This window comes from Globicephala melas, chromosome 9, assembly GCF_963455315.2.
Source record: "Globicephala melas chromosome 9, mGloMel1.2, whole genome shotgun sequence".
Classification (NCBI taxonomy): Eukaryota; Metazoa; Chordata; class Mammalia; order Artiodactyla; family Delphinidae; genus Globicephala; species Globicephala melas.
In genome coordinates, this window is record NC_083322.1 from 45,636,600 (window position 1) to 45,780,778 (window position 144,179).

The 144,179-nt window shown below is 38.4% G+C and overlaps 1 protein-coding gene across 2 annotated transcripts; it reads right to left on the minus strand.

Annotated features, from left to right (window-relative positions):
* Positions 1–486: 486 nt before the first annotated feature.
* ZNRF2 (zinc and ring finger 2) lies at positions 487–105,396 on the minus strand. Of its 2 annotated transcripts, none has more exons than XM_030857452.3 (5): positions 104,084–105,386; positions 52,131–52,226; positions 18,551–18,656; positions 10,677–10,756; positions 487–7,570 (listed from the first exon to the last, which is right to left on the minus strand). In XM_030857452.3, exons 1-4 carry the CDS (start codon positions 104,532–104,534, stop codon positions 10,699–10,701), a joined length of 711 nt encoding a protein of 236 aa, XP_030713312.1. In that variant the 5' UTR covers positions 104,535–105,386; the 3' UTR covers positions 487–7,570; positions 10,677–10,698. The 2 variants fall into 2 exon arrangements, 1 of the variants encoding a protein (XP_030713312.1); XR_011377725.1 differs by lacking the exon at positions 487–7,570 and adding an exon at positions 24,770–24,846 and having other exon boundaries at positions 10,713–10,756; positions 104,084–105,396.
* Positions 105,397–144,179: the final 38,783 nt, after the last annotated feature.

The window sequence follows — 144,179 nt, forward strand, 5'->3', positions numbered from 1 at the left end:
TCTATTACTAAAAAGACTCTGCTTCCAAGAGTAGTGGAAGACTGGTACAATGCACAGGGTATGGGACAAATGAATCAAAGAGAAAACCTCAAGAATGCTTCAGAAAAAAAAAAAAAGAATGCTTCAGAGTACATCTTGGCATTTCACTAAGCAAAACTACTTAGTGAAATGGCCCTACTCCAACAGGTATCTGAGGTTAAGGGAGAGATTAGTGGTGGAGGAGTCCAAGTCATCCAACCCAGATGTCGTTAAACTAGTTCAGTGTAGCCCACTTACCACGCACTTCTAACAGTGTTGGCCACATTTCTGTCTAGACACTCCTTGAACTCTAACACACACACACACACACACACACACACACACACACACACACACACACACACACACACACACACACACACACACACACACACACACACACACACACACACACACACACAGAGCAAGCAAATCCTGTCTGGCTTCTCTCTCAAAGCTCTGCCTCCCATTTAAGATCTTTCATGTTAGAATTGTTGTTCTTTATCTCTAGCTCTCCAGCAGATACTTCTGGCATAATTGGCTTTTCCCTGGGAGAGACATTCTGTCCTTAAGATCCACCCTTCAGGGACTTCCTCTAGTGGCGCAGTGGTTAAGAATCCGCCTGCCAATGCAGGGGACACGGGTTCGAGCCCTGATCCGGGAAGATCCCACATGCCACAGAGCAGCAACTAAGCCCGTGAGCCACAACTACTGAGCCTGCGCTCTGGAGCCCGTGCTCCGCAACAAGAGAAACCACCACAATGAGAAGCCTGCGCACCGCAACTAAGAGTAGCCCCTACTCACCCCAACTAGAGAAAGCCCGCATGCAGCAATGAAGACCCAACACAGCCCCCCAAAAAAATAAATAAATAAAATAATTTAAAAAAAAAAGATTCCACCCTTCAAGATGTGGAAAAAGTACAGCTGGGAGTTGTCTTGGTCTTATCTGTCATCCCTTACATCTAAATGACTACCAAGGTGAGTTAAGTTCTTCCATCTTTGCTTTCCCTATTGTCATTGCTTTAGTTTTGCCCCTCATCATCTTGCCTGAATTACTATAAATTTTCTACAGGGGTCTCTGCCTCTAGTCCCATTCGTCTCTAACCTGAAGGGTAAATCTGATTGTCTTTTTCCTGCTTAAAATCCTTCAATCATAGTTTGGCACATACATCTCTTCATGATTTGTCACCTGCTTACCTCTCTAGACATAGCAACCCTCCAAGAGTGCCATGCTTGTATGTGCTAATCTTTCTGCCTGGGAATCCCATTCCCAGTCTCCTGCTCCACATGACCTTTTATCCATATCCCTAGAGCTATGATTATTTCTTCTTAAAGGCTTAGTCATTCTCTTCCCTAGTCTGAGTTTAATGACCCTTCTCATTACCTCCACAACAGCCTTTGTGTGTACTAATGGCTATCACGACATTTATTACTCCTTATTTGCATCACCCACTAAAGATTAAATTCCTAGAGGTCAGTTTTCCTTGATTTCTGTATTCTTGGCTCCCTAACAGCCCAGAACCAAGCAGTGCTTAATATATAATTGCTGAAATAATAAATCTCTAGATTTCAGCAAGAGCAAGATCAGAATCTGCACTGTCCTCTGGAATACTTAGGTTTCTTCAACATATCAGTTAAGGTTTATGAATTACTCCTACACATCATGAATGAAGAGAATAACAAAATTTATTCACAGATGGGCACAAATATATTTATTGTTTATAAAAACTACTAACATTATTAAGTGCTTACCCTGTGCCTGGTGCATACATGTACTTTCCCATTTAATCCTCACAACAACCCTGAGGTAGGCAGAAGTATTACCTCTTTTTATAGGCGAAAGCGAGGCACAGAGTAGTATCTCGTCCAATGTCAAGGAGATGGCAAAACTAGGCAGTCTGGCTCCAGAACTCACGTGGTTAACCATTATGCTACAAAATTCAATACCTCTTCCATCATGAAAATTGTGCTTCAAAAGACTAATAACTCTCCCTTTAAAAACATAATGGAATGTTACTAAAATACAATCTAAATTTTAAAAGTTATGATTGTGCACTGACAGACCATCCCTCCCCAAAACTTAATAGCTCTCCAGTAATATTTCAATTACAAATTTACAAAATAGGTTTTACATTAGAAATTTCAGAGTACATCTTTCCTAATGGTTATGGTAAAAAGGCCTCTTTGTCCATTACCACTACAAACAGTCGTTTATTAAGCTATTGCAGAATTTCAACTAATATTTTTAGATCCAATTTTTGTGGTAATGGGTTAAACTGAAAAAAATCAATTTTTTCTGTATACAAAAATAAACTGTGACATCAGTTAATTCATGGTAACCTTTCAGCACTCAGGTAATTCTGTTTTACTGTAATGCACTGTCAACTTCTAGACATAAGGGTGGATATGATAAACTTCCTTGAAAACATTCTTCTCTTATTTTCTACTTCTAAATAATGGGATAATTTGGCAAGATCATTTTGAAGTCTTATTTATTAAAATATCAATAATGAATTGTTCCATTTTAGTTTAGAACGTACTAATACAAGTTGTTCCTAACACATTTTCTATATTTCTTGTGATTGATGATTTTGATACCTTATTTAACAGGAAAGTATTTTCTAATAGAGGAAATTATAAAGTATTACAGAAGAGTTGAGGAAACCATGAACAGAGCAGTAGAGGTAAATATCTATCATTATCATGATTTTCAAATAAGGAAACTCATATAGTCATTGGAAAGCAATAAAATGTTAAGGGACTGCTATAATAAAGATCAATATCATCATCCAGTTCCAAAATCTCTTTTGTATCTCTCTATAGGGTCTGCTAACTGTATTACACGCACACAGATGCTCAAAATACTTCTGACTAATAATGAAAGCTTTTCAAGATGCTGGCACCAGATTCACTGGTAACAGGATTCTGATAGAACTCTAAGTTTATAAATATAAATCATCAGTATTTATCAATCTCAGCATACCAAATCAAAAAGGAAGCCATGAGAATTTAGTAATAGAAGAAATTAATCACTTCTGATTCTAAGACTCGGGGTCCTGAAAGGTGCCTCACAGTCCAGGGCAGAGTTAAGAAGCACAAGGCTGGTTAACAGATACTATAATATCACTTTCTAAAATTTCATTTATTTCTGGGATGTGAGTTTATGCCATGCCACTCCTTGCCTCTCTATAAACAAGCAACCAACAATCTATCTTATTATTAGCTATTGGTCTAAAATTAATGATGGCTTAAATATCTGAAAATATGCCAACTCCTCTAAGTATAGTAATGTTGCATTTTTGATAAAACTCAACATTAACGTATCTGGTTTTCATTGATGCCTTTTACTTCCCATAGAGAATCAGATAACTTAAAAGACAAGGTATTTCCCATTCATATAATACAGGAATTCTGTGATTTGAAAAGAACATCCAGTTTCTTAGCTTAAGCACAGCATTCACAGAATATGGTATTCGAAGTATTGTCTGGGTAAGTTATTACCAAAAAAATTTTACCAGCTGTTCCTGAATAAGGATCACTACTAGGAGCATACCAAGTAGCAATTTCCTGTAAAGAAAACAAGTAACAATTTAGTTTCAGAATGAAAAGATCTGGGTAGAGAAGGAAAGTGGACAATAACACAGATAATGTAACTACCATAATGTTCCTCACAGTATGTTGTAGCAAAGAAAAAGATCAGAAGCTACATACTTCAGAAACAAAGGGGAATGGGCCAAAGACAAAATATTGGCATGCTAGAATATTTTTTACCTTAGAAAATATCTAAGAAAGAACAAGGGACACTTCACATTTAACCACTCACTGTCAATATGTTCTGAGTTTACCTCAGGATAAATCAAAATGCAAGAAAATGGCCCAAATGAATTAGGAAACTTCCTGCAACTAACAAACTGTTCTCATATTTAAAGCAATATTTACCTCTATGTAGTTTTATAAAATTCCTAATAATCTGATTTATATGGAAACTTTCTTTTTGAAAACATAAGGACTGGATATTAATATCAACATATAATGTGGATGTCAATCAGATGGTAAGTTCAATTATTCTTTAATTTTAAAAAAGAGTTTCATGCTTTGTTCAAATGTAGCTTATTGTTAGAAAATTTCCCTTCTTTAACTCTCTTTTAGTAAATAAAATTAGGTAATATTTACATTAAATTTACAGTCTTTTTTCATTTAAAGGAATATCCCTGTGACTTGCTATAATATGTTAAACAATTGCTCTTAAACTTCACTAAACCCAAATTTAGCAAGCAAACTAAGCTCTGAAAAGAAAATCTGGTATTTTCATTAACTCATTTAAACTGGAATCTTTTTGAAATACATATTCCAAGTATGCTCCTCAGGCATTCTGGGGCTACATTCTAGTAGACTGTTTAGTAGGTGAAAACTGAAATAACTGTATAACATTTAAAAAAAATAGAAGACTTGCACTAAGAAACTAAAACCTACCCAGTACCCAACAGTTAACAACATGACTTTTTTTAGTTGTTTTGGCTACCACAAAATAATGAGTTACGGAAACCATTATTTATATTTCAATCAGACACTGCTCTTAAAACACAATCTGTATCTGATTTATAACCAGATCTGAAAAACACAGATTAAGACTATTCTTAGTTTATTTCTCTGGGAAAGAGCCAAAAGAAGACAATAATTGTACTCATATACATTCTTACACTCTCTTACACATTTAGGGGGGAAAAAGTCAGATCACCGTAAGATGAGTCAAAATTGGCAATAAACCCATTATGAAGAAAAGAGCGGCACTGAAGTGAAATTTCAGAACACATTGCTTTCTATATACCCAACTGTGATCTTATTTGAAAACAAGTATTTACAAAGATTCTAGAAAACTATAACCAATTTGATAACTAGGGTTTCATTCTTTATTTTATCTCCATAATATTCAGTTGTCAGTAGTTTCAGCTACACGTTTAAACATGTAACGTGATTTTATGTCCTACTTACACTATGCAGTGTCTGTATATAAATTTACAAATATTATAAGTGACATTATGTACAATATTACTTATAATATTTTCCAGATTAGCAATTTTGACTTTAAATAAAAACTGGAGCATCTGGGCTTTAAAAAAATTTCAATTTCTAAATTCTTCTTTTTAGGAAGTCACTGATGGAGACTGAATTTAAAGTAAAAAAAAAAAAGGCTACCTTTTGTAAATTTTAACAAAAAAGGGATCACTATAAACAGATTTAAGTAGATACTGTTCTAGACAAATAATCAAGTAGCACTTGACACTGACAAACACTGAACTTTCTCTTAAACCACAGGAGCTTCTACTGTAGGAGCTGCAGCACAGAACCTTACGACAAACAAAGGCTAAGTGAATACGATTGTGAGAGTATGGTACAGGATAAAGAAGGAAAAGGGAATTTAGGCCAATAAACTTTAAAAGTCAATGAGTAAATTATATCAGAAAATCAACTTCCAAGAGAGTATCAATAGTTAACTACCACAGCTATAGTAAATCTTTTCCTTTAAGAATGGAAGACAACAAAATAATTCTTACCATAACAATATACCAGTAGAAAAAAAACTATTCACATTCTAAGAGGTTTTTCTTGTGTGTGTGAGAGAGAGAAAGAGGGAGAGAAAGCTTACAAAATTGAAAATGTGAACTAAAGTGTATTCATATTAAGATTTCGTGATAACAGAAAAAATTTAAGGAAAGAATATTTTCTTTGAGGGAAGAATATTTTCCATAACTGGTTAAAAAAAGCACCTATGAAACTGTGCTGTCAGCTGTCACAATGGAGGTTTTGGACTCTTCTATCAACTGCAGCATAACAAAAGACATTTCACAGTAAAACTTTAGGGAAAACATTACCTGGTTTAGAATCACACTGAAAGCAATGAAAAACTCTTAATTGTTTATAATATACATATTTTTCTGGGTAGCAGCAGTTGCTCCTGTACGTGCCCTTTTAAAATATATGAAACAGAAGCAATAGAGTAGAAAAAAAATTGAGAAGAATAGCAGCAATAAACAGAAAAGCAAACAAATACATTAGAGTCAAGAAAGCTTAAAATAAGGAAACAGTACTGTGTAACTCTCAATTATACTGAGTAAAGTGCACTGCTTAAATTGTTCACTGATAATATTTTCCCTATGTTGAAAACATGAAATCTATTTATTGGTATTTTTGATATAAAAAAAAAAAGACATTCACTGTTGCAGCCCTGATAGCTCTCCTCCAGTATTTTTTAACCATTCACATGTATTTTGTGGGAATATTTATTCACATAATTTTGCTTAATACATTTCTTTCTAAACAAGACTGAATTTAAAAGTCTCTGTAACATTTTCAATTACAGTAATAACACATTAATAAATTATAAATTAACAAAATCTTCATATTTGCTTTAAAAAATCATTTATCAAATGCTAAACCCCAGATTACCTGGAAAATTAAAGATGCAAATTGCTATAAATCTGGCATCCCAATTAAATTCTGATTTTTAAAAGTATATAAAAATGTCCCTCAAATTATTCCAAGTTCCACTCAAGAAAATTTTATTTTACCCTTTTCATAAGTTATTAAGTTTACAACCTGCTAAATATTTTACCCAAATGTAGGAAAACTGCATGGAGATGCAAAGCACAATAAAATAATTACATGAAAAGAACAAAAATACCCGTTAAAACAAAGTTACTGTAGCTGGAAGCACTTAAAATTGGTAATTAGTATTTTTTTTAAGTTGCATAGCTGCAAAATGATTCATTGCTGATTAACTGTTGAGCAGTTTTATTTAAAAAGGAAACAACATATTTAATAAACTGCAATTCTGTAGATAATCCAAATTTAATTAATTAAAATGTAATTATGTAACTTGATTTTTTTACTCTTTGGAATGCATTCTGATAATTTTAAACCTTTAATTTAAAGTATTAACATACTTTAGCTTTCCTATGTAGAAGTCTATTTTCCACTCTTGGGGGAAAAAAAAAATCAAAGAACTTGAGATCACAGTCTACATTCAGAGAATGTTTTACTGCTTGATTACATTTCTTGGTTTCACATTCAAGACTTTAATTTTTAAGAAGTAAATTACGTGGTCTTCAATTTAAGAATAGATGAATGCAGGAACATCATATTGGGGAAAATAAAGGGACCCCAAACTAAAAACCAAAACAAATTAAAAACAACTAGTTGTGCAGCTCTAGAGAACTTAATAAAAAGTAAATCAACTTTTAAATCAGTTAACTTTGGTGTCTGAATATAAAATGTTCATCAGTATTACCTATGTAGATGACTATTAAGGGATGTGCAGCATTTTCAAAATCCCTGTGTGTCCTTTATTCATGTTTGGTACACTGAGTTCTGTGACAATTGTCCTCTCCTCAGCAGGATTTTTTTTTTCTGTATGATTGTCCATCTCTGCATTACTGAGTCTCACAGAACGTAGATTTCTGGCTGAGTGTGCCTGCATTTTTGTTTTTGCTTTTCCAGAGATAAATCTTCGTATCCTCTCAGTTTTTCAAGCATCTTGAAAAGACAAGGAAACCTGTGTAAAAGTGGATACATTTAGTTTAAGCAATGGTCCATGATAGTAATACAAATCAAAATACAACATCCATTTCCCCATGAACACTGCTTTAGACTGTAAATTTTCATACACTTACTTAGTATTTTAAAAACTGATAAAATTTGTTTTCTGCAAAAGAACAAACCAAGGACACAGAAGGACCAATTAAATCTTAAAATAGTTACAAAAAATAGCCACTAAGTAACAGTCGTTCCCCCTCCACAATAAAGACTACACCAGACTACAGAAAACAAACACACACAATTAACTAAGCCCTCTCCAAGTAACGAAAAACCTCGAATTACAAATAGTGAACAATTTCCTAACTAATCAAGACCTTAGATATTCATGTATCTCTGTTTTGGGCTGGCTACTAAATTAGTATGCTGAAGAGTATCAGAAGTGATACTTACATGCTGCCTTAAAAAAAAAAAGTTTTAACAACACTGAATCCTCTTCAAACCTACACATTTTCTTTTTACATTTTTACTGGAGTATAATTGCTTTACAATGTTGTGTTAGCTTCTGCTGTACAGCAAAGTGAATCAGCTATATGTATACATATATCCCCATATCCCCTCCCTCTTGAGCCTCCCTCCCACCCAAACCCATACACTTTTAATCTAGGACAGCAAAAGGGATAGGAAGAATTTATCATTTGACAAATAAGGGTAGTCAGAACAAAAGCAAAAATGTGAACGAGGTGAAATATTCCATGTCTTCACATTCTCAGAAATGACTCTTCAAGACCCATAGAGAAAGATTCCACTGGTTCACATTTCTGAGGGCAGCTGCCACCAAACTCAGGTTCCACAATGAAAAAAAAAATGAATAAGAAGATAACATTGATATATAGGGTAAGGAAACTGAAATACTGTTTAAAACCAACAGACATGCATATTGACCATGAGATGAGGTGCATGTTCCACATATCCCATAACCTCATTGTGACACTAAAAGAAAAATTTAGCTGATTAGACCATGTAATAAAATATTTTATATCATAAAATTCCATTTTCACACAAAAAAGTTTACTGACTAAAAAGATTTTATCTATGGGTGAAAGATTTAGACATATTATTTTGATATGTGGAATACTAAGATAAAAATTTCATTTTATTAGCATTGTGGTACGCGGGCCTCTCACTGTTGTGGCCTCTCCCGTTGCGGAGCACAGGCTCTGGACGCGCAGTCTCAGCGCCATGGCTCATGGGTCTAGCCGCTCCGCGGCATGTGGGATCTCCCCGGACCAGGGCACTAACCCGTGTGCCCTGCATCGGCAGGCAGACTCTCAACCACTGCGCCACCAGGGAAGCCCATAGCATTGGTTTTTAGTACTTAAAAAGCTTCTAAAATTTTAGCTATAGCTTTACTTTATTGGCCCAGATGTAAGGTGACCCTGAAGACATTCCAAAGCATCCTCCTCTTCAAAAAACACTTTACACAGTAAAATAAAAACATACATACATGCATGTATCCTCAAAATACCACTCCATCACCACACTTTTCTTATACAGCAACCTAATCCCAATTCATACCTCAAATGTGTCAAGGTATGATCTGAATCATCTCACAGTAAAAGGTTCAAAAGCTGATACAGTTTACCCAGGCCTTCACATTTCACAGGCATAACCCTAATGTTATTAAGACAGAGGTCTCTCTCAATGTTGCAGCTCTTATTTCAGTTGCTATAGCTGCTATTAAGTTATCTCAAATATATTTTGTCAATATTCTAATCTGCTGCTATTAAATGACCCTCATTAAGAGGGAACAGAATTCCTTGAATGTGTTTATTATCTCAACACCTCAAATGTAAGACCAGGAGTTATTGAAATAAAAGGAAATGGGGGAACAGCACAGGACTAGATCTCAGGTATTATCTGCTCTAGTTTCCTGCCTCCGGTCTTAGACATTGAGAAAAGATTGTTGTCTGTGACTATCTTGAGTCTCTGAACACAGAGGTTCTAACTCTTTCCAAAACAATTCCAAGATTGGCTAAAATATTCTGCCTTCATATAAAACACAATGTTTTATATCATTTTTCAAATGATAAAGATAAAAAGCTTTTCATATACATGAAGATGGCAATTAAGTTAACTATTTTTTCAAAGCTAAATGATGGAATATGAAAAATAGCAATACTCAAGTGAGGTTTTCATTTCAATCTGCTAAACATTTTCAAAAAATGCAGAATCATGAATAAGCTACATCAATAGTGGAAAACAAATTCTGTATCTGGTTTAAAATTCCATTCAATTTTTTTTTTGTCTACTGTATAGGTAGGATACAAAAGTGAAAGATTAAATTGAACGAATGAATACAAATGCAACTGTCTCAAGAAACTGTTCCTACCTAATAATAGCAAAGAACACAATCTTTTGATTCAATTCCCAGCTCTACTAAGGAACTAGCTATGTGACCTTGACAAGTCAAGTTTCTTACCCTCTCTAAAACTTAATCTCCTCATCATCTGCATAATGGGAGTAGTTAAGAGTACCGAGCTCAAAGGGTTGTTATACCAATTAGATGAGTTATAAATAGATGTAAAATGCTTAGACCAATCCCTGGCACATAATAATGCAATATAAATGCTAACTAATTATTACGATTAGAATTATATTATATTGCATTACCTAAAAACATACCTGGGAAGTTATGGTTAAGAGTATGGAATTTGATTCTATTGCTAACTACATGTCCTTGGACTGTTGGTGCAACGTGCTTCTTAATGTCATAGAACTTAATTACTCTGACCCTCAGGTTTCTCATTGGTAAAATGGGGTCATGATATTCACTTCATGGGTTTTTTTAAAGTATTAAACTAAAATTAAATAAGCTAAAGTGTTTTAAAGTACCAAAAATGTAGAGTTTACTTAATATATGACTCTCTTCAGGAAATCAAGGAAGTTGTTTTTATGTATCTTTTAATGTGAGTTTTCTACACAGTAGCCTAATACAATGTCTGGAACACATATACACACACACACACCTTAATTAATAAATGAGTGAATAAAAACGGTGGTTGAGAATGTATAACTCAGGTAACAGTTTAAAAAGCAATTAAAACAGAAAATGGGAGAATTACCTATAAAACAGGAAGCTGATGCTTAATCTGAAGGGTGCTCAGGGCAAGATCTATTTACTTCAAACCATTCATCTATGCAGCTAGAAAAGAAAAAAAACCAGAAAAACTGAAACACTTATGTTTAATTATTTATATCATAACAGTCTTAATAAAAATGCTTACTTCTTGACATTAATATATCTCTATGGAAAAAAATTCAATATTTTTAATGACATATTTGGCATATAGAAATAAAAGATAAGAATATGTTTATTACACTGATTATTCTAAGCAGTTGGGAAATGAATCTTTGCAAAATTATACTATGAAGTACTTTAAAGTTTAAACAGAACAACCATTCCCAAAAGAGAACCTAAAGAACTACCACTTTACCAATATTCAAAATTAAAGGACAAATCTGGACAGATATTTCTCTCTTCAAACTAGTTGTTCATTTATGCAAATGTTAACCAGTTTATGCCATACATAGATCAAGCTTTTAAGCTTTAATTCTTGACAATACTGCATTACATTTTAAAAGACCATATTTATGTGATGTGAGTATTGAAAACTTAATTTAATTCTATCCCTTCCTTCCTGCAATACATATATATATACAAATAAATATACCATCATCCATTTGTATTTATAAACTATTGCATGATTTTATAGGAAGTTAAATATTAGGGTGCATATATAATTATCATTGTAGATCTGCACTGTCCAGTGCAGTAAGCCACAAGCCACATGTGGCTATTTAAATTTAAATTAATTAAAATTAAATAAAAGAAAAATGCACTGCCTCAGTCACACTAGCCACATTTCAAGTGCTCAGCAGCCACATGGCTAGCGGCTACTCTATTAGACAGCACAGATATGTAACATTTCCATCCCTGAAGAAACTTCTAATGATAAACTCAAGGCCTTAAGAAGGTTAAGTAACTTGCTCAACAGCTAGGAAGTTACCCAAGCGGATTTTAAACTGTTCAACATTCTCACTGTTGACACATTGCAAATTTGCATATGCCACAAAGCTAGAAGGCTTGGCTAATACGTTGAAGGGTAAAATTAATATTTATCCAACCTCATATCCTGACAGTTGGTTTGATAGGTAAAAATGATGGATAAATTTAAAAGGAAAGAAGGTAAAAGATCTCAACCATATGACATTCTTTCAATATCTAAAACAATTTCTGTTGTCCTTTTGCTGTCTAAATAAACATGCCCAATTTGGCTTATGACACTTTTTTCATTCGGCCTGCTCTCTATTCGACTCACCTGGCTCTAGACGTCCTCTGGTCTACCAGAATACCTCTTACAACAAAGTACTGAGAAATGAACAAAATACTCCAGATGTGTTAACAATTCCCAATACATCTGAATAGTACACCTCTGTGATCTAAAATGGGTACTTCTTATTTTACAATCATATGATTTCAGCTCATCTAGACAAAGAAACCATTTAAAATCCCAGGTCCTTCTTACATAAATTGCTATCAACCCACGTTATTTAAAATATTATATTCCTCTCTCCAAAATCCAGCAGAAAATCACTCTCCTGATTTTGGTGCTTTACTTCCTTCGGCATTTTCTTACTCTAAAACTATATATATGAGTATTCCAAAACAACGTATAGTACTGTTTCCATGTTTTAAATTTTATTTGAATACTACTATAAGGTATGCTTTTTTCTAGTGGCTTTTTTTCAGTCAATTTGAGGTTCGCAACTGTTAATAAATAAGGCTCTAGTTTTTACATTTTCACTGTGTATAATGTTCCATCGTATAAGCACACTGCAATTTATGTATCCATTCTTTTACCAATGGACACTTTCAGTGATGCTATGAACATTCTTATACATCTCTTAGCCAGTACTACTCAAGGGGTGGTACACACAGTGCTAATCCTTGAGCTATTTGTTACCAGTCCTCTAAACACACTGTTCTGATTGACTTTTTTTTTTTTAAGCACTGCACAGCTTTCTTAATGAAGACAGCACTGTATTGATTTATTTTCTGGTAGAAGCTCCTTGATCTCACCCTGTACCTGCACACTAAGTAGTAGTAGCAGCACTGTCCTGGAGCACAAGATCAAAAATCCCTCCAGAGCATACCTAGGAGTGGAATTACTGAGTTGTAGGATATGTACAGCAGACTCATTTGTATGCTTACTGGACACTTGCAGCTTTTTGTGAACTGGCTGTCAACAACTTTTGCCTATTTTGATTTGTCTTTTCCTTACAGACTTGTAAGAAGTTATTATCCAGATATTTCAGCTGTAACATAATATACACATTTTTGATGAACCTTGCTTTCTACAAAACTATTCACTAAAAATAACAGGGTTTATGAGAGAAAAAAAACAGGTTAAAGGCAGACCACTCAAATAATACAACCCTGTAATCGGAACAAAGCTGTGTTCCTTCCAAACAAATAAAATACCTCTGTAAATATAGGATTTCTTTTAAAAGGGTGAGGTTAGCTTGATATAAAGAGGATTAAGGAAGGACTGATACTGTTTGAGTTACGGAGACAAAAGCCAAAGCACAACATTTGAGAACTATGAAGTAAACAGGCACTTCCAAAATAAATCCCAGAGCCTAACTGAATTGGGTGTGAGACTACTTGGTGAATGGGCATCCTTAAAGTTACCTGTATTCTTCCATGGCTTGCTTCCATATTTGCTCTTATTTGATGGAGCAAAGCATTAATGTGCTGAAAAATATTATATATGAACCAGTATGATGTGATTATACTGTCGCCCTTCTATACCATTTACCAACTACAATGAGCTAACTGCATTACAGAAAGTTGCTGAAGGAGAGTACTGTTTCAGACAGCAAAACTTTGTTGTTATGAAAACACTCTGAGGTCTAGCTTTTAACTTTTTCACAGTATCATGATGCAAAAAAAGTTTAAAATTTTAACGTAGTCAAATTCATCAACTTGTCTTCTAACTTTTTATGGGGAGGTTATCTTAGCCCCCCAAATAATTCCTTACCATGAGGTTAAGAACGTCTCTCTATATTCTTTCCGACACTTTAGATTTTAGTTTCCACGGGCAGTTAATTTGGAATTCTTATTTCAAATGTAAAATAGGATTCAATTATTTTTTCATATCAATAACAGTACTTTTTCATAGCAATAACATATCAATCGATCCCAGTGCCATTCACTGAATAGTTCATTCTTATGAACTAATTGGGAAACTAATTTTTCCATTTATTCATGTCAAACAAACCTTACATAGCACCTATTATGTGCCAGAACTTTCTAAAAATAACTCATTTAAAACCTCAGAAGAGGGACTTCCCTGGTGGTCCAGTGGTAAAGAATCTGCCTTTCGGGCTTCCCTGGTGGTGCAGTGGTTGAGAGCCTGCCTGCCGATGCAGGGGACACGGGTTTGTGCCCCGGTCTGGGAAGATCCCACATGCTGCGGAGCGGCTGGGCCCGTGAGCCATGGCTGCTGAGCCTGCGCGTCTGGAGCCTGTGCTCCTCAATGGGAGAGGCCACAACAGTGAGAGGCCCGCGTACCGCAAAAAAAAAAAAAAAAGAATCTGCCTTTCAATGCAGGGGACACAGGTTCGATCCCTCATCAGGGAATTAAGATCCCACATGCTGCAGGGCAACTAAGCCCGCACACCGCAACTACTGAGCCCGCATGCCTCACTACAGAGCCTGCGTGAGGCAAACTACAGAGCCTACGTGCTCTGGAGTCCACATGCTACAACCAGAGAGAGAAAACCTGCACACCACAACCAGAGAAAAGACTGCACACCACAACGAAGAACCCGTGCCCCGCAACGAAAGATCCCACATGCCGCAACTAAGGCCCGATGCAGCCAAAAATAAATAAATAAATGATGATAATTAAAAAAACCTCAGAACAACTCTATGAAGTTGGTACTATTGCCTCATTTTACAGATTAAGGCAGAGAAAAATTAAGTAACTTGACCAAGATGACACAGTGAATTAACAGAGGGGCTGGAATTCAAATCTTAGGAATCCTGACTCCCAACAGTCCATGCTCTTAAACCTCCATGTTATGCTGTCTCTCCATATATGCATGAGTGTTTATGGACTCTATTCTTTCCCACTTACCCACCTATATCCTTTCCACACCGTCTTAATTAATAGTCCTATAGTGAATTTGTACAGGACAAGCTCCCTGTCCCTAGGATTGCTTTCTTCTTTATGAGTGTCTCAACTATTCTTGGCCCTTTGTTCTTTTATCTGTATATATTTAAGAATCAACTTGTCAAGTTACATGAAAAAATTAGTTGAGATTTGACTGGAATAGCATTAACTACATAGATTTGGGGTGAAGTGACATCTCTATGACATTGAGTTTTCCTAGCCACAAAAAGGTACCTGTATTTATTTTAAACCTTCTATAATATCTTTCAATAAAGTTTTAAAGTCTTGAATATCTTAAGATTTATTCTCAACATACTTTATTCCTGTTGTAGTTTCTGTTGCTGTTAATGTTTTTAATCTAAAAAAAAGTTATATATATTTTTTGTACTGGGATATGAATGCAGCTGTTTTTCATATGTTGAGCTCATATCTGGCAACCCAGCTAAATTCTTATTAATTTTAATATATTATCTAATATTCTTTGCTTTTGATTTTAAATTATTAATAATATAGAATTTATTAATCTGGTCCTCTTCCTCTGTTAATGTGGTAACTTATATACATAAATTTTCTAATCATATATTTCTTTGCATTCGTAACATAAATCCAATTGGGTTGAAAGGCATTACTTTCGATCTATATTGATGAATTTGGTTTGCTAGTATGTTTTTGCATTTTGCATTTATATTCATAAATGAGAGTTCCTTTTAATTTTCTCTCTTATCCTGTCCTTGTCTGATTTGGGTTATCAAGTTTATACTATTCTCATAAAATAAGTGGGAGAACCTTCTATCATCTTCTACTTTTGGGGGGAATTTACAACTGTTAACATGGTGTTCTTTGGATATCTGATAAATTTGCTGTCCAACTGTCATCATGGGCCTGTTTTTAGGTTTTTGGTTTGGTTTTTTAAAAACTATTTGTGGTTTTTCAGGGTTAGTCTTAATAACTACTTATAGTTATTAGTCTATTCAGGTTTCCTATTTTTGTGTCATTTTGGACAATATTATATTTTTAAGGAAACTGCCTGTTTTAAATTTTTTACTTGAAAAGTATAAAATTTTTCACAAAATTTTCCAATCGTTTTTAATTTCTGCCATATCTAGAGTTATGTGTTCCTTTTCATTCCTATACTGTTTATTTTTTCCTTCTAGAGACAATCTTGCCAGAGGCTAATCTATTTTATTATTCTTTTCAAAGAAACAACTTTTGACTTTGTCAGTCTCCACTCTAGTGTGTAATTTTTTCATTCAATCTTTCTTCTCTGATCTTTGTTTGCTTTGTGTTTATTCTGTTACCAATTTTCTAATTTCAGTAAGAACTTTGATTATTGATTTTCAGTCTTCTTAAAAATATTTTAAATTAATTAATTAATTTATTTTTGGCTGCAAAGGGTCTTTGTTGCTGCACACGGGCTTTCTCCAGTTGCAGCAAGCGTGGGCTACTGTTCGTTGCAGTGCGTGGGCTTACTGTGGTGGCTTCTCTTGTTGCGGAGCATGGGCTCTAGGTGCGTAGGCTCAGTAGTTGTGGCGCATGGGCTTTAGCTGCTCCGTGGCATGTGAGCCCCTCCCGGACCAGGGATCAAACCCATGTCCCCTGCATTGGCAGGAGGATTCTTAACCACTGTACCACCAGGGGAGTCCCTTTCAGTCTTTCTTTTAACACAAGCCTTGGTTTTCACTATTATTCAGTTCAGAGTATTTTCTAAGTTCCCTTATGACTTCTTCTTTGATCCCAGAATATTTATCTTTTGTCACTGACATCAAACTGAGCTCAGAGAACAGCTTTCTGTATGGTACCATCGTTTTGTGGTTTGTTAAGACTTGTCTTATGGTCTAGTACATGATCAGTTTCTACAATACTTCATACATACTTGAAAAGAAAATGTACTAATTGCCGGGTGCAGACATACACATACATATCCATTAGATCAAATCTGTTAACTGTATTGCTCAATTTTTCTAGGTCTTAACTAATTTTGTGTATGTCTGCTTGACTCAGTGAGAAGTGTGTTGAAATTTCCCATTATCATGATGGATTTGTCAATTTTTTCTGACAGTCCTACGAATATTTTGAGACTGTGTTCTTTGGTACACAAAGAATTGAATTTTATATACTTTTATCATAAAATATTAATATTTTCTGCAGTAAAGTTAATTTTGTCCAATATTAATTTAGCTTTGTCAGTTTTACTTTAGTTAATATTTTCCTGGATATAGTTTACTATCCCTTTACATCCATATTTTTCTATATCCCTTACGTTTAAGTGTGTTGCTCATCAACAGCATATCCCAATCTTTTGATTTGTTTTCAACTGGTTAATTTGATCTATTTGGATTTATTATAATTACTGATACTGGATTTATTTTTGCCTCTTTGTTTTGGTACTATTTACTATTTTCTCTATGTTTTCCCCAACCCCCATGCCCTGCTTTTAAATAAAATTCCACATTATTTCTTTTATTGCTTTTAAAGTTATAGTTTTCTATTCTTTTTGTAGGTTACCTTAAATCGTCTTAAATCAAATTTTTCCTGAAACCAAGAACACTTTATGAGAAACCAGATGGGCTCTGGAGTCAAACAGACATGGCTAGAATCTCAGTTCTTCCATTTATTACCAGCTATGCGACCTTGGAGAGATTGCCTATGGTCTCCCAGCTTATTTCCTCAGCTGTACAATGAGATTGTTACAAGGCTTATATACGATAACCTATTCAAGAAGCTATGGACAACACCTTGATCACAGTAAATGCTTAACAAATGGTAGCCTTTGGGATGCAAACAGATATGGGCTTAAGTTTTAGTACTCGCAGGAAAAAGGCCATTTTTTTTTAACATCTTTATTGGAGTATAATTGATTCACAATGGTGTGTCAGCTTCTGCTGTATGACAAAGTGAACCAGCCATACATATATGTGTGTGTGTGTGTATATATATATATATATATATCTCCCCATATCTCCTCCCTCGTGTCTCCCTCCCACTCTCCCTATCCCGCCCCTCTAGGTGGACACAAAGCACCAAGCTGATCTCCCTGTGCTATGCGGCTGCTTCCCACTAGCTATCTAGTTTACATTTGGTAGTGTATATATGTCCATGCCACCCTCTCACTTCGTCCCAGCTTACCCTTCCCCCTCCCTGTGTCCTCAAGTCCATTCTCTACACCTGCGTCTTTATTCCTGTCCTTCCCCTAGGTTCTTCACAACCTTTTTTTAAATTATTTTAGATTCCACATATTTGTGTTAGCATACGGTATTTGTTTTTCTCTTTCTGACTTACTTCACTCTGTATGACAGTCTCTAGGTCCATCCACCTCACTACAAATAACTCAATTTCGTTTCTTTTTATGGCTGGGTAATATTCCATTGTATATATGTGCCACATCTTCCTTATCCATTCATCTGTCAATGGACACTTAGGTTGCTTCCACGTCCTGGTAGTGTAAATAGTGCTGCAATGAACATTGTGGTACATGACTCTTATTGAATTACGGTTTTCTCAGGGTATATGCCCAGTAGTGGGTTTGCTGGGTCGTATGGTAGTTCTATTTTTAGTTTTTTAAGGAACCTCCATACTGTTCTCCATAGTGGCTGTGTCAATTTACATTCCCACCAACAGTAAGGCTATTGTTTTTTAAGAAATGGGGAAAGGGAGTTTCAATGAAGAAGAAATCTTTTCAGCCCTAACTACAAAAGTGTGAAACCTGAGAAAGGTCTTTTAGTCTAATATCAATTTGGTTAACATAAAAATAAACTTACCCTTTATGATATATGCATAGACAAGGCAGTCGTGCTATAGTATCTCCCTGCTGCAATTCTTCAAGGCATATTGCACATTCCCCAGCATCTTTACTCAGCACATCCTCTGAGAAAGAAGAAAATGAGTTTAGGACAATAAAACTGAAAGAATTATGTGAATGCTAACTTATGAAGAGTGCTGACTGGCATGTTTTGTCAGAAATACATAAAACTCAGCACCTATATTTGAAATGCTATTCACAAATCAGTGAATAATGTTTACCTTTACTTATGGACAGTGTCTCTCATTTCCATTTAGATTTCATTGAGGCACTGCAGTTAGTAATTAAGAACAGTATGGAATCCTCCAACTTGCAAATAACTTTGCTATAAAACTTTATCAGTAAGTCAGTTATTTGGAATTTGGAATTTATTGTCCTTATGCTACTAATCAATATTAATCTGGTGCCCAAGCTAGTTCAAAAAAGTGTATAGAGTATAACATGGCAGAAAAGACATGAAAATACTATTGTAATTTTAAAAATTCTAAAATAACAAAATTGCATAAGTTAAAGAAATCATCTTTAACACAGGACTTTAAAACAATCTGCTTAATTCAAGAAAATACAAAGGTAAATCAAAGCTTTTGTGTAGATTCTGAAAGGGATTTTTGGAAACTTGAGGATTTCAGGCATTAGGCTCAACATTAATCCTTTTTTTTTCTTTTTAACATTAAATTTCCCAATTTTAATAACTGTACTATATTTAGGTCTTAATCCTTTCCCATGACAATGCCAAGTCTACTCCAGGCAGCAATTACACTAACTTGCAGGGTATTTTAATCACTTTGTTTAAAATATTCCTATGGTGAAACCCTTTATAAAGCAAAAATTCCTTTTGGGGGAAAGAAAAAAAAAAGGTTCTCTCAATTTATGTTTTATACTGAAATTTTAATTTAAATTACATTTTATTAACGTTAAATTTTAATTTTACAAGGATCTTGCCTAAAATAGAGTATATTAGCCGGACATACTTTGTGACTTTTTTTTTTTCTTTTTCTGTACGCGGGCCTCTCACTGCTGTGGCCCCCCCTGCCGCGGAGCACAGGCTCCAGACGCGCAGGCCCAGCAGCCACGGCCCACGGGCCCAGCCGCTCCACGGCATGCGTGTTCCTCCCGGACCAGGGCACGAAACCGCTTCCCCTGCATCGGCAGGCAGACCCCCAACCACTGCGCCACCAGGGAAGCCCTGTAACTCTTTTTAAATGAGGAATAACTAAAACATGCCATTAAAACTGTTGAAGAGTACACATTCTTAGTAAGTTTGGAGAACAAAAAGCAAAAGCAGGAACATGCAGTATAAATTTATATCACAAATAGATAAATTACTGGTTTTGGAAATAAAACCAAACAAGCTAAAGGGGAAAGGCTGCATTAATCTCTACCTAAGTGCTTAAACACAGAGCAAGGTAGGAAAGTTTCCTAAAATTAAGTACTTATCTGCTAGTCCCATACCTCTTATAAACACCAACAAATTTAATTGTGCACATATCTGTAACAGTTCCTTCTAGAAAAATCCATTCTATAAGTAGTTCCCCCTTTAGTTATTCATTTTGAGATAGCACATTAAGATGAAATACAGACTCTATTTGGCCTACAGAAAGTAAGGTAGCAGCAGATGATTTACCCATAAGGCTAGAGGGGGTAAGAGGGCAACTTCCACAGAAAAAGGAAAGGCCTTAGCAAGAAGGCTTATGCTTTCAGAATCTAGGGAATATGGTTGAAGTAATTTAGCTAACTATTGGGTAGCTCACAAGCTAAAATATCACATCAAAGACTTAACCAGAAGAAGATTTTTGGGCAAGTGGAACTGGGTAAATAGAAAATGATGCCTATTAACACTCCCCTCAAGAGTCCTCTCCCCATTTTTCTTTTCTTGACCCTGGAGGTCCCAACCACAACCCCGACCCCACCTGCAACCCCAAGTCTTTCCTCCTCCTCTTGATCTCCATTTTCCTCTTATTGTTCTGGATAGGTTTCCACAGATACGGAACCAGTTTAATGTAAAGCACCTAACTAGTGTTAAAGTTAATTGGTATATTGGAACCCACAAAATGGAAGTCATCTCAGTGGCTCTGACCACATCCCAAACCTATACCTAAGTCAGCCTAAACTACAGAAAATACCTCACTCTCAAGGAAACCCAACACCAATCACAATCCTCCAACTCAGCTTTAGCTAGCCTACTTTGCCCTAGAAAATAGAACCTGCTAGCCTTATAAGGAAACCCCCAGCCTCCTAGCCAATCATGTCTTGTTTTCACAGTGCCTCTTCTAAGGCCCCATAAAACTCACTCTTGTCCAAAATCCCCTGGGGAGGTGCTTATTAGGCACTGTAGTCCCCCAATCTATGGATTGTTTTTCCCTTGAATAAAGGACATCAAACTTGTTACCAAATTTTTTAGTTTTATTATTTAACATTAGGATGATAGCAATGAAAAAAAGAGGAAAAGATACGAAGCAAACACTAAAAGATCATAGTACAGGTATAATTCCAAATAATATGGAATTTTTTGTGGTATGTTCTCACCACTTAGATTTTTTTCACCACAAAGATATACCACATCATAACATAAATCTAAGTCGCACAACTAACTTCAAAAAATTAACCATCACTTTTTATCAAGCCTAAGACATCAATAATTATAAGATGCACCATGAGTTTTATATTTCACCAAGAAAAAAATGCTTCCGTTAAACTATGACACAAATCAATTTTAAGACATGTCTCATTTTTCAGAGCTGTTAAAATTTATAAGGTGTGTCTTAGAATTGATGGACTAGGGTATCAAATTTTCTACCTTTTGGAATATAGTAACAATGCATCTAGATTTAAGTATAAAGGAACCAAAAAATCTCTATTAACATAAATTAGATAGACCAGCTTTTAAAAAATAAAAAGTATTGCCACATTTTTGCCATATAAATCTATGTAACAGATTCTCAACACAAAATAAAAACAGGTAGAAATCCACGAAGTAAAAGCTTCTGAATTCATTGTTCACAGAAATTTAAGTGTCTTACACTGCTTTTATGTTGACCTATAACTACCAACTCTCATTTCTTTATCACAATAGGTTTTAAAAATCTTTTGAGTTGGGAAAATTTTAATATCTTAAAAGGCCTTGGTTATTCTGTTTACAAGAAAATTTATTTACAGTACAACAAAGACAAATCCAATCTGCATATATGCAAATTCATGTGCATAAATCTGCATATGTGCAAATCCATATGCATATAATTAGCAGAATATAGGGCTTCCCTGGTGGCGCAGTGGTTGAGAGTCCGCCTGCCGATGCAGGGGACGCGGGTTCGTGCCTCAGTCCGGGAAGATCCCACATGCCGCGGAGAGGCTGGGCCCATGAGCCATGGCCGCTGAGCCTGCACATCCGGAGCCTGTGCTCCACAACGGGAGAGGCCACAACAGTGAGAGGCCCGCATATGGCAAAAAAATAAAAATAAGAAGAATATAATGATATGCTTTGCAGGTACTAATTTAAAAAAATCTTTTTAGTTTAATCTAGAATGACATATTAATGTCAGTCATTTTAATCAGAAGGTCCTAAAGCCCAAGTAATAAAAAATATGCAGAACTGTATTTTCTATGTTAAGATATATATATATACACATACATATATATATATATGTGTGTGTGTATATATATACATATACATATATAAGAACATTCCAAACACATTAATTTCAGTGCAGCTCAATATCCAATGTAAACAGTTTCTAATGAAATCATCTCTGCTCAGAAAATTAAAAGTTAACATTAACATATTATAGTCACTGCTCAACTGCATTTTGATAAGCAACTCTGAGTTAAAAGACAGTTCGTTCTCAACAGTTACTGCCCCAAGTAGCAAATGCTTAATTTTCAAATTTGAAAGTCTTATTTCCAATAGAATCTGTCTTTGCATGTTTGAAGGTAGTTTTTATTTTTGAAAAGTTACTATGAAACGTGATTAACTTTTGACTGGAGGTTTTCCAGAGTATGCCCCTCTCCTACCCCATTGTGACACTGTACTTTCTTTCAAAGGGAAATTTTCAGCTTAGTAATGAGATACATACAGAGTTAAATAGGGCCTAGAAATACCACTAAATCCAGGACACTGAAGCATCTTTAAGACAGCTGGGAAAAGGTTATTAAAAGTCTTTAGCTAATCAATTGAAAACATTCATGAAGAAACCATCTCAGGCAATAAGGAGTCAATGTTTTAGGACTAGAATACCTTAAGGGTAGACTACTAACTAGCCAAAATTAATATGAGAAAAGCAGAGAAGGGAACACAAATAGATTTAACTACCATGGTTGGCTAGTATGGAATTCCCGCTCTCCACAAGCACTGATTAGTGGACAGATACTCAAGACTGTGAACAGGAAACTAAACTTGTGTTGCTTTTTCAAAAGTGTTGTTGATGTCCCACCTAACAGCTGGAATCAGTGTATTCCTTATCAGTCTAATTCTTTGATTTATTCACATGGTCTATGCATTGATTTAGAGGTACCGATACAGGAAAAGAAGAATTAAACCTAGAATAGAACAATGATTTTATCAAGAAGTAGGCACCAGAATCACTTGGGTATGTATTCTGCTCAACAGAGAAACAAAACAAAAAAACATATACCTGGGCCCCATCCCTAGAGATTCTGAAATATACCCCTGCTTCAGAAAACAACTGCTATCAAGGAAAGAGCGTGCTGAAGTAGAAAGAGCGTTAAGATTTAAAGCTGCAAACAATATTAGTTTGGTATATAACATCCAAAATGTTGGTCACCCTTGAGTTTCCTTTTACTCTTCTTTAATACTAGCACTAATAAAGGTATTCAAAATGTTACAGAGATGAAATTTTAAAGACTCTTGTGTAAAAATTCATGTTATAAAAACACTATACAAAATATCAGTTTTTATCATTATCAGAAAAACCTTTATGGACTTCTTGAAAAACAAAGTTGGTCATTTTTCTCTTTCCTCTTCTCCCCATTCTGGTTATTCTAGTTGTTGCAATTTTATAAAATGTCATAAATAATTCCATAGCCAACAGAAACTTCTATAGGATACTCTTGACCCAGCCATTTCTAGAGACCTATTATAATTGCCAGACTGGTAACAACTCCATACAAACGATACTGCCTAATTAACTTTTAAACGTTTTGGCTTCACTCTATATTTAAAAGTACTATAAATGTCCACTTTGTTACATGCTTTTAGACGTACTTAAGTCTTTTATTAATCCTATGAGGTAACTAAGGTTACCTCCATTTTACAAATAAAGAAACTGAGGCTCAAATAAATTACGTAACTTACCAGAAGTTACTAAACTAGTAAGTTCTAGGGTCAGGATTCAAATTTAGGGTAAGTCTTTGGCCTTTCTACAACTTCATGAATTTTGCTACAAAACAATTTCACTTTAAGAGTATAAATACAGAAGCAAACTGTTTTAGGCAACGTTAGGTTTGAAATGTTAAAGGTGAGGATAGCTACCTATTTAGAGGAAGTATGCTTAAGACTGGTCATATGCTTTATCTTCTGGAGTTATTAAACTGCTATAAAAACTGGTATCAGAAATGAGCTCACACTTTACCGCTTACTTCCTTCTATGGAACAGGAAAACAGCCCTGTCCAATAGAACTTTCTATGATGACAGAAATAATCTTTTAACTGTGTTGTCCAAAACAGTAGCTACTAGCCACATACGGCCTGAAAATAGCACTTGAAATGTGTGCAACTGAGAAACTGAATTGTAAATTTAATTTTTGCAAAATGTGAAATCTATATATTTCAATACAGTAGATAAGGAACACACATTTATAAACTAAAAACTTCTGTAAACTGTTATTTTACTTATAGCCTCAAGCTCTTAATTTGCATCACCCAAAGAAATTACTTAAAATTCAAGCAGCCAAATATGCAAAATTAAAATATTTAGCAAGTACAAGCACATATCCATATAGTTATTGCACATCAAGACAACATGAAAAAAAGCAGACAGCCAAAATCCTTTGGGGTGGTAGGGAAGAAAAACAACAAGACCAAATTTGTTAGAGGCAGCCAACAAAACTCCATGCGAAAATTTCATAATCATCACAACCTTATTTTCAGATCAAGCATCCAAAGGTGTATGATCTTTTCAGCAAAATACAATGCCAAGCACTATTATGGATCAGGCATTTTTACCTGAAGACTTATTTTTTGTTCTTGAACCCTCAATGATAGCAGTAGAAAACAAAAGCAGCTGAAATGTGAAATAATCCCTAGAAAAGTCAAGAATTAAAAAAATTCACAACATTAGTAAGAAGCAATTACTCAAAGAATGAAAAATTGCAGCTCACAAGGTTTATTAATAAATACTTTCAGATATAGAGTTATACCTAATGGACTTAAGAGAAGTTAACATTAATATTCTAGATTATAGATCCGTGAGATGTTACTGTACTCAAGTATCATTAAGGGGAGTTAGAAATGATATTTAACAAAGGGAAACAGTCATTTTCCCTGTAAGATTAATATATCAATAAAAACATGGGGATAACCTTTACTAAACTGTCTAAAACTCAAAGTTCATGGTCAGGGTCAAATTTCACCCTGTTTGGAAACTTCTTATTCTGGTTCGATGAGAAATTGCGGGCTTCCTCTGCCTAGATGCTACTGACATTTACTGCATCAATGCTTTCTTTAGGTTAAATATAATTGAGAATTGGCTAAACACATAGCCACTTTCCATTTGCACTGTTAGAAATTTACTTTAAAATTAAGACTATTCTTCAAGAGGAGACAGAAGCTGTGACTCTTCTGATGACTGTTAAGGAAAGATGTGTACTCTTGGGAATATTTTGGAAATTGACATTTGGCACCTTCTCCAAGAAAATATAAGTAAAATAAAATGGAACCCAAAGTACATACTCCAAAAGGTAAAATATACAAAAACAACACTAACTAAAAACTTATAGATTTAGCTTTCTTGGACCTTATTGTTTCTAACTTGCCTAAAAAAATAGCTCAGGATTAAGTATTTTATAAAACCAGATACTGGGACTTCCCTGGTGGTGCAGTGGTTAAGAATCCGCCTGCCAATGCAGGGAACATGGTTCGATCCCTGGTCCAGGAAGATCCCACATGTCACGGAGCAACTAAGCCCGTGCGTCACAACTACTGAGCCTGCGTTCTAGAGCTGGCGAGCTACACTACTGAGCCCACGCGCCACAACTACTGAAGCCTGCACGCTTAGAGCCGTGCTCCGCAAGGGAAGCCACTGCAATGAGAAGCCCGCGCACAGCAACGAAGACCCAATGCAGCCAAAAATTAATTAATTTTAAAAAAAGGTACCTAATAAGCTGCAAGAAGTTATACAAGTCATCTAAGAAATTTTTAAATTACCAACTTACTCCCAAATCTTCATACCAAATTAAGATGACTCTCCTTTACTCCCTCCCTGTAACAAATCGCTGATTTGCTAAACCCTGAATAAGTGTTTACCTAAATGAATTGTCCACATTAAAAAATTAATAAAAAGACCCAAAAACCAAACAAAAAAATACCCCAAAACACCCACATATAGAAAAGAAAAGAAACTCCTGAATATATACAAAAATAGAATAAAATATACTTTGAACTAAAAGTTTCAGGTCCATTTTTGTTTTGAATCAATGCAGAGAGAAAAACATCAGTCCTAAAAAAACCAAAAAAGCTGATTTTCAAACTTAATTTATGATTGTATACTTTTAGAATTAGATTAATGTATTAAATTATAATGTAGGCTTTAATGGCAATAACAAAAGAGTCAAACAATCTGGGTAATATAATGTAGCAAATTTTAAAAAAGTGTTATTTATAGACAGTTCTAGGTTCAAATTCCAACTCTGCAACGGGTTTAGGAATATAATGGGGTAATAATACCTACTTCATAGGGCAGTGGTAAGAATTAAATAATATCTGTTAAATACCTACCACTGTACCTGGCAAGGAGCAGGTATGTTCTGAATACTAGCTATGTGATTACTGGCAAGAAAGGACACTTCCTCTGAGTTTGTTTTCTCCAATCTAAAGAAATGATGAAACCTGCTAGACTTGTCTCTTAGAAGTGTTATAAAGATCTAATGATATAACGCAAATGGAATGCAGTCTTACAGAAAAGAATAGGCCTGAACTTTGGACAATGCACAAAATTCTGAGTCTCATTTTCTTCAAATAAATTGCAAGTCATAATACCTGCAACTCACAGTCTTTCATATTGATGATTAAAAATAAAAGAATGAATGTAAAAATGCTTAAGGCTCTAAATGTTAGCTAAATTAAACAAAATTCTACTATCATGGGCTTCCCTGGTGGCGCAGTGGTTGAGAGTCCGCCTGCCAATGCAGGGGACACGGGTTCGTGCCCCGGTCCGGGAAGATCCCACATGCCATGGAGCGGCTGGGCCTGTGAGCCATGGCCGCTGAGCCTGCGTGTCCGGAGCCTGTGCTCTGCAACGGGAGAGGCCACAGCAGTGAGAGGCCCGCATACCGCAAAAAAACCCCAAAAAACAAAAAAACAAACAAACAAAAAAATTCTACTATCATATTGAAACTGAAAAATGTCATTACAATGGTATTGTATTATAGCATACAACAAAACATATTATGTCAGAACTATTATCAGATTTATGAACTACGATTCTATCATTCTGTTAGAATGAATCTGAGAAGGCGTATTACTATGTGTATGTATACCTACTGAGGCTAAAGTGTGATGGTGTTTCCCTGCTGCTTCCCCGAGGCTACACGGTAATTAGCAGGCTGACTGGTAGATAAAGTACAGGGTCAAAACTCAAAATGCCTAAAGGGGGATAAGCCAGAAAACGTTCAAAAAGTAGCTCATCTTTTAACCTACTTCATAAGAAAAAAGAACAGCACAGTTGTGACAATAAATGCCAACTGAATTTGGCCTTAGTTTTAGGGGTTAACAGGTAATTGTGACAAACTGGTGCCCACAGTCCTATCTAAAGGGGCAGTTGCTACTATAGAATGCCATGTGGGAATAAAGAGCCAGTGTGGCTACGTATATTTAAAGCAGCTGCAAATTTAGGTGTTTAGATGAAATTTCTTCATTTTCAAAATACTGACTCAAAAACATTTTTGATACTGTGTAAGCAAACAAAAAAAAGTCTGTGAGCCTAATGTAGCCAATACTTTGCAACCTCTGTATTCAAGAAGCAGTAAATTCCATGAGGGCAGAGAACCTTGTAGGTTCTGCTTACTCCAGCACGTAGCATAGTGTTTTGTACACAGTAACTGCTTGATAAATATTTTTTGAATAGCTAATGAAGCAAAAGATCTCCAAAGACTAAAGAAAGCACCAAGCAACAAATGAACCAATGGCAGAGAAAAGGCCCCAAAGCCAGAGGGTTGGCGTTTCAGTGACTTGGGCACTTCACTTGCAGTCTGGTGACTCAGCTGAGCTCAGACCTATTTTTTTTCCTATTTTTTTTTAAGTGTACTGACTTCTTCTTTATCCAGTGGTTCACATCAGCCAATCAACCAGAAAGCACTGAATATATGTGGAGTTTGCCAATAAATAATTACAGGTTGATTAGCATGTATGGGTAAAGAATTAAAAGCACTATGTGTGCAAAGGAGAGAGATTTTAAATGTCCACTCCTAAGATAATAAAGCAAAGTGTGAAACTCAAATGTACCTGAAGGAAAAAGCAGGAAGGTGAGAACCAGTAGCTCTGACAACAGTCATGTAACATTAACAACTCAGAGTTCTTTCTTGATCCCTCTTCACCCTGCTACTAAATGACTAAATACTGTGACTAAACTACTAAAATAACTGTAACTAATTGCTGGATCCTGGAGAATCTAAATCTAGATTCATCTGAAACTTCAGATAATGAAATCTCATGAAAAATCAAGAGACAGCAAGTGTAAAATGGGTTTATAAAAAAATTGTTTTAAGAAGAGGGGAAACACACTGATTTTGAAACAGGTTTATTTCTTTCTGCTCAAAGTTTACCAATCCTTCAGTTGCCCAGGCAACTTCAGTACCTGAGTGAATCCCACTGGAACAAGGGAAGAAGGGTGCTCTGACAGTGAAAGCACTACTGAAAGAAAGAAGCTACTGAGTTGGCCTGAGGACAGAACTCTCTTTGCACCCAAGAACAGGGAAACTTCTTTCCTCACACTTTTAAACAAAAAGGGCTAGTGTGTGCCAAGCTAATGACCACAAGGCTCACAAGAGAAGAATATCCTACATTCTATCCACTTCTATTTGAGAAAGAAATAATAGTATGATCTACATGTGTGCTAACATTATGGAACAGAGAAAGGTCATACACTACGTATACACAACGATGTGAATGAAGGTGAAGCAAGCTGATAAACTGAAATAGACACCTACTATAATATCAGAACAAATGAATGAATGGAAGAAAGGGAAGGAGGAAAGGGATGATGACTTTACAAGTAGAAATTCCTAGAACCAAAACCCATTATTTTTTAATATTTCAGAAGGGAAAAAAGAAGGCCAATGCAGAAAACTAAGTTAGTAATCTAGAATAAATATCATGTAACTAAAAAATAAAAAAATTAACAAAAACATAAGACAGAGGATACATCAAGGAGCTCTAATGTTGAAATTATAGGAATCACAGGAAGAGAAAAGGAACAGAGAAAGAAATAATAATCAAAGAAATACTAGAAGAAAATAATCCCTGAGCTGACTAAACATTTGGGTTGCTAGACTGAAAACGTTTATAAAGTCTCAAGCAGGATTAATAAAGATGGGAGTAGAGTGAAAAAACACTTAAATAGATGCATCCTGGGAAAAAAAGAGAATTTCCAACCTTCAAAAAAAATTAACCTGTAAACTTCCAAATGGAAAGAACAGGTAAGTTAAGATGAAAAAACAATGAGACCCAGCAAGACTTCACATCTGTAATACTGGGAGTAAGACAGTACAAAATTTTACAGACTTAAAGGGAAAAAAAAAAAGAAATAAAAATATCCTATATTCAGCAAAAGATAGTAATCATATATGAAGGTGAACAAGAAACACTTGGGAATCCAACAGCTCATTAAGTATACCATCCATGAAAGGCTTTCTAAGGAAATTATTCCTGAAAATGCTTTTAACAAAAAAGAAAATTAAGAACAAAACCCTCAATATACAGAAAGTGAAAATTAAAGAGTACAGAAAACAGCAGTGAGCAATGAAATATGTTTAAGTGAAATTTAAATCTAAATAGATAATACTGTGACTGAAACTGTAATATAACTAAGGATTTTTGAAACAAAAGGAACATCCTGCCAGTGCAAAACTTAATATGTAATTAGGATGTAAAGTCTAAATTATTTCATAATATCCAGGACTTGGAGATAGAGGGGGAGGGTAGTAGGGGACAGGAAAGTGAGCAAGAATAATATATTAGAGGGATGAGCACAAAGAAAACTCCTAATTTTGATAGAATAAAACAGAAGTATATGTTTAAAAATATATATTAAAGCAAGGTAACCAACAAAGGAATGAAAGATGTATAGTAAAAGTTCCGAACTAATCTGGAGGAAAGGGAAAGTAACTTGATCAATCCAGAGAAGGCTGGGAAGAACAAAGTAAAATAGACAATAAATACCAAATAAGGGAAAGAACAACACTAAATTTACCAGCTATAATGTAAATGTATGTGTGTTGAACAGTATAACAGGACATCATATAACTACTATCTAGCCTCAACAAATCAACTTATTTACTATGAATTAAAAAGAAAAAATAAACAAAACAGGGAAACAGAGAGAAGCAACTGTCCTAGAACACATGCCAAGATATAAGAGCTCAGGAATGAAGATGAAAAAGAAGAGGGAAAAAAGCCTATTACAAAATGAAGGTGAAACTAGAAGGAGAACAAGAAAGAATAGACATACCTGATATCACAGTTAGGAACACAAGGGGTCAAAACTGAGAATAGTAAACTGGAAATGAAAAAAGCTTTAATAATTACAGAAAAAAATGTTACCTAAGGAAGACAAGAAAAGGAGATCCTATTACATACCTACAGTATTGTAAAAAATAAAATTACATCACAGAAACAAAAATAGATCTAGATCTATATATTTAAATCCTAGAATTGAATTGAATCCTAGAAGAAACTTATCATGAAAAATCAACACTATTTAAAATATATGCTAGTAGATATTGGTCAAAAAAAAATAGAGTTCTTTGGGCACCTTGGCAAAAAGACTGTCAATTCTAAAAGGAGGTGAAATCAGGCTGGTCTCAGATATCTCCAGAGAAGCATTTTACACTGTAAGACTGGAAGAAAGCTTATAATATCCTCAAGTAAAGGAAGCGCAACCCAAAGATTTCACACCCAAACTGTTATTCAAAAACAAAAAACACAGACAACCAATATTAAACATGCAAACAGTCTAGTGAACTGTTTCCCATGAGCCCTTCTCAAAGGATTTATATGAGGATAAACCTCAGCTAACCAAGAGATGCCTGGAATAGCTAAAGCAAAAAGATTTGCAGTGAGAACTGAATCTACTTAACTGTAAGATTAAAACAAATGTGGGAATTATGATTAGATAATATATAACATATACCTAAAAAATTAAAAGTTCATTATTATCTACAATAATTGGGTGTAAAAAAGTATCATTTGAAGTTGACAAGGCAAATAAGAGAACTATAAATATATTTAATAGCATAAGAGTAAAGATTAAGATAATGTAATAACTAAAATTGGGACAGAGCGGTACGAAAGGCAGAAAGAGGAAATATATTCAATTTCATCCCTGTTCATAGAAAGAAATTAATAGTGTCTAAAAATATAAACTTAAGGATACTATATAGTTATATTTATGAAAATAATCTCTAAATAAACAACAATAGTTCTTCCTAAGTAAAAGAGGAGGCATATGGAACAGAAAAACTGGCCACTTGGTGAAACGTTTTTAAAAAGCCATAAAAACAGAAAGTATCAATACATAACGACAGAATTAAAACTAGCCATATTAATAAATGTAAATGGACTAAACCAACACAATAAAAAGGAAAGATCAGATTGGATCCTAAATGAAATTAACCCTGCATTGTATACAAAAAGCATATCTGAAACAAAAAGATGAAAGTTGAAATGAAGAGAAAACATTTATCAGGCAAATACAAACTATACAAACTAAAAGAAATAAAGAATTACAATCTTAACATTAGACAAGGCTGAATATAATGAGATGGCCTTAAAGAAGACAAAGGACCGTTTATAGTACTAAAAGGTGCAACGGCACCTAAGTTATAATAGTTAGGAATAACATATTCATTCATAGCATCAGCATTCATAAAGCAAAAAAGTATAGGCAATACAGATAAAAATAGAAAAATTAGCAACAGAAGACTTTAATTTACCTCAGTCCATGACAAATAAAGTAAGAAAAAAGATGGATATAAAAGACCTTTTAAACTGAACACAAACATGGAACACTTGCCCAAAATGACCACATATTAAACTACACAAAGAAAATCTTAATAAACTAAAATATAGAAACAGTATAGATAACATCCACTGATCACAATATAGTAAAACTAGAAAATCGCAAAACCAGAGGGAAAAAGCCCCTCAGCCCCTAACATCTAGGAATTTAAAAACACTCAACAACTTTTGAGTCAAAGAAGGTATTCCCCCAAAATACAGAATATCTGAATAAATTTTTAAAAAGTAACAATTTTTGCAAATATCCTGTATATTAGCAAATACACTCCAGCATTAAAATAAAATACTAGAAGTATTACCAGGAATACAAATGTACATACATCCCTGACCAAGCAAGATTTCAAGGACTACATCCCATAGACATACCATACACATACAAAATACCAGGAACAACTTAAATACCCATCCACAAGAGACTGGTTAATTAACTGTGGTTCATCCACCTATAAAATATAAGGTAACTGAACATCCCTGGTGGCGCAGTGGTTAAGAATCTGCCTGCCAATGCAGGGGACACGGGTTCAATCCCTGGTCCAGTAAGATCCCATATGCTACAAAGCAACTAAGCCCATGCGCCACAACTCCTGAGCCTGTGTGCCACAATTACTGAGCCCACGCACCTAGAGCCCATGCTCCACAACAAGAGAAGCCACCGCAATGAGAAGCACACGCACCGCAACGAAGAGTAGTCCCTGCTTGCCGCAACTAGAGAAAGCCCACGCGTAGCAACGAAGGCTCAACGCAGCCAAAAATTAAAAAGATAAATAATTTTAAAAATATATACATATATATAAGGTAATAATAGTAAAGAGAACGATGAAGATCATTTGGAATAATTTCCAGGATATATAAAAAAATCTCAAGGTTCAGAATGTTTACAGCATGATTCCATGGTGTAAAGAGTGTGTGGGAACAGAACATATGTATATATTTGTTTGCATATGCATTTAATATCTCTGGAAGGATCACAAGAAATTGATAGTACTGGCCACCTCTGGAAAGGGTTGACTGAGGGACTGAGGTGAGGGGAAGACTTCACGGTACATCCTTTGTACCTCTCTGCTTTGGCAAACGTATTACCTATTCAAAAATAAAATTTAAATTAATTAAAGAAAAAAAGGAATAAGCAAAGATAGGCAAGTACAAATAAAAAGAAACTGTTGGGGTAACAATTCTCCATGGGTCTCTCCTGTTCAAGTCTTGGACTATCTTTTCAAGGATCTTTGTAGAGCAAACAGCCTTGAAAGATTCAGTGTCCCCTCCAGCGCAAGGGTGGACCTGCTTACTTCCCTAAGCTCAGGGTTCCTCTTGTATAATGCAAATCGCTGAGCATGCAGATATCCCCTTGCCCTCTTCACCATCACCCTGTGGGAACAGGGACTTCAGAAAGTGGCACAAAAAAAATGCTGATACTCTGGCTGCTGTTATGATTAATAATAATAGAAGTCCTTTGATTCTCTTTTCTGCCAAAATTCATGAAACTGTGGCAGACTGATATGTTAGCTTACAAGTAGGGTAAAATCTCAGACCCTTCACAGTTTCTGGTAAACCTAAGTCAAAATAATCTTGGAGAGGGCTTCCCTGGTGGCGCAGTGGTTGAGAGTTCCCCTGCCGATGCAGGGGACTCAGGTTCGTGCCCCGGTCCAGGAAGATCCCACATGCCGCGGAGCGGCTGCGCCCGTGAGCCGTGGCCGCTGAGCCTGCGCGTCCGGAGCCTGTGCTCCGCAGCAGGAGAGGCCACAACAGTGAGAGGCCCGCATACGGCAAAAAAAAAAAAAGAAAAGAAAAAAAAAATCTTGGAGAAAGCAGAACAGAGAGAAGTGTACTTTATAACATAAAAAGATTCAACCCAAATAGAAAATAAGTCAAAAATAGTTTTTCAAATAACATAGCTATGAAATATATAAAGCCAGAAAAAGATTGTTGCAAGGACACTATCACCAAAAGGAACTTAAAAAAAAAATAAGAAAAAATTAGTAAAACCATGGCCACAGAGGGGACAGATACTTTAACAAACTTCTCTCCAGAGGACGCGCAAGCTCAGCGGCCATGGCTCACGGGCCCAGCCGCTCCGCAGCACGTGGGATCCTCCCAGACCGGGGCACGAACCCGTGTCCCCTGCATCGGCAGGCGGACTCCCAACCACTGCGCCACCAGGGAAGCCCCGAGAGCATTCATTTTTAAAGCCAGTTTAAATTCAGCGTAACCGAGCACAGAGTGATGGAACTATGGGTTAATCCCATTATAGTGAGAAGAGAAAAGGCTCTGGAGACAAACTTTCTACGTTTGAGACCCAGCTCTGCCACTTCCTAGCTGTGTTGACTTGGTCTCCTCTGTGATGGATGGCAAATGCTGAGCTGAAAAAACACAGATGTTTTCCAAGACCTTGACACAATGGGCTCCTGCCATTCTCTGGCTTGAATCCAGCAACACCAGATCCATAGACAGCCTGTGAGAATCACACGGAGAAGCAACACGAGCCTTAAGGTTTGCATGGAAAACTAGGATGCCTGACTCCAAACATGAGGATTTCCATTTACGTCCTTGGTATCGAACTTAGGCAAAGTAGAATGCATGAAGGTGCTTGTTAAAGGTAAGAGTGAAAACGCTAAGGAGCATTTAAGTATGACTTCAGGATAGATTATTGTAGAAGCATGGGCCTACTCTATTTTTCAGGGTGATCACTCACTAACTCCACACACTTATTCTCGTGATGGACAAGCTTTCAGTTGTTATAAAGGAAAAACAATGTATGGAAAAAGTTAAATAGGGAAAGGAGGGAGAGGAGAAATGATAGTGACCATAAGCCTGACTTCTGGCTGTGTCAGGAACTGGCAGTGTGATGCTGGGCAAGTCACATCCTCTTGCTAGGCCTCAGTTTCTCCATCTTTAAACGAGAAGCTTGGTCTAGACCTGGAAGTGTGGCCCTGGACCAGCATTATCATCATCACCGAGGAGCTCGTTAGAAGTGCAGATTTTCAGACCCACCAATCACAAGCTCTAGGGGGTGGGACCCAGCAATTTGTGTTTTAACAAGCCCTCCAGGTGATTCTCAGAGGTGATTCCTCAAGTGTGATTCGAATTTATTCACACTCAAGCTTGAGAACAGCCATGAATAATCCCACTCTAAGAGCTTGACTCTCAGCTGCCAGAGCTAACGCTGCAGAAGAGTCAAAACAGCTCTCTTCTTGTTCCCGAGAGGTCACTTCCAAATGGTGAGTCTGTGATTCCAGTGTTTTACTTGGCTTTGTACATTGCTGCTTCCGTTTCTGTATCAACTTCTTGTACTTTCTGCCCGTAGAAATCAAGCATCTGTTTACCTTTCTGAATGCAAGGGTGTCATATTAAAAACCTTCCAGTATTATCAACATGGAGCTGTAGTTTTAGATCCAGAAAACCAAGTGTTTTCAGTCATGACTGTTCAGTGAGTGAGTGCCTTGGCTGGAGAATCAATGCTCGTGTTGGCTATCAATTCTTCCGTGTAGTCTTGGGTTTTTCTGGTCTCACCGAAATGGGGGCAGTACATCCTGATGGTATTTGCCGGGGCTCTGGCTTCCTTTTGCCTGCGTTCAAGTTGAGCTCTGCCACTTGCAACCTTTGCTAAGTTATTTTCTGCCTCAATCTTGGTTTCCCCATCTGTAAATAGGGAACCACACGGTACCTATTTTACAGAGTTTTGTGAGGATTCAAAAGGTTCATGTAAATATGCTTAGCATACTGGATTGCGTCCATTAAGTACTCCACGTTCAGCATTAGTCCACTTTTCAGTATTCTGCAGCTTTTGAATGAGGGTGGTGATGTTTTCTTGTAATAGATAACATGTAAATGATATGTAAATGTGAAGTAAAAGTAAAGTATTCGGAAAATTAAAAAAAAAAAAACTTCTCTCCAAATTTGTCAGACTATGTAAACCAAACATAAGCAAGGATACAGAATATTTCAATAATACAACCAAACTCAATTTACTGGAAGTACTTATATACATACGAATTAAAAAGAATAATAGTAGAAGTAAATTTTTTACTCTACAGAAAACATATATGCTTCTCTTATATTCACGATTTACAGAGGTCAGTGAAGTACGTGGTCACAAAGAAAACAACAATGAATTTCAAAAACAGTTATTATGGGCAGCGTTCTCTAATATCAAGATCAAAAAGACTTCCCATCATACATACCCCTCCCCTCATAAAAAAATTTATCTTCAAAATTAAGAAGGATTTTTTCTAGTTAACCTCTGAATCAAAATAGAGTTAAAAATTGAAATGAGAAATTATCTAGACATTAACAAAAATATTTCATATTAAAACCTCAGATACAAATAAAGCTCTTATAAGAAAATATTTCTATTTCTAAAATACTTTTATTAAAATTTAAAAATTGGGGCTTCCCTGGTGGCGCAGTGGTTGAGAGTCTGCCTGCCGATGCAGGGGACACAGGTTCGTGCCCCAGTCCAGGAAGATCCCACATGCCGCGGAGCAGCTGGGCCCGTGAGCCATGGCCGCTGAGCCTGCGCGTCTGGAGCCTGTGCTCCGCAACGGGAGAGGCCACAGCAGTGAGAGGCCCGCGTACCGCAAAGAAAAAGAAAAAAATTTAAAAATTGAAAAGAAATAAGTAGCTTTATTCAGTACATAGTACTAATAAATTAGTAGCTTTATTTACAACTCTAAAGTAGCTTCTTTAAAAATATCAATTAACATAAGCCCTTTTAACTAGCTTAAGGTTCAAAAGTACAAAAATATATAACATTAGAACGAAAAGGGCCATATAATCAAAAATATTTTAAAAATTAAAATATTTGTAAGAAAACGTTAATGCAATGCTATGGCAATTAATTAGGACATTTAGAAGAAAACAATTATTTTCTAACAAAATACAAATTCCCAAAATTGACTGAGGAAGTAGAAGAACATGAATATACTAATAATCACAGAAGTTATAAGGACTGTCAAAGATCTACCTTAAAAAAAAGGGGTTGGGCTTCCCTGGTGGCACAGTGGTTGAGAGTCCGCCTGCCGATGCAGGGGATGCGGGTTCGTGCCCCGGTCCGGGAAGATCCCACATGCCGCGGAGCGGCTGGGCCCGTGAGCCATGGCCGCTGAGCCTGCGTGTCCGGAGCCTGTGCTCCGCAACGGGAGAGGCCACAACAGTGAGAGGCCCGCATACCGCGCAAAAAAAAAAAAAGGGGGGGGGTAGATGGTTTTACAGTCAAATTCTATCTGATATGAAAAGAACAGTCCCTTCCTGGGTTTTTCAAATTATTCCAGAGAAGAGAAAAGATGGAAAGCTTTCCCACTTATTTTACTAGCATAATCTTTAGCTAGCGCAAACTTGGTAGCATTGTTTTAAAAGATTAATAATCCATGATCAAACAGTTAAATCCAGCAACACTAGAAATCAACACAATTCAACTGAAACATCAGAAAATCTACCAACGTAATTTATCAACAAATAAAAAGGGGAAAAAGCATTTACTAAAATTAGGCTGTTTCTTGCCGTAAGTAAAAGAGAATGAGACAAGAATGACATACAATAAAGATGATTTACCAAAATTCTAAGCAAGCATCTATTAAACAATGAAACACTACAGAACATAAGACGGGCATGTCCACTGGCACCACTATTATCAACATCATTTGTAAGCTTCAAACTAACGCAGTAAGACAAAGAAACAACACATGTGCATAAACACTTGAAAATGTTATCTTCATTTGCAGATGAAGTCATAAATCTAGAAAATCCAAAGACTCGCCTACAACCAGCCTTCGTTTTCTACCAGCAAAACCAATTTGATATTCAAATGGTAAGCAAATGCCATCCATAACAGTAGCAAAACTATAAAATACTAGACAAAAATTTAACAAGTTTAACACTAAAGATATAGGTTCTCAATGAATCAAAACAAATGTAGAGATATATCATGCTCCTTAACAGATAAACTGAAAACCTTAAAAAAAAAGCATTGAGCAAGACAGTAAACATCTTTTCTTTGTAAGATTTAATAAAGTGTAAAACATGTACAGTCCAGTTGAGTCTTATGTTAATGAATAATAGGCTATACTTTATATTCACTCATCTGTATTCTGTATATAATAAACATAAAATGTCTGAAGCTAGAAAGTAAGACTTCATAATAGGAGCCCTTCACTATGAGAATTCCACAATATAAAAATACGAGAGAATTAACTCGCATTTTCCCTCTAAAACCTGAGGAAGAGAAAATTATGAAGTCTTTTGTTGCTGGGGCTTACAACAGTAGCTCTCATCCCCCTAAAAATCCCTTTCATCCATTACTGAAAGGGTGATAATAAACTAAGATTACATATTTCAAGTTATATTTGTGCCATATACAATATGTCTTAGTGTGTCTTGGGGATACTTAAAATCAGAGAGCACCTACAGCCCATTAAAAAATTCTTTTAAATCACCACAAATAGGAACGTTAAATTTCTTTAAAAAAACACAACTTTTTTAAAAGAAATGTCTCTTAGGCTTAATCTCCAAGTTAAACTTTTACTCTTCTGTTTTACTGACCAATTGATGGAACCAAATATATTTATTTTATACTTTGAGTTATAATCCAATACCATGCTATATTAATTTTCTTGCTCAAATTATTCACTGGGAGCTCATTCAGGTTGGCTCCTATGCCCTCATCTTTTTTATTTTTGAGCACTTTCTTGCTTTCAGACAACACAAGATCTCCAGGCTTTTATTTTCTCTGCTCCAGCCCTCGAATCAGCCATTTCTCCAAGAAGCCCTGTTTTCTTTTTACAGGAGAATGGTATTTAGAAACCAAGATTTGGGTACTGGGTGTCAAAGATTTTTCAGCTACAGAAAGGCCTCTCATACGAAAAAGCATTACAAGGAAAGGTCTAAGAACTGAGTACCAAGAAATACAGTTTAAAGGGAGCAAAATAAAAGAAATCCTAAGTAACAATAATCTAGGAGGTATTTAGAGGTCAAGAAGCCTAGAGATCCCAAAATCAGTCCAGCAAAAAATGGAAGAAATCAAGCAAATCATAAATATTATAAATATTTAGATAGCAAAGGAGTGAAACTACCTAGAATATTTTTATTATTTTTATTGTTCTATTACCTAAATACACTGTTAAAATGTTAAGCGTTAAATACAATTCACCAAAAAGGCAAAGCCACTCTGTTAATACTGCCTTCCCTGAAACCAAACCACTCAGTATCTGGGAAGATATTTCTCAAGGCCATCTCTGAGGCAAATGCAGGGCAGTGCTGTGAATTATCAGGGCCAAGATGACTTAAAGGAGAGAGAAAAACCATTTAAAAAAAAAAGTTATACACGTAATAAATGGTCATTGAAAAAATATTCACAAGCCATTTCTTCAATAGTCCTCTGTAAAATCTTTCTTGAAAGCAACAGAATACTCAGTGACCCTAATCCTAACCCTTACTCGTTTTGGAAAAATTCTTTGAAAAGAATCACATTTCACAATTTTCACATTTTGCAAAGACCAACATCCCTGGCACAAAGTTTAGAGCAGCTAGGTATTCTCTTACAATCTCTTTACCCAAAATTGAGTCCTCCACTGCCAATCCTCAAGTCACCTGTGACACCTCCCTCCCCATTTCCAGCACTCACTAAATCCAATTCATTCTTTCTTCACCTGTCTCTTTCTCCTCCTAATACATCATCTAACCACTTCCTACATAAAATACCACACCACTCTCCAAACTACTCTTTAAAGAAATTACATTCCTTACAAATATTTCTGCACATGAATGCAAGATTAATCTTCCAAATTCCAAATAATTTATTTAAAAACTGCCCTAAATTTATCTTCTCACCTACAATTCCCTTTTATCATGCTCTGCTCCCCTAAACTATACCTACCTAGTTGTTATTTCTGAGCTCACCCTGCATTTCTCTCCAAATCTATTAATCCTTTCAAGGTCTAGAATAAATACCTAAATAGACTAGTTTACCTTTTACTATGTACATACATATAAAATATTTTATGAAGGGGCAAAACTGTTGACAGACTTGAGCTGAGTCCTACGTTTGCTCTAATATAGAAGAAACTTAAAAATGAGATAAACTTGGAAATGCATTTTATTAATTTGCATTAGAATTTCTTTAAGATGAGAGTCTGCCAATACCACATCCCAACCAAAGTAAGAACTGGGACCAGAGGAAAAAATCATTTCCCTCTGAGGACAGGTCTAAAGGTTTACTGGGTTTTCTCGCACTCCAAAAGTCTTTTCAATGTCTCTGTGTTGTTTCTTCTGATTTCTTATGATCAGGAAAACTTGCCTTGAATGTTGGAATGATTTAAAAAAAATTATGAAAGTAATATGATAAGAAGAAAACAAAAGGCAAGACATAAAGATTTATGAAATGGAACTACAATCCTGCAGCCTGTGAAACAAAAACCACAGTCACAGAAAGACAGACGAAATGAAAAGGCAGAGGACTATGTATCAGATGACGGAACAAGATAAAACCCCAGAAAAACAACTAAATGAAGTGGAGATAGGCAACCTTCCAAGAAAAGAATTCAGAATAATGATAGTAAAGATAATCCAGCATCTCGGAAAAAGAATGGAGGCAAAGATCAAGAAGATGCAAGAAATGTTTAACAAAGACTTAGAAGAATTAAAGAACAAACAAACAGAAATGATCGATACAATAACTGATATGAAAAATACACTAGAAGGAATCAATAGCACAATAACTGAGGCAGAAGAACAGATAAGTGACCTGGAAGGCAGAATGGTGGAATTCACTGTCACAGAACAGAATAAAGAAAAAAGAATGAAAAGAAACGAAGACAGCCTAAGAGACCTCTGGGGCAACATTAAATGCACCAACATTCACATTATAGGGGTTCCAGAAGGAGAAGAGAGAGAGAAAGGACCTGAGAAAATACCTGAAAAGATTATAGTCGAAAACTTCCCTAACATGGGAAAGGAAATAGCCACCTAAGTCCAGGAAGCGCAGAGTCCCAGGCAGGATAAACCCAAGGAGAAACACACTGGGACACGTGGTAATCAAACTGAGAAAAATCAAAGACAAAGAGAAATTATTAAAAGCAACAAGGAAAAAATGACAAATAACTAACAAGGGAACTCCCACAAGGTTAACAGCTGATTTCTCAGCAGAAACTCTACAAGCCAGAAGGGAGTGGCATGATATATTTAAAGTGATGAAAGGGAAGAACCTACAACCAAGATTACTCTACCCAGCAAGGATCTCATTCAGATTCCACAGAGAAATCAAAAGCTTTAAAGACAAGCAAAAGCTAAGAGAATTCAACACCACCAAACCAGCTCTACAACAAATGCTAAAGGAACTTCTCTAACTGGGAAAAACAAGAGAAGAAAAGGACCTACAGCTAAGAGAATTCAGCACCACCAAACCAGCTCTACAACAAATGCTAAAGGAACTTCTCTAACTGGGAAAAACAAGAGAAGAAAAGGACCTACAAAAACAAACCCAAAACAATTAAGAAAATGGGAATAGGAACATACATATCAATAATTACCTTAATGTGAATGGATTAAATGCTCCAACCAAAAGACACAGGCTCACTGAATGGATACAAAAACAAGGCCCATATATATGCTGTCTACAAGACACCCACTTCAAACCTAGGGACACATACAGACTGAAAGTGAGGGGATGGAAGAAGGTATTCTATGCAAATGGAAATCAAAAGAAAACTGTAGTAGCAATACTCATATCGGATAGAATAGACTTTAAAGAATGCTACAAGAGACACGGAAGGAAACTACATAATGATCAAGGGATCAATCCAAGAAGAAGATGTAACAATTATAAATATATATGCATTCGACATAGGAGCACCTCAATACATAAGGCAAATGCTAACAGCTATAAAAGAGGAAATGGACAGTAACACAATAATAGAGGGGGCACTTTAACACCCCACTTACACCAATGGAAAGATCATCCAGACAGAAAATTAATAAGGAAACACAAGCTTTAAATGACACAATAGACCAGATAGATTTAATTGATATTTATAGGACATTCTATCCAAAAACAGCAGATTACACTTTCTTCTCAAGTGCTCATGGAACATTCTCCAGGACAGATCACATCTTGGGTCACAAATCAAGCCTCAGTAAATTTAAGAAAATTGAAATCATATCAAGCATCTTTTCTGACCACAATGCTACGAGATTTAGAAATCAATTACTGGGAAAAAAAATGTAAAAAACACAAACACATACAGGCTAAACAAAATGTTACTAAATAACCAAGAGATCACTGAAGAAGTCAAAGAGGAAATCAAAAAATACCTAGAGACAAATGACAACAAAAACACGGTGATCCAAAACCTACAGGATGCAGCAAAAGCAGTTCTAAGAGGGACGTTTATAGCAATACAATCCTACCTCAAGAAACAAGAAAAATCTCAAATAAACAATCTAACCTTACACCTAAAGAAACTAGAGAAAGAAGAACAAACAAAACCTGAAGTTAGCAGAAGGAAAGAAATCATAAAGATCAGAGCAGAAACAAATGAAATAGAAACAAGGAAAACAATAGCAAAGATCAATAAAACTAAAAGCTGGTTCTTTGAGAAGATAAACAAAATTGATAAACCATTAGCCAGACTCAAGAGAAAGGAGAGGACTTAAATCAATAAAATTAGAAATGAAAAAGGAGATGTTACAATGGACACTGCAGAAATACAAAGCATCCCAAGAGACTACTACAAGCAACTCTATACCAATAAAATTGACAACCTGGAAGAAATGAACAAATTCTTGGAAAGGTATACCCTTCCAAGACTGAATCAGGAAGAAACAGAAAATATGAACAGACCAATCACAAGTAATGAAATTGAAACTGTGATTAAAAATCTTCCAAAAAACAAAAGGACCAGATGGCTTCACAGGTGAATTCTATGAAACATTTACAGAAGAGCTGACACCCATCCTTCTCAAACTGTTCCAAAAAATTGCAGAGGAAGAAACACTCCCAAACTCACTCTACGAGGCCCACCATCACCCTGATACAAAAACCAGAAAAGATACTACAAAAAAAGAAAATTACAGACCAATATCACTGATGAACATAGATGCAAAAATTCTCAACAAACTACTAGCAAACAGAATCCAACAACACATTAAAAGGATCATACACCATGATCAAGTGGGATTTGCCCCAGGAAGGCAAGGATTCAATATACGCAAATCAATCAATGTGATACACCATATTAACAAACTGAAGAATAAACATTACATGATCATCTCAATAGATGCAGAAAAAGCTTTTGACAAAATTCAACACCATTTATGATAAAAACTCTCCAGAAAGTGGGCACAGAGGGAGTCTACCTCAACATAATAAAGGCCATATATGACAGAACCACAGCAAACATCATTCTCAATGGTGAAAAACTGAAAGCATTTCCTCTAAGATCAGGAACAAGACAAGGATGTCCACTCTCACCACTCTTATTCAACATAGTTTTGGAAGTCCTAGCCATGGCAATCAGAGAAGAAAAAGAAATACAAATTTGAAAAGAAAAAGTGTAACTGTCACTGTTTGCAGATGACATGATACTATACATAGAGAATCCTAAAGATGCCACCAGAAAACTACTAGAGCTAATCAATGAATTTGGTAAAGGTGCAGGATACAAAATTAATGCACACAAATCTTTTGCATTCCTATACACTAGCAATGAAAGATCAGAAAGAGAAATTAACAATCTCATTCACCACTGCAACAAAAAGAATAAAATACGTAGGAATAAATCTACCTAAGAAGGTAAAAGACCTGTACTCAGAAAACTATACGACACTGATGTAAGAAATCAAAGATGACACAAACAGAGAGATATACCATGTTCTTGGATCGGAAGAAGCAATATTGTGAGAATGCCTATACTACCTAAAGCAATCTACAGATTCAATGCAATCCCTATCAAATTACCAATGGCAATTTTTATAGACCTAGAACAAAAAATCTTAAAATTTGTATGGAGACACAAAAGACCCTGAATAGCCAAAGCAGTCTTGAGCGAGAGAAACGGAGCTGTAAGAATCAGACTCCCTGACTTCAGACTATACTACAAAACTACAGTAATCAAGACAATATGGTACTGGCACAAAAACAGAAACATAGATCAATGGAACAAGATAGAAAGCCCAGAGATAAACCCACGCACCTATGGCCAGCTCATCTATGACACAGGAGGCAAGGATATACAATGGAGAAGACAGTCTCTTCAATAAGTGGTGCTGGGAAAACTGGACAGCTACATGTAAAAGAACGAAATCAGAACACTCCCTAACACCATACACAAAAATAAACTCAAAATGGATTAGAGACCTAAATGTAAGACCAGACACTATAAAACTCTTAGAGGAAAACACAGGAAGAAAACTCTTTGACATAAATCACAGCAGGATCTTTTTTAACCCACCTCCTAGAGTAATAGAAATAAAAACAAAAATAAACATATGGGACTTAATGAAACTTAAAAGCTTTTGCACAGCAAAGGAAACTATAATCAAGACGAAAAGACAACCCTCAGAATGCAAGAAAATATTTGCAAATGAATCAACGGACAAAGGATTAACCTCCAAAATATATAAACAGCTCATGCAGCTCAATATTAAAAACAAACAAACAACCCAATCAAAAAATGGGCAGAAGACGTAAGTAGACATCTCTCCAAAGAAGACATATAGATGGCCCAAAAGCACATGAATAGCTGCTCAACATTACTAATTAATTAGGGAAATGCAAATCAAAACTGCAATGAGGTGTCACCTCACATCAGTCAGATGGCCATCATAAAAATAATCTACAAACAATAAATGCTAAAGAGGGTGTGGAGAAAAGGGACCCCTCTTACACTGTTGGTGGGAATGTAAACTGGTACAGCCACTATAGAGAACAGTATGGAGGTTCCTTAAAAAACTAGAAACAGAACTACCATGTGACCCAGTAATCCCACTCCTCAGTATATACCCAGAGAAAATCATAATACGAAAAGATACATGCATGCACCCCAATGTTCACTGCAGCACTATTTACAATAGCCAGGACATGGAAGCAACCTAAATGTTCAAGAACAGAGGAATGAATAAATAAGATGTGGTACATATATACGATGGAATATTACTCAGCCATAAAAAAGACCAAAATAATGCCATTTGCTGCAACATGGATGGACCTAGAGACTGTCATACTTAGTGACATCAGAGAAAGACAAATATCATATGATATCGCTTATACGTGAAATCCAAAAAATGGGTACAAATGAACTTACAAAACCGAAGTAGAGTCATAGATGTAGAATACAAACTTATGGCTACCAGGGAGTAAGGGGATAAATCGGGAGATTGAGACTGACATATACACACTACTATATATAAAACAGCTAACTAACAAGGACCTACTGTGTAGCACAGGGGACTCTACTTAATACTCTGTAATGACGTGTATGGGAAAAGAATCAAAAAAAAGAGTGGATATATGTGTAACTGATTCACTTTGCTGTACACCTGAAACTAACACATTATAAATCAACTATACTCCAATAAAAATTTAAGAAAACCCAAAAAACCCAAACAAACAAACAGTGTTTCTCAGGATTTCTTCTCCCGCATTAGGTAGAACAGGATGGCTAGAGCGGGCCCGAGTTGAGTATTACTGTTCTCCCAGGTCAGTTAGGCTCTGGTTAACTAGTTTCCCTTGAGGCAAACCTTGTTAAGAGTCCTCTGGCGTATTTCAAGATAGTTCATTTTCCCTTCCCCCTGCCAGAAGGAGAAGGGTATTTTTCTCTGACATTTACCATGGGAACCTGGTTCAGCTCCTAGTGGTAAATCTTAAAATATTGTGGGCATCTCCCTGGAGTTTTTAAACTCTCAGATTTGTCCATGCTAAGCCCCCAGCAATTCAACATTTACAGTCCAGGTTTTCCTTACCCTGGCACTGGTTCCCACTGAGTCTGCTGCAGTAAGCTGAAACCCGTGACTCTCTGTGTTTGCGTATCTCCACAATCTGCGGGGACAGTGGTTTGCCCTGTGCCTTCCCATCTCTTATGGATCTAAGAAGAGTTGTTGATTTTTCAGTCTGTTTGGCTTTTTACTTGTTTTTAGGACTGAGTGGCTACTTCCAGACTTCTTACATGTGGAACTGGAAACCAGAAGTCAATTCCATCTCTTTTTAGGAGATTACTGTATGTATGGTAGATCTTTTGTTACAGGCTCCATGCCATGTACCTCTCTATTACACTCTGTAATTTCCTCAGATCCATCTTATACTTTACTAATTCTCCTTGCAGCTCTGTCTAATCTGCTGCTTAACCTATCAGTTGAGATTTTAATTTCAGTGACTAATGTCTAAAGAGTTCAAATCTCATCTTATTCACAATATATCTTGTTTTTTACTTACTTCTTATTCATTTTTTAATGATTTAAAAACAAACATTTTGGGCTTCCCTGGTGGCTCAGCAGTTAGGAATCTGCCTGCCAATGCAGGGGACACGGGTTCAAGTCCTGGTCCGGGAAGATCCCACATGCCACACGGAGCAACTAAGCCCGTGTGCTATAACTACTGAGCCTGCCCTCTAGAGCCCATGAGCCACAACTACTGAGCCCACGAGCCACAACTACTGAAGCCCACGCCCCTAGAGCCCGTGTTCTGAAACAAGAGAAGTCACTGCAATGAGAAGTCCGCACACTGCAACGACCCCACTCACCACAACCAGAGAAAGCCCACGTGCAGCAACGAAGACCCAACACAACCATAAATAAGTAAATAAATAAATTTATTTTTAAAAATAAATAAAACCACTATTAAGGAATCCATATTTTGTGGTTAAAACTCAACCACAGGGCTTCCCTGGTGGCGCAGTGGTTGGGAATCCGCCTGCCAATGCAGGGGACACGGGTTCGATCCCTGGTCCGGGAGGATCCCACAAGCCGCGGAGCAACTAGGCCCGTGTGCCACAACTACTGAGCCTGTGCTCTGCAGCCCGTGGGCCACCACTACTGAGCCTGCGCTCCACAGCTACTGAAGCCCACGTGCCTAGAGCCCGTGCTCCACAAGAGAAGCCACCGCAATGGGAAGCCCACGCACCACACTGAAGAGTAGACCCCACTCGCCACAACCAGAGAAAAGCCCGCACGCAGCAATGAAGACCCAACGCAGCCAAAAATTAAAAAAAAAAAAAATTAAATAATTTATAAAAAAAGAAAAACGTAAAGAACACTCAGCCACAAAAATTAGTGCAAACAGATGAACAGAGTCATCAGATCAGACAGTAGATCTTCCACAGAAGGCCAAGGTCACACAAACTTAGGCAATGATAACTACCTCCTTATTTAAAATTCTGCTCCGTAATTGACAAATATATTTTTTAACCTTAATTATAAGAGACATGCCAATTTCAGAAAGCCTCCTGAATTCAGAAAGATTAAATTGTGTGCGTTGGAGTGCCGGCGGCGTGGGTGGGGGTGGGGGGGAGGTCTTAAAACCAAGAAAATGTAGTATGTAAGGCAGAAAGCAAGTTTGTAACTTAAAATGAGACCCACAACTGCCTGAAAAGCCAGAAAGCAATTACAGAGGGAGAAAACACGTACTTTCTTGCAAACATGCTACACGGTCATTAGAAGACTACATGTGCACACTGGAATCAAGCACTGACTGTCTGCTGCAACTTTTCTTCAACATCCAAGTAAGTAGATAAGATACACTCTCCCACCGACAGCACAGAAGATGAGATCCTTTTCCCTCACTTTTATTATAGCACAAGTTCGCTTCGAAATTGACTCAATCTTTGGGACTGACGTGTACACACTGCTGTATTTAAAGTAGATAACCAACAAGGACCTACTGTATAGCACAAGCAACTCTGCTCAATATTCTGTAATAACCTAAATGGGAAAAGAATCTGAACAATAGATACATGTATATGTATAACTGAATCACTTTGCTGTACACCTGAAACTAACACAACATTGTTAATCAACTATACTCCAATATAAAATAAAAATTAAAAAAAAAAAAGAAATTGGGGCTTCCCTGGTGGCGCAGTGGTTAAGAATCTGCCTGCCAATGCAGGGGACACAGATTTGAGCCCTGCTCTAAGGGCTCCCACATGCAGCAGAGCAACTAAGCCCATGCGCCATAACTACTGAGCCTGCACTCTAGAGCCCGCGTGCCACAACTACTGAAGCCTGAACACCTAGAGCCCGTGCTCCACAAGAAGAGAAGCCACTGCAAGCCTGCGCACCGCAACAAAGAGTAGCCCCCGCTCGTTGCAACTAGAGAAAGCCATGCACAGCAATGAAGACCCAATGCAGCCAAAAATTTATAAAAAAAGAAAATGACTCAATCTTTCTTCAAAAATGATTACTTTAAAAGAGTAATATTCATCTTACTCTGTCCATAAAGTCAGTCTTCTTTCTGATGATTTTGAAAAGCTCTCTTTTGATTCACTATATAGGTTTATAATTAACTCTCAGAAGACAAACTTATTTCAAGTTACACCTCCTTTGGGTGCACATGCACACACAGAGTACTAACTACAAATAAAACAACACAAAGATTTCTTAAATACCGAGTTCAATCACAGAAGTCTAAAATGAAAACTGAACTTTATATGATGCAAAACATGCTATGATCCAGTAAAGTTTAAAGACCAAGAAAATCCAAGAGTAAAAATTTGCTATCAATATTTATTTCACATTTGTTTGTTCTGAAATACTTTAGAAGATGAGGAACAAGGAAATAGAGACTCTATGCTTGCAACATTTATATTACGTTTATAAGACCATACATCAAATTACTAGGTCCATGAACTAAACAGTGAAGCCCATGAAAGAGGGGAAAGTATATGAAGCAGGCAGTCTCTGACTTAAGGGCTATCTATCTACGAACACTCATTGTGTCATTCTGAACTTTTTTTCCATTCTGCCAAAAATACCACCTGCAAATACATAACCACTCACATCACTCTGAATCATTTCCTGCCATGATTGCTTTGGACCTCCTACCTGAACTTCTGCTGAGCCAGTTGCCTAAATCCTGAGAGCTTTCACCTGGCGAGTCAATTTTCTTCTTCAGTTGCCAGGACTTGGGTATTTGAATATATTACAGATTAAAAAACAATAAGAAAGCTTCTGTGGGCTAGCCTGGTAAATCAAACCAACATTCAGAATATCATCTCTGTGAATATGAATTTGAAACTCCGAATCACCAAGTTATAGTCAAATTTCTGGAATTCATCCTATTCAGGAGTTTGACTATAAATAATACCCAAAAATAAATAAATAAATAAATAAATAATACCCAGCCTGAAAAATAAGCCCAACTATTCTCCTTGCTAACTGTGAATGTCTGTAGACAGTTCAATTAATATACATTTAACAAATAAATTGAAAAATTATAGATCTAGCTACTTTAGGAAAGGCTGCAAAAGGTTTTAGTTGATAAGCACTACACTGAATAAAATTCTTGTTTGAGTATTAACACAATTTAGAGACCCAATCTCTCTAATGCATCTCTCTCTACGAAATCAACTTTTTGGAATTAAAATATGAAGCTGTTAGGAGTTCAGCTGACTAAAACGATTCCATTTCAGGATTCTCCAGCTCACCTTGTTCTAAACTTCATAATAATCCTAGATTATTGCTTGGGTGTTAAAGGGGCTGGTTCTCACACAGGCTCATATCCTTGATAGATCAGATTTTGGTGACTGAAGGGTAGCAGAATATGCTACCCTAAAATATGCTTCTTTGGCATAAGGATTATTTTTTAAATGACTGAGAAATAGCAGACTCAAGAGAAGCTCTGAAAGTAGAAGTTACCCTTTAGTAAGGGAAATATACGATTTTAAAAAGCTCTTTATTTTATATTGGAGCATAGTTGATTAACCGTGTTGACAGTTCCAGGTGTACAGCAAAGTGATTCAGTTATACATATACATGTGTCTATTTTTTTCCCATTTAGGTTGTTACATAATACTGAACAGAAGAACTCTCCATTTGCAAGGGTGTCTTCCTTCTCACTACCAGGAAGAGGAGGAGGGCTGCTCTAAATCACAAAGTTTACTCCCAAGAGAATCTTCTCAGTGGAGCAGGCACTAACCTATATCCACGGAACAGACCTCTTGTTTGTCATGATTTTCCTGGTGACCCCCCACAACTGGCCTCCCCACCCTCACTTTCTTCTTTGTCTTTAGCTGAAGATGCTATTTAAGCCCACACTCTAAATCACCTTGGAGATCAGCTCATTTTTCCCCTGGGTACCTCCTATGTACACCAGGAGGTATACTTGTTAATAAATTTGTATTTGTTTTCCTCTTGTTAATCTGTCTTTTATTACAGGGGTCTCAGCCAAGAACTCAGAAAGGTAAAGGGATTATTTTTTCCTCCCCTACAGGACTCTGCCTTCAAAACCTTAGAATTCTCCTAGCCTGTGATGGGAAAGTACATTACCAATCTGCCACCTCTATCTAACCTAAACCCGTCAATCACAGCTCCTCCTTCTTTTAACTCACACTTGGCCACTGTCCACATTTTAAAAATTCAAGAATCATATATGTTTATAAAGAAGCTGTTTTTGCCTCTTGTGAATGTTTATGGACGTTAATCTATAGGTAACAAATTAAAAAATTTCAGGTCTAACTACCTTAAAGTAGGAAGCCATTCTTAAAAATGGCTGCAACTTTATTTACTTTTTGCATTAAGTTTACTAACTTCTAAATTGGAATACTGTCAAATATTTAAAACCTGAATTCTTGGATCACAGTATCCCCAAGCAGAGGGTTACATATTGCTTTTTAAGCCACCACACAAGTGATCTAGTAGAAAACTTTAATGACTTGAGCACAGTTAAATCAGGAAATTAAAAACTGCCAAATATCAACACATAAAAAGACTATATCCAAATACACTACACAAAAAGTAAATAAACAGAATACTAAGATTATATGCAAATATATTATATGGTAAAAGGAAATACACTTGGCTTTTAAAATTCAAGGCCAGAATCTTAAGATTTAAGGATATTTATTTTAAAAACACTTGTAATAAACAAAATAATTATGGAGGGTAATGATAAGATAATAGAGTAAGTATAAGAAACAAGCCCAATCAATTTTACCTCAAATTTTGAACCTGAATAAAAATGTCTTTTATTTCTTAAGTAACTGAATCTCAATTAGATTATGAAAAGTAGCCAATTCAATTTCCTAATGCAGAAAGGTTTATATATAATAATCAACAGGTACATTTACTATTCAAAGGAAATGCTAAAAGCTACTTTTACTTATACACTGGAAAATGGGAAAAAGTGCTCAATTATTACTATTATAGTGTGGCTGAAGCACTACCTTATCAAGACAGAGATTCCTAAAACATTTTGCAAAAAAGCTACTCAAAATAACGTGTTCACTTCAGTGTTAAATTTTACCCCGACAAGATTTCTGTAATCTGAGGAGAAATCTCAGATTATTGACTAAGTGTTACTACACTGATTAACCTTTGGTTGATCCTAGGCTGTAGCATCCACGTGTTTTATTCATTGCTATATTCCAAGTTCCTAACACTATATACCTCATACCTGACAGGTACTGAAAAAACATTTGCTGATCAAGAAGTCGATCTTTCAATTGGCTTCACTGTTTACTGGTACTCTTCTTACTCATTCTATTTCAAACCAAATTTTACATTTGAAAAATCTAAAATTTCTTCACGGATTTTGAAGTTTGTCTTTTTATCTATGAAATTCTGAAAAAAGCTCTCATTTTTCCTTTATTTCATTCTATTCATCTAAAGTCACGAATGAACTATTCCTTTTTTTTTTTCAAGTCTATTTCAAAATGTACCAGGACTACATTGAAAATCTCTCCTACGGTTTTGAGTATCTGGAGATTGTGGTCAGGTAAGAATGGCACAGCCAAAGCACCAGACCTAATTAGGATACCAGTTAGCTCAAGGCTCATAGATAGCCCTTCCTGGCCTTTTAACTTTTACCTGAAACACGAAATTCATAAAATCTAAGATAATTCTAATTTAAAGTATTATTTTAAAGCACTGGACTTACCATTATAGGTTATTCTTGGCTTTGTTAAACACATCACAAGATGCAAATCCATTTCATCTGAGGGTACAAATTTTGAGCATACAGGACACTTAAATCCTAAAAAGTAAAAGAAATCCATGTTACTTCACTATTTTGAATATCCAACTATGCTTTTTAAAAAAGCAGGAAGAAGAATTTCAAACTTCAATATTACACTTACACTAATACACTACCTATGTGCAACTTAAGTTGGGAAAACAGTTTGTGACTATAATATCTGACTTAAATCAGTTTATAAACAGCATCTGATTTCAAATAAAACAAGCTTAAATGAGGAGAATTTAGTTCACTACAAAACTCTTGCACCCTTTTCTAATGTATGGGTCCAATCATTCTTGTTTCTAATTTTTTACATTAATCTGAACTTACGATTTCATTATAATAGCTGTTTATTCTGACCATCCTTACGGAAAGTACCTTTCCCAGCTTATAGTATAATTTGAGTCGCAAGGTTTTATAGCTAGGTAGTACCTTAGAAACTATTCTACTCCACTGACCTTTAAAATATTTATCTAATGAAGAAAGTGAAGCCTTTCACAGAACAGCAAAATCAGGTCTAGAATCTATCCTGACTCCTAGTATAGTGGTCTTACGGCCATACCATGCTTCTGAAGTCACAATGCAAACAGAAAATAGCACCAAACAGCAGATTTCTCGTCAATTTTGATACAAATATTAGCTAGTTTCCTACAATATTCAATCTGTACTAAGTATTTGCCTGAAGTACTCTATTAAAAATAAACTGGTAGACTGAAGGAGGAAATGTTATGCATTCAGCTCTATCCTGCTCCCTCACTTACCAAGAGTAACTGTCCATCCATGGTTCCCTGCTGCTTCCCTGCTGACCTACTGCTCCCTTCTCCAACATCCCCAACCTGCTTGAGAAGTGAACTGATCCAAGAAAGTCCATTTATGGTTTGGTTAGGAACAACAAACCAGGGTGGCACAAAAAGATGGTCTGGGCCAATTTGTTTTTAATGACTTAAGAAACAGCAAGAGAGTACACTGGTCAGCTGTAGACAGCTGAAGCAGAAAGGTCAGAGAGACTTGGGTGGGGTATCTATTCTGTAGTCTGAATTTATAAGAGAACAGAAACTATCAGTAAGCACAGGAAAATGGTTCACATGGAGATCTTAGAGCAGATGTGCAGAGAGGAGCAAAGTGCTGTGAAAGACAACAACTAATAAGAAGGGTGGTGAAAAAAAAAACCAGTCCCTAAAGCTGCCTCAGATTCTGGTAGCTCTCTTTCTAGTACATGTGTGTTCTTACAGACATTCTCCTCCCTTTGTCGTGACATGAAACTCACTGCAACCCAACATGTCAGATTAGAGTCATACCTCGTGCAAAGCTTTACTGAATAAGAAAAGGTTTTGGCATGGGTACTTAATCCAGTTATTCAACTTCTTAAATGAAATACATGTTTTTGAGCACGGTTTTTCACACTGTATTAAATACATTTTAAAAGAAAGGAATAAAGGTATGTTTACTTCCCACTTCTTCAAAACTACCAAAATGAGAAAGAAGAAAAAGCAAAGGGGATTAATCTAAAATTAAACTACAAAATAGCTATAATCCCCAAACACAGACTATAGCAATACTGCAAAATATAGATCAAATGGGGAGAAGACAAAGAGACTCTCAAGCAGCATTCCTATTTCCAGGACCAATAATAATCTTTTGCTTAAAATTGTAAAAACTTTCTTCCCTTGAAGTTACACAGGACTTAAAAAAAAAAAAAAAGGTACCCAATTTTCCAACTGCTGATCAAAATCATCTGAGTACTGGCACATAAACTCTAAATTATCAAACAAAAGTGAAATACCATGAACCATTGAGAGCCATCCAACTGCCCACAAAGTAGAGCCTAAGGAGAGAAACTATGTATAAAGAACCACTGCATTTCTAATTAAATACAATGAATTGATGTGTTTCTTTCTCCTTACACCTAAAATCTACTAAAAGTGAGAATAAATATAACAAGATAAAGAACTTGAAAGGAGACAGCAGCAGATGAGAACAGATGAAGGAATTAACAGGACTGAGAAAACAGACATCCTAAGTGTCTGCAGAAGTAAGCCAATTCTCACTACATAATTCTCGAAGGACTCAGGAATCTATACCTCCAATAACTTCCCAAAACAATGGTGAGGTGTGTGGTTAAAATCTAGACTGACTGAAAGACTTAATAAAAAGGATCCCCAAGTCTCCAACCCATGACATACAGCCAAGCAACTACAGTTTCCCAAATAGAGCAGGAGAATGAAGGTCTACTACAGGAAAAAAAAAAAAAAGACCCAAAATAGATTGGCTTGAGGACACCAGGCACAGCAAGGTGAAGGGAAAAAAAGGGAATAAATAAATATCTATGTATGGAAAAGGGCCCTTCCCAACCATCTCCTTTTCTCTATCTCTACCAAGACACTGGTAGAGTCTTCTCTTAAATCAAAAGTTCCACAGAATGAAACAGCAAGAGATCCTTGTCTGTTCACAAGTCTTAGTCTTACATATAGAGCTTCCAAACAGCTTTTCAGGGCTTCTCTCATAAACATAATGCAATAAAAGAAAGAAATTTGCACATGAAAACACAGCAGAAACAAATTCAAAAGACTAATGAAAATATTTACAACTCTCATCACAAAAGGACAATATCCTTAATATACAAAGAACTCTTAAAAAAATGAGGAAAACCAAACACCTGTTAGAAAAATGGGCAAAAGTTTTAAACAGACATCTCACCAAAAAGAAAGATATGTAACTAACCCTTAAACACATGAAAAACTGCAGTGTCATAATGAAAGAAGCACTTTACTCTCAAGTTCTTCTGTTTATTTCTTTACTCTCATTTTAGTGTGTTAAGGAGGGAGGAAAGAAACACATGTGTTTATTTCACTGTTTTAACTAAAAATCCAGGTGGTTCTTTGTACATACTGTTTTCTCTCCTTGGGCTTTACTTTATCTCTACATTAAGATATCATTACTCTTCCCAGATTGGCAAGAACTCAAAAGTTTGACAACACATGGTTGGTGAGGCTTTGGAGAAACAGGTACTTTCTACGTTGCTAGTAGGAGTGCAAAATTGTACAACCTCTACAGAGGGTAATTTCACAACATCTAACTAGATTACATGTGTATTTACCTTCTGATCCTGCAATCCCACTTCTAGGATCTCTCCCTGAAGGTATGCCCCCACCAATACCAGAAAACACATGCACAGATAGAGGATTATGGGAAGATGGCAAAGTAGGAAGCACTAAGGGAATCTACCTCCCCACCTAGACAAAAATTGAATGGGCGGAATTTGTTTGAAGGAACTATTTTGGAAGTCTGGAATCTGTTGAAGGCTTGCAACTTCCAAAGGAAAGAAGACTTGGACAATACATTGCGGTTCATTTCACCTCTTAGCACAGAGACAGTTATCCTTCCCCCCATCCCAGCCACATGGCAGGCAGTGGTGCACCTGTCCCTGGAGCACCTTGCACACAGATTACAGGAGTGAGGGTAGGCAAAAAGGACCCTGTGCTCCAAATACTGGGAATCTGCGCTCTGATTGCTGATTGCTGCTTCTGATCAAGGAGGTACAAAGAAAAAGGCAGTCACTGTTATTGGACCTCCCTCTATTGTTGTAAGCCCCTTCCCCTCTAGCTGAAGAGACTTCAAGGGGATTTAAAGGGATTGTGCCTCTCTGCCCCTCTTCGTTTTTCTCTTTTTCCCCTTTGGAGAGCCAGACATTAAAGACTAGCACATTTCAAAACAATTGGTTATATGAGGAAAATTAGAAAGTGACTATGCAGATTCAGGAAAGAGTCCAAAAAGACCTGAGAAGTTTATACCTCAGGCTGACGATCCTTAGCACAGAGACAGCCTACAACACCCCCAAAAAACAATAATAAAAAACAGCAGACCCCAGGGAAGGGGCAGAATCTGATTTCCAGAGTTACCACATTATTAGATTTAAATGTCCAGTTTTCAGAAAAAAACAAAAAATAAGGTATACAAATGAACAAGAAAGTATGGCCCATTCAAAGAAAAAAAAAGAAATCAGCAGAAACTGCCCATGAAAAAGAACTGATGGCAGATATACTAGAAAATGACTTTAAAATGCCTGTCTTAGAGATGCTCAAAGAACTAAAGAAAGGTGTGGAGAAACTCAAGAAAATGATGTATGAACAAAATATCAATAGACAGAAAACTTAAATAGAAACGAAGAAGAAATTCTACAGCTGAAAAGTATAATAACTGAAATGAAAAACTCACTAGAGGGATTCAAAGGCAGATTTGAACAAGGCGAAGACAGAATCAGTGAACGTTAAGATAGGACAATAGAAGTTATCATGTCTGAGGAACAGAAAGAAAAAAGTTTGAAAAAAGTGAACAGAGTCTAAGAGAGACCTGTGGGACACCAACAAGCAAACGAAAATATGCATTTGGGAGTCTGTGAAGGAGAACAGAGAAGAGAGTAGAGAAAATATTTGAATAATAGCTGAAAACTTCCCAAATTTGATGAAAGATATGAATATGAACATCTGAGAAGCTCAACAACCTCCATGTAAGATGAGGCCACATCAGGATACATTATAATCAAACTTTCAAAAGACAAACAGATAATATTGAAAACAGCAAGAGAGAAGTGAGTCATTACATACAAGGGATCCTCAATAAGATTACAAGCAGATTTCTCATGATACACTTTGGACTCCAGAAGGCAGTTGGCAGATATATTTAAAGTGCTCAAAGGAAAAGACTGTCAACTAAGAATCTTATATCCAGCAAAACTTCTTCAAAAGTGAGGGAGAAATTTTGAAATTCCCAGATAAAACCTGAGGGAGTTTGTTACCACTAGCCCTGCCCTACAAGATATGTTCAATGGAGTCCTACAAGGTGAAATGAAAGGATACTAGATAATAACTCAAAGCTGTATGGAGAAATAAAGATCTCTGTAAAGGTCTTCAGGTCAAGAGAAACTGTTTACAAGGTGCTGTACTGGAGGAACTGCACCTAAGAAGCTTCAACCATATTTGGACTTGACTTAGACAACAAGATCCTGGACTTCAAATTGATCCCTTAATGGAATGAGACTGTCTGGGTCTTAGGAACAAAGTGAGTACGCTTTACATATGGAAGGGATGTGAGTTATGGTTGCTAGAAAGCGCACTAGCAACCTACCTATATAGAAATATACATACACACACATACACACACACACACACACACACACACACACTTATTTAGCTCAGTCCACTAAAAGAGCCTAGAAGCAATGACATTTCAGTAGCAAAAAGGATCCACCCCCAGATCTTGGGTATATCATTCCCCCCACAAAAAGCTATCCAGAGATAGCTGCTGTCAATTTCACGCGTCCTGTTCCTCACATTAAGGAGTCTAATTCTCCTCCCCTTGAATCTGGGCCAGCCTTAATAACTTGATCAATGGAATGCATGACTGATATTCTGGGATTTCTGAGATAAATCTTAAGATGGCTTGTAGCTCCCATTTGGGCCTTTTGGGATGCTCACTTTGGGGACATTCCCTCTCAAACCCAGCTGACACGCTCTGTGAATCCCAGGCACACAGAGAGGTCATGGGTAGGCATTCCAGCTGACAGCCCAAGCTGAACTCTGAGCTAACAACCAATATCATTAAGTTCCAGGCATACTGAGTGAGCTACCTTGAATGTTGAGTTACTCTGACTTTCAGATGACTCCAATCCCAACTTCCAACTGCAACTGCCTGAGAGATCCCAAGTGGGAAGCCCATCTACTGGTCCTACCTTACTCACAGAACCTCAAGACATAATACATTTATGTTTTAATTAAAACACACACACACACAGTAATTTACTGTGGCACTCTTTGAAATAGCATAATATTGGAAACACATAAGAGATTCGATGAATAAACAATTATGCATTATGCAACGGAGTTACTACACAACTATAAAAAAGAAATGAGAACGGTCTCTATAAACTGATATGAAGAGATACCCAGGCTATATTAACTGGAAAAAACAATGTGAAAAAGCAGGCATATGTTATGCTAGCTACTGTGCAAGAAAGAAGATTAACTAAGAATACATGTGTACGTGTATACCTGCAAAGAGAAAAACAAGGAAGGATAAATTTCTAATTAAGGTTTACAGGGGCTTCCCTGGTGGCGCAGTGCTGGGAATCTGCCTGCCAATGCAGGGGACACGGGTTCAAGCCCTGGTTCGGGAAGATCCCACATGCCACGGAGCACCTAAGCCCGTGTGCCACAACTACTGAGCCTGCGCTTTAGAGCCCGCGAGCCACAACTACTGAGCCCATGCGCCTAGAACCCATGCTCTGCAACAAGAGAAGCCACCACAAGCAGCCCTCGCACCGCAATGAAGAGCAGCCCTCGCTCGCCACAATCAGAGAAAAGCCTGTGCGCAGCAATGAAGACCCAACACAGCCAAAAACAATAAATAAATAAAATTAAATTTTTAAAAAAACTATATAAAAAAAGGTTTACATACATGTTACCTACAGATGGTAAATGAGAATGTAGTGAAAGAAAAACTTAAAGAAGGTACTCCTGAGTCCACCTTTTAATAAAGTTTTTAATAAAGTTTAAAAAAAACTTTACTTTTTAATAAAGTTTTAAAAAAATATTTATAAATATTTAATAAAGTTTTTAAAAAATATTTATTTGGCTGCGCCAAGTAATGAAGTTTTTGACTTTTGAACAATGTTAATAATATATGTAGTCAAAAATTAAAAATAAAAAAGGATGAGGAAAGTCCCTAGTAAAAGTAAATATAAATGGAAACAAATGAACTTAACTATATATCAAATAGATACAAAGAAAAATACACATACACACACACACACACACACACAAACAAACTTATTTAGCTCAGTCCACTAAAAGAGCCTAGAAGCAATGATACTTCAGTAGCAAAAAGGATCTACCCCCAGATCTTGGGTTCTAAATATCATTCCCCCCACAAAAAGGAACCAGGGATCCTTGAAAAAATGGCTGGTTCTAAGTCTGGGGCAGGGAGTAAAAGTTGAGCCTTGAATATCTTGTTGTGCCAGATTAAGGAAGTGCTCAAAAACTGATATGGACACACAAAAAGGCACAGAAGCCAGTTTCAAAGGGCTTCTCCCTGTCAAATTTGGACAATCTAAACATAAAAATGGATGACATAATAAATTAAATATTTTAAATTTAATAAGAATGTGAAAGTACAAATGGATAATTACACATTCTGAAATATCAACCCCAAATCACTTAATTAACAAAGATTAAAAGGTACTTTTAAAATGGAGAAACTGGCTGACATTACCTTAAACAAATGTCTAAACTTAGTATCACCAACAAAAGGGCAAGCTGACTATCTGTGCTCCCTGATATGACACACTGAGAACATGATACTTAAGTATATTACTGCCAAATATAATTTGAACCTAAGTATGAGGAAATTTAGAAAAAGTCTCCAACGTATAAGATGTACACCAAAACAAATTAATAGAAAAGGGAAACTATGATAAAAGAGTCAATGCAGAAAACAAAAAAACTTCAACACTGCTGACACCCCAAAAATCTTATAAGTAAAAGATTTCTATTTATTTTTGTTTCTACCTATTTATTTATTTAATTTTGTTTCTATATATTTGTTTTGGTGTCCACCTTATATGTTGGAGGGTTTTTCCAAATTTCCTCAATTGTCCCAATAATTCAAGATGATACTACATCCATGAAATAAGAACAGGAGGCTATAAAACTAGGAACAGAGAAGCAAACAAAAGCTCTGGAAAATTAAACTTTTGGTAGAAATTAAGAATTCGAATAGATGGTTAAAGTATTAACTTTGAGGTAATAATGATGCCAAACGATAATAACAATTAACATTTACTATGTACCAGGAAATTATCTAAGCACTTTGGATGAATTAACTTATGTATCCTCACATCCTTTGAGTTAGGCACTGCTATTCAATATTAACCCTATTTTACAGATAAAAAAGAGAAAGGGTAATTAACTTTTATAAGATCACACAGTTAGAAACTGGCAATGCAGAATTCAAACAGGCCTTCTGGATCCAGAGCCTAATTCTTAGCCTAATCCATTACTCATCTTTTTTAATCTCCCAGGAAGTAAAACCAAAAGTCAAACAGGAGAGTAAATAATAAAATCAGAAGATCAATCCAGGTGGTCTAACATCTAATCAGCTAGAAACAGAATTGAAAAAAGAGGAAGAAACTATCAAAGACGTAATTTCCCAAACTGAAGCTCATGAGCATACAGACTGAAAGAATGTACCCATACAATAAATGAAAATAAAGAGCCATACCAAAGTACATTACCAGGAAATAACAGAGCATTAGAGAATAAAGAACAAAATCTAAAAGTTTTCAAAAAGAAAAAAGATCACTGTAAAGTATCTAAAACAGTTTCCCAGACTTTTATATTCTGTCTTTCATGATAGTAATATTTTTGGAGAGTCTAGTCCAATTGTTTTTCAAAATCAGAATGGCATTAAGTGTTCTCAACAGCAACAACTGAAAGAAGATGTGAAGCAATAACTTCAAAATTCTAAAAAAACTTTCACTTAGACTATATATACAAACTATTACATATTCACACTTCATTGATAAAAACATATTTTCCTGATTAAAAAAGCATCAAAAGCTCTCCTTCCCATGTGCACTCTTGAGAAACTTCTGAGAACATGTGATCCACTAAAACAAGGGAGCAAACAGAGCAGAGGAAAACAAGACAAAGACAGCAAGATCAAGGAAACAAGATCTCTCATAGGAGAAAGGTGAAGGAAAGTCCTTGGATAGTTGTATAGCAGGTCTGGAAGATTATTAGTCCAGATTATAAGGAGAGTAGACTGCTCAAGAAGCGGGAGAAGGCAGAGGAGAGGAGGACAGAGAAGGGGAATGGGGGGGAAGGGAGGAGAGGGAAATGCAGGGGAGGAGGGGATGGGCGAGGAGTAGGGAGTGAACTGATAAGGTTTCTTGATGTGTTTAATCATGTGGAAAACAGTACTGTACTTAGTTTTATAATTCTTTGGGCAAGGATGGGAAAAACTGATAGGAACTTAGAAAATTAAGTAAGCAAATAGATGAGGCAATTATCAACTATGAGACAAACACATAAAAGGAAATATAATCCACAGCCATAAACAATGAGCATCAATTTAAGCAAACTGTCATTTAAAAAGACATTCAAAAGGTGGAAAGATAAAAATAAAGCCAGGTGAGGTATGTAAATCCTCATCTTCCATAATAGGCAGTTAATACTTAGCATCTAAAGTAAATTAAAAACAGGAATATAGGCACATTATTTATAAATAGTAATATTCAGTAAATATAAATAGTAATATTTATAACCAACCAAAGTAAATGTTATAACCAACACCTTCAAGTGTTGAAAATAGGCGTCCCCAGAAATTAAAAACTCGGAGTTGGGGAAGGTTGACACAAGAGAACGATGATTTTTATTATAAGACTATTTTATGTTTTCAAAATATATACATATATTACATTAGTTTACTTTTTAAAACTATTTTAAAGGAAGAAAAGCATAGAACATATTAGCCAAGTGAAAATGTTTCTGTAGGAACATATCTCAACTGAAGCTGTAGGCTGCCCCAGATCACTTCCTCTGCCCCCTCTCCCCCTCCCCCACACACAATGTCTTCACTTACAACAGGCCCGACTAGAATTGGCTCCATTCTTTGATGAATAATAAGAAAGACTTCACTATGGGACCTAACCATTGAATCTACCACTTAAGGAAAACAAAAACATTAAAAAGGCAGATAAATTAGACAACTCAGAAAATTAACTCAAGAAACAGCTGTCATAGTTCAGGAAATAAATTAAATATAACAGTATACCAGTAACAGAAATAAAAACTACAGAAGAAATCAGAAGGAAGTAGAAATAACTAAGGATAACATCACTGACATGGACTGCAGACTTATGAAAAACAAAACAGAGACGACAGTGATTTGAAAAAAGATGAAATGTATGGAAAACAAAAGGCTAATTGGTTCTCTCAAAGAAGAGACTTGAATCCAAAGCACAGAACAAAATTACCAAAGATAGTAAAAGAAAGAATCCTAGTGAATATCTAGACAGAAAATGTAAGATGTCTACAATTGACAGTGAGGATGGCAGAAATAATACTGGTCTCAGAATTATCCACAGAATAATACACAGATTTTATTTGGGACACATTTTATGTGTGTGAGGGGATGGGGGTGTCTTCAGAACTCTTAAAAAGGGGAAAAAAATTAGGACTCAAGTAATCTATATCCTCAAAAGTTCAAAGACTCAAGACCCAGTCAAGATCAGAAAGAGAAAAACAAATATCGTATATTAACACATATATGTGGAACCTAGAAAAATGGTACAGATGAACGAGTTTGCAGGGCAGAAATAGAGACACAGATGCAGAGAACAAACGTATGGACACCAAGGGGGGAAAGCGGTGGGGGGTTGGGGTGGTGGTGGTGGGATGAACTGGGAGACTGGGATTGACATGTATACACTGATGTGTATAAAACTGATAACTAATAAGAACCTGCTGTATAAAAAATAAAATAAAATTCAAAAAAAAAAGATTCCACATAAAAGTGAAAGAAAAAAAAAGACCCAATCGAGAGATTAAACAAAATAAAGAATTCAGGAATGGACAAGCTGTGGTGTTTTATATATATATATACACACACACACACACACACATACATACACACACTTATATGTACATACACACATACACTGGTACTACACTAGACACATTATTACTTATTTAATTGAATAGTTATAAAGAATGGTAGGAATTATTGCTACAGTATATAAATATTAGGAATGTCAACAATGTAAAAATGATATAACTAACAAAAATTGAGATGAGAATGGCATGATCTTGTTGTGTATAAAAGGAACAAGAAAGACTGAGATGCAAGAAGAGAATGAACAGTAGAAATGAGCTAGATCACCCTGTTCTTTTAAAGCTAAGTACAGAGGTATTGAAACACTAATGTTATTATTCTCTCTCTTCTACCCTAGAGAACTTCTAGGTTGTCATCAAAACCCCACACAGGAGTCCCCTTTCTCCAAGAGTCTTTCTGTAAAGGCTATAGAATGTTCCACCTCAATGCTGATTTAATCATCCCCTCCCTTTGTAGCTCTTCTGTACTTTGATGATACTTCCAATACTGCAATATAGCACATGGCACTCTAATTACTTACTTGTATGTCTATCTTCCTTACTAGCTTTAATAGTCTAGTGAAAATACAGTCTTTGAAGTCCAAAAGACCTGGGTACAGACATGGATATGTAGTTTCTACTACACACTAACTATGTGACCCCAGGGAAGGCAAGTACTTAAGCCCTCCACGTCTGATTTTCTCCCTATAAAACATTGATAATATCACTTACATACACTGGCAATCTGATGAGGATTAAAGATTACAATAATGTATATAAAGTGCCTAAAACATAGTAGGTATTCAATAAACAGTGGTTATTATTTATTGAAATTGTCCCTTTTCAATTTTTAGACAATTCACTTACTCTTCGTTAAGTTCTTAAAACAGTACTGTTCTAAAATGACATTCTTTAATGGTAAAATCCAGATTCTTTGAAGGAAAACTTCCTGTAACAATTCAGTGAGATGTACCTGCGATATTAAAGTTACTTAATATAGTAAAATAAACACCAGTAGCACCAGTAACTGTGAATACCTAACGTTTTCCACTTTGATGACTAAGGCAAAAAGATTCTTTATATTTCCTGTGGCCCAACCCTACATTTACTTAGTATTTGTACATTTCCTCCTTCCACAAGCAATAAAGGATTGCTCCTACACCCAAGTCTGGTAAATATAGTAGGCCTCTGTATGACCAGGTTCCATAGCTGCAGATCCAACAAACTGGGATCAAAATACTGAGGAGGGGGCTTCCCTGGTGGCGCAGTGGTTGAGAGTCCGCCTGCCGATGCAGGGGACATGGGTTCGTTCCCCGGTCCGGGAAGATCCCACATGCTGCGGAGCGGCTGGGCCCGTGAGCCATGGCCGCTGAGCCTGCGCGTCCGGAGCCTGTGCTCCGCAACGGCAGAGGCCACAACAGTGAGAGGCCTGCGTACCGCAAGAAACAAAAAAAAAAAACACACAAACAAACAAACAAACAAAAAATACTGAGGAGGAAAAAATATTCCAGAAAATAAAACTTGAATCTGCCATACCCTGGCAACTATTTACACAGCATTTGTATTGTATTAGGTATTACAAGTCATCTAGAAATGATTTAAACTGTGTATAGGTTATATGCGAATACTACATCATTTTTTATATAAGGGACTTGAGCATGGGTGGATTTTGGTACCCATGGGGGTCCTGGAACCAATTCCCCTGTAGTCACCAAGGGAGACTGTACACCAATCAGCAGGAAAAATCTGCTACCACAGTCAGAATTTGTTGGGTAAGACCAAAGATGAAAGAATCAGGTCCTATTATGAGATTTAAATATCAAATCATCACTCTACAACTGCAAACAAGTCATCTAAATGCACTTGCTTAGTTGATAGCTATAAAAATACAAAATAAAGAAACCAGCCAGAAAGGGTCATACTGGAAAAGCTATCCTCTCAACCACTACCAGAATTCAGGGGGAAAGAACAGGAAGATAAACTGTGCTGGCTGCTGTGGAGATAAAATAGATGCCTGATTTTAGTACTCTTCTACTTCAACCTTTATTAAAAATCCAAATATTCTGCCCCTCCCCAGGTGTGCTCACCCTTCTACTACCCCCAGTGGTTATCGATGTTCTCTACCCAAAGCTGGCACTCCACGTTACCCAAAATCAAATCTATTCATCTACACTTTCCCTTAAACAAAGCTCTATTCCTTCTAATCTCAATTAGGTGATTTAACTGACTAATATAATTTCTAAAGAAAACTATAGGCTTATAACTCTTAGGTATATGTGCACTGAAAGTGACAGACAATGGAATGAATCAATGACAGAGGACTGTATTCTGGAGATTTTTACAGCAGGTGACCTCAATTTGCTACACCAATCTCTCCAAGTAATACAAAACAGTAGTTGCCATTTCCTATCTTCAATATCGGAAATGAAGAATATTAAGCTAAAGGAGTCTACAGACTGTCTTGGTCTAAACTGCTCATTTAAAGAGAAGAGCAGTCTAAGTGCAAAGAAATCAAGTGACAGAACTCAGCTCTTCTGATTCCTAAGCTATCAAGCTTTCTACCACAGCATCCTGACTTGTGATCTTTTACATTACTGCACACACACACACATGCGTACCGTATTTCCCCCTACACTAGACTTTTTGCATAATCACTATTACCCTAATACAAACTTGGTGTAGGCAATTTAATCCTCTTCTTCCAAAAGAATAGACCCATTCATACCTCTATGTCTTTGCTCTTAAGTCCATATCCTTTTCTCTTATGTATTAAAAATCTACTCCCGGGCTTCCCTGGTGGCGCAGTGGTTGAGAGTCCGCCTGCCAATGCAGGGGACGCGGGTTCGTGCCCCGGTCCGGGAAGATCCCACATGCCGCGGAGCGGCTAGGCCCGTGAGCCATGGCCGCTGAGCCTGCACGTCCGGAGCCTGTGCTCCACAATGGGAGAGGTCACAACAGTGAGAGGCCCGTGTACCAAAAAATAATAATAATACTAAATAAATAAATAAAAAAAAAATCTACTCCCATCCCTTCAAGCCCAGATTGTCTTACTACCTCAATAAAACCTTTTAAAAGAATTCAAAACCATGTCCTTCTCTGTCCTACTATATTCCATTTACTGATAACACTCATTTGATATATATCAGCAGCTACTACATTTCTTCTGTGTAGATTTTATCTCCCAAGTTTGATAATACCTGTGAGGCAGAAACTGTATATTCTCCTAAGTATTCTATACAACCACCCTGCCCCAGCATCCAGGTAGACCTATAGTCAAGACTTGATAAATATCTAAATGCATGTATGAATGAATTGCATAGTTGACCTAAGTTGTACACAGGCAACAGTGGTGCAATTAAAGGCAGATTAGGAAATTCTAATTACTGGTAACTCTAGCTGCAATTTAACAGTCCTAAGCATTGTCTGCAGGAATAAACTGCACCTCTTTTTTTTTAGAAATTTAGTTTAAAGGTAAAATTCTAAACATGCCAATAAAAAACGTAAATAAAGCAACTTCCATAAGCAAAGTTTCATACAGTATATGACATACAGCAAAAGGTCTGTAGTGTAAACCGAGATCTCATTTGCCAGTAGGACATGTTCAGAGCTTGGCAAATATAGGATTATCTGATTTGAAAAACTTCCTCAGAAAATGTAAGCCAGTTTACCTAAAAAAACCCAAGATAAGCTGTAGACTCTTTTCTCTCTATCACGGTTTTCTAATTGGTAAAACTTCTGCTACAAGAGAGAAGATGCTCAAAAAGTCAAAGGGAAACACTTAGGTAAAATCTATATTGTTTAAAAATGACAGCTACTTAATAAAAGACAAAAGTATCTCTAACAAAACTAAAATGGCAAGATAGCAAATGTTTCCACAAGATAGTAGAATACATTTTTTACCTTGCTCAATAGGCATATATCTCAGAGTAAATGTTTAAATATCTAATTCTATAAATCATCGAAAACAATCCTTGAGAACCTACAAAATAACATCAGTGTATATCAATTTGCATAATGAATGTTACTGAAGAGCTTAGTTTATGTCAGGATCAGATTTTAAGTCCATCAGGGAAAGTCATTATTTTCTACCATGTACCCACTTGTGATAATTCTGTTACTTTATTATTTTTTCATATACTATCTTTTTTTTTTTTTTTTTGAGGTACGTGGGCCTCTCACTGTTGTGGCCTCTCCCGTTTCGGAGCACAGGCTCCGGACGCGCAGGCTCAGCGGCCATGGCTCACGGGCCCAGCCGCTCCGCGGCATGTGGGATCTTCCCGGACCGGGGAACGAACCCGTGTCCCCTGCATCGGCAGGCGGACTCTCAACCACTGTGCCACCAGGGAAGTCCCATATACTATCTTTTTAAAAAGGACTATTTCCAATGAGAATGGAAAAAGGAAATGGAGCAATTTTAAGTGAAAATTATGATCTATTTTTTGTAGTCCCAAAGCCATTAGTATGCCTATTATGACACTGGCAGACATTCAAATACTGGATTGAATGAAAGGCTATCCAAAGAAGTTTTATTTTTTCATGTTAAATATGAGCACACTGAAATGTGCTCATATTTATTCTACAAAGGTACTTTAAATATGTCCTGAAGGTTTCTTTGTAGTTTAAAAAGCGGGGGAGGGGCTTCCCTGGTGGCGCAGTGGGAAAAATAAAATTATTTATTTTTCAGTATTTTATTATTTTTATTGTCTTCTAGCTTATCAATCAACTCTGTCAACTTTTTTCTCTTTCCCCCACCCCACTCCCCAAAATATCCCATTACCTTTATTTCTCATCCTATATTTTGTCTTTTCTATTATCTAGACTATTTTAAATACATATAACCTACAAATGTGATAGATTAGAGTAACTATATAAGATCTTAATGGAGGGCCACAACTGACAGATGACGCTTCTCTGTCACTATAATTTGTGTGAGCCCTATATTACAATATACATAGAAAGATAATTCTGTTATGGAAAATCACAGTTTTATTAGAAAATAAAGATCTTCAGCAACATGGATGTTTTCTCTGGGAAAACTAACAATTAAATCTTTCTCTTTTAAACCTGTATGACTGAATTAAGAAATTAATCTATCTTACATAAGAATGCCAAATAGGATACAATTGTCTGCTCTTTTTAAACACCTGGAAAGGGGAACAGAAGAACCAAACGATATTCAGAATGGTAGAAAAGTAAACAAACTACAGTAGTATGCAGGCAGGTCTGCTCCTGTGGAAAATTAAATAAATTCCATGTGGCGATATAAACAAGGAGCCCTTAATTTATAGTATGAGTAGTATGCCAATAACAGTATAAGGACCTAGGGATCAGTGGTTTAACTAGTACCAATGAGTCTTGTAAAATTCAATATAGTCAACATCTTTGATCAGTGAACCTCAAAATGGCCACATATCCTCACTGGGGGAGGAGGGTAGCGAGACAGGGCACTGAATGACCAAAACACAGACAAAGGCCAAAGGGAGGTAATTAGTTTTTATCCTTCATTGATGGAAACAAGTCCACTATCAGAATAGGAGGATGCCCCAGTGCCAAGGGTAGTTTAGTCTCTGAATTCTCAGTTTTAGAAACTTTACTAGATACATGTCTTAGTGCAATCAGGCTACTATAACAAAATATCAGAGACTAGGTAGCTTATAAATAACAGAAATTTATTTCTCACAGTTCTGGAGACCAGGGTGCCAACATGGTCGAGCGAGGACCCTCTTCCTGATTGCAGGCTTCTCATTGCATCTTCTCATGGTGGAAGGGGCTAGGGAGCTCTCTGGAGCCTCTTTTACGAGGGCACCAATCCTTTCCATGAAGCCTCCATTCCCATGACCAAATCATCCCCCAAAGGCCCCATCTCCTAATAACATCATCATTAGGCTTCCAACATATTAATTTCAGAGGTGGGGGCCCAAATATTCAGATCCCAGCAGTATGCAAGGCACTTTTGGAACCGAGCTTCAACAGTAGTCAGAGTTTATTCATTTTTACAAATAGGACAATAATCTCTGCTCTGGAATTTTTCTGTCAGTTAGGGGAAGAGGGGAGGCAGGGGACAGAGTAATGGCATTTGCTCTGGGAATTCACATACTAGATGGAGAAATGCACCTTTGAGCCACAGCTCCTCATCCAAGACACAGTACCACTGCATAATGCCCACTAGCCTATGGCATCATATGTGACGTATAAGCCACATGTTAGTTTTGTCATGGCTCTAGATTAACAAAGGAATCAAATGAAGGGAAACAATTTAAATAACTATAGATTTAAGAATAATTATTACAATGAACTCTAACCACCACAGTTATAACTTTTTATACTCGCTGGCTTGAAGCAAAATACTATGAAAAATCTGTACAACTAAAATTCTCAATAAGCTCAATGTCCCAAAATAGTTTGCTTCTAAACAGACATGTTTCCAGTTCCCTTGAGTTGCAGAAATCATATGACCAAAGCTCTAGAAACAGTATTCATCACCTGTTTCACTTTAGGTTCTGCAAGACACACATATTGTTCCTATCATATTTACATGTTGTCTTACCATGTGTTAGCTATTCCAAAACTGATCTACTAAAGGTTCAGTTGAATTTACTGAGGCTCTTTAGGTCTTTTCAAAATGTAAATGAGATCAAAATTACTACTAGCATAGTAACCAGACTTCATTAGACAAAATTTTTTCAAGAACTACAAGCAGTTAATTATATTACAGTCTTAATGAAAGTCAAATGTCTTTAGAACTTTCAAATACAGATATAAAATATACAAAATATTCTGCTGAACTAAAAAAATAAGGAATGATTTTAAAATACATCTTCTTCATGTTTCATATCAAGATATGTACCTCTCAGCACCATGCCAAAGTACAGTAGACACTCAATAAATATTTATTGAATGAATGAACAGCAAAGTACTCCCTCTAATGTATCCTTCCTCTTGCCCAAATCTGACGATGAAGTGTGGAATTTTTTCTCTCTCCACAATTCTCTCCTTAGTGTTCAAGTTAACAATGGCAGCTCTGAAGAGCTAGCTAGATGACATTTTTAAAGCATGGCTCACTTATGTTTCTCTCTTTCTCTCCCACCCCCCCCATTCCTCCCTCCTCCCTCTACTTCTCTCTCTCCCTCCCTCCCACCCTCTCTCCCTCTGTGTCACACACAGAGGAACACCCACACACAACATGGACGTTTTACCATGCTGTCAACTATCAGAATTAAACCTAAATTAAAGACAACAAAATATGTGACACTTAATTTTCTAGAAAGTAGGAGAAGATGGAATGAACAACAGTTCACTGAATAACTATACAATAGTTATTTGGTGAACAATATCTGGCGCCTTTCTGTTGCTGTTTCAGGTAAAACATACATTTAAGTAGTTTAATGTTCCACTCAGCCACGAAACATGAGGGAGAAGTGGACACAATGAGGTACATATTCTTCTGATAAGTAATCATAGTATAAATCCTCCCTCATCGACCATAAAAACATGGTTTTCAAAAAAGATCAGGGAATGATATGCACATTACATTCTTAGAGGACTTACTTTTAAATTTTATTTTATTTATTTATTTTTTTGCAGTACGCGGGCCTCTCACTGTTGTGGCCTATCCCGTTGGGGAGCACAGGCTCTGGACGCGCAGGCTCAGCCGGCCATGGCTCACGGGCCCAGCCGCTCCACGGCATGTGGGATCTTCCCGGACCGGGGCAAGAACCCGTGTCCCCTGCATCGGCAGGTGGACTCTCAACCACTGCGCCACCAGGGAAGCCCCCTTAGAGGACTCACTTTTTAATAAAATCCTAAAATTTTTAGTATGCACTTTATTTCTAAGGGAGATAATCTTTTATCACTCATCCTGATCAACTAAATTTTAAAATCTTTAATGATTCCATTCACTCACATGGAATTAGAAACTTAAAGAATTCCCCAAGAATAGCTACTTAAAACAAAGAAGCAAAAGAAGAAAGGTTAAGATCCAACTGGGAAGGCTTAAAGAGCAAGAGAAAGTATAAGAACCTGGTTCACTGGCTAAAGCAGAGCTGTTAGAACACAGGTGAGAAAATAGGAAGATAAAGTAAAGAATAAAAATATATCCTCTCTTCTCACTGTACTCTATACTGTCCAAAAATTAAAAAATAAAATTTTAATTGGAAATGCAAAAAAAATGTTGAAAGAAAAAATACTGGGGCACACATTATATACAGTGACAAAGTATTCAAAATATTTACATTTTTTAAGCTTCTAGAATTAGAGTTAAATTATATTTGTGCCATCACAGTTATGTCTTACACTTGAATGAGTAAACCTACTTTTCCCCATGTACTAATGTACTAATTTGAAATGTGAGACAAAAATAATAAAACAAAAATTGTAATTTAAACAGTAGCAGATATTTTAAAATATTTTAAATATTATATTGTTTTCTGTTAAAAGTAACATGGCTTTGACGTGTAGAGATTTCTTATCGACATAAATATTAATAAAGTAATTCACAAGTATGTGAAAATTTAACATAAATCTATTTATCACTTTCTTTACCAAATAACTGTTTCTAGATACCCAACTGAATGCAAAATGTAGCTAACAAATTTGACAGGATTTTTAAAAATACTCTTTTGGCAATTGGGGCTTTAAAATCTTACATGTGTTTGGCTAAAAGTATTTTCTGTTATTGTCAATAATTTAATTTTTTTATGGCCACCAGGACAAGGAGGTAATTATGAAGAGGTAATTGTTAACATACATTAACAATTTAGTATTGGGAGTTCCCTGGTTGCCCAGTGGTTAAGATTCCGGGCTTTCACTGCCATGGCCCAGGTTCAATCCGTGGTTGGGCAACTGAGATCCCATAAGCCACAACCAAAAAAAAAATAAAAAAGAGAAAGTTTAGTATCAGAATTAAAATCAAATGTTAATTATAGCAGTTGGGCACCTAACTGTAATCAGTATTGCTTTTTCATAGGTAAAACTCTGCCCATTATGTTTGTACTCAAAAAATCTGACTCAATGTTGCCAGTATTTCCTAATACCATGCATACATAAATTAATTCTCATGATTTACCATGTCGAATTTGATTTACAATTAAAGGCTGATTCTATAAGCGTTTTCAAGTTTAGCAGAAGATGTGAAATCACTAGTCTATGGTATTCCAAGAAGAGCAAAGGCTACAAGAAATGCCAGCTCCCAAGTACAAATCAGGTTCCTTACTACTACAATATAACCCAACTCCACTTTCTTAACACATCTGCAATTAGTCTGACAAAGTTACTGACTTTCTTTCCCATAAGTGCTGACCTCTGGAAACTACTTCTCATTGGTATGGCGTTAATTACCTCCTTAAAGATACACTTCTTCAGGGAATTCACTCTGCATTAAATATTTCCCCAGCTATACTGAGTTTGCTGGGAGTTTCCTTGTTGCTATGTGTATTCCCTGTCTCTTGGGTCCCCCCAACCCACAATGAAAGGATCAAATAATAGCATTACAGACTTAAGGATTTATGTATCCTCAGGAATGAAAGGAATTAACATCTTACAGCCTACTGGCTATTTATCTTAAAAGTTTCTTGTGAAGAAACCGCACCTGGGGTAACTGGCAAACTATGGGCCTATGAGGTAAATGCAGTCTGCTTTCACACAGCCCTTGAATCAAAAACAGTTTTATATTTTTAAATGCCTGAGGAAAAAATCAGAAGAATATTTTGTGACACATGAAAATTATGTGAAATTCGAATTTCAGTGTCCACTAATAAAGTTTTATTGGAACACAGCCATGTGCGTGCATTTATATATTTTCTATGGCTGGCTTCACACTACAAAAGTGACAGAGATCAAATGGCCTGCAAAGCCTAAAATATTTATTATCTGTCCCTTTACTGAAAGCTTGCTGATCCCTGGAATAAGTCATTAAAAATTGTTCAAAATGCCTGAATATTTGTTTCAAAGAGGGAGCTAGGAAAACCACTTCAAAAATTTTGGGTTACGACAAGAACTGTTTGTAAGCTGCCAGTGAACTTGATTAAAAAGTTTAGACTATGAAAGAATTGAGGAATAATGATGATATTCCAGTCAGGCCAATATTATTACTGCTTCCCTGAAGCCAAACCTAATTATCCTCAATCCATCACAAACCTGAGATTTTACCCCCCAAGTATCTGTAAAATTCAACCACTTCTTTAGACATCACTGCTCTGTATCTAGCTACTATATTTCCTGGACAACCGTAGTAACGTCTATACACATCTCTGCTCTAGCCCTCCCCTTCCCCAAACTGTTTTTATAGCCCATCTTCATAACGCAGACCCAATCCTGTCACTCTCCTGTTTAAAACACAGAGAGAAGGAATTCCCTGGCGGTCCAGTGGTTAGGACTCCACGCTTTCACTCAGGGGGCCTGGGTTCCATCCCTGAACGGGAACTAAGGTCCTGCAAGCCAAGTGGCGTGGCCAAAAAAAAAAAAAAAATACAGAGAGAAACTTTCTATTCATTACACAAAGCCTGTTCCCTCCCACCTTCAGCCTCATTTCTCTCCCAACCATTAACTGGCACTTTTTAAAATAACATGTATTACATACTATGAATCTGTAGTTTCCTGATCAGCATGATTCAGTATTTAACTGAATCACAATAATGCAAAAATCAAGTAAATACTACTGAGCATTTTTTGTACTGAGTAATAACATACAGTGATAGAGTATCTAATTTTTGCCTTCTCACCTATCCTGAAAGTCACCTATACTTTCACTTTTATTCAACAATGACCAACAAACTAGACCCACTCAAAAAAACACTCACTGCTGATTCATTATAAAACCATGCATGTGTTCTTAATTCTGCTATAAGTTTAGACTGGGCTATGCTGATTCAGGGTATAAACTCAGCACACCTCAACAGCAAGCCATTAGCAGATGTGGAAGATTGCATGTCTAGGCTCTTAAAGGGTTGCTTTTAAGATTAAAGAGTCAAAATATTAATAAAATTTCTTTTAGCAGCCTACTCTGGTCACCTACTAGGACACCATTACACATGTTGAGTTTTATCAGAGAAGTAATACATCTCTAAGCACTCAAAAGATTTTCTTATCCCTAAAATGATTAACTAGGTTTTACTTTTAAGAAAGCTAAATTTCTGACTTTATTGGTGAAAGAGACAATATTCAGTAAGATTATCTAATTGAATACATTAGAAGAGTGCAGAGAATTATTGAAAGACTGTAATTCATTCAAAATCTCTCACTCATAATATCCCAAATAATAACAGTTTATAAACTGTGCTTTGTCATTATTTTAGAATTTGTACATGTTTTTAATATGTTGTCTAACTTTTTAAAATTAAAAAATGGCCCTCTAAAGATAGTCTCATCATGTAAAGAAAATGGTATGTATTTCAGATATGCACATTTGAGTATATGAGGTGAAATGATACAGCATCTGGGATCTGGTTTAAAATATTTCAGAGAAAAGAGAGAGATAAAGCAAATATGGAAAAACATAATTAACTGGTAAATGTGGATGATGAGTATATAAAGCTTATTATTAGTTCACAGTACTATTTCTACTTCTAAGAATGTTTGAAAAGTTTTCTAATAATATTTTTAGAAAGTCTTCGGTAAATCTAAGAAGTCAATTTTTTCGATAAATCTGAAAAGGCAAAATTCAACTGCAATTAAAAGTGAACTCAGAAAATACTGAAATTTTAAGAAAAGCAAAAAACAAAACCCTAAAACTTTGACAATATTCTTACAGAGCAACAACAGGAGTTCTCAAACACCACAGGCCTAAGTAAAAACTGATACAACTACACTGGAAAACTGTTAAATAAAGCTGAAGGTATACATAGTCTCTAATTCAGCAATCCACTTCAAGGTATAAATCTCAGGGCAGTGATTCTCGCTCTAATGTGCATAAGATTCACCTGAAGGGCCTGTTTCAGTTCACTGGATACCAGAGATTCTGAAGCAGTAGGTGAGGGTGTGGCCCATGAATCTGCATTTCTAGTAAGCTCACAGGTAACAACACCAATGCTGTTGGTTGGAGAGGATCACACTTTGCGTTAATACTGTCCTACAGAAATCTGTGCACATGTGCACCAGAATGCATGTTAACAAAATATTCACAGCAGCAGTGTTCATAATAATGAAATGGAAACAAATATCCAACAATGGAATGGTTACATAAATTGTGGTATATTCATAAAACAGAATGATGAAATTAACCAGCTACTGAAGGGTAGCAGAATATGCCACCCTGAAATATGCCACTTTGGTATACTGATTTTTGAGCTGTAGGCACTTGAAAAACAACCAATCCATAGAGAGACTCCCTCCGAACTCCTTTCATCTGTCTAAAGACATCCTCCAGAAGGAACTCAATTGGGGAGTTCCTTCCTCCCTGCCCCAGGAATTTCATCAACCAGAGAAGACTGACTCACAGGAGAGAAGACTAGAAGTTGACACCACATCCAGACAAACTTTGTCACAAACTATCATATCTTCCATCCATTCTTCTAAAAGCCCATTCATTTTTCTTAAAAATCATTTCTCTCCCCTGAGAGACCTACAATCCCTCTCCCCTTTCCTTATTAAGATTGACACGTAAGCCTCAATTCTAAGTCATCTTGGAGAGTTATTCATTTTTCCCTGGGTTCCTCCCATGTATACATAAAGCATACATGTTAATAAACTTGCTTGTTTTTCTCATGTTAATCTGTCTTTTATTACCAGAGTCTCAGCTAAAAACTCAGAAGGGTAGAGGGAAAATTATTATTCCCTCCATATACTACACACAATATAAATGAATCTTACAAAAATAATACTGAGGACAAGAAGATCCAAAATAAGAATATGATTCCACTTATACCAAGCCAGCAAAATTAAAGATATTCTTTAGATTGCATATGTAAGTGATAAAACACAAAAGCAAGGAAATGGTTATCAAAAAAATTATGATTATTCTAGGAGAAAGAAAAAGTTTCATAATCAGGAAGACACAGGGGAGGGTTTCTGGGGTACTGGCAATGTTCTATCTACTTCGGGACACTGGTGATAGCTGCATTGGTATTCATTTTGTAAATATGAATTATTCTACTTTACTCTACTATCTTGTGTATAACAAAAAAATTAAGATATTTTCTTTGATAGGATTTTATGAAAATGACTTCCCAAAGTTTACTATTTGAAGCTCAGTGCTCTAAATCTAGCCTCATCCTTTTAATCAATTAAATTATATTTCATAATCTAAGTCAAAGAAATAAGTATTGGTCTTGGTGGTAAATGCAATGGTAATTTATCATTAAAGTACAAAGCTTTGAGGGAACAGCATAACAAATAGACATTGCTATGATAAATCCTAAAAAACCTATTTCTACCTTTTAAAAATACTTAAAAGGCTCAAACACCTTGAAACTTGAAATGAGAAATAAAGCAACACAAAATCTGATTGCAAATTTAGCAGTGAAGAGTCAATAGATGAAAGCAGTATCACTTAATGGATATTGCTCAATGGATATTGAGCAGAATCACTCAACCTATAACTCTGCCCAAAGATAACAGTAATTATGTTTTTAATTTGTATACAACAAACATCTTACAGATATCTAACTGGCAAGATTTGGAAAGATTCCAAATACTGTAGGAGGAATAAAAGTGCAAGTGTGAGAAAGATTTTTCTTCTTCCCACCCCAAAAGCCCCCCTCCTGCTCCCCCGCAACAAAACAAGAGAAACATCACTATGAAACACACAAACAATGGACGCCGTTTGACACAGCATGCAAGGATAGGAGTACCTCCAAAGTAAAGTTCATCAGTCTACACACAAACAAGGCAACAATGAAAACCTGGGAAACCACAGAGACCACCTGGAGTCTACAAAGTTTTCACCAACATAGGTGAGGGTAAAAAATTCCTCACTAGGTTAAAAACTTTGTAAATCTTATTTAAATACTTACCATTAACCTACTGGTTCCAGAAGGAATAAGGTAGCAGAGCAGAAAAAAGAGGGAAAACCCAATCAATACTAAGAATAAAAAGTGGCAACACAGTATCAACTCTAGGCACCTAGAATAAAATAGCAAATAAACAGAAAATATGAGGTTAAGCAGCCAACTTTCTAAAAGTATTGAGAGGTGGGTTATTGGTGCCCCCTTCTGCTTCTTACTCCTGTTTTGCTTATTATTTGGACACAGTTCCTTAGCAACTATACTAAAGAGCAGACTTGGGAGGGCAAAGAAGGTAAAGCCTGTAATTTTCATTAAGGCCAACAAGTCAATACGAAACTTAAATTACTAAGGGAACCAAGAATCCTTAAATTCTATTCTATAGCAATTGGGCTACCTAATATTTTTGGAAAATCACCTAAGTTTATCCAGAATGTATCTATACAACTAAAGTAGTGGTTTAACATTTCAGTGAATAAAATAGATGGTTTTCTTATTTGCCGGTATGGTTCATATCTAACCATTACACTGAACAAATGAAAGGTGACAACACTTAATCACCTTACTTACGTGCCATAAGACTGAATTTTACTCACAACTTTGCTTCAACAGCTTTTATTATTTTATAAAGTATATCATATAATCTTTTACTTACTACTAGTTTTCATACCCACCATTCAAGGCAACTTGTAGATAGGAGGATTTATTATTTTGGTAATAAGCTCACATTGGCAGAGCACTTTACTATAACCCAAGCAATTTGCTGAATGTTACATTACCTTATCTAATCTTCAAAACCACCACATGAGGCAGGTACTATTTATTATCACCACTTTAAATGAAGAAATAAGAGGCTTAGAGTATTTAAATGATTTGGCCAAAGTCAAAAAGGCCCAACTACAGATCCAAAAATGTAAACCACTATGCTACAGAATAATAAGCAACTTAGCATAGTATTTTCACAATATTTCAATGTTATTTTCTTATTCCTGTGAGTGCTGAAAATATGTATGACAGATCAATGTAACATGAATCAAAAGTTTTATGGAGAATTTTCTAATTCATTGATTTTCTGAAGTACCTGAACCTAAAGATACCAAATATACAAGTAGGAAATAACTAAACAACACTACTTTAATCTTATTTTAAAAAAATCAAATTCTAGTCATAAATAAAAATACTAGAGAAATAAAGTTTCTTAGTGTTAACTGGCCAACTTCATCCATAACACTGCTATAAGAATTAAATCTCCCAATCTCTCTCTCTCTCTCCTCTCTCTCTCTCTCTCTCACACCCATGTTAAAAAGGACAAAAAAGTATATTCTTGCTACAAGGAACTCAATAAATGAAACTAATGGCTTACAAGAAAGACAAAGATTTATCAAGATACCTTTAAATAACGATTTTTAAAAGACTAGAACAAGTTTGCGAAAATATAGTCTACATATAAGTAAAAGCTAAATAAAAGAAGGCATATCTTCCTTTAAATTTAAGATACTTTTAAAACAATTGAGTATTTCCCTAAGAACAGTTAAAGCTTTACACATAATATTGGAAGGCCTAAAACTTCAGAAAGTAAGTACATTTACAGAGATAAAAAGCAATTGGTATCTCAAACAGCAAAATGTTATACCCAATGGTGTCCTGGTGAATGTGTAACAACTGCTTTCCACAGGGAAAAAAAAGCCCTGACTTTTGCTATTTGCTGATTTCCATGATTTGTATGTCTGATTTTAAGCCACTGAAGTGTCATCACTGAACACAGAATTGGTAAGAGATGAGCAGTAGCACATCGTTATATAGTATTTCCACCATACAGGTACAGTCAATAGATGTCAGTAACCTCAAGAACACATTAATAGTAAAATGTAATAAAATAACTAGGAAGTGATGAGTTTTGATTATTTATTATCTTTCTTCAAAATGCAATTTACCTAATTATAAGTTTATATAATTTTAATGATGGCTGCCAAAATCCTGAATTTAACTATCAACTCCACGAAGAGCTGATTCCAGCACACCACCGGCATACAGTTCCCTTTTTAATTCACCCCAGTCCTTCGTTCATTTCCCTCACTTTCCTATTATACTTTTGATGGATTAGTAAGGAAGACGTAACAGTTTAATCCATCAGTGCTTTCAATTATTTCTTCCAAGCCTATGTAAATGTCTCCTAAGTCCACCTACTCTTTTTGTTCAGTTAAGCAAACCCCACCCCTAGGCCCTAAACATAAGACAACCATTCATTTCCAGTCCTCACCAAAGAAAAATGAAAGCAGTGGTCAGTTGCAATTGCTGGAAACATACTTCCCCCAACCTATTCCTTCGACATGATGGTTTTTGCCTGACACGAGCTGGAAACATACTTCCCCCAACCTATTCCTTCGACATGATGGTTTTTGCCTGACACGAGCTGTTTTTAAGTCAAAAACACCGGAACAATTTACATTTACACCAGTATCACTTACAACCCCTGTCACCTGCAATGTGTCTTGCTACTACTTTCCCTTCTGCCAATCTGACAGGAATAAAGTGCTATCGCATTACTACTTTAGTTTGCATTTCCCTAGAAAGCAATCTGGCAAAATCTATTGCATTTAATAGGGAATGCTGTTCCAGGAATATAGTAGAATAGGTACTTAGGCTAACCCTAACACCCACAAAAAAATCAAAATCCAGGATATAAAAAAATCTTAAAGATTTTTTTAACAAGCTGGCAAGAAAGATACAAATTCCTAGGCCAGAATATGAGAGAAGGCTGAAAACCCATAACAGTACAGTGAACAGCAATAGGCTTTTGCCTTGAGTAGGATACCCTCGAATGGCTACAACTTCACTATTACAGTAAATTAGAAATAACCTTCCTCTCCTTACCACCATCTCCCAAGCAACTTCAAGGAAAATCCACTGAACCTTGACACTGGGCGGGGAGGAGATGGCAAAATCACCACTGAGAATTTAGAACCACAAATAGAACTCTTGCTGCATTTGCTGTCTGAATTCATAATTCCTGGGTGGTCTAAAAACCCTACATTGAAATTCTCACACTTTAACATGCATCAGAATCACCTAGATGGCCTATTTAAACAGATTGCTGCTGCCCCCCTCCAACAGATAAATATATATATAAAATTGGTGTAATTTCCATGTTATTTTTGACCAACTGTCTATTATTATCAACTGCAATGTTTAATATCTAGAGCTTGGTGGCAACATAAAATTTTTAATGAAATTTAAAGTATATTTAAAATATATTAAGTTTTATGTATAAGTACTATATAATATGCACATATGTGTACATAAATACATGAAGAGGAGTATGATAAATTGATCAATGAAGACTCAAACATAAAAGTATGCTCCTCTGGGGTAAAATTCTGTGGGGGGAAATAAAATACAAATATGATTTCAAGGTGAAAAAGAAACAATGTAAAATATCCAGCAATTATAGACTAGATTGTTCATGGATGTTTTAAAGGATGCAAGCAAATCTCCAGACACTAGAGTATTTATATTTATATTCCATTGGATACATTTAGGAGTGATATTAATATTTTAAAACATCAATATTTTTAATATTCCTGAAATTACATCCCTGGCAACTATTTAAACATTATGATAAAAAAAAATTAGATGCCAACTTAAAAACGTAAAAGGAGGTAGTTTAAAATTTTATTTGGGCATCAAAAAATGGGCAGAAGACCTAAATAGACATTTCTCCAAAGAAGACATATAAATGGTCAATAGGCACATGAAATGATGCACATCACTAATTATTAAAGAAATGCAAATCAAAAATACAATGAGGTACCACCTCACACCAGTCAGAATGGCCTTAATTAAAAAGTCTACAGATAATGCTGGAGAGGGTGTGGAGAAAAGGAACCTCCCTACACTGTTGGTGGGAATATAAATTGGTGCAGCCACTATGGAAAACAGTATGAAGGGTCCTTAAAAAACTAAAAATAGAGTTACCATAGGATCCAGCTACCCCACTCCTGGGTATATATCCAGAAAAAACTCCAACTTGAAAAGACAGATGCACCCCAATGTTCACAGCAGCACTATTTACAATAGCCAAGTCATGGAAGCAACCTAAATGTCCATCAACAGATGACTGGGTAAAGAAGATATGGTATATATACACAAGGGAATATTACTCAGCTATAAAAAAGAATGAAATAATACGATTTGCAGCAACATAGATGGACCTAGAGATTAGCATACTAAGTGAAGTCAGACAAATATATATCACTTACACGTGGAATCTAAAATATGATACAAATGAACTTATTTAAAAAACAGAAACAGACTCACAGACACAGAAAATAAATTTTGGTTACCAAAGGGGAAAGGCGGGAGGAGGGATAAATTAGGAGTTCGGGATTAGCAGATACAAACTACTATATATAAAATAGATAAACAACAAGCTCCTACTGTACAGACAGGGAACTATATCCAATATCTTGTAGTAAACGATGATGGAAAAGAATCTGAAAAAGAATATATACATATATATGTATGTACATATATATATACATATATATATACATATATATAACTGAATCACTTTGCTGTACTAACACAACATTGGAAATCAACTATACTTCAATTTTTATTTATTTTTATTTTTTTGCAGTAGGCGGGCCTCTCACTGTTGTGGCCTCTCCCGTTTCGGAGCATAGGCTCCAGATGCGCAGGCTCAGTGGCCATGGCTCACGGGCCCAGCCGCTCCACGGCATGTGGGATCTTACCGGACTGGGGCACGAACCCGTGTCCCCTGCATCTGCAGGCGGACTCTCAACCACTGCGCCACCAGGGAAGCCCCTATACTTCAATTTTAAAAAAATTATTTGGGGGATAAAAAAGCAAAAAGTTTTAAAGATCACTGCCCCAAAGTACTTGTGAACATGTGCAGCAGGAATCATGAATAAAAATGTTCACAGCAGCATTGTTTATAATAATGCAAAATGAGAAACACCACCAATTCCATCAACAATAAAAATGGATAAATTGTGGTATATTCATTCAACGAATACAATGTATCAATGAAGATGAATAAGCTACAGCTACAAACAGTAACATGGATGAAATGTACAAATAATGTCATATATTTAGAACGAATCCTATACTATTCACAACCAAGCCTATTATTTGAGGATGCTTATGGTTTAGAGATGCATAACTGAGTGGTGAAGCTATAAAGAAAGATAAGGGGACTTCCCTGGTGGCACAGTGGTTAAGAATCTGCCTGCCAATACAGGGAACATGGATTCAAGCCTTGGTCCGGGAAGATCCCACATGCCATGCAGCAACTAAGCCCGTGTACCACAACTACTGAGCCTGTGAACCTAGAGCCCGTGTTCTCCCAACGAGAAGCCACCGCAATGAAGAGGAGCCCTCGCTCAACACAACTAAAGAAAGCCTGCATGCAGCAACGAAGACCCGATGCAGCCAAAAATAAATTAATTAAAAGAAAAAGTAAACACCTTAAAAAAAAAAAGGTAATGAAAATATTTGTTTTTCTCAGAAGCAAGGATAATACAATAGAAGGGCACAGAGGGAGATTCTAAAAAACACCCATTCTATTTCTTAGAATGGGTGATGGTACAAAAGGATTCACTTTATTAGTCTTTAAAGATGTATATATGTTTTATATACTTTTCTATATGTAAAATATATTGCATAATAAAAATTATTTTTAAAAATTACCCTTTGATCCAGCAATCTCCACCTGGTAATTTATCCTAGGGATAACATCAGTATACAAAGAACATATGCACAATAATTTTTATTTGTTTGTAGTAGTAAAAAAATTGACCGTCAATAAAAACAGCTTAATAGTTTGTCCAACATCCCTACTATGGAATATCTTGCAGTCATTAAAAAGAATCTGAAGTATATTCCTTGAGGAATTTTCAAAATGTTTTAAGTGAAAAGAGCAAGATGCAGACAAGTATTCATAATACAATCCACTTTTATAATACAATCCACTTTTATAAAACAACCACAAAATCCCTATATATGTGTATATATTATTATACCCATGCATAGCACAAAGGTTCAGAAGATAAACACCAGATTAGTTTATCTGGCAGGTAAAGGTGTGGGGGATAAAAAGAAAAAGAAAACAAACTAACTGGTGTGCACATATATACATGAATAAAGAGATGTACCAACTAGTGTACCAAAGTGTCAGTGGTGTTTATCTTAGTGGATTTTCAGGTAATTTTTATTTTCTTTGTTATACTTTTATGTGTTGTTTCAAGATTTTAACAATAGAATTCAAGATTTATAAATAGCATACATTACTTTACAGTCAGGAAACACTAAAGTAGATATCATTTGGGACAAAGTATTTCTAAGCTCTAGAATAAGTAATATTCCAACTGGTAACATCTATACAGAAACAGCCGTGGATGGTCAGTTTATAAAGCGGAGAATAAGTCACATACTGCACTAGGGAAGCTTTTTTCAAGGTGTATGCTACCATCGGTGCCTCCCATGTGGTAATGTGCATACAAATCACCTGGGCATTTTTAAAATGCAGATTCTGTTTCAGTATGTCTGGGATGGGGCCGATATTCTGCATTTCTAATAAGCTCCCGAATGTAATGCCATTGGTCCACAGACCATACTTTGATTAGCAAGGTGCTGAGCACTTGGAATGTGAGCACTAGGTGGTGAGTACTAGGCACTTTTGCAAATATTACATCATTCAATCCTTACTACAACTTTCTGAGGTAGGTTTAATCATTTCCATCTACAGATGGCTAAACTGAAGCTCCCATAGTATCAGAAGAATACTGATGATAGAAAGGAAATAATGCCCTTTGGGTAATGTAGTTAATGAAACACCCTTTGAGGGCTCTTTCCATGCTAAACACAACTATTTCCGATTTTTTGATACCTTCTTTGATCAGGAAAACACTAGCATCATAATCTAACATAAAAGTTCTACAAGTTTACATCTCAAGGCAAAATGGGATTGCAAATCACCTAACAACGAGAATACTAGGTGTGATTCTCGGACCAGCAGCATCAGCAGCACCTCGAAACTCATTAGAAACACAAATTCTCAGACCCCATTGCAAACTTACTGAATCAAAAACTCTGGGGGTGGGGGTGAGTCTCATGCCCACTAAAGTTTGAGAGCCACAGAACATCAATAAAGGACTAATGAAAAAAAGAGTCAAATGACTGAACTAATTTGGGAAATACTGAATTAAAATGAGTTAACCAGATTTTTTTAACCGCAGAACTTTGTTATAAAACATGCTTGGGGGGCTTCCCTGGTGGCCAAGTGGTTAAGAATCCGCCTGCCAATGCAGGGGACATGGGTTCAAACCCTGGTCTGGGAAGATCCCACATTCCACAGAGCAACTAAGCCCGTGCGTCACAACTACTGAGCCTGCGCTCTACAGCCCACGAGCCACAACTACTGAGCGCACGCGCCACAACTACTGAAGCCTGCACGCCTAGAGCCCGTGCTCCGCAACAAGAAAAGCCCCGGCAATGAGAAGCCCGCGCACCGCAACGAAGAGTAGCCCCTGCTCGCCACGACTAGAGAAAGCAAACGCGCAGCAATGACGACACAATGCAGCCAAAAAAAACCTCCAAAACTTGCTTAGCTACAGGACTGTCTCTTCCAGGAGAATCTTATGGGACCAGTGTTTAATAGGATTAAACTCTCAATGATACTGTCCCAAAGCAGATTTTGCTCCATGGGGCCTGAGGGCTAAAGGCACACACCTGAAGTCAGATAAACTTAAGTATGAAAGTGAGCTCTGAAAGTATGAGTAATGGTAGTACAGGAGTAGTAATAGTAAGAATAGCAATGATGATGATACTACTACCAATACTACTACCAGTTCTTTTCTGTTTATAAAAGGTATACAGGTATTACTATAAGAAAACATATGACAAAACCTAAGAAGAAAATATAATAGCAGTATTCCTACCAGCCAGATAACCAGTATTTAGTATATGGATATTACCTTCTGGTCTTTTTTCCTTATGGACACAGATATACATGAATTTGGTAACAAAATTACCAAAACAAAACCCATACTACTTTACACTTATTTTCACAGTGTTATATTTTTGTTTCCAAACAATCTGTCCACTAGACTTCTTGAGGACAAAAGTTGTTTTCACCTTTGCATTCTCAGTACCAGAAAGCCTACCAAGCCTATTGCAGCTGGTACTGAATATTTTTCGACTGAGTGAATAAGAAACAAAGAAAAATCAGATGCACAGACTGTGTATGATAATGAGAACAGTTTGAGTTTCCTCCATACTCAATTTTAAAGCCAGCTAACATACAAAAGAATATCTAAGTGCTGTGCTTTGGCTTATAAAAGTCCACTGTCACATTTTCATATATAGTGTAAGAAATACTTTTTTTCTAGTCCTTGCCACTTTATAAAACTACTTTCTTAAAAAAAACCCCTTAAGACATTAAGTATGTGGATACATAGCAAAAGCAAGAATAACGTCTATGGAGTGATAGACAATTTGGTCCCCAACGGACCTCAACTTTCTGTGGCGGAAGCTTGTCAGATTTCTCAAATTCCTCCAGAGCTCTTGACTCTCCGACAGAGGAAGATTGCTTTCAGAACACCAAGGAATAATGCTGACAGAACTAGTTCACCACCCCCTCTGAAAAAAGTGAAACCACCTCCTTCTCTGAACGAGCAACAACATGCCCCTTTCTATCATTAGGACTCTCTTTAGTGAACTAACCTACAAGAGGATACTCCTCTAGGCTGTTGTCCTAATCATTTGTTCTTATACAGCAAATTTAATTACCTTTTTGGAGTTTGTAATAATGGGAACTGTCTGCACTAGTATATTCAAATCCAAGACATGGACATAATTGTAATTGTTTTTATAAGCCTCATTATTCTTTAGTCTATCCTGGAAATTGAAGCCCAAGAGAATGAAAGATGAAGGTCATAAAACAAGTTTTTTGACCTCAAAGTAGAACTTTTCTCACCATAACCAATGACCCTTCCAAAAATATTTAATATATAAAAAGTGAATGCAGCTAAGCATGCCCCAGATTGCTTTTAGGAATTTTAGTCAGGCCCTTTTACTAGCTTTTTAAGAATACTCTTCTCCATAGGTACTAAAGGAATCCCTAGGCTGAGGTTCTGCCATCCTAATCACCTTTCTCAATCCATGTAGCTTAACACATGCATCATATAAAAAATGAGCAGATCCTCCTGTTCTCATCCTTGGTGAATACGGAATCCATATTCAAGACTTGGTACATCTGTCTCATTGTCACAACAGCCGTAAGAACTCCTTTTTCTGGTTCTTCTTGCATAAGACTGGAATTTCTACAATCTAGCTGTTATTTTAGATTACAGTTAAGTTGCACACAAAACTTAGTATGATCTTTGACTCATTTATACTTCCTGGACTCATATATGAAAATGAAATACATACACAGAAAGAAAAGTATGTGTCTAGCCATTGTCTACTTAATTTTTAAAAGATTTAGACTAAACCAAAAACATAATAAATTCCCAACTCCTGCATCTTTGTTCAACCACTTCCCTACATTCCTTGGACAAGTTAAATTTCTCCCATGCTTAGAAATACTGATCCTAAAAAAACAAAGTTTCCTGAACTTTGTCCTTTTCCTGAGAATTGACAATTTGCAAATAAATTAACCACTATATCCCACTTTGATATAGTGTATACCATCTAAAACATTTAGTATCATTCAAAAACTTTGCCAATGGACAAAGTATAAGGATAAATAAATTTAAGCATTAATTTTAAAATTGTTTCTCTTTGAGATATTTATACACTTAAGTATTCTATTATAAATCTATCATTAGTTAAACACTTTGGGTGTTCTTAGGCTTAGTGTCCACACATTACGGTGTTACTGTACAGTATCTGATTAGGGAAGGAGTAGCGTGAAAGGGATAGAGAAAATGTGAGTGGCAAGACAGAATTTTATTAACCTTTACAATGTCTCCCATTTTTAACTTACTTTACAATTACCCCAAACCCTCAACATGAAAAAGTACGTGTTATATGACTCCATTTATATGAAGTTAAAGTACAGGCAAAACTAATCTATGATGATAGAAATAGGTAGTACTAATCAGCCTCTTGGAAGTAGTGTGGAAATGACTGAGAAGGAGCATAAGAGAACTTCTGGGGATGAAAAGAGTGTTCCCTACTTTGACAGTGTGTTGGTTACACAGTGTATTGTCAAAATATTTGTCAAAACTCTTCAAATGCACACTTAGGATCTGTGCATTCCATCATATGCAAAATTTAAAAAAAGGGGGAAAAGTAGTTGCTTCCTTTCCACAAAGAGGTCAGTTCCCAACAATAATAAAATTAGAGAAGGCTCAGGGGAAAAAAAAGGAGAAAAAAGACAGAAAAGAACATGACAATTACCCAGCTTGATGAAAACAGGGTCCATGTTACAATTACTACTATCAGCACCGAGTATATAACAGAAGCTCAATAATTTGTTTTACACATAAAATTTCAAGTATTATAATAATAGAACTATATAAAAACATCAGAGAGCTTTACAAAAAAAGTCAAGAATTTAATCAGAGATGAAAAAAATTCACAGACCAATGGTTCTTAAATCAATTTAGGATGACAGACCCCTTTGAGAATCTGATGAAATCTATGGATTATTCCTACTGAAAAATGAACATAAACCACAAAATTTTGTATGTAATTTCAAAAGCTTTATGGGCCATCTGAAGTTTATCCATGAAATACTCTGGGACCTACTGACTGTAAGCAAAGAATCTCTGTAACTAGACAATTTCAATATTTAATTTAATATGAATAAAAATTGTTCAATAGACTACAACAGATGATCACTGCATTTTTTTCTTTTGTTCGTAGGTTTTTAAAATTTTACCAGCTCACTCATTTTTATTGTTTCACAGAAGATTTCAAAAATACTCATTTAACCATCTTTTAGATAAAGAATTCTTTATAACTTTCTTTTAGGTACAATAGCTATCTCAAAGTACTTTCTTTACAGTTCTAACTCAATCATTGTTCTTTCTCTCCTATTGGTAACATATTATATAACTAAAAATACTGCATTTTCCTTAAACAATAAGGATATTCAAGACTTATCATAGTGTGGCAGGCAGAATAATGGCCCTCCAAAGATGTCTACAGCCTTATCTCTGGAACCGTGCTAGGTTACATGGCAAAGTAGAATTAAGGTTGCAGATGGAATAAAGGTTGCTAATTATGTTCTTAAAATAGGGAGATTATTCTAGATTATCTAGCTAGGCCTAACTTAATCACAAGGGTCCTTAAAATGTGGAAGAGTGACGCAGAAGAGTCAAAACCAGGGAGCTGGCAGTATGAGAAAGACTTGGCCCAATGTTGCTCACTTTGAAGGTGGAGGAAGGGGTCATAAGCCAAAAAATGAAGGTGGTCTCTAGAAGCCAGAAAAGGCAAGTAACAGGTTCTCCCTTAGAACCTCCAGAATCAACCTGCTAACACTTTGCTTTGAGCCCCGTGAGACCTATTGTGTACCTCTGACCTCCATAACTATAAGATAATAAATGTGTGGTTTTAAGTCACCATGCAGTCCCTGGTGGTCCAGTGACTAAGACTCCACTCTCCCAATGCAAGGGGCCTGGGTTCAATCCCGGTCAGGGAGCTAAATCCCACATACAGCAACTAAAGATCCCACAGGCTGCAACTAAGACCCAACGCAGCCAAATAAATAAATATTAAGTCACCATGCTTACGGTAACTTGTTACAGCATCCATAGGAAAATAACACACATGGTGAAATGAAAAAAAGCACTGAACTGATTCAGAGTCATTATGAACTAACTAATAACTTTTAAGTCATTATACCACTTAAAAGCCAAATTTCTTAACATCTCAGAGCTTCAGTCTTCTCATTTATAAACGGAGGAAATTATGTTCTCTGACTCTTGCAAAGTGTTACTCAAAGATATAGAGTACGTAAATATGCTTTTATAAACTATAAAATATCTACAGATATGATAGCAAAATTATACAAAATCAATATGAACATGATAACATTCATGCTATCATATTAAAATATATTCAATACATACACAACTAAGAGTTCTAGAAACAAAGCTTGATTAATATTTATTGGGGCTATTTATAATATGTGTTTTTCAAAGTTTTGTGCCAAAAAAAATCAGCATTTAAACTTCTAAAATATCTTTTCAGTGGTAAAGTTTTAAATAGGAAGAACTAAGTCTTCTACTACATACTTCTATATTCCATAAAGAACATACCACATAGCAATTTATAAAGATGCTATACATATAATAAATTATAATAGAGAAATTAATATTTATAGAATTATGTCACTTGGAGTTATGGACATTTCTAAATCATCTTTAATAAAACAGAAGAGGGATGATGTGGATAAATACCATCCACAGAATTTTTAAGAATTAGTGATTACTTTCGGACTTCTCCCATCATACTGCCACAATATTCTCCTCTTCTTCTTACTCTTAATTACTCTTTAAAGGAGTTCAAGTGTTCCAAAAAATGGGAAAGAGACAGCCAAGGGCCCATATAATTTAAATCTCTATTAAATTAGACCCAATATATCTAAGATATTTAAAAATCACCAAAAAATCTTGCCATTAATAAAGACCCTTTCTTCATTTATAGGAAGCAGTAGACTTTTAAGTACCATTTTAATAATTTAAATTCATAACCCTGCACCATTAGAATTGACACAATAAATCTAATTCATAAAAATTTAATCTTAGAAGTCAACAGCCTGGGAGGAAATATTTAAAACATATAAACAGCCAAAGACTAATCTGTAGAATATATAGTAAACTACAAATCAATATAAAATAGATGAACAACCCAACAGAAAAATGGGCAGTCACTGAGTAGGCAAGTCAAAAAATATACATGGCTAGTAATAAACACATGGAAAAATGCTCATTTTCACCAGCAATCAGGAAATGCAAATCAAAATTTTTCAAGTGAAATGGAAGAAAAAATAATAACATCTAACACCAGCAGAGCTATAGAAAATTTAGTACTGTCATACACTGGTGCAGAATATATTACTAATGCCTTTGAGGGGGGTTTCAATATCTATTAATAATTTTCAACCAGAAAATTCTACTTCTGGGAATCTGTTGTATAATAAAGAACCTGTCCGGTCTTGGTTCCTGGGTTCCTAACACAGAGCTTCTAAAACCCTTGGAATTTTCTCAGTGATAAGAGTGTTTTCATTATTCATTAGCCCCTTGGATGGCACCTGACTTTATGCTAATGAGATTATTCAGAATGGAGTTAATCATCAGAAAGACCAACCACTAGAGAAAAGGGATGGGGGCTTTGAGCCAGGTCAATCTCTGCAGAGGAGAAATGCAGGTGGCCTAGGGACCCCCAAAGAGTGCCTGACATCTGAAGTGAGGGCAGTCTTCTCAGGTCAGTGCCCTTAAACCTGTTGAGTCTGACACTAACTCCAGCTGGTTGGTGTCATTGTAGTATCCACCTGAGAAAAATCTGTACATATGTACATATTCATAAAGATGTTTATCCCAACACTGGAAAAGTATAAACATCCTAAATGCTTACCAATAGAAGAATGGTTAAATAAGCTACGGTTCGTGCATATTATGGAACAGTAAGTAGGTAGCAGTTAAAAAAAAAAGTTACATTTCCATGTCCTCCCACATAAAAACCTCTTAAACACATTAAAGAGAAAAAAGCAGGGTTTACAAGAATATAGTATGACCACATATTGTTATTCTTAACAATAACAGCCTCCCTTGCAAAATCATATACAAAACTGGTTTTCTCTGTACTTGTAAGTGAATCTGTCAAAAACGTTAGGAAGTATACATACAAAAAATGATAACAGTGACATTTGAGGGGAGAATGAGATCACCAGAGGAGGACTGAAAAGGACTTACATTTCATCTGAACTGTCTAAATTTCATAGAAATGGATTCATATTTCTTCTGCAATTAAAAAAGAGAACTTGCAGTTAATGGCTAAGACTCTGCACTCCCAACGCAGGGGGCCCGGGTTCGATCCCTGGTCAGGGAATTAGATCCCGCATGCTGCAACTAAGAGTTAGCATGCCACACTAAGAGTTTGCATGCGGCAATTAAAGAACCCACATGCCGCAACTAAAAAGATGCCATGTGCTGCAATTAAGACCCAGCGCAGCCAAATAAATAAATAAATATTGTTTTTAAAAAAGGATGACTGCCTGAACATGTTTACCAGCCTCTATTCAGTCCACACATCCTAACTAAAATCATTATAAATGTATTTTTTAAGGGAATAAGCCTGTAAAAGGATGGAGTAAATAAATTAAAAAAAAAAAAAAAGCAATGCCATCCATTAGACTATAGAAAGAAAATAAATGAGTGGTAACTTTCACCACAGAACCAGGAAAGCAGAGTAGCAACCTGATCTACACCAAGCACGAGAATTTGCAGGCAGGCAGAAGAGGACAAAAAAGAGTAAGATTCACTGCAAGTCCATGTAAGAAGCAGTGAGAGCCCCCCAGTTGTCCTCCCTGACTTCAAACAACTAGGCAACTGTTCCTTCTCAACCCTAGCACTACAGGTTTGAAGAGGGAAGTTTCTGGACTTGGGGACAACAGGAATAGCTAAAGGCAGAGGTACCTACTGATACTGAATATGAAGATTAAATGAAAGTACCATATTGAGCATTAAGTCTCCCAACTTTCTTCTCAATCTGCTCCTAGAACACTGGTATAAAAAAGAATGTCGGGCTTCCCTGGTGGCGCAGCGGTTGAGAGTCCGCCTGCCGATGAAGGGGACGTCGGTTCGTGCCCCGGTCCGGGAGGGTCCCGCATGCCGCGGAGCGGGCTGGGCCCGTGGGCCATGGCCGCTGAGCCTGCGCGTCCGGAGCCTGTGCTCCGCGACGCGAGAGGCCACAGCAGTGAGAGGCCCGCGTACCACCAAAAAAAAAAAAAAAGTCCTCCAGCTAAGAAAAGAGAAAAGCCATTCTGGAAAATATGACCAGCCAAGAGAAAAGACAGTAATTTACTATTCCTCAGAAAATGGCTCAGATAGATGACCTTACCTGCAGAGAGAGCTTCCAATCAGCTTTTCAGTGCCTTAAAGAATGAGTAACCAGCCAAAGACGATCAAACATTCGAAGAAAGAACCTAATGAATGACTGAAGCTAAACAAAGGGAAAATGCAACTGGGAAGAAACTGATCAAGAAGGAAAAAAAAAAGCATATGCATACACACGTACACAAAAACACATTTTAATATTCTTAGAAAAAGATACTGTACCCACAAAACAAAAATGGAATGTATGAAAAAATTCATTATAAAAAGAAAGCTTTTGGAAAGTAAAAAAGATTACAGAAACAAAAATTCACTAAAAGGTTAGAAATAAAGTTGGGGAAAAAAATCCCCCCAAAAAGAGATTGAAAGAGATATTTTTTTTAAAAAAGAGAGAGAGAAAAGATAAAGCAAAAGATCACTCTAGGGCTTCCCTGGTGGCACAGTGGTTGAGAATCCGCCTGCCAATTCAGGGGACACGGGTTTGATCCCTGGTCCGGGAAGATCCCACATGCCACTGAGCAACTAAGCCTGTGCACCACAACTACTGAGCCTGCACGCCACAACTACTGAGCCTGCGCTCTAGAGCCTGTGAGGCACAACTACTGAGCCCACGTGCCTAGAGCCCATGCTCTGCAACAAGAGAAGCCACCGCGATGAGAAGTCCGTGCACCGCAACGAAGACCCAACACAGCCACAAATAAATTTATTTTTTTAAAAAAAAAGATCACTCTAAGTGTCCAACACTGAAATAATGAGAAAGGAAATTGGAAGAAGACATAATCACAGAAATAATTTTCTAAAAACTACCCAAAATGAAAGAGTGAGCAGATTGAAAGGGCCTGCCAGTATGCAGTGCAATGGATGAACACAGACATATCTTAAGGTATACAATAATGAAATTTTATAACCCTAGGGCTAAAGAAGATCCGAAATGCTTGGGTTGGGGGGTAGGGGGAGATGTTTCACACAAAGGATCAAAAACCAGAATGACATGGGTGTGCTCAACAGCAACACCAGAAGCCAGAAAACAACAGAGCAAATTTAAAACATTAAAATTCTGAGGAAAAATAATTTCCAACCTAGAATTCTATATCAAGTCAAACTGTCAATCAAGAGTGAGGGCAGAAATAAAATATTTTCTTTCAGACACTGAAGTCTTAATGTCTTTTACTTTACACACATTCTTTCTCAGTAAGACACAGAAGAGTGTGTTCTACTAAAAACAGTGTAATACATGAAGAAAGAAAAGACATGAGACCAAGGAACTAGGAGATTTAACCTGAGAGAAAAATGAAACTCCCAGAATGATAATGAACAGAGACCTCCCCCAATAACTAATTCAGAATGCGGTTGGTCAGAAGGCCCCAGAAGAGATTTAACAAGAACATGAAATTCACAGAATACATAGCTTATGAACAAATGTAAATATACAACTGAGGGAGGGTTTGGCGACTACATGCAAAACTAAACAAAAATTTTTTTTAAATTGTACAGGAAAAGAAAAGCAGCCAACTGTGAACAGGATGCTGAATTAGTAGAAGTTAATTACTAAGATACAGAATAAGTAACATTTAAAATACAACAAATGCAGGTAGTTCATCTAACTTGATTCACATCTGCAAATAACTAAGGAAATTATCTACCCTACACACTTCTTATGAGACGCAAATGAGTTAGTGCTTGTGAAATCACTTTCCAAATCCATAAATTAATACGTAATAGTATTAGTTCTATGTTTAAAAAGACACTAAAAGTGGTCTATAATATTAAATATTCTTCATTTACATTTTTTCTTAAGGAAACTAATGACATCCCTCCGAAGAACTCTTTAAGTGGCAAGATGGTGGAAAGAGTGAAACATGGGAGTTACTAAGGAACTGAGATTTCAAGGTGACCAGATGTACTTTTTGAAGACATGTTATAATAGACAGGAAATCTGAAAAATTCCAAATCAAGACCTTAGAGATCTCAGACCAGAGCATGTCAAAAGACCAGCAAAGCAGTATATTCCTTTATCAAATGCCATGTCAACCAGGTTGCCTGAGATGCAGTAAATCATACAACATAAAAATGCTAAGTTTCTCAGATACTTCCCTGGAGAAGTAGCATACACTTAACAAAAGGACTGACCTGCCTTAACTTCTCACCAACCATCTCCCCCAACCATCTCCAACCACCCACAAAACATATTCAGACTGATTAAGAATGTTTTGTAGCACAGTCAAATGGTTATGAAAAAAAGAGCTATTATTAAGCACAGCATAATTTTATTTCTAAGACAACTTTATGATTGTCCCCATTTGTATAGTCCACATTATACCTATTTTCTTTGGCTCAAAAATTCAGTTTATACATACCTACTTTACACAAATAAAAACATAACACTTCTCTCTGGAGAAATAAGTTTTTATATATGATGTAAATAAACAATAATTTTGGTGATCATTAGCCTTGTTATCAAATACAAAATGTATCTTTAGAACACTGAATATTTACGAAGTTTTTACCATCTGACTAACACAGTAAATGCACTGTAAAACTTAATTCAGACATTCAGGGGAGATTCGTGGAAACAGAGACATATAGAAAAATTAAAACTAAAATTTTGGATTTTTTTTACAAAATCTGAGAAGTTGAGAAGAGTAAAGGACATGGTCTTCCTGAAGAGGGTGAGAATGAGAAGAGGGATGTGAGTCTTGAATGTCTTCATTTTTGATGGAGGTTCAAATGTTAGTTTAAAATAATGATATACCTTATACAGATTACTTTAAGCCTCACAATACCACAAAACAAGATTTTTATCCTGATTTTAGAGATGAAAAAACTAAGGTAAGCAGGGATTAAATAACTTGCTTAAGGTCACACAGTATGGATGGACTTAATCCAGGCAGCCTGACTTGAAAACCCAAACTCTTCCCCATAATAACAGAATACCGCCTGCACATACAGAGAGAGCATTCCATCTCCTACACTTCGGTGACTGATTTATGGATAGGCACAGAACTCAAATCAGAGTCCTTCTGCTGGAGCTGGAGGGAAATATACCCTTCAGGCCACTCAGATAACATGTGGATGGAAGTAAGGGTGAGCCTTCAGGCCATCAGCTTAAAGAAGGCCTAATAATCAATACAAGAGGATAAAACTAGGTAACAAGTAAAAGGAAACCAGGGTGTGGATGTGCACGCACACACACAGAATTGCTCAATTTCAGCTCCACGGACCCTGGTTCCCGAACTTGTTCCTTTGATTCTGTGGGCTATTTTAGGATCCTTTCTAATAATTTGAGACAATATACTGTTTTTCCATTTAATGCTATTTTGCATTGTATATCTATCATGTGCAGTTGAAAAAGTCTTCAGAGTCTCTGACTACAATGTAATATTCCTAGTTAATACTAGAGCTGTGCAGCATTGGTGATATAGTGGTGTGCACAGCTGCCTTCCTAGTTGACACCAGAAATAACAAAAGGGTAGCAAGAACAACAACAGTAAATTTACCACCTAAAAATTTACCACAGCTACACTTTAAAATAACTCCCAGGTTAAAGAAAAAAATCTAAATGTAGTTAATATAATTATTCCTCAATAGAGCTGACTTAAAATGAAAAAAGTATACTTAATGACAATGAAAATACTAAATGTCTAAAGCTGTGGGAAGTAACTGTATGTACTGAAGAGTAATCATAGCCTTAAATGCTTTTATTATTTAAAAAAAAGAAAAATAAATGAACTAAGAAGCTAAGAGAAAATAAAATTAACTACAAAATGAGAAAGAAACTAAAAGATAAAACAACTAATGAAATAAAAATCAATAATAAAAATAGTAACATTTATTGTTCAAACCAAGACCTGGCTCTTTCAAACAAATTACATGTAACAACCCACTATATATATATATATACACACACACACACACACACACACACACACCACACACACAGATATATATATGGTTTCTTTGTTCTTTTTCTCAGCTCACATGTATACAAATAGGATAAATTAATGAACTATCACGGACTACTCACAATTCAAGCAAAAATTAGGAATTTATTAAATTCCTAATGGTCAAAATTTACTAAATTCAAATGATGCAATGTACTTACTCTTTTTTTTGATATACTAAATTTCTTTATTGTAAAAATAAAAAAGAGAGAGAGAGAGAGGGAGCACACACACACACTGAATAAAATAATGGTTCTGACAGCTATTACTCGAAATGCACCTACCAATATGCACTTGTTAAGTACCAAAAACCTCATTTGAGTTTTCATGGGAAGAAAAAAAAAATGATATGGATAGTCCTAAAAATTATACCTTGCTTGAAGAAGCTGCCCCTTCTAAAGGGCAATTTCAGCAATAAAGATCAAATGTCTTGAACAAATGCATATCTTTGGTTCTAACGATTCCTTGTCTCTGATAAATTTCTAAGAACTGGAGAAATATAACAATTTGCATGCCAGGATTTTGACAGCAATAGTACGTTTAATAGTACCACCAAACTGCAAACTAACTGCAGTTGACCACTGAACAACACAAGTTTGAACTGTGGGAGTCAAATTATCCATGGACTTTCCTCAATATAGTAAATACTGCAGTACACCATCTGCAGTTGGTTGACCCCCCACACCTAACCGTGGATGTGGAGGAATGGCGATTTCAGAGGGGGGTACAAATGAAAATGGACTGCCCAGAGCACCTGTACCCTTAACCCACACGTTGTTCAAGGGTTGGCTAATCCTTCACTCCTCTGCATCTAATCCAGTTGGTTCCATCTTCAAAGAATCGGATATCTAGAGTCTGGCAACTCTTCACCAACGCCAGTGCCGCCACCCTGTCCAAGCCATTGTTATCTCTTGCCAAGAGTTTTTGCATCTTTGCTCGACTCTTGGTCTCTAGGGTCTACTCCCACACAGCGGCCAGAGCAATCCTTTAAGAGCCTAAGTCAGGTTACATCAATCTTCTCAAAAAAACTCTCTAATGCTTCCCCATCTCTAAAACAAAACTCTAAAAACCAGGTCAATGGTTATGAGGCATTTCATGAGACTGCCCCACCCCACTCCTCTCATCTTCTACCACCCTCTGCACTCCAACTACACTGGTTTCATAGCTGTCCCCAGAACACATCAGGAACATTCATTACAATCACACCTTTGTACCTTTCTAGTTACTGTTCTTCTGCCTGGGTTTGCTTCTCCCCTAGAGATCCTTCATGGCTTACTCCCTAAGTCTCTGCTTGAATGTCACCTTATCAGAGAGGTTATCCCTAAAACCCTATTTAAAATAGGGACAAATCTCCACCCCACAATCTCCATCTACCTTTCCACTCCATTTTCTCCATCACATTCTACGCCCTCTGACACACTATATATCTTACTTGTTTGTTTACTGTCTCCCCCAAGCAGAATATAAGGCTCATGAAAGCACGGAGCTTTCTTCACTTCTAAATCCTCAGGACAGTGCAAGGCAAAGTAGGTCTTCATTAAATATTTATTGAATGAATTCTGGAGTAGCAGGCAGTCATTAAAAATAATGCTGTAAAAAAAAATGATAGAAGAAACTGATGAAGTAGAAAGAGCATTTTATCAAGGAATATGTAACCCATGGATCAAAGAAGAAATCACAAGGGAAATTAGAAAAAATTTTTAACTGAATGTTAACAAAACACTTCAAAATTTGTGGCATTCAGCTAAAGCCAATTCTTGGAGGGAAATCTGTAGTTTTAAAATCTTTTATTAGAACATCAGTAAGGTTTAAAATCAAAAGAATATACAAGAATGACTTTCAAATTTTCTATCTAAGACATATATATGGAAAAAACAGACATCAGCAATTTATTCTGGTTATTTCTCATGGTAATATTACAAATGATTTGCAATTGCTTATATGTGCCTTTCTGTATTTTCCACATTTTAGTTTTGTCTAATGAACACATTATTTTAATAAAAAACATTTTAAACCACTTCTTTTCCTTGTGCTTTAATTGTAATCGCTGGCCTCCTACTCTGCCTGTATCTTAAAATTCTTGCTCCCCGGTGTTCCATGCTTGCTCCTCAATTTACATCCATCCCTCAGTATCCTACCCACTGTTCAGCTTCACTTATGATCTGCAAACTGACCATTTCTCAATTTTTTGTAATGTCCTAAATTAGAGACTTACAGTTCCAATTGTTTAAAAGATGCTTCTAGATGGAAATCCTCAAAATTTAACAAGCCTAAAAGGACTCATTATCATTTCCTAAAACTTGTTCTTTTCTTTATTTTTAATATTGGTTAATGACAACACTACACACCCCCGTTCTCAATTCTATCAGTTGTATATTAGAAATTTCAAATCCTCTTCCTCACCTATGCCATGATTTCAATTTAGGCATCCTCCACCAATTATATTCTAATAGAGTCCTAGCTTAGCTTCCTGCTACCACTCTCCCACTCCTAACAAGCAATTTAATCATCATCAGGGCAATTGTATACAGCTTTGAAGGCTGCCATCATATAAACTATGATTGTAATGGTGCCCCTGGCCTGATCATGATACCACCCTGCTTTAAAACTCAGTTAAGTAAAACAAACTTGTAGCACTGTAAAATCCTTCAACAACTGGTTCAAGGCTATTCTTCTAGCTTCATGTTCTCATCTATCATTCCTCTTTGCACCCTACAATCCAGACACACAACTTTTCAAGATTCTGTATCAAAGCCAAGGCTTTTGTGGATTCTTCTTTAGTCTGTACTGTCCTCCCTGCAGAAAACTTCTAAATCCTTCAAAACACAGTTCAAATGTTATCTTCCTCTGTGAGGTATTCTTAGACTGCTCTAGTATTGATACCTCAACAAAGTATTTTGTTAACAGTCCTACTTATTATAGCACCTGTTACAAGTGTATAATCATCTCAAATTCAACTGAGAGCTGAGCAAGAACAGCCAGAAGCCCCATGTTTGTACCCCTGACAACTACAATGCCCAGCCCCTAGGAGGGGCTCGATTCATGTTTACTTAAACAACCCTTAGCACCTACAATATTACAACTTCTTCAAAGTAAATAAATAATGAGTTCAAAAATATGGTTAGAACAATTGTATGTTTAGCTGGTCAACCTAAGTCTATAATCAGTGTGGCCACACGTGATCCCTGCCTCCTGATATTTACACCTTTCTGTCATTCCCTCCCCCTTGAGTATGAGCAGGACCTGTGACTTGTTTATAACCAATGGAATGCAGCAAAGGCAATGGGCTGTGTGTGATTACATGTACATATTTACATAAGAGTGTAGCACCAGCCCATCTTGCTAGTCTCTCCTTTGCTGGCTTTGAAGAAGCAAGTTGGCAAGAGCTTAACAACCATGATGAAATGAACTCTGCCAGCAACCTGAGGAAGGGAGCTTGAAAGCAGACCCTTCCCCAGCCCAGACTCTAGATAAACAACCCAGTCCTGGCCAATACCTTGATTGCAGTCTTGCCGAGGACCCAAACTAAGCTGCACCCAGACTCCTAACCCATGGAAACTGTGAGATCATAAAGATGTGTTGCTTTAGGCAGCTAAATTTGTAGTAATTTAATAAGCAGCATAGAAAACTATCCGCAACTGAATACTATCAAACCTAAGGTATTTCTGAACACTTTTTTTCATACAAAGGGCATGTTTGCCCCAATTTCTAAACACTTAAATAAATGTAGAATAAATTTAATTCATTAATAACACCAGTCAAGTACATACATGCAAAATTAAAACATTTAGGAGGTACTGTGCTACAAAAAGCAGTTCCTATACTTCTTTTTTAACTCATTTGCTAAAATACCCGGTTGTACATATACCCAGTATATACAGTAAGTATAACATTAAGGCAATTCTTACAAAAACAAGATAAATAATAAACTGAAAAAAACTGGTATCTAATTAGTGGTATTGGCAACCAGAAAATAAATAAGAACCTACTTACTTGTTACCAGGCAAAGCAATCAAATTGGAGGCAGACGGAGGACTTGCTGTAGACACTACCTGTGAGTAAAACAACAGAGCTCTTTCTGGCTACGTGGACAGCAAGGCATCAAAAGTACTTAGGTCAGGCAGCTCTCATATCAGATAATGCCCAGTGCAACACAAACCACTCCTCCCTCTGGCACACCTTCCACCTTGCAGTCAAGAAAACTCAAAATACTCCCAAAGCAAAGACTTCCATGGCAGAGTCCACACCTTAGCATAACAAAGCATACAACACAAGGTATCTCCCTAGAGTGTTTAAAGATTCTGTGAGATTACAAGTGAGAAACATTAACCATCAGAGTTCCTGTGGGCTGCTTTTTTGTGTGTGTGGGGGGGGAGGGTGACGGGATAGTGGTTAGAAGAGTCATTTTTCTTAAGAAGAAGCAGACATTTCTCTTCTACCACCCCATAAAAGCCTTCAATTGAATAAAAGAACATTCAGGAATAGAAAGTAGATTAATCACAATATCCCCAGTTCAAACATTTTAGCACTAGATACTAGTAAGAAGTAGTAACTGAGTACAATTCAATACAGTTAATTAATGGAGATAATCTAACACCTGAAAACCCACATCAATCTTGAAGATTAAGAGAAATAAGTCTGCCAAAAGTACAAATTTTATTTAACATATTGTTTTAAGTGATAACCTAAACTCCTTCAATAAAAGGAAGCATGTTTCCTAAGTAACAGGAGGCACCTGAATTACAATCAGACGACTGAAATACTCATAGGCACAACACGCCCAAAGAAACTCAAGCCAATCAATTAGGAGGAGGCCAAAAGCAACCCAGTACCATCAGTAAATTGTCTAGATTAATTCATTTCACCTTTTTACTTCCAAACTCATGGATGTAAGAGAAGCCCACATGGTTTCTCTAGAAATGAACTCCATTGACTGGTACAATTTTATAGTCCAATTTACCTCTGCCATCCTTGCTGGATCATTAAACACTATTTTACCACGCATATAATTGATTTTATGAACATTTAGCAACTTGATAGTGGAAAAAATGTAGACACACAATAGAGCCAAAGAAATCCTAAGATACCACCAAGTCTTTTAAATATTAGACTATTCCCTTAAAGACCTGTTTTAGAACAAACGTGATAAAGAAAAGGCTTTTGTTCACTGTAATAGTATTAAACTCAGCACTCTGAAAAGAATAACAAAAAGAAGAAAAACCTACTTGACCTAAAAACTCCTACATGTTTTATAATCATATTCTGATATACAATAATTCAGTCCTAAGAAGTTCTAGGAAATCTCTGTAAACTGAAATATGTGAATTAAGCACCTCTCTTCTGGTTCTCTAGAGGGAACTAAATAAGAGCGAATATAGCCAAAATACACGTCCCAAAGAGAGAAAAACATAAACCAACACAGAAAACCTCATTTAATTTGGTAATTCATTATGACGGAACTAGTAACAATTCAACTTGTCAGACTTCTAAATTTTTTTTAGAAAGTGGTATTGTTTAGGTTTTCCTTTTCTATAAATTACATGACACCCTCTAAAGAAAGATAATTTTGAATCTTATTAGCACCATATTTCCCTATTAGGAGACAGTAACAATACAAACCTCAATTAAAATAAGTTTTATAAACTTACAGAAATAACTTCCCACTAATTTAGAAATATCCCTTTTCTCAATTTTCAGATGGAGTTACTTTATAATGCCCAAACATCTGTACAACTTGTAACTGAATAAACACATTAACTCTATAATAGATAACTAAAAAATTAACTCAACACGGAGTATAATAAAGCCTAGGTTTTAAAATAATAAGATTCATCACCTGGTTCCCTAAATCTCAGGATGATGACAAACATGCTTCTATTAAGTTTCTCTAATGAGCCCATCCACTGAAATACAGGTAAAAATCTCATTAAAGCAAATGCTGCTGGAAAGGTGCTTTTTCACCTAAGTGTATTCCATCTTCCGGTCTTAACTAGGATTTAAGGTACGCACTTTGATCGGTTCCCATCATTTAATAAGAAAAAGTAATTTGTGATCCTCTTCCAAACTTTCTCAACTGGGGTTCCTCATCTGAATTACCAAACACAAGATTATGTGAATGACTGTTTTCTTAAATTTCCTAAGAAAGATATATAACTAGAAACATTCTAAATGCACAGGAGAAAAAAATTAATTAATTGCATACAATAGATGCCTTAAGACATTAGGGCTCCATTCTCTAGAGACTTGGTTAAGAAAGGCTGCCACAGTTCTCAGTGTCACTGTGCTTCCACCAGGCCCCAGTCATCCTAACCCCCAAAATACTAAAAGGACTAAGTGCACAAATCTAGGAATTTAGATAAGAAAAAAGATAAACGCTTTACTTCTCCAACTTTCAGCAACTAGGTCTTCTTCATTTGCTCTTACTATGAATTAATAGCACAGGTGTCAACTATTTGCCCCTGCTCTGAATGAAACATATTTAAGAAAATAAACCCATACAAATATACTCTTTGTTAAAAGAAATTATCAGCGCTATAAAAAAAACTGAATTAAGACACTCCATCAGTATACCAAAGAAACAAAAACTACTAATTTAACAAACCCTTTCCTATTCTCCCTTCTTTAGCAAGCTTCTAAATATACATAACTGCTAAATGCAAATTTTAATCTTAAAAAGATAATCATTTTTTAAAAACCAGCTTATTAGCCTTTATTCTTGCACTAATCTTCCATTCTCAAGAAACTGTCTTTTGTTATTCTTCGATGTGGTGACTACAGTACCTTCAGCTGTGTTAATTATGAATCACAAATCACAGTATGGTCAGCGCTAATTCTTTTTCTCAAAAACAAAATTTTTTTTAAGGGCTAATCTTAGGAAAAGTCAATTTTTTAGTTACACAGCAGAAATCACTTTAATAACAATTAATTAAAGTAAGGTGACTAGAGAGTTGTTCTACATTTTGAATATACAAACCAGTATTAAGAAGATGGAAAAAACTAGACATGTCATTCCCATTTTTAATTTATGCAAAGGGGAATGCTGATAGTACAGAACAGAGCAGTTAAATTACATTATTGAATATTCCACTTTACCAACCACCTACTCAAATTTCTCACATTTATAAGCACATGAGTAAAAGGGGTACAGAAATGGAAATGATGGTGTTTTCACTATTCATCTGTGCTCAACTGTGAATGCAGATAATATGATGCATAACGCAATGATATGGAAACGTTTATCTTCTATAGTCTGCATCTCTAGCCAGAGTTAACTTCTACTTCTTTTCATGAACTGGGAAGCGAGGGTGTCTTAATTCATTTATCATTAACCGTTTTGACAAAAAGTTCATAAGCATAAAACATAACTGAAGAGGTAGAATTTGTTTTCCTCAGATCAGGGGCACCCTTACCCCTCTGTTTCTACATAAACACATATCGTCTAACTACTAAAATTTCCATTTTTCAGTGTCTTTCCCTGAACTCTAGTGAACATGGCTTTTCAAAAGCACCTAGGGCTTTTACTGCATCTTGCAGGCAGAGTTATGATAATTAATCTCCTTAAGAAATTGTTTTCAATTTTTTAATGCTCTGTCCAAATTAAGCAGGATTCATATTAACCATTATCTAAAGTAGCAGTTTACTGGGGTTTAAAAATATACATTTCATTAACACATTCATCCAATTAAAGTGTACGCAACAGGTGGGATTATTTACACAGATATAAGAATTACAGTTTTATATATTAACAGTCACTCCAAAGACGATAACTCCCTTCTTCTTCAAATACTCATCTGTTCATTTCAGACTCTGACTTTTGGCCTTTAAAAACTGCTCACCACTCGAGTCACCAGATAGAACTACATTTAGCAACGGGTCTTCTCCTGACTTCCTGCTACTAAAACCCACAAGCACCAGGGCTGTTGCGTCGGTTTGTTTTAAAAACACTATTAGCTCCCTTCACCTCCGGGGGGCAAACAAGGTCCTTCTGGACTAAGGAGCCGCGAAGAGGTGAGGGTGCACTTTGTGTTAAAAACAAACAAACAAACACAAGGGTCGCGCGGCAGCGGCGCTGCAGGGGTTAAGAGGCGATCTCTCTCTCTCTCTCTCTCTCTCTCTCTCTCTCTCTCCCCCCCTCAAGAGGGGTGACCCGGCCCGACAGAGCGGCGAACCCCCGGCGCCCAAGCTGAAGGAGAAAAGGAGAAGGGTAAAAATAAGCGCAGCCGCGGCCCACGTGCCGCCCGCGGGAGCCAAGGAGGGAAGGGGCCGTACCTCCAAACATGTGCGGCGAGAGGTGAGCTGGTAAGGAGCCGATCACCAGGCGTGGGCCGCCGGGACCCCCGCCCGCCGGCCGGTCCCTGCCGCCGCCGCCGCCGTCCTCGGGGCTGCTGTGAACCGAGTCCTGGGAGCCGTACGGGCCGCTGCTGCTGTTGGGGATGCTGAAGGTGGACTGCGCCGCGCGGGCCCCCGCCGCCACGGTCCCCACGGCCCCGCCTAGGGAGCGGCTGCGTGGGGCCGCCGAGGCCGCCGCGGCGCCACCGGAGGCGCTGGGCTGGTGCGCGCCGGGCACCTGAGCCGGAAACCTCCCGGCGGCCGCGGCTCGCGCCCCGCCGCCCGCGGTCCCGTTGGCCCCTCCGCTGCTGCTGCTGGAAGGTAAATCCGAGCCCGAGTACGCGCGGGTGCGGCCGTTAGCAGCGGCCGGGCCGCTCTGCTTGGCGCCCATGTCCGCCCTGTCCCGGGCCGGGCCCGCGCGCAGCGCCCGGAGCGCCGGGAGGGGGGGAGCGAGCGCGTGAGCGAGAGGGCAGGGTCGAGGCGCCGAGGCCGGCGCAGACAGAAGCCCGCACGTCCAGGGCCGCAGCCCGGCGCCCCGAGGGGCGGTCTGCGCCCAGCGCGCTCTTCTCGGGGTTGGCGGGCGAGACCTGCTGCCTGACAGGGGGCGCGGGAGACGAGGAGAGACGGAGAGGAAGGAGGTCCCGGCTCCCGTGGGCGCCGCTCGCTGGCTCCAGCGGGAGGGGCGGCTCAGGTGGCTGCGCGGCTGCCGCTGCTTTCGGTTCTAGTGCGCCGCGACGGGCCGCTGCCGCTCTCTGCCGCCGCCGCGCTCTGCGCCGAGAGCCTCGGCACCGCCTCCTCCCGGGCGGCCGCCGCTACCGCCGCCATCCTCCTGCTCCCACGGCGGCTCGCGGGTGAGTGGGAGGCGCCCGCCCAGACTCAGCCAAGGCCACCTTCCCTCCTCCCCCAGCCACCCAGCTGTTATTAACGGAGAAGGAGGAAAACCGGGTGGCGCGTGAGGGGAGGACGCCGGAGGGGAGGGAGGAGCGGCGCGTGCTTCCCGACAACCGTCACCGCGCTCCCCCGGTGAAGGAGGGGCGGGGGTGGGGGGGGTAGGTGGGACACGAAGGTAGGGGTGCCCAAGAGGGGAGGAGGTTCAGCGGCCCTCTCACCGGAAGGCGGAGAAGCTGCGCTGCTCCGGGATGCGCCAGGGCCGGAGTGTTTGGGTCGCGCGCGGTGACCCCGCCCCCTGGCGCCGCCCAGCGGATTGGCTCCCGCCAGCCTGGCCCCGCCTCCCCCAGCCGCGGCCTTCCCGCTTCGGCCTTGTCTCGCCTAGGTGCCTTGGTGTGGTAGGTGCTGCCACCCGCGGAATCGGTGATGGACAGGTCGCTGGCCCCGCCCTCTCATGCAGGGCGCGCGCCTCCTCTCCAGCGCAGGGCCTACGCCGATTGGAGGGACTGAGCCCCTCGGAGCGCCAACCAGAAGGCGGCCCCTCCTGCCGCACGTGGCCCTCGGACGCCGGACCTGACCGTGGGTCTACTTCAGCTTTTTCCAGCTGGGGCTGGGAATGGCTCGGTCCTGTGTCCCGAGTCATTTAGTTTGGGTGGGTGTCAACTTCCTCCTTGGTGTTACTCCGAGTGTGTCGTTTAAATAAAACAGAAGCTCACCAATGCTGATGATAAAAGACTGAAAACAAAAGAAAGAACAGAGGAGGCATAAGCCAACTTGATCTGAATTAGATCTATCCCATTTAAACACTCTGAGTGTGAAAAAAGCACAGAGTTGATAGAACTAAGGATAATCCAGCCTGATCTTCAGTTGTAGGGCAAAAACTGTGGCACAGAGAAAGCACCCGATTCAGGAGACCTGGGGTCTAGGTCTGGGACCAAAACTAAGTTACGTGTAATAAGCAAATTATTTTACCTTTTTGAACTTTAGTTTCCTTACCTGGGATCTTGGTATCAAATCTCGAGGGTACCTGCTGTTTTAAAATCCTGTAATTTCTCTAAAATGGCAATTAATAAAATTCTCACTCCATTCATAACTGTAATGTGGTGTCTTGGTAGCAAAGCATGGTCTGGATACCCAGTGGACAGCCTGCTCTGACCCTCCCATTTTTAAAATGCCTAAAAGTGTCCTCTATATGAAAATAATTGCAACGGGTGTTTTTTGTACAAAGTGCAGACGTAAATACTTTGTCGTTTTTCCATATTTGTAATGAGTCATTTATGTTATCATTTTTATCAAGCTTTGTAATGATTTTTATCACTCTTTGAGGTATGAGAATCAAGTTTTTAAACAGAAGTGAAGGATATATGTATAGATATTGATGTATTGTGTGTGTGTGTGTATATATGTATACACACACACAAAGCTACTCAATTCAAATCTAACATTCTTTCATCTTGGGTATGAGCTTACTGAAACCAACGTTTACTTGGTAAGCAAAGAAAAGTTTGAAATGCCAAAGTGTTACCAGAATGACAAGCTCTCATTTAAGAAGGCATCTAGTGATTTGATCCGATTTAACTTTTATTGAATGAGGCCTTGGGTGCAGAACTGTGGTTCAGCAGGAATTTGTCACCAATATGGCAAGAACTTACTGTTAATAGAGAAAAGTAATAAACTATGATTTTTAAAAAGGAGTAAAAGACTTTTGCAAGTCTCTGAGGAGCTAACAACTGATAAAGAGTTTCATACTCATCATTATATACTCTATCATGTATAAAATTTTATACATCGTTTATACATTATGCATTTTAAAAGTTTAGATAACTATAATATGGAATAAACCCCATTTATTAGTTAAAACTATTCAATGGAAATCTTTAACTCTGTGACTCTTACTCATATCCAGATTTAGTTATACTTTGCTTCATCACATCCAAACCTATATTTTTAAGTGATTTTTACCCAGACATTAATTACACCTGAAAAGCACTCAACATTTATTCATTTATTCCTACCTAGGAAAAAAATCCCCTTATAGTGCCAGGTTTCCAGCATTCACACCACTCACAACAGTTGGAATTTTACATTTGTTTGATTATTGATGTCCGTTCCTCACAAGACTATAAGTTCCATGAGGGCATGGAAAGTGGTTTTTTGGCTCACCGTTGCAGTGCTTGGCACGCAGTAACCTCTAGGTAAGTAGTTGTTGAATAAATGAGTAGTGAGAAGGCCATTTACAGGCTGAACATTGGATACAGAGGATAAAAATTGGAGTTGGATAAAAATTCATTCAGCTCAAAGATATGTGCTTTGTGTTCCTCAGTGCCGGGGACAGCATCTTAGTCAAGGCAGGCTAAGCCACGCAGTGGAAACAAGCCCCTCAGCCTCAGGGTCTTGATGGAATGAAAGCACGTTACAAGTTCACTTGGTACACCCTCTCATCTCCCTCCGAACGGTTCCCCACTTAAGTGGCAATCCTGGGTATCTCTTCTCCAAGCGGTGACTCAGGGACCCAGGCTCTTATCTAGTGCTAAGCAGGCCCCTGGGTCCCTCACAGAGTCCGTCACTAGATCCTGTGCACCTGGCTGCCCAAAGAAAAGGGGCAGATATTGGAAGAAGTTTTGGCCAAGCCTGGAAGGGTTTGCATCCCTCTGCCCACTATCCATGTTGGCAGAAATCGGTCACATAGGCAAACCTACCTGCAAAGGGGTCAGAAAATGTGGTTTTGTGTGTGTGTCCAGGAAGAGAAAGAAAAAAATTTTGGCAAGCACATAGCAAGCGTGTCTTTGCCACACACACGAACAATTGTCTGGCTATCGAGTATCTAAGCTAAATATGAAATCTTAGTAAAACATTTTACAATAAACAAAGTTACATGAAAAAATTCAAGTGTCAGTTCCTGTTATTAAGCCATCAAAATGTCATAAAGAAAAATTTTTTGTGTCTGTGTGGATCAGCTAAAATCCTTCTGCTTTAAACTGTGTATCTAGAAACACCATCTAGCGCAACTGATTAGTTTCAAACCAGAACATCATGTTAAAATGTGGTTATCCAAAGAAAATAAAAACACTAATTCAAAAAGATTTTTTAAAAAGTGGTCATCATCTTGATTAAATTCCCTCTCCATATGGATCTCCCCTGTCACCCCACTCTTAACGCCATCGTCACAGGCTAACTTCAGTATTCCCACTCAGTGCTGTGTTCATAATCCCTTCACAGCACTGATCTTCACAGCACGATTGTATTATTATTATTGATCTTCTGGCTGTCATTAAACAACACTGTCCATGATAGGCCTCACATCTGTACCCCCAGCATCTAACACAGTGCCTGGGACCTATGATGGTACAATAAGTGATCTGTGAATGAATGAATGAATGAATAAAGGAGTGAATGAATATTCCAGCTTCAGTGATTGTTTCCTGAAGGTTGCACATGACCTAATCTTCCTTGACATTTCCCCTGTGGCAGATGCCCCTTCTGTTTCCTCTCTGGGTGGGACTTTTTGTTTCTTTCACCTCGAGGATTCTGAAGTTATGAAACTGGCCTGCTATGTTCTCTCCTTGGCCCTCTTTCCTCTCTCCTCTGTCTCTCTCCAAACAGGAATCCACATTAAACTGTCACTGTGTTTTCTTGTCAGCCAAACAGTTCTGACTTCATTTAAAATTTGTAGCTTCTTTATTCTACCCTCTACCAGTTCTTCAAAAATTAAAAGTGCTGCTTCATCCAAATCAGTATACATGTATAGAACTGAACAAAGTTTTATGAGGTCATACCCATGCTACGTGGGATGCACTCCAGTTTCTAGTCTATTCCATTTCACTTTTGTAAAATGCTGGTTACTGCCTGCTGAACTGACTTCATAAGCCACTAATGGGTTGTAATCTGCAGTTTGACAGACGATGGTCTAAATCAGTGCTTTGCAAACTTTAGTGCATGAAAGAATCAACTGGAGACCTTGTTAAAACAGACTGCTGGGCCCTACCCTCAATGATCCTCCTTCCTTAGGTCAGGGTTGGACCTTGAGAACGTGCATTCTAACGAGCAGCCCAGTGATGCTGCTGCCACAAGACGTCTGACCGTCTTTGGAGAAGTACTGGTCTAAATGACACTCTCCTGTACATAATCAGAACTGTTGTTTTAATGTCTCAGAGACCAGAGCCCCAGCTCTTTAAAATTTCTAGTATTTGAAGCTTTTTTATGCTTTGTTTTTCTTCCTCCTGACAGGGTTAAATGATGATATTTGACCACAGACTTTTGGGGTTCACAATTAGTTTGTATGGTTAAAGCACTTCATGTTGACAAGTTTGGTGACCAGAAACCCACACTGGAACAGATAAGCTAGTTCTGGGATCCTCAATAAAAATACCTGCCCAGTCATTTCACTGTTATCTAGTTGAATTGCAATTGGAGTGAGTCTCTTCCCTTTGGCATTTACTCTTTTTTGTGTTTATCTTTCCTCTGTTGCCCACTCTTTTAAAGCTGTGATGGATCAGGCCTTTGACATGTAGGACAGCAGATCTGCACCGGGCAGAAGACCTGTCACACCCCTTAATCTGCTCAGTTAGGCCCATAGCGTCCCAACCATGCTGTCATGCAGTCAGCACCAGCCCTACACTGTCTGCTAAAGTCTCTGCCATCCCACTTTCCTCTCATTATAGTATTTAAAAGATGGCCATGGTTTTGCCTTCTTTTGGGGGGGGAGGGGTATTATATACTACCTAGTCTCCTTACCAAACTATAGGACTGCATGCATAATTACCTATCTTTAAGTAGGCTTTTTTCCTATTCTTATATTTCATTTTTAAAGAAATAAATGAGGCATCTAAACAATAAAATTTATCTTAATCCACCCTACAAAAGATTTTAGTGGTGATTAGAAATTTAGATCTTAATAAAACTGAAGTCAGTTTAGAGGAATATTTAGGAATTGCCCTGTTGGGTAATTTTTCAAAGAACATCAAAAATTTGGATAATATCTTTAACACACTTTTATTTTTCTGTCATGAGTAAGCCAAATACTTCCTTCCCTTTACTCTCATTGATTCTTTAATCAATCATACCTGTCTTCCAAAGGACGGAGCCATCATGACGGGATTATAAGCACACACCATGCAGTAGGTAAGCTCAGGCCAGCGTTCGCCCCTGGCTCTGCCTAGCACTGCTGTGGGGTTTAGGACAAGCCACTTAAACTGGTTAAACCTGTTTTCTCTGTAAAATGCAGATAATCATAATACCAGTCTCACAGAGTAGTTGTGAGTCTCAAAAGATTCAGCCTCTCTTTACTTTGAAATTTGTTAATAGATAGACATATTTTAATCTCAATGTTATTATCCCTAGCAGGTTGTAATAATTTGCATACTACCTCTAGCAGGTTGTGATATTGTGCAGTTTAATATATACTGACACTGACTGGGACTGATTTTACCAATTTGTATAATTTTTTTTAATTAATTAATTAATTTATTTTTTTATTTTTGGCTGCACTGGGTATTCATTGCTGCGCGCAGCCTTTCTCTAGTTGCGGCGAGCGGGGTCTACTCTGTTGCAGCGCGCGGGCTTCTCATTGCGGTGGCTTTTCTCTTGTTGCGGAGCTCAGACTCTAGTCGTGCGGGCTTCAGTAGCTGTGGCTCCTGAGCTCTAGAGCGCAGGCTCAGTAGTTGTGGCACATGGGCTTAGCTGCTCCACGGCATGTGGGATCTTCCCAGATCAGGGCTCGAACCCATGTCCCCTGCATTGGCAGGCGGATTCCTAACCACTGCCCCCTGAGGGAAGTCCCCTATAATTTTAATATATATTGGCACTTGAGAATTTATTGGTAATAATTGTTTAGTAGTAATTTACTAATAAGTATGTATATCACTACTCTAATTTTGATGACAATATGACGTGTCATGATGACAAACCTACATCTTTCTATCATTGGATGGATGAATGTGTATGCATGCACATATATGTATGAAATGTGAAAAGAAATTGTCATTAAGAGACCAGGGACTAGCTATTTGAAATATATCTAAAGCTTTAAAAAAAAACCCTCTTGGGCTTCCCTGGTGGCGCAGTGGTTGAGAGTCCGCCTGCCGATACAGGGGACACGGGTTCGTGCCCCGGTCCGGGAAGATCCCACATGCCGCGGAGCGGCTGGGCCCGTGAGCCATGGCCGCTGAGCCTGCGCGTCCGGAGCCTGTGCTCCGCAACAGGAGAGGCCACAACAGTGAGAGGCCCGCATACCACAAAAACAAACAAACAAACAAAAACCTCTTGATTCTATAGGATAATTAAATTACGCTTTCACTAAGGAGTCTTCGGAGTCCTGAACAGGACTAAATGTGTTGTGAAAGCATTTCATGTTAATCAATCAGTGTCCAGATCCCTAAGCTATGTCAAACATGGATTCTGGGATCATTTTCCTCTCCAAAAATAGCGCGAGATACAATGTAAGCAACTACTAATAAAAATAACTTAATTCTTGCTTATCAAAATGATATGGAGTATTAATAAGAGCTTAAATATTTATATTATGCTCTCTTCTCAATTAATCCACTTTGGATTGCAAAAAGTACTTTTAAAAAAATCTTTAAAAGCCCTTGTTTTAAAACCCTTAATACAAAACGACCACAACCCATGATGATTTTCCTCCATTATGAAGAAAACTCTCAGATTCCATACAGAATGTTTCAAAAGGAATCCCTGCTCTTTATGAGGGGCATACTGTTGAAAAAACACAACATTTAGTGGACAAGTGTGTCATGAGGCCAGTACTGAGGGGCAGTTCCCTGCCTACAGAAATGAAGAACAGCTTGGAGAAAAAATAGCTCTCTGCTACATAATGCATGCAGTGCCTCCTCCAGTGCATATGCACCACCTCCCTGCTTCCTGTCGCTTGCGGAAATCACTATGGTTATACATGAATGATTAAGTAGTATTATAAGACATTTTCCCTTACCACTTCCTCCCTTACCCGGAAAGGTAGCCAAAAGCCCCAATAAAAGCAAGCCCCTTATTTTAGGCCTAGATTGCATAAGCCTCCCAAATACAGAACTCTGTTTCTGTTTTATTTTTAACTCCCTACAGTGCCTGCTTCTGAGACAGTCTGCACACAGGAGACATCAGTAACTGCTGTGGATCACGAGAGACAGCAGTGACAATACCCGTCCTGAATCACTACTGACTTAGCAGGCTGTCGTTACCGCATTAAGTTTGCGTGTGTCCCATTTGCCATCTTCTACACTTTTCATCCAGGGCAGTCCATACCTTAGGTGGCCAATTCCCTTTGAGCTGCTATTGATTGACGTATGCCCCCAGGTTTGGCCAGGTTGGAAGTGGTAAACTCATAACTTCAGGACGATCTTTCCCTGGCAACCAGAAAGAAAACAGAGCAATAAGAGCTACTGTTCAACTTGCCCCACCCTCTATTTCCCAGAAACTAGCTGGGCTCTGGCTGCACTCTAGGGATACAGGTCTAAACCGTGTAGGCTTTGGAACATAGCCCTGAACCAGGTCATCCCTGGTGCATGGAAACAGCAGAATACCTTGGGACCTGCACTGGAGATGTCTTCATCCCTTAAGCAAAAAGTGACTGTGCATTTGTCATTGCCAGGCCCTGTGCTTATCACTGGGAATGCAAAGCTAAGCCAGACAGGGTCCCTGCCTTCAAAAACCTTACAGCATAGAGTCAGAGGACATAGATATAAATAACGAGATGATTAGAGTGCAGTGTGGTAAATACATGCTGGGGCGGAGTGCAGGGATGGGGGTTGGGTGAAGGACAAAGATGAATTCCCAGAAGTGATACTGAGCTGAATCTTGAGAGAGAGAGCGAGCTGGCTTAAGCAGCCACAGGCATTCCAGCCTGAGGGAGCATGAAGCAAGTGAGAGCTTTGAGCATCTGAAGAACGGCATGCAGTTCATTACAGCTGGAACGAAGAGTAGGGAGGCGATGAGGTGAGCGAATAGGCTGGAAAAGCAGGTTGAGGCAGAGACTAACTGGCTTGGTGTGCTGGGTTAAGAGGTTAGAATCAATCCAGGAGACAAAAAGGAACCACTTTCATAAACAGGGAAGTAGCATGAGTGTATATACAGTTTAGAAGGATAACTCAAGCAGTATTTTGGAGAATTTCTTGATAGGATGGAGGAAAGCACAGTGAAGTGGAAGACTAGTTAGGAGACTGATGTAGGGCAGATTCAAAAGCTATTAAGAGAATAGCCACCATAGGTCTTGGAGACCAATTGGATGCTGTGCATGACTGAGAAGGGACACTCAAGGATGACAGGTAAGCTTTTGGGTCCCTGGGAGCACTAGGTAGGAAAGATCAATTTGAGAAGTGGGAGATGAATTCAGCTCTACAAGGCAGAACAAAACCAGCCTTTAGGTTGTAGCAAGGCATGGGGTTAAGTTCTGTTGGCTTTAGGCATCCAATCCTACACTGAATTTGCACGGGGCTATAAACAGCTTTCTCAGAGCCCTGGATTTCATTTTGCACAATGTTTCTCAGTGCAGGAACCATGTCTCCTGCTCTCCCTGTGTCTTCACCCTGAACCAACTCAGTGCTATTCCTAGGATCAACATCCTGAAAATGGGGAGTCACAAGGGGTAGCAGAGGTAGTGCTGTGCACAGTCAGGTTGGAGGGCCACCAAATACTAATGCTGGGTGTGGCAAATTTATTTCTCTTCCTTGTTAACATTCCATGACTGAAGGAAATTTAGGCCTTATTATTTTCCCACACAGTTTACTACAAACAGCAGTTTTCTATCACATGGAATTAGGCTATTAAAAAGTTCATCACCTCAAAAATTGCATCTTATAGTATTTTTATTTAAAATAATGACTGTGATAGGCAGAAAAATGCCCACTAAAGATGTCTATGCCTTTATGCATGGAATCTGTGAATATGGACTTTGCAGGTGTAAATAAATGAAGGGTGTTAAGATAGGGAGATTGTATTTTCTGAGTGGGCCCAATTTAATGATAAGGTTCCTTATAAATGAAAGAGGGAGGAGGAGAGGCAGAGGCAGAGTGATGCAGTGCAAGAAGGACTCAATGTGCCATTGTTGGCTTTGAAGACAGAGGGGGCTACGAGCCAAGGAATGTTGATAGCTCCTAGAAGCTGGAAAAGGAAAGGAAATGGATCCTCCCCAGATCCTCCAAGAGGAACACTGCCCAGCCAACATCTTGATTTTAACCCAGTGTGACCCATTTAGGATTTCTGACCTCTAAAACTGCAAGGTAATAAATTTGTGTCGTTTTAAGCAACCAAGTTTGTGCTCATTTTTTACAGCAGCCATAGGAAACTAATGACTGTTCTTTAAGACTTCAGAAGCTCCCTGATTACAAGCTGCCTCAAATAAATAAATAAATAAATATTCTAGTAAACGTGGCCAATGAAATCCTTATGTAGCTAATCATAAATATTTTTTCTTGGCTTCCTGCCCTACTCTTGAGCCATGGTAGCATAAGATGCTTGGTTTCCTGAAGCTGGGCACTACAGGTATCTGAGGTCGCATGTGCTTTTAAAAGACCCTAAGTAGGGCTTCCCTGGTGGCACAGTGGTTGACAGTCCGCCTGCCGATGCAGGGGACACGGGTTCGTGCCCCGGTCCGGGAAGATCCCACATGCTACGGAGTGGCTGGGCCCGTGAGCCATGGCCGCTGAGCCTGCGCGTCCGGAGCCTGTGCTCCGCAACGGGAGAGGCCACAACAGTGAGAGGCCCGTGTACCGCAAAAAAAAAAAAAAAGACCCTAAGTGGAACACAGCTGGGACTTCCCATTACCAGCCTCAAAACAGCCTGGTAGGCTGCCTTCCAAATGCAAGCACAGGGATTAGAAGATTACAGCATGAAAACAGTACAGCCTTTGGTTCAGGGTTTCTGTGTTTTAAAAGAACTCTGAAAAGTTAAAATGTGTAAGTATATAATATATTTGGTGAAATTACGGTTCTGAAAATAGCCCTGTGTTTGCCAGGACTTGGGGAAGGACCCAGGGTGCTGTCTGGTACATCTCCTGCAGAGAGAGGGTGGCGGTCGGAAAAGTCCACACTGACATCTAGTGATAACAAAACTGCACTGCCAAAGGCTCCAAACCTGAAACCATTTGTGTCAACGGGCTCCTCATTTTCGATGCACTTACCCCCCAAGAGGGTTCAAGACGCAGCGCGGACCCGAAGACGGACCAGGTGACGTCAGCGGCCGTGGGCAGAGCCGAGACTGGTCAGACTCCTTTATGCTGTGTTCACCGGTACAAAGTCAGCCGTCTAAGAGTTTTGCATCTTACTTTTTAGAAATTATCATTTCTGCACATTATAAAGCTACAGATTATACTTCTAAAAGCCTTTTTGTGCTTCTGGTGGCCAGACACTTTAGTGCCAAATGAGTTTAAGAGCATTTATGTTTTCCAGGTTCACAAAATAATCCCTTAGACTGTGATGTCCAGAGCAAGAAATAATCTGCCTCAGGGATGCACAAGTGCAGCAGATACATGCCCTTCTTTGCCCCTGGAACTCTATCTGCATTTGATCTTCATCAGCTATGTAGCCTAAAGCACAGAAGAAATGGCAAAGAAATCCCCTTCCATTTCTTCCATTTTTCTCCGATGCATGGTGAAAATAAGTCAACACAGATATTCGATTTCTATTTCTTTCCTTAAAGGGGGCAAAATTAGAAGCAAGACTGGATTCTGAAGGCTGTACAGGTACAAAATGATGATGGGGTTGCACAACCATGTGAATGTACTTAACGCCACTGAACTGTACACTTAAAAATGCTTTGGACAAACAGCAAGGTCCTACTGTATAGCACAGGGAACTATATTCAATATCCTGTAATAAATCATAATGGAAAAGAATATGAAAGAGAATATATGTATGTATAACTGAATCACTTTGCTCTACAGCAGAAATTCACACAACATTGTAAATCAACTATGCTTCAATAAAATAAAAAATTTTAAATGCTTTAAATGGTAAATTTAATGTTATGTATATTTTACCACCAGAAAAAAAAAAAAAATGAGAGGCTGACCCACATCAGTAACAGTGGGAATGGAAGAAGAGTCTACAGGTCTAACGAAATGATAGGATGCAGATTCATTTTCATAGCATGGGCAAATTGTGAACCAATATTAAACTCTAAAAGATTAATGCCAACACGCTCTTACAACTGTCTCATTGAAACAAGCAGACTTAAACAGTATGGAATAACTTAATCAGATTTTACAACGAAATGTATTTCTCTTCATACATTTAGAATATTTTCTTTTATGACATATAAATACCAAGCTTCAAGCAAATCATACAGATGGGAAATGTGCTGCACTAAAAGCACACAGATTTAGCAGAGAAAGGGCAAAAAGAAAACACACACACACGGAACACTCCATGAGGCATCTCTGATTCAGTGTTGAGTGTCAGAAATAAGAGAGAGGTAAAAACATTTCCATAATTGAGCTCCTTTGGTGAGGCAAGCAAAAAAAGGAAAAGATATTTGAATAGGAAGGAACTTCAGACATGACTTTTGCAAACAGCAGATTCATATGTTTGGAAATGACAATTTGTTACTTTTTAGAATTTGTAATACATTGAAATTGTGATTCATTGAAATTCCAGGGAGGAATTAGGAGAGATCTGGAATTTCTTCAGTAAAACGCAACATTTCAATTAAACGTTCAGCCGTACATCTATCCGATTTCTCTAGTATGTCTTTTCACAAATGTCATGCTACTTATAAATTTTGCTCTGTTTCTTCATGCCTGCCCCCCTCCAATGATTGGGTGACATGAAAAATACTGTCAAGGCCAATATTAATGAGGAGAATGGCAGCTACAATTAAGATTTCATTTTAAAACAGCAGGATTTTTTTCTACTGAATTATAGTTATTTGATAATAACTCATGACTTTTAGTAGCAGAAGAGTTTCTTCCGGAACTCACAAAGAATTGAATATGTAGAATTAAAAAAATTTTTTAAAGCCCCACCATGCAGGAAATTTACTTAACTTGATACATATGAACTTCAGAGAAGCAAGAGTTTTGGAAAGGAAGATCATCTCTAGGATGTTTGTAAACTCAGTCATTATGCAGGGGAAAACAAGTGTCTGTTATCTTCAGTGTAAATATTAGAATGATAATGGCCTATAGTCAAATTTGAAATGGCGATGGCTTGATAAAGTGAATAATAGAAACGGTCTTGTTTTTCATAATTTAGTGTAATCAAACTAATGGTTTTTGTATACTTTTCCAAACTACTTACTGGAGATATATATATATATATATATATATATATATATATATATATATATATATATTTGCGCTACGCGGGCCTCTCACTGTTGTGGCCCCTCCCGTTGCGGAGCACAGGCTCCGGACGCGCAGACTCAGCGGCCATGGCTCACGGGCCCAGCCGCTCCGCGGCATGTGGGATCTTCCCGGACCGGAACACGAACCCGTGTCCCCTGCATCGGCAGGTGGACTCTAAACCACTGCGCCACCAGGGAAGCCCCTTACTGGATATTTTATGATGAAAAAATAATTATCTTTCTTGTCAGGCAAAATATAAAGAATCCAGATTTCCTCATCTGAAGGGTAAATAGCTTCAGGAAGAAGTTTATATCTGTTGGAGCAGTAATTCTAGGCACTGATCTACAGACCAATGCAGGTCTGTGATGAAGTTTTCCCAGTGAACTAAGAAAAATTAGGACAACGCAGTAGTTGCTTCCTTATCTAAAAAAAGCTAACTGTCTTCAAACAGTATGGTGGTACCTCCAAACATTAAGCATTCAATTACCATATGATCCAGCAATCCCACCTCTGGGTATATACCCCAAAGAATTGAAAGCAGTGAATCAAACAGATTTGTTCACCCTGTTCATAGCAGCATTATTCGAAATAGCCAAAAGGTGGAAGCAATCTATATCTATCCGTGGATGAATGGATTAAAAGAATGTGGTATATACATACAATAAAATATTATTCAGATATTATTATTTTTGTTTTGTTTTGTTTTGTTTTTGCGGTACGCGGGCCTCTCACTGTTGTGGCCTCTCCCGTTGCAGAGCACAGGCTCCGGACGCGCATGCCCAGCGGCCATGGCTCACTTCCATCAACCAGAGCCTCCATACGGCATCATATTGTCAGCTGGAATTTCGGCCTTAAAGGGTCAGGGTGCATATCAGAATAGCCGGGAGTCATGTACATTAGACAAAGGCCCTGGGTGATTCTAATAAGGCCCTCTCCCCACTCCCAGGTGGCAATGACCCCTTCCCAAACCCAGCTAAACTGAGAATTCCTGCTCAGTAGTATTAATAGAATAGGATATTTGAGTGGGGCTAGAAAGAACCTAGACATCTCATTTCTTAATTCACCATCTTGCCTCCTCTACAGGGCTGTGACTTAGCCCCCCAGAAAATGGGTAGGACTTCCAGGGAAGGCAAGTCCTTCTGAAATATCCAGCAACCAAAACCATACAGAAGGCTTTCTTTGTTTCTGACACCAATCCTTCATACTGGAATTTGAACACATTTTTCCTCACTCTTCCAGGCTAAGTTATTTCGATATTCTGGGTTATTGTTTCCTCAAGGAAAAATGAAAAGGAATAAGTCAGGTCTTCCAGACTGCAAGTTGTGACCCATTAGTGGTGCAGGAAACCAGTTCAGTTAGGCATGACCAGTATTTTTTTTCCTAACAAAAGAAAAGAGTATTGAAAGACTAGAAAACATCAAAGTGCATCACATGTAGTGAAGGTAAATATTATTTCATTGTACTCATCAAATCATCTTTATAATCTGTTATGGCTTCAAATTCTATGACTCTCAGTTTCATAGTAAACACAGAACTCTCCCTTCACCCACTCCAGCTCACCATCCCCATCAACAAATCCAAGAGCTCCATTTGCCCTCGAGACCCATGTGGTGTCCTGGGAGCAATCTGCCTTGTTTCTTTCATGCAAACTTGGACGTCAGGCTTTCCTCTGGATCTCCCCTGGCCCGCGGGATAATGATTTTCATAGTGCTATTGTAATTGTAATTGTTTTTTTCATCTCCCCATAAAGCTCTGCCTATAGTTTGACGAAGTCAATTGCACATAAGAGAAATGAGTGAAGGAAGGAAGGAAGGAACCAACAAGCTATATTTGCTTAAGGGAATGGTTCTCAGACCTGGCATCACATCAGAATCCCATGGGAAGCTTTTTCTAAGCTCAATACCCAGACCATACCCAGACGAAGCAGAATTACCTTCAGTGGAACCCAGGCATCAGGATTCTGTCAAGGTCCCTATGGAAGTCCAATGTGCAGACAAGGTTGATACCCACTGGTTTAGACCAGGACCTGGGATCTTGTTACAATGCAGATTCTGGGTCCCTAGGTCTGGAGTGGGGCTCAAGAATTTTAGAACATACAATGCTGCTGGTTTGCATCATTGCTGACTTTGAGGAGCTATGGAAGAGTATCTTATGGATGCTGGCAATATAGAATGAACCAAGATAACAAAATCAGACAGACCTGGAAGATAGCGAAGGTAGTGATCAGGCACGTGGCTTCTGGGGTAAACTGCCTGGGATAGTTCATTACTAGCTATGTGACCTTGGGCTAGTTACTTAAAGGTTTTCCCATCTGATAATGGAAACATGACAGTATCTTAACTTATAGGGTGGTTGTGAAGACCAAGCAGCATACTTCATAAAGACCCTGGCACATACGTGTGCTTTATTAGTATTATGATTATGTATTCCCACTCCACTTACTAGCTTTGTGTCCTTGGTAAGTTACTTAACCTCTCTGAGTTTCATTTTTCTCAAATATAAAATGAGAACTCATAATATCCATCCCACAAGATTGGCTTTACATAAAGAAATGGTATGTAAACTTCTTAGCACAGTATTTGACCCATGTTACATGGTCAATAAATGGTTCTTCAAATCAGTTTCATTTGTACTGGAATAAATCACTCTGATCCCCCCATAGGTACATTCTCTATTTAGCCATCTGCCAGATCTCAGAACTTCCTCCTGCCCCTACCCTCCACAGGCCCTAGGCTGTGGGGCCAGATGACAAAAGATGGAAAGCTCATCTCTTCATTTCAACATGTTATAGTTCAACAGCAGGACTTGTTTTTCTACCCTATTGAGTTCACATGGGTAGGTTTTGGTAGAAGCAATTACTTTCCATATTACTTTACAGATGAAGAAGACATAGACTTGGCTCTGACATGTCGGATTTTCTCAAGCATGTCCCATATAGAGGATAAAAGTTCTTGATTCTAATCAGAGCCAGAGAAAATACTCCCAGCTTCATGCCTCTTTTTCAAAACACTTTGAAGACCTGCAATGTGCCAAGTGTTGTACCAGTTTCAAACAGAGGTTTGAACAAATTGCTATAGGATCACAGGTGGGGGTCCGGGGGATAGTGGGAGGCAAGCTCTGACACGTGGAGACAGGGCCAAGCAGGATATGGTATTTCACAGGATCGGTGCTATCGGTGCTGGGCAATGAAGGTCAAGGAGGAGTCGGTAAATGGGAAATGGGGGGGAAAGTTGTTCAGGAAGAGGGAATAGCGTGGACAGTGACGATGAGGTGGCAACAGCGTGGTGTGTTTGGGGAATGGCCAGTGGCCAGAATGGAAGAATATGGAGCCAAAAAGTTAGCGTGGGGCCAGATTGTACGTCAGAAAAAAGAGTTTGGATTTTATCCTGTCAGCCATGGTAGTATGACCACATAATTCATCATCCAAATGGGTCGTTTTTGAGAGTAGAAAGGCATGCTAACCAGATGGGATAACAGAACACCCCACATAAAACTGCACTTTCCAGAGCTAACAGGGTCATTCAGTCACCCTAGCTTTGGAAAACCTCTAAGGCCTGACACTGTTCAGATGTGTGTATTATAGAGGGGGTTCTGGTAGCAATGCAGATTGGAAAGCAGAAGGGGTGCCTATAGTCAGGAGGATAGCTAGGAACACAATGGGGATGGAGAAGAGAGACATCTAGGAATGGTTTATTCAGAAACGGAATGAACTGAATATATGGAGGGGGGGGAGGGAGGGAGGGATGGAGAGGGAGGGGGGGAGGGAGGGAGGGATGGAGAGGGGGAGAGAGAGAGAGAGAGAGAGAGAGAGCGAAATGTAAGGACTCAGCGTTTCCAAGCTGGTTGATGTGGGGATTAAGGAAGATAAGAAGAGAAGCAGGTTTGGGGGAAACAGCTTGTACAATCTGAGGCATGTTGAGCTGGAGATATTTGCTAAATATCAGTGTCAAGCAAGTAGAGCTGGAGGCATGGGGCTCACAAGTGGAGATGGGAGATATAGGGGAACAAAGGAGCGAGTTATTCATTCAGCACATTCAAACAGGTGGAGAACGATAAAGACTGACATCATCCTTGACAGGACAGCATCCCTCACTGTTGATCTTTTTAGAGTGGTGGAGGTGGAAGCCAGGCCATTGCTTACTGAAGACTGCTTGGGAATGAGTACTAGAAGGCAACTATAGACCACTCTTTCCGGGAGGTCAACAATGACCGGCAGGAAAAGGAGTTACAGCAGCTTGAAGGGGAGGCAGTTTCCCTGCTTCATTTTCCTCGTGCTGTTTACTCTTAAGTCTGGTATAACATGTGGTTAGAAAAAGCAGCTGAATTTACCCCAGGTCCCCTGGGTCTCACAGTCACAGTCAGGAGAGCTGAACTTAAAGTGCTTTTCCTTGTCCAGATTGATGGTAGCTTTAAGCAATTATGTTGAGAGTGTGTTTTCCAGTCCCAAATCTTGAGGTCTTGTATTCAGATGTAACTTGGTAATGGCCCAGTTAGGACATTTCAGTGCATAATGCTTTTGCACATGTGTTGTAGGCCACTATAGCTTAGCTATTATAAACAGTGAAAATGTCAATTGAAAGAATTTTATATAATGAATACTCATGATTCTGTGTGTAAGACCAAAGATGGATGAATCAGTGCCCTCAGAGCTTGCAGAAAGCCGTGACTTTCCAAAGATAGTGTGGGGCACCTTGAATTCTCAAGGCCTTGTCTAACCTTGGTCTGAAGACATGCAGGTTACCAAACTTGTCCTTGTGGTGGGTCATCCCCAGCGACAGAAAGTTGTGGGCTCTACTATAATATAAAGCTAGAGAGAAACCCAGGTAATATAAAGTTCAGAGAATGAGGACTCCCTTGAAGAATGAATAGAGGGTAACTCTACGAGAAGATACAGCTATCAAGGCTGCAATTCTTGCCTTCACCTCCTGATGCACGAAGCAATGAGTGAAAATAATTTGTTGGCATTAAGAAATGTTCCTGGGCCTCCCTGGTGGCGCAGCGGTTGAGAGTCCGCCTGCCGATGCAGGGGACACGGGTTCGTGCCCCGGTCCGGGAAGATCCCACATGCCGCAGAGGGACTGGGCCCGTGAGCCATGGCCGCAGAGCCTGCGCGTCCGGAGCCTGTGCTCCGCAACAGGAGAGGCCACAACAGTGAGAGGCCCGCGTACCGCAAAAAAAGAAAGAAAGAAAAAAAAAGAAATGTTCCTACTTGGACTTCCCTGGTGGCACAGTGCTTAAGAATCCAGCTAAGCCCGTGAGCCACAACTACTGAAGTCTGCGCGCCTAGAGCCCTGCTCTGCAACAAGAGAAGCCACCACATTGAGAAGCCTGCGTACCTCAACGAAGACGCAATGCAGCCAAAATAAATAAATAAAATTAATTAATTAAAAAATTGGTTCTTGGGCTTCCCTGGTGGCGCAGTGGTTGAGGGTCCGCCTGCCGATGCAGGGGACACGGGTTCGTGCCCTGGTCCGGCAGGATCCCACATGCCGCAGAGCGGCTGCGCCGGTGAGCCATGGCCGCTGGGCCTGCGCGTCCTGAGCCTGTTGCTCCGCAACGGGAGAGGCCACAGCGGTGAGAGGCCCACGTACCGCAAAACAAAAACAAAAACAAAAAACAAAAAAATGGTTCTAAAAAAAAAAAGAAATGTTCCTACTGATAGATCATATTGGTTATATTAAAATTTTTTGGTCATCTTCCACCTTGAGAATTTCTCTACCACTGCTTTATCATAGTGGCTATGCATATAATAACTTTTATTTCTCAAATTTCAAACACTGACATTGCTACCATCCATCACTCTCAGGTACCTCCTCTTCAGTCATGCGGAACTTTAGGCACCTGTTCAATATCCTTCTCTCCCAAGTAGTATCAATCAGGAAGATTTCAAAATCCATATGGACACCCTCTGTCTTAGTCTATTCGGGCTGCTAAAACACAATATCATAAACTGAGTGGCTTATAAACCACAGAATATTATTTCTCACAGTTCTGAGTCTGGGAAGTTCAAGATGAAGGTGCCAGTAGATTTGGTGTGTGGTGAAGGCCTGCTTCCTGGATGGCCATCTTTTCACTGTAACCTCACATGATGGAAGGGGCTAGGGAGTTCTCTGAAGCCTCTTTCATAAAGGCACTAATCCCATTCATGGGTACATCACCTTCATGATCTAACTGCTTCCCAAAGGCCCCACCTCAAAATACCATCACCTTCAGTGTTATGATTTAAACACATGAATTTTGGGAGGATATAAACATACAGACCATGTTACCCTCTCATCAGCCTGGCCTCAAAAATCCACTACCTGCCCTCTCCCCCACAGCAGTAACATTTACTTACACTCCACTCCAGCTATCCATTCCCAACTTACCCTGGATTTTGTCATTACTTGAAACTATTCCACTATTTCAAAACGTGTACTTGTTTTCCCCACTAAGACCTCTTTGGAGTAATGTCAGTGAAAATGGCAGAGTAAGGATCTCCGAAAATTCTCTCCTCCACAAAAACAATGAAGAAACTGGCAAAAATGGTCAGAATCAACTTTTTCAAAACTCTGGAAATTAATCAAATATTGCAACAATCCAGGGAGTTTTTATTCAAGAAAAGCAGTTGAATCTCACTAAGAACAGTGAGCTTAATTTGCCCTGTTCCCATTACCCACATCTCCCAAATTTGTAGCCTTGAAAATCAACAGCCAACAAGCACAGTGAAAACCAGCATGCTGACAGCAACTGGAGAGGGTAAAATAAAACCAGAGCACTTTCAAAGACTCATTCTCGTAGAACTGTCATAATTTGACCTGTCTGGTGTTTCCCTGGAATATTCCAATCGTAAGGCAGTCTTTATTTGACTTCTTTGGAGCTCACCCAGTGAGAAAAGGACTTTTCCCTGAGGACTTTTGTTGAAAATACTTAGAGGCAATTATTTAATTTCATTACCACTTGAGGCAGTGGATAACTGTTGGCAAACAATAGGCTAAACTAGAAGCTTAAAAGGAAAAGATGGGGAATGCCCATAGGGACTTTAAAAAACTCCAACACACTTCTGGGAAACTAGAAGGCCATGTGCATGCATGGGGCTGTACACATGCTCAAGTTGTGCAAGTGGGTGAGCTCAGGAAAGACCCGAGTAGGCCCTGAGTTTTCACCTCTGTGTAACCTAAACTTGAAGCTGTGTACAAGTAGGAAGTGTAGGCTAAGGCAGAGTTTTCAATTGCCTGACTGGATATTGAAGGCATGACCCAACACGTACACAGAGCCCCCTCTGTAAAGACTGGGAGATTCATTGGTTCCCAACATTTAAGGAAATCTCTATCTAATAATTACCTAACCACTAAGCTAACTGAGGAGAGACTTAAGTGTCAAAAACAAACAAACAAACAAAAACTATCAGAAACAAAGGAAGAGGCAATTTAATAATAATATTTGGAGACTTCAATATGACACTTTTAATAATGGATAGAACAACTAGAGAGAAGATCAATAAGGAAACCAGAAGATGTGAACAACACTTTAAACCAACTAGACCTAAGAGACATTTATAAAACACTCCACTTGCCAACAGCAAAATACACACTCATCTCAAGTGCACATGGAATGCTCTGCAGGATAGACTATACTGTTATGCTATAAAACAAGTTTAAAACAATTTTAAAAGATTAAAGCTATACAGCATGTCTTCTTGGGCCACTATAGAATGAAACTGAAGTCAATTAACAGAAGAAAATTTGGGGAATTCACGAAAATGTGGAAATCAAACAACACATTTCTAAATAACCAATAAGTCAAAGAAAATCACAAGAGAAATTAGAAAATACTTTAAGAGGAATAAAAATGAAAACACAACATACCAAATCTTATGAGATACAGTGAAAGCAATGATTAGATGGATACTTTTAGCTATAAACACCTATATTAAAAAAGAAGAAAGTTATCAAATCAATAAAATAAACTTCTACCTTAAGACTAGAAAAATAAGAGCAAAATAAACCCCAATTAGGTAGAAGGAAGGAAACAATAAAGATCAGAGTAGAAACAAATTGGAGAAAAACAATAGAGAAAATCAATAAAACCAAAACTTGATTCTTTGAAAATATGATAAAATTTACAAACCTTTGGCTGGACTGACAAAGAAAAAAAGAGAGAAGAATCAAATTACTAAAATCAGAAATGAAAGAGGGGGCATTACTACCAAATTTACAGAAATGTAAAAGGATTATAAGGGAATGCTATGAACAACTGTTATGCCAGAAAATTGGATAGCTTAGATGAAATGAACAAATTCCTAGGAAGGCACAAACTACCAAAATGGACACAAGAATAAATAGAAAATCTGAATAGACCTACAAGAAGTAAAAAGATTGAATTAATAATTTTTAAATTTCCATAAAGGAAGGCTCAGGACCAAAAGGCTTCACTGTATGAAGAAACTGATGAATTCTAACAAAGGTTTACAATCCTTCAAAATGCCTTTGAAAAATAGAAGAGGAAGGAACACTTCCCATCTAATGCTACGAGGCCAGTATTACCCTGATACCAAAACCAGATGAAGTCATCACAAGAAAAGTATATTATAGACTGATACCCTTATGAATCCAGATATAAAAATCCTCAACAAAATATTAGCCAACTGAATCCAGCAATATGGAGTATACACTATCATGACCAAGTGATTTTTATTCCAGTAATACAGTGTTGGTTCAACATATGAAAATCAATCAATGTGCTACACCATGTCCATAAAGGACAAAAACCGTATGATCTTAGCAACAGAAAATACGTGGAGATCATATATCTTTTTTTTTTTTTTTTTTTGTGGTACGCGGGCCTCTCACCGCTGTGGCCTCTCCCGTTGCGGAGCGCAGGCCCCGGACGCCCAGGCTCAGCGGCCATGGCTCATGGGCCCAGCCACTCCGCGGCACGTGGGATCCGCCCGGACCAGGGCACGAACCCGCGTCCCCTGCATCGGCAGGCGGACTCTCAACCACTGCGCCACCAGGGAAGCCCCCATATATCTTATAAGGTCTGCTTTCTAGGATATATAAAGAACTCTTACAACTCAGTAATAATAAGACAAATAACGCAATTGAAAACTGAGCAAAGAATATCTACAAATGTCCAACAAGCACATGAAGAGATGCTAAACATTATTAATCATCAGGCAAATACAGATCAAAACCACAGTGAACTATCACTTCATACCCACTAGGGTAGCTGTCATAAAAAGGACAGGCAGGGCTTCCCTGGTGGCGCAGTGGTTGAGAGTCCGCCTGCCGATGCAGGGGACACGGGTTCGTGTCCCAGTCCGGGAAGATCCCACATGCCGTGGAGCGGCTGGGCCCGTGAGCCATGGCCGCTGAGCCTGCGCGTCCGGAGCCTGTTGCTCCGCAACGGGAGAGGCCACAACAGTGAGAGGCCCACATACCGCAAAAAACAAAACAAACAAGCAAACAAAATGGTCAGAATGGTAATGTTGATGTTATCTATATTTTATCACATTAAAAAGGGGGGAAAAGAGCTGAAAATTATATAAATTATATATATATATGAAATTCATGCTTCTTATAAAAAGTTAAAATGTTTAGCGTGTAACTTATTCACTGTTAGCAGTTTAACGTGCTAGTCAATGTGTATATACTTAGTTTGTTATGTTATAATTTTTGCTTTTCATTAAATGGGATCAATAACGTGTCATAACGTCTGTCCATTCCTGTACATCTAGAGCTACAATGTTCAGTACTAGAATACTTAGAAACAGACAAACCTATTTCTTTCTGTGTTTAGGAATACTGTGGAGAATTAGTTCCCCTAAGGAGTCCAGATGCACCAGCCCTTATACTTCACAACGTGTATGTTATATTAATTGGTGATACACTCAGAACAACAGTCATGGTAGAGAAGAGGGTTGTAGAAGAAAAAGTAGATAATCCCAATCTTCTGAGGTTACCTTCAGTTTAGTGGAAAGTGCTAATAGTCTGAGTTGGGAAAGAAAGGTTAGGGTGGGGTTAGAACGGGGATGAGGAAAAGAGAGGAAAGCACTAGCCAGGTAGGAATTCTCTCTAGCCAGGAAGTAAGTGCAGAGAGGGAAGGTGGGGCACGGCAACGATGTCTTGGATAGTAAAGAGGTAAGGTTTAGATTAACAATTTGCTCAGAATCAACCCCATTTTAGCTAACGTTAGTTACCTCTAGGCAAACTAGTTGGCTGGATGATGGTGTAAGAAGAGACTTTATACCATGTGCCCTTTACTTTTGGATTGTGTACCATTTGACTGTATTAAGTGAAATGTATGAGCGTTTCCCAGCCTAAGGACTTAGTACCGTGTTTTTTACTATCTGTCACAGAGCGTAACTATAAATCTAAAGTCAGGTACATTTACAAGGGATCATAGATCTCAGACATAGAGGAGATCCCAACAGATTATGGGTCTACCCATTGCCACCAGCCAAGGCCCCACCAGCCAAAAGACAATGTGTCATGGTGGTTCAGCATGCTGGCTCTGGAAACACGTTCAACTAGGTCTAGGTTCAACTCCTGGTCCCGCTGTTTGTTAGCTGTGTGAATTTGGGCAAGTTATGTAATCTCTCTGTGACCCAGTTTCCTCAGTTATAAGTTAGGGATGATAATATAATAGTACCTACCTCGTTGGGGGGTTGAAAATGAATGCATAGGAAGGACCCCAGCCATGTGTTTGCTATTTGTTGTTGTTATTGTAATTACTAATTTAAGTACGTAATTGAGGAAAGGGCTCCTGCTTCCTAGTGCTTACCTTTCCCACCATACTGTTAGTAAATAATGATAATAATAATAAAAATAGCCTATACTTAGTTATCAGTTGCTGTGTGCCAGACACAGTGCTAAATTACTTTGCATACCTTCTCATTGAATCTCATGAAGTAGGAGCTGTTATTACCCCCATTTCACAATCGACAAAACTGAGGCTTAGAGAGATTAGATAACTAGCCCAAGATCACACTGCTAGTAAGTGATGGGTTAGGATTTGAAGTCAGATGTGGTTCCTGAACTTCTACTTTATACTGACAATGCAACAAGCAGAATTGTCAAGTCACTTAACAGAATACAGGTTAAATGGCCAAAAGCTATCTCCCCCCCCCACCACCATCCTACTGCAGTTTCCTCTGTATTTTCCCACACGATTCTTCAATGGCATTTTTCTACGAGAAGCATTAGCAATCAAATCACTCACTGTTCCTTTTAAACCTGAAAGATACCATTATTTCTCTAAATCTTAATGATTTTTTAAGGCTCTATGCTCTCAACCCATGTGATGGTTAACTTTATGTGTCAACTTGACTGAGCTAAGGAATGCCCAGATGATTCCAGATGATTTCTGGAAGAGATTAGCATTTGAAACAGTAGACTGTGTAAGGAAGATCGCCCTCACCAATGCAGGTGGGCATCCTCCAATCCGCTGAGGAACTGAGTAAGACAAAAAGCTGGAGGAAGGGAGAAATCCCTCTCTCTGCTTAGCTGGGAAATCCATCTCTTCCTGCCCTTGGACATCAGTCAGTGCTCCTGGCTCCTGAGCCTTCAGACTAGGACTAAATTACCCCACCAGCTTTCCTGGTTCTCAGACTGCAGACGGCAGATCAGATCATGGGACTTCTTGGCCTCCATATTCACACGAGCCAATTCCTATAATACATCTCCTCTTATATATATCTCTATATATCCTATCAGTTCTGTTTCTCTGGAGAACCCTGACTAATGCAGCCCAGTACCACAAGCACATCAACTCCCTAAAAGCCCAAAACACAACACTTTCAGGTCGAACTGCAAAGCAAACTCTTGGTTGTTAGAAAATTTGGTTACATTATCAAAGGCTGGTGATTTCCAATGAAAGCACACCTTCTAGAAAGGAGAGTGTCCCGGAAGACAAGATTATTTAACATTTGAGGAAACTTGATTTTTATTTTTAAAAAAATGGCCCAAAGCCAGGCAGTGGAGTGATAAGGAAGCAAAGTGAGTGCCCTCTCTGTACCACTTCCCATCCATTCAGCCCGTCACAACTGGGAACATCAACACCTTCAGGTCCAGAGAGCTCAGTTATGACTGAAAGTAGTGGTGATTTCACAGTCATAATTCGTATTAATCTACCATGTCTTCTATGTGAAGCCCAGCGACAGATGTTGTAAATTCTACCACAGTCATGATAAACTCCAGGGGATTTGAGCGTGACAGTTGGTTCCAGGGCACAGGGGAACCTGACATGTTGGCCATCTGTTGCAAAGAGAATAAGTGACTACACAGGGAAAGCCAACTTGTAGGGATTTCCCTGTTCATAGTTTTTAGAGACACATGCTGAGTAGCATTTATTGCTCATTAGCCCAGATACCTCTAAGAGATTCTGCCTAAACTACTATAAATCTCTTATTCAAGCAGCATGGAAATGGCCATGTATATTCATGGGGAGAAAGAAAGAGCTGGTGTGTGTTTCTGAAAGGAGAGATCAGCAAAAGCCAGAGAGGTCAAAATGTAGCCCCATGTCACCTAGAGTATGACAATGAGTATGCCACGTATACACGAGTATGCCCCTTCCTGAGCCCTTGGCAGACATCGGTAATCAATCATTGTAGATGATCACTGCTGAGACTGGTCTTCGAATCTATTTCAGCTCAGGGCACAGAGCCACTACCTCTTCTTCAGCTTTAATTCTCCTAAAGAAACTTTGCCACCCCTGGCCTAGTTTCCCCAATTCATTGGGGACAGCAGACTAAGTGTTTTTTGCTGTATTTCCTGCTTTTCTGCCACCAGCCTCAGATTCCAGCTCTCCTTTCTCAAGGCATCCTTCATGCCCTTCACTCTTTGTGACTCTCTATGGTCACAACTTACCCAAGAGGCACTGGCAGAGTTAGGGAAGACATTTAGTATATTTAGCAACTGGTTCGGCTCAGGTGCTCATCAACCAATGGCTCCCTGCCCATAAACAGCCACGAAGACAGCCCTGCAATGGTGCGGGTTACCTTGAAGAAGCATGGCATCCAGCCAGGGCGCTGGTATTTTCGGGCAGCATTTAAAAGATATGCTGACGTGTACACTCAATAAAAACAGAACCGTCTGGAAATTCCAAAGGACTTGAATTAGAGTGACTGCCGGTCCAGATTTATGGCCTTCATGCTGAGGGGCCCAGCACATTCCTTGCCCTTCTGAAGGGTATGCGTAAGGCTGTCCTCTATTGGATCTTAAGCATTACTTGGTCATCACCCCTCCCCCACCTCAACCCTCTGGAATTTTCCACAGCTAAGGGTTTTTCTCTTTGGTCCATTTTTCATACTGAAACATACCAAGAAAATGAGTTGTTATTTGGAGGCTTATGCACTTCCATCTCAGCACTAGGGTGAAAAAGCTCTGTCCTTTATCTCTGTCGGTTGAAAAAAACAATAAAGGGAAAGCCTGCACTGAGCAAACAAATGATTACATACCCTTTGAATGAAATGTATCTTAGAACTGTTTCCTGATGTGTGCTCCTTGGATCCTTTGCCTGCACTCAGTACCCTGGTTTGTTTGTTAAAATACTGATTCCAGGCCCTCACCCCAGGCCTGTTGACAAGAGGGCAAGGACTCTACAGTTTTAACTAAAGTTTGCAAACCTGTGGCTTGAAGACTTTTAGTCATTCTGCCCAAAGACTTGGCCTTCTCTTGAACTGACTCCTTAACAATAAAGTCTTGACAATACAGAACATTAGCCTTTCTTTGTCATCATCACAGTAGAATTTAATCACAGATAAAACAAGGTATCAGACCTAGAAATAAACACTGGCCCATGTATCACTGAATACAAGGCCAATTGCTGGTTATGGCCCTGGAGGGCAAATGAACCATTTGTTTCTATGTCATGAAATTTAGTCAACATCGATCATTCTTATGGACAGAGGGAGAAGCAAGGATAGGTTATACAAAAGAGGAGATAAGCCAGATATTTTACACCCAGCTCTGGAAGGTACTCAGGGCCACAGTGTGTCTTGGGCACTTGGTCTCACTTGGCCCCCGGCCTTGGAACCTCTTCAGAGTCCCTTACACCCTCCACAGACCAGAAGAGGCCCTGGTGTCAACGGATTAAACAGTCCTGGTCAACCCAGGATTGTCTCTGTTAACGGTGAGTCTCTGTGCCCCTAAATCTTTTCATAACTTCTTTTTAGGCATCAGGATTAAAATGCCAGTCCCCAAATAGCCTTCAGTTGACATCGAAAGTATATCCCAGATTAAAATATGTGTCCTGTGGTTTTATTTTGAGAAGTAAGCTAGTGAGGCTAGAAAACCATGGACTTTGGGCTCAGACAAACTGAGTTCAAATTCAGACTGCTGCCGGTTAACAGCTCAGGACCTTGATCGAGTGACTTGTTTTCTGAGCTTCAGATTTTTCCCATTTTAAATTGACATAATGCTTCCAACTTCATACAGTTACTAAGGAGATTTAATGCAATAATGGATATGAAAGCACCAAATGCAGTTCCTGGCACACAGTATACACTCAGTGAATGTTAGTGTCCTTCCACTTAAGAAGCTGGATAGATTTCCAAAGCTTAGATTATCTCTGCTAGCCAAAGGAAGTTAATCATTGACTGACAAAACCAGGTCACAGAAGATCTAGGAAACAATAACAAGGTTGTCCTTCAGCTCAGTGTTTCCAAGCAGACTTTGGAATCTTATGGACAAGTACATTTTATGGATGTTAAAAACACCAATTTAATGCCAAAAAATAGGAAGAACATTATATCAGAAGAAAGAACAGTTGGCAACAATACGCACATTCACGCATTCACACACACACACACACACACACACACACACACACACACCCACATTTATCCTTTTTTTCTCATTGATAGAAAGACCCACTTGGAACAGTTTTTTTAGGAAGCCACTGTTCTAGAAGTAACACCATATCTGTCTTCTCAGGCCACAGAACCCCATGAATCAGCATCTTGCTCTAGAAACCTTCCATGGACCCAGCAACAGAGGTGCCACAAACCCCTGGCAAGCCTGGATCAGTGTACGGCCCTGAGGTCAGGCCTCTCCATGGAAATGGCAAAGCCATGGCCACTAATTCCAACAGCCTTTGCCAAATTCCTCAGGACAGAAGTAGAAAACGGTACTCTTTCCTTTTCACATACGAAAAAAACCAAACAAACACAAAAGCAGACATAAAGAGGTTAAATAATTTTTCTTTTTTTTTTTCTTTCTTTTTTTTTTTTTTTTTTTTGCGGTACGCGGGCCTCTCACTGCTGTGGCTTCTCCCGTTGCGGAGCACAGGCTCCGGACGCGCAGGCCCAGCGGCCATGGCTCACGGGCCCAGCCGCTCCGCGACATGTGGGATCCTCCCGGACCGGGGCACGAACCCGTGTCCCCTGCATTGGCAGGCAGACTCTCAACCACTGCGCCACCAGGGAAGCCCCTAAATAATTTTTCTAATTATTGATTTAGTGGTGAAAACAGGATGCAAAATCCTATTTTAAAGCTGGAACTGATATTCAAAGATTTGAGAGCAATCTACCAGCCACCTATCCATGCTGCAGACACAGAGATAGAATAAGTAGGGCAACTGTAAATCTGCCAGCATCAGTCTGGACAGCAAAAACAACATTAATGCCTTTTTTTATTCCCAAGATTATGTGTACTCTATAAGCCAATTATTTAAAGAAAAGTTTACATGTGAGTGTTTTTTTTAAGATATAAACATAAATATTTATTTAGAGAATATAACAAATGTTTAAAAGCTGATAACTCACAAATGTCACAAATCTAAAAATGATATTATCTGAGTCTTAATTAAATGCCTGACATACTTCTATACTCCTTTTTTTTTAAACATGTGAACGATTTGGGCATTATTGATGTCAGAAGAGTTGCATTTAAATCAAGGAGTTTCAGGGTCCACTGAGGAGTGGAGTAGGGGAAGGGAGTAAATCATCTACAGAGGAAGAACACAGGTCCAGAGAGGCAAAGTGACTTGACTGGCGAAAGTTGGATTCTGGTCCTCATTCTGCCAAAGGCTCACTGTGAGATAGCAGCAAGTTTCTCAACTTTTTAATCTCAGTCTAATGTCCCTAACATTATGCTTCACATTCTAAGGGTTGAGGTCACTCACATGTTTGCCAGAACACAAAGTAAAATGCTTTGGATTTATATAAAGAAAGCTTTCATCATGAGTCAAAGGCTTACCGGTGACAAATAGTTATAGACCATTTAGTAGTGACGATGCTTTCTGCTGCGGGTGTCTGTCCTTCAAGAGCTAGGTTAGCACTGCAGACAGAGATGAGAGGCAAGTTTTACCCGTTAAAAGTGTCTCTGCCACAGGCTTGTGGTTGCCAAGGGGGAGGGGGGGTGGCAAAAGGAAGGATTGGGAGTTTGGGATTAGCAGATACAAACTATTATATATAGGATGGATAAACAACAAGGTCCTACTGTATAGCACAGGGAACTGTATTCAATAGCCTGTGATAAACCATAACGGAAAAGAATATGAAAAAAATATATATGTATAACTGAATCCCTTTGCTGTACAGCAGAAATTAACACAACATTGGAAATCAATGACACGTCAATAAAATTTTTTTAAAAATCGTCTCTCCCCCCTCAGCATGTGCCAGGGCCTGAAATTCCCACCATTTGTCTCTTCTTTGGGTCAAGATGGTGTTTTCATTCATCTGTTCATCCATGCACTTACTTGACAGTTACTAACCGAACCCCTGTGTGGGCCAGGCACTGGATGTACAGTGGTGCAGTGTCCTCGTGGTGTTCATCATCTCCTGGGGGAGAGGGGCATTAAGTGATTATGAAATTGTTGTGATATTTGGTAGCAAAATCTAAGAAGGAAAAGAGCGGAGCCAGGGCTCAGTTGGGGGAAAAGACTTTGAGGCTGAGATTGAAGGGTGGGAAGGAGGTAGCAGCTGAGTGGGGGTGGGAGGGGGTCCTCTGGGCAGTGGCAGCAACACCGGTGCAGGCCAAGGTCCAGGGTAATCAAGAGCTTGGTGAGTTTTAGGAATTGCCCTTGAGGCTGAAGCAGAGCATGTGAGAAGGAAAGTTGTAGGAACTAAATTGGAGACTTTACTAGGGTCTGGTAGCTCCAAAAAGTAACTTTACAATTAAAGAATGTTGCCTTGAGTACAAACAAAGCCCACTGGATAACTTGGTGTGCAGAGTGTATCAGGTCGGCAAGCCTCAGTAGGGGTGTGACAAAGGACAGTCAGAGCTGATGAAGACAGAAGAAGGAATGGTCTGAAGGGACACTTGGGTAGGAGCTCTATCTCTCCCCATGGGCTGAGGCATTGGATAGATGTGGGTACAACAAGAGGTGGGAAGACTGATGGCTGTCAGACTTCACCCAGGGCCACGGCTGAGTCACTCCCGGGACTGTGGGCTAAGGCTGCTTAATCAACCATATGCCTCCATCAGGCCGCTCTGAAGCTGAATTATAGTCATGGTATCTTGGAACTGAAGGGACCAGGGTGATAGTCTAGTTCAAGTTCCTCATCTTACAGGTTACAATTCTATGGCCCAATTCAGTTGAAGTGAAAGCTCCCAACTGGTGGTGGAATCGAGGTCAGTTTCCCGACTCTCACGCACCATGCTGCCCCCATGGGCCTTACGGCTGATCACGAGCTTCTCCACGTAATCAGAATCAGCTCTCAAGGGAACTGGGTTAGATACAGTCAGATAGTACGTGCTCAAGAAATACTGGTTGGGGCTTCCCTGGTGGCGCAGTGGTTGAGAGTCCGCCAGCCGATGCAGGGGACACGAGTTCGTGCCCCGGTCCGGGAAGATCCCACATGCCGCGGAGCGGCTGGGCCCGTGAGCCATGGCCGCTGAGCCTGCGCGTCCGGAGCCTGTGCTCCGCAACGGGAGAGGCCACAAGAGTGAGAGGCCCGCGTACCGGAAAAAAAAAAAAAAAAAAGAAATACTGGTTGAAATAAATTATTTCCCTGCATCAGATTTTCCTTTAGTTTCTTTTCAAGTTCATTTAGATTAAAAACTAAACCAGATAACTATAGCCCTCTACTCACATGAACTTGTGAGTCATCAGCATCCTTCAGAAGAATTGCTGTTTTGCCAGTTAAAACTAGTATTTTGGGTAGAGAATATTTAAGGAAATGAAATATATGAAATGCATCATTATACTCATCAAAGAAATTGAGTAGAATCTGAAATAGGTTTCTTTTTAGTTAATAAACTAAATGTATTGAGATCTACAGTATGTTCATTTAAGGGGTGGGAGAAAAATTGGAGGTAGGTGAAGGGGGGAATAATATCAATAGATTATTTCACTTCCAGGAGAGATTATGTTAAAGAAAAACCTAAAATCAGAATTTTTAACATCAAAACAAAGGACACAATAGATAGCAATTGGATGGTAGGAATTAGTAAAATTTTGGCTCTGAATATGTCTTTTTAGAAGTATAAAGAACACCAGAAGGAGAAGGCATAAAAGGCATTTCCCTGAGAATATATTAATCTGCTGTATGTGTGTGTGTGTGTGTGTGTGTGTGTTGTGTGTGTGTGAGCTCCTGACACGTGGGCAAGTGCTGTTTCCATGGCAACTGCAGTGGGGAGGGGGAAGTATGCCTCGCCATGAAGCAATCTTTTTAGATTCAGACACACTTACAAAGATCTGTGAACTGAAAGCTATGGAGGAGAGATTTTGAAACCAAAAGAAAAAGTATTCTAATATTCTTTGAGATGACCCCCAAGAGGTCTAGCTATCATCCCTGCTTCCCTCAGTCATTCTCAGTGCTGGATTATCTGCTAGCTCCAAGCTTAATTTTGGGTATATTTTTAAACACATGGCACTCCGTTTCCCCAAATCCAGCCTAGCTACAACCTCAGTCACCATTTACTGTATCCCTGGGGGTTTCTCAAACCTGGCCGTAGGATAGGACAAAGATCTCATAATCATTGCTCCTGAATACAAACTGTTTTTTAAAAATGTAAGAAATTTGACTATACATCCAGAGTTCCTACAGTGGTAGTCCTTGGTCTGGAATGTCTGACTCCCTTTTGAGATGGTTAAAAAATAAGGAAGACAGGGCTTCCCTGGTGACGCAGTGGTTGAGAGTCCGCCTGCCGATGCAGGGGACACGGGTTCGTGCCCCGGTCCGGGAAGATGCCACATGCCGCGGAGCGGCTGGGCCCGTGAGCCATGGCCGCTGAGCCTGCGTTTCCGGAGGCTGTGCTCCGCGACGGGAGAGGCCACAACAGTGAGAGGCCTGCGTACCGCAAAAAAAATAAAATAAAATAAGGAAGACAGTTTTTAGCCCCACATTTTTATTCTTGGACATGAGGTTTGCAAACTTTTCCCTTTCTTCTGATCTCACCTTCGAGTGTTAACAAAGTTCAATGAAAGAATAAATGTCCCTTTTGCCTTCAGTGAGAAACTTGATGTTTGATGCTCTGCCCAGCCACCGGTGATCTTTTCTGAGCTTTTCCTCAAAGACGTAGAAGGTGATTTCTAGCAGTGGCTCCTTATTGAACTTGTGTTACTTCTACTTAATTCTCAAAAGTATTGTTTACTTATTTCATTTTCTTGTCTTTCAGGGGCTAGAACTTCCAGAAATAGTGATCTTGATTAATAAGAATGCCTTGACTTTTTTAAAACATATTTTGAAGAGAATAAGCTTAGACACTTACCCATAGTTGTTTCCTTATGGGAAACTTGGTTCATGCTTTCTTAACCTACAGTCTGATATTGGCCGCACAATTTGGCACCTGACAAGCAGGAGTGTATAGATCTTCCAGCCTAGATTCTGATGCTTAGAATTGAATCCAGCATTAGAGTCCACTTTTTTTTTAAGATGTTGGGGGTAGGAGTCTATTAATTAATTTATTTATTTTTGCTGTGTTGGGTCTTCGTTTCTGTGCGAGGGCTTTCTCTAGTTGCGGCAAGCGGGGGCCACTCTTCATCGCGGTGCGCGGGCCTCTCACTATCGCGGCCTCTCTTGTTGCGGAGCACAGGCTCCAGATGCGCAGGCGCACTAGCTGTGGCTCACAGGCCTAGTTGCTCCGCGGCATGTGGGATCCTCCCAGACCAGGGCTCAAACCCGTGTGCCCTGCATTAGCAGGCAGATTCTCAACCACTGCGCCACCAGGGAAGCCCTCAGAGTCCACTTTTGAGAGTCGGCTCCATTGAGAGTAATGTCCCCTTAATATAAGATAATTAAGGAGGGGGGATAAATTAGAAGGTTGGAATTAACATATACACACTGCTACATATAAAATAGATAAGCAAGGACCTACTGTATAGCACAGGGAACTAAACTTCATAGGTTTGTAATAACCTATAAGGGAAAAGGATCTGAAAAAAAATACATATACGTGGATGTATAACTAAATCACTTTGCTATACACCTAACACTAACACAGCATTGTCAATCAACTGTACTTCAATAAAAAAATTTTTAATAAATAATAAAATATAAGATGATTAAGCAGACAACTAAGCAGAAAGCAAGATCTTCATTCAACTGTGAACATTCAAGATGGTGTGCATCTCAATAAAGAACAATACCAGGCAAACCTCAAAGACTGTAAGCTACGTATACAAAGGTGAATAAGATAGCACAGTGCTGGCACACAAAAGTCAGTCGGTAAATATTGCTGACACTCATCTCCTGCCCACACTTATCCATGAAGAAAGGTCAAATGATGATCCAACTCATCTTAACAGCAAAACACTTCTTTGCTATATTTAGAGAGGATAAAAACACCAAGCCGGAGGATGACTGCCTTCCTCACTATGTACAACTCATTGTCCTTTCATGAAAGAGGATGTGAATCGAATCCATCTGGCCACTTTTGTTTTCTGAATAAGTATCTTACATGGAATCTATAGGAAAAGGAAAACCCAATCTCCTTTCAGTTCTCATAATCACAAGGTGTCCATCGTCATAGGGATCAGGAACAGTTAAATAATACGTGCATTCTTTTGCTCCCTTTTTCTCCTTTTATTTGCATTTCCCAGTGGATTAAAATAGTTAAGAGTTCAGCTTGGAAAACAAAGAAGCAAAGGTTCCAACAATACTGTATTTCTATGGACTGTGCTCACAGCACAATCACGAGGATAAAGTTATAAATGATATGGCTTTGCTAGTAAGGCTCACTTATTTGCATGCCTACACTGAATTCAATGATATAAAGGATAAAAACAAAGACTCTATTATGTCTTCTAGTTTTACAATTGTCGTGCTTTCTGTTGAGTCATTATAAGTATAGTTCATTCCTAGCTGGCTCTATTTCTCAGTTTTTTTAATCAACGTTCACAAGTTCCTATGTTCTGTTCCTCTTTTATAAAGCAGCTTTCTTTTCACCAGGTTCCAATTGGTCTAATGATTGGGTAGACCGGCAGTGTGGCTTTATGTTCAAAATTCATGCAGAATCTGATCTCTTCTCACCATCACAGGCCGAGTCAAAAAAAAAAAAGCATCATCTCTTATCTGGATCACTGCAGTGGCCTCCTGACTGGCCTCTCTGCCTCTACCCTGGCCCCTTGGAGTCCATTCTCGAAAGAGCAGCCAGGGTGGTCCTTTCAATTCAGAAGTCAGAACCGGCTCCTCCTCTGCTCAGAGCCTGGCAGGGTCCTGCACTTCACTCTGAGTGAAAGACAAGTCTGTACAAAGGCCTAGGAGGCCCACCATGACCGGGCACCCCATTACACTCTGACACATCTCCCATTGCTCTCCACTGCGCGCGCTGTTCTTTGAACACACCACGCATACCCTATTCCCTCTGCCTGGAACACTCTTCCTCATGTAAAGGCATGGTTACTTCCCTCGCTTCCTTCAATATATGTACTCGAATGTCACCTTCTCAACAAGAGCTCCCATGACCACCTTCTGCACAAGTGGATCCTGTCCCCTCACTCCCACTCCCGCACTCCTGGTCCCCTTTACTGTGCCCTATGATTCCTCTTTTCCATAGAGCCTATCACTTTCTAATATATTATACTATTTCCTGAAACATATCTTGTTTATTGTCTGCTAGGCCCAGTGTTTGCTAATGTGCTCCGAGCACAAAACAGTGCCTGGCCAGTAATGAACACTAGGAAATATTTGTTGAACGAATGCACTCATCCCCAGTGCCCAGAGCTGCTCTTGACACAGTGGGCTCTCAATGCTTGTTGAATGTCTCTCCCCTGGGGAGGAACAGGACTGTGTCAAAACAGAGGGGACCCAGGCAGCGTAGGCTGGGGACTCAGAAGACTGCAGGTTCTCCTTCAGCTGGCTTGGAGGCTTGGCTCTGCTATGTCCTCGTGGTCTGACCTGGGCAATTCACTTCATCTCTCTGAGCCCCTGTTTTCTAAACTACAAGTTGGAGATCATAATAGTACCTTCTTTGTAAGGGGCTTATGAGATTTAAGTGTGACAATTCAGAAAATAAATCTGGTAAATGCTCAATACATTTGAGCTATTGTTATGATGAGGTCTTATTATTTTACCCCTCTTCCAGGGAAATAACGTCCACATTCTTTCTTACCTCTCACGATTATTGGCACAAATATGCAACACTTTAAGTGAAAAACGCTTTGTAAACCATACACCACTCTACAGATGCTAGGGATTATGATGATGATTCTTCCGAATCCCCCAGAAGACCTAGCACCACGCTGCACATACAAGAGGTGGCCAGGGAACACTACAGACTCTGAAGTCTGTCAGCAACTGGGGAACTGTCTTAAGTCTGAAAAAAAAAAAAAAAAATGACACTGGCTCTAGTCCATAGCTAGAATCCCTTCTGCAACAGAGCTCCTTCCCTGTGGCACTCCAGAGGCAGGAGGAAGGCTACGGCTGTATTTCAAAGCCCTCCTCCTTCTCTTTCCTCTTCCTCCCTGGGCTGCCAGAACCTTCGTTTGCCGTGAAAGCACAACTGTATTGCTGGAAGTGAAATTTGCTGTCTGCCCTATCCGGTGGTTTCTGCACGTGGGCTGTTACTATGTTCAAAGTATTAAGCTGTCTGCAAGTGGATTATTTACAGAGCTTCTCTCTTCCCAGAGCCGCTAATATGCGGATGTACTCCGACCCTCTTCACCCTAACGGACACTTTTTCTCATGTGTCCCGCGGAGACCCTTTGTTTGCTGCCAGCAGCTGGCTATGCTGGGTACTTACTGGCACAATTCTCTCCAATCCCTAGAAGACGCAGCCCTCGCCTACCCACCAGGGAGGAAATAAGATTTCTGCTCAGAGCTAGCAACCCTTCTCTGAGGTGGTGTCATACTGAGACAGAAAAATAAATGTGCTGTTTCTGCTTTTAAATTGCGTTGGATGAGAAGTCAGCCTTCCAGACAGACTTTTGACACCGAGAGGATAAAGGTATGATTGCCTTTGAGTATTCCTCGCACAGAAAACAGCTCCTAATTGGACAAAAGAGAGAAAGGAGCCAGCTGCTGCTTTCATGTTTATTTCAACACCCCCACCCCCACCCCGGACAGTCAGAAACGCCTCATTGTTTCACTACCATTGAAATTCGATTGCCACTACATTTTCTACTGGCCTCCGCTCCCCTCTATGCAAATTGGGCAGAAGAAAGAAATTCATAAAGCACTCCTTTGGTTTCTGAATGTATTGTTTGCATATAGACATTGGCAGCCGGAAAATATCCTAGCAAGGAATGTCAAACTGACAACACTGTCTGTTTTTCTATTGTTCTCTCTGAAAATATAATTGTTAAGATATCCATAAAGGCAAGCCAGATTGTGTTTTATCAGTATTTTAGTAGGAGCCAAGAGGCTTGGTGGTTCAACTGTGGGCATTGGACATTAATGAAAATCATTTCTGGGAGAGTTCAGTTTATAAAAGATTAAAAGAATTCAGCAACTTGAAAAAAAAATTCGTTCTGACCCTCTGCTGACAGTTGATGTTTATGCTGGTGGCTGAGTATTATATAATGATTTGTACAGCACTTTACAGTTTTTAAAACATTTCTGCCTCCGGTATGTCATATGACACTCCCAAGGACCCTGTGAGGGAGGCAAGGGCAGTTTTCTTATCCTCATTCTACAGACGAGAAAACTGGTTCTCGGAAAGATGGGGACATACAAATTGTCACAGAATATGCCCCATCCCTCATAGGTCTTAGAGTGCCTTTTTCTACCTTGTTTTGTTGGCAGATTTCTTATCCTTTGAAGCTTGAATAAAACGTCTCCTCTTCTCTGAAGCTTTTCCGGTTTCCCTCTGCTCAGCCCCCTGAAACTGGTAATCGGTTTAACCAATATCAATGAACAACGATTACATGCGCCCCAGGCAGAGATGCGGCACTGTCAACATAATCGTGGGCCCACAGCAAGGAGCTTGTTGTCTGTCTAATGACATGGAATGTCTAACTCCTGGGGTCCCCCAGGGAGCCAAGAAATAGCACCCCTCTATCTTGACCAAATTCCAAACTTATTGAGAAGTAGATTGGAATATTGGCAAATGGGCCCCACACGTATCACGTACCTGGTAAAGGTGAAGTCAGAGAATGGCTCAGTGGGAGGACCAAATGCATCTGTGACCTGAAACCCAAACCAGCCAAGCCTCCCTGCCATCTTTGCAGGCAGAGCTGGCCCGGGGGGTCCCCACAGGGCCCCAGGATGGCGGCAGCCTGCCCCTGCGGCCCAGACAGAGGGCCAGCTTCTCACCCGCTAAGGCTCCCAAGAGGCAAGAAGAGGGAGCCGCTAAGCCGAGCGCCCAGCAGCACCCAGCTCCTAGTTGTTCTCCCAGATTTACCGCTCAGATCACACCCGGAGGGAGTAAAGGGTGTCTTTCGGTCAAAATGTCTCCTCCCGGGAGGCAAAGAAGGGGAAAGTATCCCCCTGTAACACCGTTCTAACTCATGCTCACTCCGTGGGCTCAGACGCAGAACTTACAGGATGGAGAGGCTCACGTGCTCCCACCGAGCTGCCCGCGGTTCCGACCTCTGTGATGGCACGTACTGCGTGCTGCCAGCGTCTCTGCCTACTCCATAATGTGAGAGATCCCAGGGCAGAGACCATTTCTCAGTCAGTGCCCAGCGCAAGGCCTGGCCCCAGGGCAGTGCCCGCTGTGGCTTGCTGACTGCCCGTGCAGCCTGGGGACTCATCCCTGGTGACCAGGGGACAGAGCCAGAGCCAACAAGCCTGCTCCCTGCCTCAGGGCTCTCTGCCCTGTGCTGCCTCAACGGTAGCTACTCCCTGACCCGTAACCCACATCCCCTCAACCCAAAAAGGAGAGGAGGGCTAATAATGCAAGCAGATAAGGTAGGGGGTGGGGGCAGAGAAAAGGAACCAGGCATGGCTTTCTTGACATAAGAGAAGCCATTTTGGCCTAAGCCATTTTGTGATCTAAGCTTGGCCACAATGCTTGCCCTTGAACAGGTGTCAGTAATTAATGATCTTAAGAGAACAACGGCATGCGGGAACGGAAAAAAGGCCTTCAAAGAATAGTACAGTGACAAAGCAGAGTCCTAGTTCCTCCTCAAGGGGTACACATAATAACATACCTTTGAGTTCTGCAGGAACTAAGGCTCCCACTCAGGTGGAGGATGGAATGATGATGTTGACCCTCCTGACTTCAATCAACTAAAGCTTGGACTCTGTTGACCTTTGCCCCAATTCTATGCTGTGTTCCCCTCTGTTTAAGCCCCTCCATGACTATGCATGTACTCTTAGCCTAAAACTACCCCAGTTTTGCTGTTCAGGGAGATACTGCTTCGGGAAAGATCCCCAGTGTTCTCCTTACTTGCTGCAAGTAATAATAGATCCTTCCTTCTGATCTTTGGCCTGGTTCTGTCTGTTGGCTCGACACCCACCAAGAGGCGAACCCAGTTTTCGGGTAACAATAACACTAATAATAGTTAATGCTTATGAGAGCCCACTGTGTGGCCCTGGTGTTTACACACACATACCTCTGTCGACCCCTTTGAGCTGGGTACTAATATACCCTCATTCCATGGATGAGGAAACTCATGCTTAGAGAGGTTTAGGCACTGGCCCAAAGCCACAGAGCTAGTAGTGACCCTGGCTCACACCTGGACTCTTAACTCTCATAGAATGTGTTCAGGAATTTGACAAAAACAAAGCAACCCCAAGGCTAAGCATTTGCATAGTAATATCCAGGGATGTTTTCCTGATCATCCATCTTTGTTATAGACTCTGTATGACATGGTACAGAGCTACTCAAAGCTGGTCTGAGAACTGTCACTGGTTTAGAGACTGTGGTGGCAACTTGACACAGCTGCTATAGCCAAGTGATCGCCATTTGTCTTGCTGAGCGGGGGGAGACCTTTTGGATGAAATGACCCTATACAATGAGCCACAAGTGGCCTGAGCTGTGTACCAGTATCTGATTGCAAATGGTAAAAATGGCTTCTTTACCACAGTTTTCGAAGCACCAACACTGTAGTACTATTTCAGTTAGCTTGAGCATGGACGATGGAAAAAACCCAGCCATAGCTAGGGGACTTCCCTCTAGCTCTCCTTGCCTCCTGTCTGGGTGACCTGGGACAACACCCCTTAGGACAGCTGTAAAGTGAGGGGCTTGGGCTCAGTTCTCTCTCAGGTCCCTCTGGTTCCTATGCAGTGGCATATGCACATGCATATATGTTTGCTACGGAGCTGTGGACGAAGAATGTCACCTGCCGTTTCAGTAAACAAAGGATGTTGCAGCCCTCGGCCAATGCAGCCGCCCCTACAGTGCACCCTGAGGGGATTCAGGATGGAGAAAAACAGGATACTGGCCCTAGGTAGTTACAGTGCCTATCAAAGGAATAATTTCAACAAGCCCCGATTCTTGCATCTTCCCATACATAGAAAAGCACTAAAATTAACTTGAGATGTCTGGGGTTTTTTATGATTAGCAGTAATCTTTAGATATTTGACTACCTGTTTCTTTGTTTTTT

Coding starts and splice junctions, on each gene's coding strand:
- ZNRF2 (XM_030857452.3), bottom strand. CDS start 104,534: ATGGGCGCCAAGCAGAGCGGCCCGGCCGCTGCTAACGGCCGCACCCGC. Junction 52,227..104,083: donor CTCGCCGCACATGTTTGGAG/GTACGGCCCCTT, acceptor TTTACTTTTTAG/GATTTAAGTGTCCTGTATGC. Junction 18,657..52,130: donor GCCAAGAATAACCTATAATG/GTAAGTCCAGTG, acceptor CTTCTTTCTCAG/AGGATGTGCTGAGTAAAGAT.